This window comes from Acomys russatus, chromosome 8, assembly GCF_903995435.1.
Source record: "Acomys russatus chromosome 8, mAcoRus1.1, whole genome shotgun sequence".
Lineage (NCBI taxonomy): Eukaryota > Metazoa > Chordata > Mammalia > Rodentia > Muridae > Acomys > Acomys russatus.
Genome location: NC_067144.1, coordinates 49,902,678 through 50,046,856, shown reverse-complemented (window position 1 = coordinate 50,046,856; position 144,179 = coordinate 49,902,678).

The following is a 144,179-nucleotide window of genomic DNA, read 5'->3' as shown; positions in this document are numbered from 1 at the left end:
CCACAGTTTTTCCATTCTCTGTGCTGCTGCTTTGTCCAATTGATGGTGCCCTTTGCCACACAAAAGTGTTTCTGTTAGGATTCTGCTTCAGTGTGCCTACTGTCACACTTACTAACTGTAGTTCTTATCGCCTGTGCTATTGGTATTTTGTTCAGACAGTCTTTTCCTGTGCCAATTAATTCAAGACCAATATTCTCTACTTTCTTCTCTATCAGCTTCAGTGTATCTGGTTTTCTGTTGAGGTCTTTGACACATTTGGAGTTGAGTTTTGTAAGGGGTGATGAGTATAGATCTATTTTGGTTCTTCTATATAGAGTCACCCAGTGTGATCGGCACTATTGTTAAAGAAGCTGTCTTTTTTCAAGTGCGTATTTCTGGTTTCTTTACCAAAAACAAGGTGTCGATTGGGTGTGTGGACTTATACCTGTGTCTTCAGTTCTATTTATTGATCAATGTGTCTGTTTTCTGTCTATACCAGACAGTAGTAGGATGGCCACACTACTACCAGTTATTTTGTTATTTAGAAACGTTGTACCTATACTGTGGTTTTTGTTTGTTTGTTTGTTTGTTTCCATATGAAGCTGAAACTTGTTCTTTCAAGATCTGTGAATAACTGTGTTGGAATTTTGATGGGGATCGCAATGAATCTGCAGATTGCTTTCAGTAGGATGGCCATATTTACTATATTCATCTTTTACATCTATTAGCATGAGAGAACTTTCTATCATCTGATCACTTCTTCAAATTCTCCTGATATTTATGTATTAATTTTGTATCTTGCTACTTTGCTGAAAGTGTTTATCAGCAGTAGGAGTTTTCAGGTGAAAATTTTAGAGTCACTTATGCAAGCAATCATATCATCTTCTCATCTTCAAATAAAGATACTTTGACTTATTCCTTTTCAATTTGCATCTTCTTGATCTCCTTCCTTTGTCTTATTGTTCTAGCTAAGACTTCAAAAATTATATTGAACAGATATGGCAAGAGGGCACCTTGTATTGGTTCTGATTTTGGGTAAAATGCTCTGAGATGGTCTCCACTCATTGGCTATGGGCTTGCTATTAAACTCCTTTATTATGTCATGTATTCCTTTGTATACTTAGTCTCAGTAGGATATTAACCATCAAGGAGTGCTGAATTTTGTCAAAGACCTTTTCTGAACCTAATGAGATGTTCGTGTGATTTTTGTCTTTCAGCTTCTTTATATAATGGACTGAATTTATTGATTCAAATATGTTGAATTATCCCTGCAATTCCAGGATGAAACCTATTTGGTCATGGTGAATTATCTCTTGGTTGTGCCCTTTGATTTGGTTTGTAATTTTTGTGAATTTTTACATCTATGCTCATAAGGGAAATTAGTCTGTAATTATCTTTCTTTTGTGTGGGGTTCTTTATGTTTTAGAGAAACTTTCCTGAACTGCTGAGAAGAGGTTATAATATTTTTGAGTGTGTGTTAACTACTCTGCAAATCTTTGTTAGATTTATTTGCATTATCACATCGTTTAGTTTCCTACTTTCCAGATTTAGTTGTTGTGTCCTAATTGATAAGAGTGGAGTACTGAAGTCATCTATTACCACTGTATAAGGTGCAATGTATGGTTTAAGCTGTATCGGTTTTTCTTTTACAAACTTGAGTGACCTTGTGTTTAGTAAACAGATGGTTAAAATTGTAATATTGTCTTGCTGGATTTTTCCTTTGATGTATATGTAGTGTCCTTTTCTATCTCTTTGAGTTAATTTTAGTTTGAAGTCTATTTTGTCTGATATTAAAATAGTTACTCGTACTTGCTTCTTGGGTTTATTTGTGTACAATGTATTTTTCTATCCTTTACCTTGACGTGATTTATCCCTTAAAGTGTGTTTCTTGGATGCAGAAGAAGAATGGATACTATTTTTTAAATCCAATATGCCAGTCTGTATCTTTTTATTTGGGAACTTAGGCCATGGATGTCAGGCATTACCAATGAGCAATGTTTCTTGATTCCTGTTATTTTGTTGTGCTGTGGATTTCCTCCTTTTGTTTAGATTTGCTGCTTTGAGATTATTTATTCTTTGTGTTTTCTTGGGTGTGTATAACTTCTTCAGGTTGCTATTTCCCTTTAGTGATTCCTGCATGGCTGTATTTATAGATAGATACTGCTTTATGTGGTTTTATTATGGAATGTCAGGACATGAACTCAAGCAAGACAGTGCAATAAATGGGTGCTGCTCACTGGCTTATTAATCATGCATATTTCTTATAGAAATTTCTGATAGCACCCCGGACGATCAGCCCAGGGATGGCACCATCAACAGTGGGCAGGCCCTCCTCACCAATCACTAGTTAAGAACATGTCCTACAGGCTTGCCTACAGTCCAGCCTTATGGAGGCATTTTCTTAATTGTGATTCCCTCCTCTCAGATGACTTTAACTTGTATCAAGCATATTACTTGGTAGGTACCTCCTTTCCTAGGTTATGGAGAATTTCCTCTATATTTTTTCAAAATATTTTCTGTATCGTTGACCTGTGTTTATTCTCTTTTCTCTATTTCTATTCTTAATAGAGTCATTCTTCTCATACTGTCCTAGATTTCCTGGATATTTTGTTGCTGGATTTTTTTTTTTTTTGATTTAACATTTTCTTTGACTGATGTACACATTTCTTCTAATTTGTCTTCCATATCTCAGATTCTCTTTTCTATTTATTGTTTTCTGCTGGTAAGTCTTGCCTCTCAGGTTTCTGTTGGAGTTTGTAAATTTTTCATTTCAATGTTTTACCTCAGTATGGGCTTTCTTCAATGATTCTACTCCACTTTCATGTCTTGAACTCTTATTTTTATTTTTTTAATGTCTTGAATTCATTCCATTCCCCTGTTTCTTTGTATTTTCTCAGATTCTTTAATGGAGTTATTAATACCATGAGCATATTCATAATAGGTATTTTGAAGTCCTTGTCTTGTGCTTCAGCTATATTGCATTTCTCAGTGCCTACTATAATAGGGTTATTAGTTTCTAGTGGAGACATATTACTGGTCTTTAGTGGAGACTCTTATTGCGTTTTTGCACTGGCATCTGGGCTTCTGCATTTGGGATGGTTGTAATTTTAGGTGTTGATATCTGATCTTGTTGAGTGGGTGTTCTGTTTTTTGTTTGTTTGGTTGGTTGGTTATGGTTGCCCCCTCTGTGTCTTAGGATAGTGCTGTGGATGCAAGTTTCCTAGTAGGGAATACTTCTGAGACCCTGTCTGGTATAGCTACTGGGGTTCCAAGGGTAGAATGTTTTTCAAAGTATTGGGAGTTGCCAGGAAGTAATGGAAGCAGGCTGGAAAGGACTACAGTTTGGTTTGAGAATGTCCTTATTAGCAAGGAAATCTGAGTGTGCCAGGAGGATCTTCATAGTTCCTTGGGAGTAAGGCTCCAGAAGAGAGAGACACAGCTGCAGGTGATATTCTACAGAGCTGGGATAAGACTGGAGGATTGGAATTGGAGGAAAGGATGGATAGTGAAGTTCTGGTTCCATGGCAGGCATGAACAGTGAGTTTCCAGCGATTGCCAGAGGGAGCCTTTGGCTGAAACATAGAGCCATTTATAAGTTCTCTATTAACCAAAAATTAAATAATTTTGAAAATATAAACAAAACCTGCTAAGTGTTATGTCAGTAGTATTAGTAAATTTATTTTTTGGGACAAAATAACTGTGGAATCAAAAACATCAAAGCTCATAGAATTCTCCTTATATTTGATCCAATAGTATTGGCTGAATACACAGGTGACTCTAACTAGCTTTAAATAAATACCCACATAATGAAAAAAAAATTATGTTTAGTGATTTGTCTACTTTCTCTGTCTCACAGTATCTAAATTGAATGGGCAGGGATAGATTGCTCTGAATAGCAATGTTGGAAGAAGAATTGCAGGTGGGAATTGCAAACGTTCTCAAGTGTTTCCAAGGGATGTAAGATATTGCTCCCACAAGTACACAGTAATTACTTCAAAGGAGTTAGCCCATAGTTAAAATTGTCATTGTCATCGTCATCATCATCATCATCATATCATCATCAGTACTTAAGAACTGAGATGATCCTTAAATGCTCATTAAATGGAGCTTAATGTCTAGAAACAATGAATTAGGTAAGAGTTAATTTGGTTAATAGCCAAAGGGAGGACTGAGAAAAATGCAAGGGAGGCAAGAAGATTGTTTTGCCTTAATGCTGGTGAGATTGACAATGCTAAAAGAAAACCTTCATTTTTTTATTTGGAAACATATGAACAGCTTGTTTTTCAAAATACCTATTGTTTGACAAATACCTTACCAGGCTTCCACAAATATTGTATATTTCCATTGTATGGAACATTTTCACTCTAATAATTTTGGGAAGCTTTTGCTAAATTGAAAAGCTCTTGCACTTAGAAACACTAGACATCACACTGGTACTAGCTAAAAGGCACTAGACACATTGGGAGTTCTCCTAGTATCCATGCCCTTAGCTCTATTTAAAGAAGTTAAATTACATCGATGGACACTTATCCTAATGTTCTAGACATTCTGTATTAAATGAAAAGTCTATGTCTTTACCTGCATATATTCATATACATACATAGCAAAATGGAACTGAAGTCATTATATAAGCCTCATAGCTATAGAAAGATATCTTCTGAACTTGGGAAAAATAGAAAGGTCATTTATTAGATCATGTTGCCATAACTGATCTGTCAGGCTCTGAGTCGCATTCAGGACATAGACATTACACAAGGTCTAAAGGAAGGAAATTATGAGAGTGAGGAGAGTCAAAGGGGGAATGTAATGAGAGGGAGGAGAAGACAGAATGGTAAAATGATTCTAACCTCATTAATTGTGCAGAAGCCAGGAGTAAAGAGATAGCTTGCACTTAGTTAGTCCAGGGAAAAGAATCATTTTCTGTAAAGAAACAAACATTTTCTTTTTGCATAAAGGATTGCAGTTTAGTAGGGACCAGACTCCTTTTTAAGGCTGAATAGATTTTCTTTATTGTTGCTGCTGTTTATTGAGAGGGCATCCATCTTCGAATTCTGTGGCTATAGGACTAAAGCTCAGCAGGAACTTGTCCCTTGTCCTGGTCTCTATTATTTCAGTCCTTCCTTGTCTTTTGCCAGTGTGACCACCCTGCTCTCTTGACCTTGCCTTGCCTCACATCCAGTGCTACTGAAAGAGTCACAAGCATGCTCAGAATGCAGAGTCACTACACTTAGGATGCTCATATATTTTCTTGGGTTCTCGGTGTACATGTTTTGAAAGGGTAAATATAATTTTAAAACTAGGGCAGAAGTAGCTAATATTTTTGAGAAAACCTAGATGAAACAAATTACATTCCATCACACATAATTCTAGTAAATTGAAAAAGTAATTAGCAGTTTGGTGAAGGAAGAGTAATGTGTTGGTTTGGCTCCCAATCAAGTAGTTAAAAAAAAATCCAGTTAATAAATAAAATTGTGAAATTAAGACAAAAAATTTCGTGAACTTTAAAAGGATCCAGGAACCTTAATATACAGTAACATTCAAATTTGTAATCAGTAGCAGGATGGAAATCAAAGGACCATTCAGTCATTATTAAAGAAATAGTTCATGAATACATTATAGACTAATCTTCTTTTCATTTCTGATTTGTAGGTTAAGGGGAGTTATATATAATAAGTATGAATGTGTGGCATGCATCTAAAATATGAATTTATAAACATTTGAAAGACTGTGCTCTTCTGACTGTACACGCAGCATTGAAAAGAACTCACACAAAGCCGGGAAGGGAGAGGGAGTGTCTATGGTGTCTGTTACCTTAACAGAACCGATCCCAGCAACAGATAGGATAGTTGCAGCCTGACAGCGCTTATAGGCCTGTCATGATATCTTTGGGGATAAGATGCAGAAACATACCAGTGCTGCTAAAGGACAGTGAGATGAGAGACAGGTAATTGCTGATTAAAGGATCATTGTCCACAATGATAAGATCGTGAACAATGTATTTTGGGGCTCCATTCAACAGTTTTATCAATAGCTTTTTGAACACAGAAATATCAATCAATTTATTTGGGACTAACACAAATCTAGATTGGTAGTCGATACATTGGATGCAAAAATTGGATTCTAAAGACCTTGTGAAGAATCACTTGACTCAGACAGAGAACTTGAGGGGATAAAGCAAAGATCGAATCTTACAGTAACACTAAAGGACACAAACTCTAAACCAAACAAAAATCCCAAACCTCACAATGAAACAAAAGTTTTAATCATTTTGTGTAAAAATGATTGTGAGACCTTGGAAAATTCTAAGATTGACACAAATTAACAAGATACATGACTGCCACTGTTGAAGCTAGGATGCACTGGTGCATCCAAAGTACAGAGATCCAAGCTGGCCCATACTGTGATAGCCAATAATTACTTTGGGATTTTTCCTGTAAATGTACTATACAGTACAAAAAAATTCATTTTTCAGCTTTGTGTGAAGTTTTATGAATAATATTTTAAGGGAACATCAGATTTTATAAATTTTTTTCTTACAATGATGAAAAACCTGTGCATGTAAAGTTGGTGCTGAAGTACCTGCTAATGGTTAGGCATGGAGAGGAGTCTAGTATCAAAGGTAGAGGCCTGAGGGATTAGTAAAGAGGGCAGAGCTGATGGCTCACGGGACTCGAGCAAAAGAGGATGCCAGGAGGAAGCACTACACTTTTGAAATCCAAGCCTGTAAAATGACAACGTTCCGGGAAAGTGCCTTTTAGTTACAGATGTTATCAGTTGAGACTAGACTGCCCAGAGGGAACAACGTAATGAAAATGACAATAGGTGAATCGCTGCAGGGGAACCAGGAATTATCAATAACATATCTTAAATGTCAGAAATGATTTTTTCTGACAATGTCTAACTGTGGTGGATTGCATATTATTCTCAATTATCAGAAAATATCATCTGTGACATTTAAGGTACATTTTTCGCAGAAAGGCAGTTTGCTCCTATGTCAGTTGACAGAGGTATATAATCTGTGGGGAGGGAAAACCTACGATTTGCAGTGTTTCATTTTGAGAAGAGTGCTTTTTTTTTTTTTTTTTTTTTTTTTTTTTTTTTTGGCTTGGCTGTGTGACTGGCTTCAGCCAATGGAATACAAACGGATGTGATATATAAGAACCTGCAAAAATGTTTCAGGACACAGGGTGACCCTGCTCCTGTATCCTTCTCCTGCCATTGGATAGAAGCACCATCAGTGTGCATCCTAGGTAGTACAACAGACTGAACACAGCTGAAGGACTGAAATCTTGCCACAGGTGATCAGCTCAAGGACAACAGGAGGGAGAAGTCAATCTTCATTGCTGCGGGCCACTAAAAAGATTGCTCATGACTGATGTCTTATATGAAAATTACCTGACATTATTATACAAACTGGAGAAAGCAGAGGCTCCATTGGACTAAGTTGTGGCGCTTGCCTAGGCCACATTAGTGTTCTATAGAGCTATTTGGATGGCAAGGCTTAAATAAAAGGAAATAGAGCAACCACCTTTCCAGTATAACAGTATATATTTAGTTGTCTTCAGAAAGTGATGCTAGAACTAACACATCAGGCATACTCTCAATTTAAATATGACATCTATTAATTAGAATTATTTCTGGTAGCATTGCATTCTCTGGAAGGCTGATGCTGTGTAGACATGCTGTTATCATTTCTTTTTGGCATATTGGGGAGAAGAAACTCCAAGGAGGACAGCATTGTGCTCTTGGAGTCAAGGAAATGGTACATTACATGCCTGACACTTTTCCCAAGACAATGTAGAGGCTTATGTAAAATGAGGGTGGTGTGAAGTTTGTCTCTTTTCTCTGCTTTTTCCTGTTTTCATTTATTAGCAAAAGATTAAACACAAGGTTTTTTTTTGTTGTTGTTGTTGTTTTGCTTTTTCTTGTTGTTTTCTTCTTTCTCTATGTTGTATGAGAGAGAGATTGGGAAACAGCATCAGCTAGGGGAGCTTACAGAAAAATATCAGACAGTTGGCCCTCTCTGTTCAACTTTCCCTGGATAGTCCACCTGGGGCCAGGGAGCAGATCATTTTAATCTCACTAGCCTTTCACTTATTACTTCATGATTCTAACATTTCTTCCTGAATGCTTCACAGTGGCGTAAGGCAAGTAATGCATGTCAAAGTTTATATAAATAATATAGAGGTGTTAAGCGGTCTTGGTTGAGAAGTGATTGACCACGAGGTACTGTCAAGTTCCTTCTATGGGACAAAGGATTATACACCCTGGAAGGAAGACCAACTCAGAAAAGAAAGCTGAGTTTCAGAGCAAGGAGACAATGACAAGCTGTGACAGTGAGAGGTCTGTAGAGCCTTGGAAACAGGCACCTGGTGAGAGCTGAAGTACAGGAGGTTCCAGATAGGAAGGAACAGTTACAGATCTGGGTTAGGGAGGGGAAGGGGGCTGGAGGCTGCCACTTGTTGAACCCCAGAGTGAAAGTATGTATCCTGGACACAAAATAGTAACAGTTATAGATAGCGATAGGGTATGAAAGGGTGAAAATAGCACACAAACAGTTCCCATCTGGGAATGGGAGGGCTGCCAGGGGGTCTATGTTAGACTACTTATAGGACCCTGCTTTTGGACTCCTTGCCCCTGTTCCTGTTTTGCCCTGCCGTGGTCTCTTTCCTCATTTACCTCCATTGATCATTTTGTAGCAGCTGCAGTCTTCTAGCCACAGGGTCCAGTGGGCAACCCTGGGAGCCAGGAGGAAGCCCTTCTTAAGGGAGCCTGTCCCTGTTTTCCAGGTCAGCAAAATTTCTACTGCTTCCCCTTCAGGTGTACAGAAATGTAGACAGTTATGTGCTCTTTTGTGTATGTTTAGGATGCATATGCTGAGTGTGGTTGTGTGTGCGTGTGCACGTTTGTATGTTGCATGTTCCTGGACGAATGTGAGCATCAAATGCCAACGAGTGCCTGTGGGGGTCAGAGGGTAAGGCAGGGTATCTGTCATTGTTTTCAGTCTTTAAAAGAAGCCATCTCTTGTTAACCACTGGTGCATAAACTAGGATATTTGGTCAACAAGCTTCTGCAGATTCTCCTGTTTCACCTTTTTTTATGAATAGCATTGCTGAGATTACGGATGCAAGATCCCTTGCCTGGCTTTATGTAGCTCAGGGGGATTTGATCTCAAATTCAGATGCTTGTATCGTAAACTCTTTACCCACTGAAATACATCTCCAGCCCAGTATTAACTTCTTTATCTGCATGCTGCTTGTCACCTCACTCTGCATAATAATTCTCTAAAAAAGATTATATCTTAATAACAAAGCTAGATCAAAGAAATGATCAACCCATGTGCAAACACAAATGGAATGTTTTTCCAACCAAAAGAATATCAGGATCTGTCAAACTATAATACGTAGGCAGCAGCTGATTATTCCTACCTGTGGGATTTCCTTTGGGAAAAGACAATTACTTAGTCACTGAAATTAGGCAATTAGGAACTGTTTAAAACACTATCTGTTAGCTCACTATATTGATGACAAAAAGATTTAATGCATATTTGTCACTCATTCAAGTGTTCTCAGGATCATCATTCACATAATGATTTGTGAATAAAAGTTGAAAGCAACAGTGGATTGATTAATAATGTAAAATTTGATGACAATGTGAAGGCAAACAAATGACTCTACAAGCAAATTTGTGCTTTGTATAGGAATTAAAATCGAGACTAACTTTTCCTTTATTTGCCTGTCTATTTGTTGTCTCGAAAGCGTACTGCCTCCATCTGCTAACCTAGACCCAGTCCTGGAAGATTCTAGCCTCCATGTGATCTAATCTAGGCCTAGAATGTTTTCAGGCTCTGAGACTTATTGCTGAATAAGCTCACCCTTTCTATTTCTTTCTGAATATTGGCAAGTTGGCTCAACTGAGCTGTTCTGGCTCAAACTCCTCTCCAAGCTGACTGATTCAATCTGGCTTTCCTGAATTTCTCACTGATTTGCTCTGCGTGGCCTCAAACTAACTCTAGCAATCTGTTTTAATCTTCTGGTTCCTTCTCATCCCCTGCACCTTCTGTCTTCACCCGTGTCTAGCTTGTTCTCTCTTCAACCTCTCTCTGTAAAACTCTCCTGGTAAAACCGCCTCTGAGTTCCACAAACTGAACTGCCGCAAACTCAGCTCCATTACACCGCATCTCAATTCATTCTAAACGGAACTGCCTTAACAGAACTGGCTAGAACTCGGAGATCTACATGCCTCTGTTTCCTGAGCGCTGGTAGTAAAGGCATGTACCTAAGCTTTTCTTGACCTGAAACTTGTTCTAGACCAGGCTATCCTTAAACTCAGAGATCATCTTGCCTCTGTCTCCAAGGTTTAAAGGTGTGTCTGTATTCCAGCTGGATCACACAGACCTAGGAGGTCTTGGGATGTGATCTTTTGCCAGAGCAGCCATCTTCTGTGTTAAAATTCCTCTACAACTAACCATAGGTTTCTCAAAGTAATTCAAAGACACACATATGGAGAGAGATGATGTTGAATGAAATGTAATATTTGTACTGCTCATGCTCACTTTCTGCGATGTGAACATTTTCTATCTCATGGTGTTTTACATTTGGTTGGAATGCACACACAAAATATATTAAGCTCATAACTTTAGGAAATACAACACATTTACTTGTCAACATCTATAGGCTTGGGAGTCTAAGGTCCAAGGAGCGAGAGAGACTTGTCTGGTAAAGGTCATGGTTATTGCCTCACAGTTGTAGAGGTTTTAGTCCTGAGTCTTTATGGAGAGGGAGGTTATCATAGTGCAGAACGCGTGATGGATACAGCAAAGTTGCTTATATGTTGTCCATCAAGAAGAGAACGAGACAGGGTCCCAATATCTCAGTCTAGGGGACACTCCCAATGACTTATCTTCATTTCAATGTGTTCAGTCTCCTAAAGGCCTTACCATCTCCAAATCATACCATTAACAAATAACCCTTTAACAGGTGGCTTTGGGGGATATTTGAAATCCAAAACAAAACACCATATTCAGCTTTCCCAAAGCTTCATGCTCCTTAATCCCATGCCCCTGGCTACTAATTACTTTATAAATTATCTTACTAATTACCCTTGCTGCATTCTTCATCGCTTCAATACTTTGATTTCAAGGGACTGTTTAAATGACCTACTAATATATAAATGATAACCAGGAGTTACGATGCTGTGAGCTGATGTCTTTATGAATGGGTTTATAATAATACCCAGACAGTATGGTAAAGTGAGTTGAGGTACTAGTGATGGTGAAAGCAGAGTATTTGGTATCAGGTACATCCTTCAAATATCATCACAACCAAAGTACAATATCAACCTAATATATGTATATTATATTTATTGGATAAATCATTATAGCAAGACATTAGAAAGCTAAGTTGTCGCTATAAATGGATAATATTTAAACAATACAATTATAAAAGGTTCTTTGACTTATTCTTTTTCAGCATACTATATGGAAAATAAATTTGCTGTTATTGTTATTTTTTCTGTAATTTGTGCAATTTTTTTCTGATGGTGTCTGGGTGCCAGATATTTTTTTGCTCTGAGTGAGCAGAAAATACATGTTTTGTTGCTGTATGTAGTATACACTTTCCATGGACAATACACATTTTTTAGGACAAGACAGTTTGGGAGAACATACCAAGAAAGATTTTTAAATGCTCATTATATTCAGCTCATAGTATATCTAAAAAATCCTGAAGATTGAGTCTTGTTGTGATAGCAGAATATATAACTTTAAAAATAGTTTTTTCTTTCCTATTTTCTGTATATTGTCAAAATGGATGTGTGGCAGTGTAATAAATGTAACCAATTTCTTGAAGCTAATAACTGATCTTGAGTGAATCTGAACCAATGCTATAGCCCATTAAGTTTTGAACTATAGTTATAATTTTCTTTAACAGACCCAGATACAGGCAATATTTTTTCATTATCATAAGCCTCCAGAAGAGACTAAAAGTGGAAAAGGATAGAGGTTTACATAGTTCACACAATGGCTCCTGTGAAAAGCAAGAAGTAGTGGATTAGAAAATCTAAACCGGCTTTATGGCTCTGATCTCCTCCTTAACTATTAAATATGGGACAGTCTCCTCCAGCATAAGGCACTTATGGAAATAAGTCATGAGGAAACAGCGCTCAACAACCATCTAAGAATCCAAAAATAAATGCTCTTTAAAGTCATCGTACATGCACGTGTTACTACCACTAACTAGATTATGTGAGACAGAACAGAAGGTACCTCTACTCAGTGAAAATATTTTGATTTAATACCAGGCACAAAAAAAGCACATCCCTAGTGTTATCCCTACCTTAAGCCTTACTATTTAAAAATTGTTTGGATTGTCGCCACATTTCAAAGAGAAAGCCAACATAAACCATGTGCCCTTTCTTTTCTGTGCACAGCTTATAGAAATATGTTTGTTTTGCATGTCTGTATTTGCATACATTCCACTCTTCTTGTTTCTTTGATAAAAGTTTTATGGGCAATAAATTATAAATCATGCTTATGTATAATTTATCCCTTTAAATACATATTTTATTTTTTGGCTTTTTAAATGAAAACCATCTTTAGCTTTGTATTTTTAAGAGATTCAAATTCAATACTTTAAGAAATTCATGAATAAAGCATGCTTCCACCTTAATTTGCATTTTTATAGTGTCTGCTGTAGAACGGTATAGATTTTGCTTTCTGAGTGCACTCTTTCAAGCTGACACGATTCCCTTAAGAATGAGCCTTGAGAAAATTCACTTGCCCTTCATAAAACATACATTTCATTATCTTCCTATGAATTGGACACTTCCCTAACATGGTTGTGCATTTGTGTCTACTCCCTGAGTAGTGTAATATCCTCTAGTTCACAGACACATGTGCTACAAACAGAAAATGGGCATTTTATTGTGCTGAATTGAATAGAAAGAGACCTGACATGAATACAAAATGTTCCCCACTTCAAGGAAGATAACCTTCAAATTATAAAATTTTATAAGTAACAAGATCATGTGGAAGGTTGGTTTTCCTTAGCTATAGTCACACTTGTAATCTTGGTTTAAAATGTTAATATTGTGCTTTAAAAGGCTATTAGCTAAAGATGCATTTTCAATTTGACAAGGAGTTTTTATTCATAAAATAGATAGAAACATGCTTCTCAACGTCTTAGATAATATATACATGGATAACAGCTTGTCTTGACTGTCTCATCTAGACTCAGGTAGACGACTGAAGCAGAGATAACATCCCTTGTCACTTCCTTCTCTCACAGACTATATGTTAAGAATCCCTGGCTTGTCTTTAGGGGAGGAGATGCATATGTACTTTATTCGAAAGCTAGAGCTTTGAATAATGTAAACTTGTATATTAACTGTGCATCACCATTGTCATATAGGAAGGCTCAAGTGTATAACCTCCAACAATCTCTCCTGGGCATTCCATTTTTATGTATATGTCACACTATCTTATAGGTTACCTTCTTTTGATAACCATTTCTTTTTTTCTTAGTTACACATTTCTTTTATTTCTCTAGGGGTGTCATCTAAGAAAGAATATGTTAAAGTGCTAAATTCTGTAACTGAGAATATAAGTTATCTAGAAATAGAGTCCTTTCAGATTAAGTCAAGTTAAAATGAGCACATAAATCTAATATACAATATTTTGTTCATGTTTTCCCTCTCCCCAATTTCTCCGAGAACCTCCCTAACCATTCAACTTTCTGCCCCAACTCTCCTTTCTTACTAGTTAATATTTATTTATTCACTTTACATCCCAGTCTGGTCATGGCCACCTTCCTCCTTTCCTTCCAGTCTCACCTTCCCTGCCCCATCTCCCTGCCTTATTCCTCTGAAAAGGGCAGCCCCTCTCCCTACCCATCCCAGGTCATCAAGTTGCATTATGACTGAGATTGTCCTCTTCCCCTGTGTCTAGGCAAGGCAGTCCAGTCAGGAGGAAGTGATCAAAAAGCAGACAACAGCGGCCCTGTCATAGACAGCCCCCACTCCCCTATGTAGAGGACCTAAGTCCAATGGCATTCTTACAACTCCCAGAAGCTAGATTCAGAAATACACACACACACACACACACACACACACACACACACACACACACACACGGAGTGAGGGAGAAAGAGAGACAGAGACAGAGAGTCAGAGTCAGAGACATACAGGAAGATAGAAAAAGACAGAGGCATAGAGAGACAGAGCCACACAGAAAGAGACAGACAGAACATGAAGGCGTAGAGAAAGCTGAAATATGAACTGAAAGATTGGACAAGAACATCCATGGGTACCAAAAGCTAAGGGAGAGAGATAGGACAGTCTATTTCTTAACACAGTCCTTTGATCTTGGAATTCTGGCCATAGAACTTTGATTATACCTTTAATTTGTTTTAAGCAGACTGTTTGGTGGCATCAGACTGTTGGTGAATATCAGTCCTCAGAAATTAATACAGATTTCAACACTTTTGAGATGCATCTTTTATTCTTTAAGATGAATTGCAAGAAGTGTCAAGGAAAGTTAATTATACTTTTATAGACTTAAAGACCCTTTGCTATTGAGTTGAACAATAGCAATATTTGAAATTTCTTAAGAAATTATTTTCTAGTGTTTCAGATTTTTGAGAAAGGGTAAAAATAATTGATGAGGGAGGACAGGGCTGGAGAACCACTAAATGATTAGATCATTCAGCTAGATAAAGTAAATTTATGAGATCTGTGGGGCTATGTATATACTGCTTTGGGTGTTTTATGAAATTTAATTAATAGCAGGGATTGCTATTTTTCTCTAAATGTGCATGCAGGCATCTATGTGGTGGGGAAGCTTTAAGGAAGAGAAAGGGAATGGAAGGTGGTTTTCAGTAATAGATGCTCAAAAGTCATCCACTTCACTGAAAAGACCAGGACAGACAAGAGCTTGAAAGGCAAGGAAGTTTTATCATCAGCATTTGAGAAGGCTGAAGCCAGGAAAGGTTCCTGGGGATTCCCTGAAATGACTGGTGACAGCTTGCAGGGGGAAATGGTGATATGTATGAATGGCAAGCTGACTCCATTTTTTATCCCCATCCAGGTGAAGCTAGGTGACATTTAGTTTATAGCTATAATTAAAATAAAAGATGAAATATTTCATTGGGATATAAAATAAAGGAACTTTCAATTAATCATAGTAAAGTGTGAAGGATGAGACAAATGGTTGAAGTTCACTGACTTTCTACCTAATTTTAGCTTTAAATAGACTATTTTTCTGCACCAATATTATGTAAATGGAATTGGGATGCATACTTTTAATTTCTACCCTGGGGAAATAAAGGTAGAGGCATCAGAAGGTCAAGGTCATCCTTTGGGACACATCAAGTTTCAGGGCAGCCTGGGCTACATATTCATATTCTCTCTCTCTCTCTCTCTCTCTCTCTCTCTCTCTCTCTCTCTCTGTCTCTCTCTCTCTCTTTCTCTCTGTCTCTCTCTCTTTCTCCCCCCTCTCTCTCTCACACTCACACACACACATTGATCTGAGAGTAATTTGTAACAGCAATATTGAAATGTATAACCAAACTTTCTTTATGTTAAAAACTCTGGTTTGATTTGAATAGAAGCCAAGTATGTTCCCCTAAATAACCTAGAATTAAAATAAAAAAATCACCAGAAAGTGCCATATTATATATTATAAGACAGATCTGTTTCCAGTAAATATTTTTGATAGTTTCAGTGTAACAATTCCCTAAAAAAAACCTGTGCTGTGTGCAAAAGATTTAAATTAATAGGATATAAAGAAGATAAATCCACTAAACACAATATCATGCAATCAGAATTCCCAGTGTGCTGGGATACTAGTCACATAGCCTTGATTAAATCTCTCAATCTTCATGATATATTGAAAGGTCATCCTAGATCTAAGATAGCACGTGTCTACAGAGGAAACATTTGTGAAGGTCTATCTATGTTTCTCTTTAGACAAAAGATGTCTATGGACCTTAGTAGTAATAGAGAGTTCCCAATATGAAAGTCTCAACTCGCTGCTCACGCAAGGTTCCTGGAATCTATAAGAGATACTCTTTACCAGGACTCTCCAAGGAAAGTTGAGTGAAATTAGGTACTCTACCTGGGACTAGCCACATCAGAGAGTAAAGCAGGAAAAGAATAAAGTAGCAGAGGCTATTAGATAGAAGAAATTTATTCTATGGATTGTCCAGACCGTCCACTGTATGGACAGTATATAAATGCCCCAAATTTCTTCCCTTCTCTTTCTTCAAATCCTGCTCTTCTTCCTATGACTGCTATCCTGCCTTTTTTTCCCTCATGCCCTCATTAAAAACCAAACCCCTATCTCATCTTTAGTGCTTAATGTTTTTTTTTTTTTCAAATTTGATGGTAGATTTGGATGAGAATATCCCAAAATTTAGAGTGAATATTTCTCATTGGTTTATTTATTACATGAATTTAACATTTATGCTCATGATTTGAAACTCATTATATGTCAAGAATAAATGAAAACAGCACACAGTCAAAGCTGCATCTTTAAGAGAAATCTCTTTGAAATACAATGTTAAGCTTGTTTATTTATGATCAGACTAAGTTTATCAGTAAGATATGAAAAGTTCTTACCACCATTTGGTGTTAAACCAATTCTTTGAATTATATATAATTTAAAAATAAACAATAATCTTTCAAGTTGCTGCCTGAATCATGAAATGGCTGTCTTGTCCATTCTAATGTCCGAACATTGAAAACTAAAATTAAAAAAAAAAATCCCACGGGCAACTAACAAAGGGAAAATTGAAAGGGATTCATTTTACAAACATACATGTGATCATATCAAAGAGGCTTAAATCTTTAAGTGCATCAACCAAGCTCATATAATGCAGATTTGAAGAAGAAATGAATTTGAAATGAATGCTTTTTGAACATAAATAGTCAAAAGACTAAGGAAAACACTGAGTAATTTTAGGTGTGAAAACATCTTCTTGGATGGTTACTAATATTCAAATTACAGATAGAAAGTAGCAACAAGTTTTAAAAATAATTTCTCATATTTCTGAAAATGGAAGATTATTGGAGAGTAGAAATTATTCTTGAAATTTCTCCTTCATTATTTTCAACCCTCAAACCTTAGGTCTCTTCTGGCTTCTATTTCTTCATATCAGGAGCTTGGAAGTCAGAACCCCATGTAAATGAGTAAACCTCTGGTTAACCTAGATATCTAACAACTCTTAAATAAGTGTGATTATTGAAGTCATAAAATAAAAAGTCCTCAATAACCAACCAATCAATCAAACAAACAAACACCAAACAAAGAAGAGAATTAACCAGACTGGACACTCCTAAGCATAAAACTTCATAGGAACCAGTGCAGATAGTAAACCTAAACTGTAATTGATGAATTCTTGGTGAGTCAATGTGGACAGATGTTCATTTTGAAATACATACAAAATACTCTTTTTCTCTTAATGAGACCTCCTTGTAAAGGAAAACTATTCTATTGGACCCCAACCTACTGGGATTTTATCAGCCTAACCATTTTGTACAAAGAGAATTACCTGATTCAAATCCCCTGTAGTCAATCTGTGTAAGGGAAAAAAAGCTGAGATGTACTTGTTAAAGTCATCACAACCTTTATAGTATTGTGACACATGCTCCCTGAAAGGCTGAGACCTAGCATCGGACTAGAAGTTCCCTTTCTCCATTGCACTACTGTGTGCTGGTTACACAGCATATTTTATACAACATACCATATGCAGTGTTTTATAAAGCATCACATGCTTATTGAAAGCAGAAGTCCATGAAGAGAAAAGGTAAGCACATACTTCAGACTAGGATGTGGCAGGCACGCTGATATTACTCACTCTTGAGATTTTAAAATGACAAGGGTTAGGCCAGATGTGACGGCTCACACCTGTAATTCCAGCGTGTGGCAGGATCTTAGTGCAATTCCATGTCAGGGTAGGGTATAGAATGAGTTCCTGGCCAGGCAAGGATGCAGAGTGAGACCATATTTAGTAAATACCATCTAGAAATAACAAATAAATAAGTGAGGTAATAAAACTTAAAAGACCTCACACAGTGTGCTGAACTCTGATAGAAACATGAGCTATCTTTCATAAGCAGATGGGTATATAAGCAAAAAGGTGGAAACTTTAAAAAACAGTAAACGCTATAAAAATAACCAAAACCTTTTTAACATACATGCAGAATCTCATCAATGAGCTGTTAGTAGAGTGGATGCAGTTGAGGAAGAATTGCTAAGGATGAGGAAACGCTACCACACTTAAACAAATACACAGAGGCAAAGCTGTGAACTAACAGAGCCCAGATTCTCATCCAGAGTCATCTGATTCCAATATAACTGCAAAAATCACTATCTCTGTCATAAACAGCCTAATCAAATGATCAGGAAAACATATGGACAACAGTAGACTACTATAATCGATGAAGAAAATACTTCAAATGTATTCTCAAGGAAGAAAGTTTTACTACATTCGGCTTGATTCAAATATTGCAGCATATACATTTTCCATAGATGTTGAAATGAAAGCTGAGCCTCACACTCCTAATAATATTTATTTTTATCTTTAGTTGGTGTGGAGGGAGGTGGGTTTTAGTGCTTTTCTGCATGTTTTAGTATTTCAGCAAATCATATATATTAACTGTTTTTCTTTTGGTAATAACATACTATAGGCTGGGTAAATTTGAAACAAAAGTTTACTCTGGCTCTTGGTTCTGTATTGGCGGTGGCTTTCTTGCTAACTGTATCTAACTTGGGATTCAATTTCACTTCCTAAGTGATGGGGAGTGTGTACCACATTTGGAGCTTTTGCACTTTATTCTTTTCTTTACAAAGCCATGGGTATTGGATCATGATTTCTCACACTAAAAGATTTAAACCCTAACCCTTTCAGAGGCTGCACCTCTAAATACCAGTGTTTGCCCTACTGATATGTCACAAAGGGTTAAATTCCACCCTTGGTGTAAGTGATGCCACCATGTCCAGCCATAACAATGTGTCCACAGTGTAGTTTCTGATAGCTGAAACTCACTTGGAAAACATCAGTAACAAAGAAAAAGTGAGAAAGAATCACAGAAATACTAACAAAAATAGCATACAAGTAAGTAAACACAAAAGAAAAGGTTGGGAAATGTGTATTCACACTTTTAAACATCTAGATTGGTGGTAGAACACTTGTTTGCCTACTGGGGTGCTAAATTCAGTCACTAGCTTTGGGATGTGGGCATGGAAATCAAACATTTAACATTTTATTGGAGATAAAGATAAAGTAATTTATTATCTAGCCTATTGACGTTATTTTCTAGGCTCTCTATTCTCAATGAGAAAATATGGTTTTATGGTATTCTTTCTATCTTAGCTTCTGTGATTTAGCATAGTCATCACATATAAGGATGTTTAATAGTATTTGAGAAAAATTTTATATAAGAGCAGATATTGTAACATGCTCCATTTTAACAGTGTCTCCTTTCCTTCCAAATTGCTATGGTTCAAAAGTGTACAGCATCCAGGTATAAAGCTTAATATGTATGGCAAAAGGAAGTTTTATTTTAAGTTTTCAAATTTCTCAGTTAGGAGGAGAAAATGGCAACTGGTACCTGACACTGCTGACTCTCTGAGCTACAGAAGCAAAATGGGTAAATCCTGCAGAAGCAGAAAGTCACCTGAGAAGGCATTGCTCTACATGAGAGGGCCTTGCCTGGTGGCTGAGCAGTCCCAAAGTACAGGCAACACTTTTCAGAAAAGTCTGAAAGGAAGAACACAATTTCACAAGGAAATAAAATGTTGGCATAGAGGACTGGCTGCTCTTGCTTCTCTGGCTATGATGAAGAGTCAGAGGGAGTGCTGGTGGTAACTCTCAATGTAAGTCATGAGAAAAATGAAGAGATAAATATTCAACACCCATTTTAAAACCAAACATTACTTAAGAGGAAATAGTGAGTGTCCATTTATGAGTTCTACTGAAATGTGGTATCACCAGTGACAGTGAAATCCATTGCAGTTGGGATCAGTTTTGACCCAAGGCAGTAAGAGTCAGATTCATGTTCATATATTTTGATGCATACACAATGCTATTAACACACATCCAGATATTCACATACTTTTAGTGCTCTTATAAACTAGAAAACCAAAGCCATTAGATACTACTGATTTAAGTTTATTCATTGAATAAGTAATACAATGTCATATCAACTTGATGTGGATATTAAAATGCCGATCAACTTGACAGATAATTTTAGAGTTCATAAATAACCTATCAATTTGATGAACCCTTTCATATCTGTTGATAGAGCCATTAAGAAAGAAGAGATAGGAATTCAGGAAATACAATAAGCAATGCTGCTTTGGGATCAAACAACATAGAAACATACTAATACAATGGCAATTTTATGAAACATAGTCAAAGAATAATATAACACCACAGAATTTAAAATAATTGTGCTAATAATAGTCATTTATTTATTTAGCACAATTATCTCAATTTTGTGTTATATTTAAATTTTTAAAATTTCATCACTTTACAGCTTGATTCCAGCCCTTCCTCTCCTCTCAATTCTGTGTTATATTTTCAAATTTATAAAATTTCAAATTGACACAATTTTAATTTTATGTTTTGAAAATGTCTATAAGTTTTCTTAGTATTTTTTCCAGAAGTGACAAAAATAAAAAGAACAATTTTAGTTCATGTGAAAACAAGTATTCAGTTTGATATCTAGAAAGTCATTGATGAATGACTCATTCTAGAATTTAATTTTATATTAAGCAAAAATGCATATAAAGATTTTAGGCTTATGTTAAGTCTCTTCTACTGATATGACACACAGAGAAACATAAGGCATAGGAAGAAAAAACAACATAGCTGGTGGTCTCCAGTGTTTTCACGACCTGTCATCATGCAACATAAATATGAATTGGGAATTTTTGGCACATTGTGTTACATAGCAGAAGATATACTTATGGGAAAAGCTGGAAAGAAAGGATTGGGAACATGGTCCAGACCAGTGTTGCCTCAGTTTCCCCTCAGAATCCTTGCTGTTATACAGCACTTGAAACCTATTAAAATCTACCTTGAAATGTGGACCAAGAAAGAAATAGAGTGAAGCAGGAAGGTACATCTGAGGGAAACGTGGTGTGTGTGTGTGTGTGTGTGTGTGTGTGTGTGTGTGTGTGTGTGTACAAATGTTGAGAGAGAGAAGAAGAAAAGAATGAGAGAAATAGTGAGAGAGAATTAATAAAATACATTCACTGGGATTGAAGAAAGTGGGGACTGTAGAAATTTTTCATTTATCTCTATTCTCCTGTAACTCTCTAGGTATATTTTCATATGCACCTATAGATAGACTTACAAACCTTCAACCTGCAAAATATGCGTCTTGCATGGCTAAACAAGCCTACAAGTTAGAATTGGCATGATAACCCTATGAAGGCAGTAGTGGCACACACGCCTTAGTGGTAACCATTAGCTCGCTAACTGTACTGCAACACATTCAACGGGACGAAAAATCATGTCTGGTTGTAAAGGAATTGTAATCCAGCAACATATGTAATATTATTATATCCAAAGACCCAGGTCTGTGTGATCTGACTGGAATACAGACATGCCCTTAGACACCTTTACACCCAAACAATGTAGGTAGGGCCAGTTGGTAGAAGGGAGCATCCGTGTTTAAAGTGATGTCCAACTGAGAAGCAAAGTGACAAACCAAAGAAAGATTGACAGAATATGATGTGCCTAACTCACATGAGAATAGACAAGAAAGAGAAGCTACTTCACAGCAGTACAACAGAGTTGAGCACAGCAGATTATGGTACAGGAGAGAGTAGAGAAGACAGTATATTAAGGTAGAGTACAGAAAAGAATTCAACAGGGAAGACAATACAGTAGAGTTGAGTTCAGTACAGTACAGTCAAGGCAGTTCAGTGCAGTCTAGTTGAGTGCAGCTGAATTCAGTTGGGTTCATGCAGTTTGGTGAAGTTCAGTTCCTGGAGAGCAGAAATGGAACAATTCAGAGGAATCTGAGAGAATCCAGTTTGAATTAGCCAGCTTAGAAAGGAGTTGAACCAGCTAGGGAGAATTCAGAAAGAGATAGAAATGGTGATATTCAGCTGTAAACCTCCAAAGAGACAATTAGATCTGGCAAATAGGAGACACTTTTACATCTGGTAATGGAAATTTAGTTCTATGTAGGGCTATTGTAATCACGTATATTGTACAAGAACCTACACTACTCAGTTTACTAAACCAGTGTAATTGTCCTTATACCCACAGATAAGTGTAGTCTTCACCTATCATCATGGAAAGTTCTCTTTACACCCACTGTAGACCATAACAAACCAATCAAAATATAGAGCTGTTGAACCATCTCAGTGCATCTACTACATCTGCTACACCTACGACTCATGGATTATGGCAAAAAGTGGGTGGGGAGAGATTGTGATACTCAGAGGAAGGTGATGTTTGCTGTGATATTGCTTTTGCTAAGAATATCAGAAACTACACCATGAAGTTTATGGCCTCATAAACACTAACTGGAAAAACACAACACCAATAGACGTGCTAATTTGGAAGGGGGAAAGCTCTTGAGGCCTCAACCTTAAACAAAGAATTACAGGCAGGTAAGGAAGGCTGAGAGATTAACAAATAGTTATCCTATGACAAATACTAAACCCTGAAAGTATATACAGACAAGTGACAATATAGGGACTTAAACATATGCGTGTGCGTGCACACACACACACACACACACACACACACACACACACACACACACACATCAATTGTTAAAGAAAAAGTGGTCGTGAATTCAAAAGCAAGAGGGTGGGTCCATGGAAAGGTTTTGAGTGAGAACAGGGAAGGGCTATATGTCATTATGTTATAATGTAAAAATTTTACTCAATGAGCATATACAGGGGGAAGGAGGTTCCCCCAGTCACAGTCATAGGGGAGGGGAGTAGGGGGAAAGCGGGAGGGAGGGAGGAATGGAGAATACAAGGGATGAGATAACTATTGAGATGTAATATGAATGAATTAATAAAAAATTTAATTAAAAACTTAGAATAAAGAAACAAGCAGCCACTTATTATTTAAGCATTAATTTATACTTATTTATAAGGTATTTCCCTTTTTCATTCACTTTTCACTATATCCAGTTTATAAATAGCTGTTAATATTTCTGTCCTATATAGTCATACATGACTTTATGACCCTTTGTTTATTAACAAAAGAGGTTTTGGGGGGAAATATACTATAGGAATTCCTCAGATGTAGAAAGTAGAATTACAAAGAACAGTGCACATCCTCATTTGAAACAGCAGAAAATAAAGGGAAGCATAACACGTATTGTGAGTCCATGGTAACATCATACAAGAACTGGTACCACCCTTTGGTTATAATGTTATTAAATCAAAACAGAGTAATGGTAAGTGAAAATCAAGTGGCAAGTTTAGAATGGTAAGAGGTAAGTATAAGCTATGTTCCTTTCCTCTGTTTATGTTTTGTAACTTCCATGCCTTTCAAAAACTTGGCTGCTAAATTAAAAAACAAAACAAAGCAATACTTAACAGATCCAGTGCAGCACAGCACTGAAAACGTCACTGGCTTCTCATTTCATCAGTTTCCTTCAAATGTAAATTGCTGTTCAAGAGTCTTCTACTCATTTTAACACGAGTAAGTTAGAAAAGATATTGCTGTGGATCTCATACTATACTCTAGAATAATAATTTTCAAATTATTTTCTCTGGGGCTGTGTGCTTCAGAGATTCTGCATATTGCTAATCCAATTTTCATTTTTATGTATATTTCCGTTAGAAATCGTAATAAAATCAGCATTCCTTTCAAAACTGCTTGCTGGGTTTTAACAGCTAGAAACGACTGACTCATTGTTTTCTCTGCACTAAAAATTTTCTCTTGCCATCCTTACCTTATTAAAATATCCTGGGATTATTAAATATGCACTAAAATCAGTTATCAACTTTCTGCTGGTGATTTGGCTTCCTGGATTGTGTAAAGGAGGACTGAAAAGTACACTGGGTTTGAGGCGGTTGTATTACTGTGTTTTCCATGACCTTGCACTGCAAATATCCCTGTTCACTGACATCAACACACCAGTAATGATCATATGCTATACATTTGAATTTCTACAAAAAAACTCACCATGATACAATATTCTTAATTTTTCTCCCTTTGTGAATTTTATGTGCATACGCATTGCACACAGTACTTCAAGTTATTAGGACACGTTCCCATGGCCTCTCCTGCTTCTTCCCCACCCCTCCATTAGATCCTTTCATTCACCTAAGAAATTTTGGTTATATTTTCATGGCACATATAGATATAATTTTATGCATCTATATAAAATATAGACTCTGTAAGTGAGAGAATACACATTATTTGCATTTAAAATCTTAATCTGTCTAATAGGACTATCCCTATTTGCATACATTTTCGTCCAAAGAACATATGCTTGTTCTTCTTTAAGGATGAATAGATTTTCATTGTGTACATATACCACATTTTCCTATCCATTCCTCTGTTTAAAGATATTTAGAGTGGTTTCACAGAAGGTACAAGGAACCGTACTTCAACGATCAACCAATTCCAAGTTCTCTGGTATAAGGAAACCCAGATCTTTAGGTAAACACTCAGAGTATATGGAATAATAGGTCTCATTTTCAGTCTGGTTTTAGTTTCATGAGAAACTTCTATACTGTTTTAGATAATGGCTTGAATAATTAATATTACTACCAACAGTGTATGAATGTGTTCTTACTTCCATATCATTGAAAAAAAAGCTATTTTTTCCTTTGAGAAATTCCATACTGTATTTCCATCATTTCCATCCCCCACCTTCAATTTCTCCTGTCTTTTACATTTCTCTCTCTCTCTCTCTCTCTCTCTCTCTCTCTCTCTCTCTCTCTCTCTCTCTGTCTCTCTCTGTCTCTCTTTCTCTCTCTCTCTCTCTCTCTCTCTCTCTCTCTGTGTGTCTTCTCTGCCTCACACACACACTTACACACACAAAAACATTCACACATGTAAATATAAATAACTAAATCTACTAATATAAAATGAATAACCTATCAGGGGCACTTGTTCCTGGAGAAGATTGATCTTCCCTCTCATGAGCCTTTGATTGCCTGTGGTGTCTTGTCTAGAGGAAGGCCTTGCGAGATTTTTCCCATGCATATCAAAATGTTGCCTGTTGGCATTGTGCATGTACTGTTTAGGTAACCACAGCACATTAAATTTTCAAATGTGTTGCTTCCTTGACAGACCGAATATACTGTCTTGCAGAAGACTTCCTAGTTCTCTAGCTTTTACAGTGTTTCTGCCATATCTTTCCCCGGGGTTTGCTGAGTTTTTATTGTAGGGGTTGTATTGGACATGTATTAACTGAAGATGTGCACTGCAAGTCATTTGTTCACTTAATTTTAACTAGTTGTGGGTTTCGGTGATAGTCTTCATTTACTCTAAAAAGAAACTTCTTTGATGATGGGTGAGAGCTACGAATTTCATTGGTTATAAGGATAAGTATTTATAATGCATTCTGAAATTATACTGTCTTAGAACAGTGTCTGTAGTAGGTTTTCCTTTAGGGCCTGTGACGTCATCAGCCATTTGCACATGGCTAATTTTATAGCACTATCAGTGAATTCCCTCCTAGTGAATGGAACTTAAGTCCAACTAGATGACTGTTCACTCCCCCCCGCCAATACAAGTGTCATTATTGAACCTCTGGTATATTTTACCATATTGGTCATCGCTGTGGTCCATAGGCTTTGCATCTGGATATGACTACTAATTGGCTTTCTCCATTGGCAGGTTGCCCACTGCGAAGTGTTTTGAGGTTTTATGTTACTCTAGCAAAAAGAGCTAATATCAGGGAAACAACAGCAACCAAATGCTTGTGGGGAGATGTCAGGAGCCCCTCTTCATTGTGGTTGGACTACAAGCTGGGACAGCCACTATGGAGAATATTCTCAGAAGATTAAAGAGATTTACCACATGACCCAGCTCTACCTCTCCTTAGCATATGTCCAAAAGATTTGAAATGTTACTCCCAGATTCTTGATCAGTTTTGTTCAGTGTCTTTCTACTCATAATAGCTAGGAAATGGTAACATCATAGGTATGCTCGAACTCATGGATGGATGATGAAAACGGGCTACATATACACAGTGGAATTCTATTCAGCTGCAATGAATCATGCAGTTTGTAGGTAATTCGATGAAACTAGAAAATAATCACACTGAGTTAGGTAACCCAGAATCAGAACCATAAACACCATGTCTTCTTGCTTTTTGGTGGATGCTGGTTTATAATCTTTAGAGTAAATATATAGCTTAGAATAGCCACAGAAACCACGGAAATAAGATCTATGTATTTGCTACAATTTGTTACTTGTTGTCTTAATGATGTAAGGGGATGAAATCTCAAAGCAGATCTAACTTACAATTGTCCAATTGCTACTGATCCAAAACTTTCTTTGTTTGTTTATTGATCATATGTATATAGTTTAAGAATAGCTGGTTATTTCATTAGCTCTCTCACAAATTTATTTATATTTTACTCCTTTATCAGATGTATATAGTCAGAAAATAGTTTCTCTTAATTCTGTAAACTGTCTCTTTACTTAATTGTTTGCATTGTATTGAAACAAGATTCTTAATTACATGAAATTCTCTTGTCAATTTTTGGCATTATTTTCTGAACAATTGGAACACTTTTCAGAAAGTCATCAACTGTGCCTGTATCTTGAAGTGTTTTTCCAATATTTTGTTTCTAGCACTTGCTGATTTTCTTGTCTTATAAAAAAGTCTTTGATCCATTTGTAATTGCTTTTTACACTAGCTAGGAGATAGGAATCTTGTTTAATTTTTTTCTATATGTATATATACAGTTTTCCAAGCACTTTTTGTTGACAATATCATCTTTTCTACATTTTATGCTAATTTGTTAGTGTTTTATATTTTTAAAAATCTTTTACAAAATTTTAAATTTTATTATATACATGTGGATGCTGCTGTGTGTGTGTGCACACATGTGTGTGCCCATGACACTGACTTTTAAAATGGAAATCTGAAGAAAACTTCATGGAGTTGATTCTTTCCTTCTGGGGATCAAACTTAGGTTACTAAGTTCACACAGAGGAAGCTTTATTCATGGGACAATCTTTCCTGCCCTCTCTTTGAATTATTTTATGTTTGTTATCTTCTTTAGATTTGTTAAATATTCTTATAACTATTCTTTTTAACTCCTTAATTTAGGTTTCACTTTAATTTTCTCTCATTAAAAGACAACACAGTAGCAGTGGCAGCTTGATGCCAGCTGGGTCTACAGAGTGAGTTTCAGAAGACGCAGGGCTACACTGAGAAACCTCATCTTCAGGGGAAAAAAAGACAATATAGTACCAACAGCCAGAAAACATATATACAAGTAACATTTTATTTAGCAATATATATGTATATACTATATGAATAAATAATTAGTAAAAAATGAAGGAGAGTGGGGAGGGGTCTATGGGAGGGATTAGAGGAAGCAATGAGAATTGGTGGGATTATAATTTAAAAAGTTATTACTGTGGAGTTGGTGTTCTTCAAATGGGTCATACTGCTTGTGTTTTCACATTCCTTGGATTTATGTGTTGGTATTTACATTTTCCTGTGCTAGGTTTCCGTGATTCATTTTCTGTTACTGTTTGCACATCAGCTGCTGTCTTTCTGTTGAAGTATTTCCAATGTTCCAATGGAGACTAGATTGTAGCAATTTGATGTTTAGTAGAAGTTTGAGTGTTCTGGGTTGTAATTCAGTATCTAATTCCTCAGTCCACATGTTCAGAGGACTATACAACCTCGACGTCATTAGTAGTGGCATATTAACTTCATAAACAGTGCCAGGTAGTGACTATATCCACTATGCCAATATCACGATAATCAGTTAAAAAGTCATGTGTTACGCTTTACTATCTGGGGACAAAGAAACAAGGCAATGTGGTGATTATGCAATGACTGCTCCGATTATAAATGGAAAGAAAGTAGACTGAGTCAATAAAGGGAATGGTGTTAAACCAACTGAAAAAAGAATTGGCAGATAGATACAGATAGAAGAAGCCGGGATGTTGTAAGAATTCACATGGTTTAAACAATATTAATGATAATGGAAAGTTAGAATGAAGAAGTAAAGCATGTTGAAGATGGAGAAGCAAGAGAGACTTGGGGATGACAGAGTAAGAATTAGAGGGAAAGACTAAGGGATGTGTGTAAGGAGAAAAGTAGAGAGCACACAATAGGATGGGTGCAGAACATTGCAGAGGAACAATAAAATCTAATTGAGCAATATAAAAATAAATGGGAGACATTTAGATAAATTGTACAGCGGAGGATATTTAAGAAGAGAGACAGTGAAATAAAGTGGATTAAAACACAGCATCAATTCCAATATCTTCCCTGGTGATATATACTTTTAATTCCTCTGTTCTCCATGATGCTGTGGGAAAGTGTATGATGGGAGAGATACAATTTTCAGCTTTATTTAGAAACTCTTGGATTGAAAACTTTTGAATAGCCATGGCTATGTCTTGGAATGGGTCTGCTTTTTCAGTCTCCACATAGTTTCCTATCTGCCATGATTAGATGGGTCTCACACCTAAGTTCAACAGTGAATTTCTCACCTGCTGCCTACTTATCACCGAGGCAGTCATGATGGAGAATTGCCATTTTGAGGTCACACTTCACACTTCCACCTGTTTCCATAGTCTGGAGAAGCCCTGCCCAGAGCACCCACGTTGTATCCATATCCTGGTTTCAATATTACAGTCCAGTTGGCCCTCAATTTTTTTCTCTCTACAGTGGACCTACTGGGAGTAGAGAGAGTACCTTCCAGGAAGCCCCCACTCACTTTAACCCCATGCCCCCATGCATGCTTCTCAGCTGTTCATGAATCTCAGCAGTGCAGCTGGGTACCAGATTCGTCCAACAGTCCTGCCTCATTCTTTGCAGAGATCTTAACTGATGTCGTCCTTGTGTCTTCAGCTATCCTCTTGTATAGAAACAGAGAATATTGTTTTTTTTTTAATTTTAAATTAATTTATTCTTGTTACATCTCAATGTTTATCCCATCCCTTGTATCCTTCCATTCTTCCTTCCCTCCCATTTTTCCCCTTATTCCCCTCCCCTATGACTGTTCCTGAGGGGGATCACCTCCCCCTGTATATGCTCATAGGGTATCAAGTCTCTTCTTGGTAACCTGCTGTCCTTCCTCTGAGTGCCACCAGGTCTCCCCCTCCCGGGAACATGGTCAAATGTGAGGCACCAGAGTACGTGAGAAAGTCATATCCCACTCTTCACTCAACTGTGGAGAATGTTCTGACCAGTGGAAATGCAAACTAGTACAGCCACTTTGGAAATCTATCTGGTGCTATGTCAGAAAAATGGGAATAGGGCTTCCTCAAGACCCAGCTATTCCACTCCTTGGAATATACCCAGAAGATGCTCCAGCACACAACAAGAAACTTTGCTCAACCATATTCATAGCAGCCTTATTCATAATAGCCAGAACATGGAAACAGCCTAAGTGTCCCTCAGTAGAAGAATGCATAAAGAAACTGTGGTACATATACACTATGGAATACTACTCAGCTATTAAAAACAAGGAATTCCCGAAATTTGTGGGTAAATGGATTGAGCTAGAAATGATCATAATGAGTGAGTTAACCCAGAAGCAGAAAGACTCAAATGGCATATACTCACTTATATCTGCATACTAGCCCAAGGGGCATGTCCCATGAAAGCCTTCACTTACCAGGAAACTGAGACAGAGGGGAGGACATCCTATTGGGACTCTAGATGAGAGAAGCATGGGAGAATAGCAAAGTAGAAGGATCCAGAGGGTCCTAGAAACCTACAAGTAGAACATTATGATAGGCAGATTTGGGCCCAGGGGTCCCGCTCAAACTAAGGCACCAGCCAAGGACAATACAGGCGGTAAACTTTAAACTCCTACCCAGATCTAGCCAATGGTCAGAGGATATTGTTTTTTATCTTGAACGTTTTCTTTCACTAGATTATACAGGAGGGGTATGCTTGTGTGTGTGCACGTGCGTGCATGAGTGCGTGTGTGTGTATGTGTGTGTGTGTGCACGCACGCGCGGGGGCGCGCATACTGACTAGGATACGCTGAATTGGCAGTGAGCACTTGGAATCAACTGTTTGTATCTGCTTTCGTAGCACTAGGATAACAAGGGTGCTCATCCAAACCTGGGCTTTTACATCTGTGCTGTGAATTGTACTCCAGTCCTTACACTTGTATTAAAAGCACTTTAACAACTGAGCTATCTCCCCAGTTCTTAAAAAATCCTTTCCAATAGGGGTACTTTTCATGCAGTTTCTTATAGTATTGCTTTCTACACGTAACAGTACCCTTCAAGTGTATTCTATGTCTTCTTATTGTAATATAAGCATCCTTGATGAAAATATCTCCTAGGTACCTATAGTAAGGTATCTGTATCTAGAATAAACTTTGTTTCATTAGGTAAACTTCTATAGAGGAGCAGAATGGGTAGAAGGGAAACATATATTCCACCAGACTTTGTTTGGCCTTGATGGCAGGTTGGGTATCATAACAATGACTATATTTATACTGGAGATACTAAGAATACAATGGCTCTCCACTACACAGGGATGAATGCTTCAGATGCTGAAGCCTTTGAGGATTTTTAAAAGGGATGCATTTTTAATACACACTGGAAGGATGAATAACTTAGGCTCTGATGTCAACAGAAAATGTTAGCAGTAATTGTAACAGAAGTGCAATGGTAGCAACACAGTAGATGCACTCATCAGAAGAGACAGCAGCTATCACGAAAAAGGGCAAAAGCTTTTTTAAATTAAATCCTTCTTGTATATGGGATACTACCTACGCTAAGTGTGGGTCTTCACATTTAAATGATTTTAATAAAGATAATTCCTCAAAAGAAGGCCAACATATTAACTTTATTTAGATAACCAAAACACAGCTCTGACCAGGGGTTTGTATTATGAGCAATTCTAGATCTTGCCAAATTGACAATCAGTAGTAATCATGGTATTTACTAATGAGAAAAACTCAGCTTTCATTTTCAAAGATTCCAATAGGTTCTATACTTCTTACTAGTTAATTTTTGGGGCTCCCTGCAGTACTTTTGCCAGGGCTAAGCTCTTATCAAGAGGGCCTGGCGAATGACTGAGTCTAAAGCTGCCTCATGTAGGACACAAAAGTCAGGACTTCCCTATTTAGGTTAGCTAGTTTTTTCCAACCTTCAAAGTGCTTTGTCTCTGCATTTGCCCTCCCAGTTTCTGAGATATCCCACCTGGATCAATGCTTATGTATGTACCTCTCATTATGTAAATATATAGAAATTAATTTAACAGATTAAAGGACTAGAAAGATGGTTGCTTCTTATTACAGAAGGCTAACTGTTCTGAGGCAGGCAGAAAAACAAAGCCAAGAGGTTCCTAGGAGAAGGGTCAGCACCTACTATGAAATCAAGAGGACCTAAGTGCAAAATCTCCAGCATGTACCCCGAGTGATGAGTTTCAGCTTCCACGAGATACTCCATCTTAGCAATCATGTGAAAAACAGTAGAGAAGACACCCAAACCTTCCACTGCCTCTACATTCAGGCACAGAGGTACATGCACTTGCACACTCGTGTGTGCACCCCTCACAAAATAATCCAAGAACACCAAATAAAAAGCTTTATTCCTTAAAAATACATTCTCTATGTAACCTATTTATTATCATTTTAGAAAAAAAATAATTAGACTTTAGAACATTGTTTTTTCTAATATGGAATGCTATCAACAGCATTCTATGTGGTTACAGTTACATGGGTGGAAAATAATAAGCTGACCTTCGTAACGCAGTTGAATCTGCTTGCATGGCTTATTCTCATTCTCTCTATTTCTTTAGGGTGAAACTCACATACAATTCATGTGAGAGTTGCCTGCGTGGTTGCCGTTATTTTGTGAGTTTACTTTAGAGTCATTTGAATGACAATAATAGTGACAATCTTTTTTCTTCCTACGTTTCTTCACTGTGCTATTTTACCATCACCACCACCATTAGCACCAGTATCACCACGGCCAGTCATTATTCTTACCTAACAAGTTAGCCATGGGTAATGCTATCAAAGAAAGCCTCAAGGAATTGTGTAGTGTGATTTTAGAATCATAAAATTAATAATCTCATCTGTTTTCATGCCCATAAATATTTCACCATATCAAAAGTATAATTTGTAAAATTTAATTCAGACATGAGGTCTATTACTAAAAGAAAGTTTATGATACACAGACTTGTCACTATTCCGTAAGTGTGAGCATGCATGTGTTTTGTTTCGTGTTTCAATAATTCTCTTCTTTATTTATGGAGGAAACAATCCTATAAAACATTAGTTTCTTACTTTTTTCAAACGATTTCTAGTTCTTGCTGCAGCAGAGCATCTTACTTGTTTCTGTCTGCATGAAATAGTTCTTTAGGTATTTGTCAAACTACACTGTCCATTCAGCAATTATGAAACTCCCTCCAGAGTAACAAATATATCCTTCGTGTATTTTTTCTTAGGCTTATTGCATTGAGTTAAGAGGATTAACATACTGGTGGAATTCTATTATTCTCTACATTAGGTCATAAAAAAAAAAGATTAGTGTTGCAAAGAAAAATTACAAAGAAATGGTAATATTTGACACTTCTCTGTCTTTTAATTAAGCTGTTTTGAAGTTTAAGGAATAAATATATAAATAACTTATCTATGCTCTTACTAAATTTTTCTTTGTCTCTAACATTTTAAAACTTATTTACTATATAGGCCTTCCAATGATCAGGTCTCTTATCCTAGATTTTCTTCATTCAAATCCAAATAGTTCTTTCTTAAATTCATAGTTGCTGATGTTTGCCCTGTGAGTAGAAATTTCACAAGTATTTCGCTGAAAAAAGTACCATCCACATTTTAACGATCTACTGATTTCTGTAGCTACCTCTTACTTCCTTATATGTATACTATATTCTAGCTCTATACAGTTCACTTTTCCTGAATCTTGTCAGAGTATAAATAGAGCAATCTATCTGCATTAGCTGATATTCTATGCTTAGAATCCTTAGGAAAATTTCTCTGTAACCAAGGGCTCACATATTAGCACTCTAAGTAATAGTCTCTGAGTAACACAAATTGTTTTAGTATCCTCACTCCATCTTACTCTCAGTCTTTCCCTTTTCTTTATTGCAGTATTTGACTGCACACAATACACATCTCATTGTAGAATTTTTAACAGGAGAAGAACCCATGTTTGTGGAAATAGGAAAGTTTCTATTCACCAGTATTGCTTCCTCAATGATTTATTATTATAAAAGCACAGTAACTTCTTAATTGCAATTAAGTAAAGGATTAGGCGAATGTTTTATTTCTGGCATCATCTCATGTACTAGACCAAGAAAACAGTTTTCATACTTTTTAAGTGCTATTAGTTTTTACCTTTTTGACATCATCATCATCATCGTGATTGTCTTAAAAGGGACTTATACTGATGGAGAATTTTTCTAATGTGAACATTTTCATCAGCTTTTATTAGTTAAAAATCTAGCTTTGCTTTATGAAACTTTTAATTTCATAAGCATTATCTTTGCTTAACTAGTAACAGAGAAGAAAAATTAAAATATACAAGAATGGCTTCCATCTCTAGCTTTATCTCTTGTCATTTACTCCTTAGATTTACCATTTCTGACACTACAGAAAATATTCTTAGATATGAAAGGATAAGTGCATGGGGCATAATTGTACTAAGTTTATTTTCTAACATTATGGATTGGAGTTATGCTATTAAATAAAATGAATCTCAGAAATATGTATTTTGCTCAGGATGTAACAGTCACATAATAGGCACTTAATAAATTATAGGTAAAAAGGCATAATTTTAGTGCTCATACCTAACTTGGAGCCTGATAAAGTACAGGTGTTCTAATGACTCATCATGGGATTAAATGAATGAATGAGTTAACTGAGAAAATTAAACCAAATTAGAGATTGTGAACTCCAGTGGTTACTGAGATTCATCTTGAGAACAATTTTTAAAGTGGCAAAATTGTAATCTATTTCTGTCCAAACTAAAAGTGAAATGTTTTACTAAAAGCAGTTTTAAAAGGTCAAAACTTTTGAATAGTGTCTTCCAAATGGTATTGTTACCATCAAGAGCATCCACAATCTGCTTTGTATTTTACAAATGTGTAGCCTATTTTACAAATGTGCAATCCCAAAGTACCTTGATTCACTGACTAGATGACTCCTCCAAATTTCCTGTCTCAATGCTCTGTTTTCCACTAAACAATTGTGGGTTTTTCCCCTTAATTTTCCTCCCATATCCAACTCTGACTACTTTCGGCCACGTCCAGCACTTCATTGAGATTTCTGTCTTATCTTTCCCCTAACCGAGCCACTTCATCTCTCTGTCACTTTGATTCAGTCCTTCATTGCTCAACTGTATCTATAATTTCTAGCTAAGTTTTTTAAAACAATGAATTCCAAAGAACCTATTGAGCTCTAATTGGAAATTCATTTCTTATGCTGTATTTCCAACTATTTTCAGAATATGTCCACTTGAAACATTCAATAACCTTATAAACTCTCACCTTCTATTTCTTGCCTTAGCTAATAGGCCATCAAGTTTTTATTGACAGGTGATGTTTCCATACAATACACAAGAGATTCTCTCTATAGCCATAGTTGGTGAACAACTACACGGAAACAGTATTTTTTAGACCCACCAGGGTAGTTGTACATATGGAATTACAACAGTTGAGACACCATATATAAGACATTCAGAGGTTCAGGGCAGACAAATTTCTAGAATGTAGAGGGAACTTGGCACAAAGTCCCACCCCTACCTAATGAGTTACTGGAAATTGATACTACCAGAAGAGGAAGAGTAGTTTTCTTTAAAGTGCAGCCTTGATGGAATGACCATCTTCTATTAAGGTCACACACATAAAAGTATTTGGGTAGCATAAACTACACCCAATGTTTTACTTTTTTTAAAAAAAAAAAGGCATGCTACAAAATTGTGTGGATTGGGAAGATGGGATGGATCTTGGATGAGGAGAAGGAATGAGTATGACCAAGATACAGTGCACAGAATTCTCAAAGAGCTAATAAAATGTTCAAAAATAGAAAGCAAGTAAACAAGGACTATCGAGTCTCTTGTTGAAATGTAAACATCTGAGTACTATTAAAAACAGTAATTTGGGGAAGAGTTAAGGACACCTACTTTTAATAAATGTGTGATGTACGCAGTTAAAAAAAACATAAAATTTTAAGACACTCTTACGCATACCGCCAATATTTTAATATTAGTGGTTGGTAAGTCTTGGGTAAAGAGACATTACTTCTCATCTTATGATTAGATGCTTTTCTTTCGTATAAATAGCAGACATGCTAATTGTAGTCCTGGAATACAGTATCACTCTTTATCATGCATTTCTTATTTATACTAGCAAATATTTACAGGGCAAGCTTTGACTTTGGTTTTTTTTTTTTTTTTTATATTGCATGAAAAATTTTAATTACAAAACATTTTTTAAAAAGACAAAAACTTTAATAGCAGGCCTCATGCACTTTCTTCCTACTTTGCAGTGCTATTTTATCTCATTTTGTTTTATTTTTTTATTTTTATTTTTTATAAAATTTTTCTTTAATTGAATGATTACAATGAATATATGTTAGTAAAACATGACTCTATCATCGAAGCTGGATGTTAAGGTTTCTAATTTCTTATACTTATTTTTGCCCTTGGTTTCCTGATATGATTTAATAGAAATTATTAATGAGTAGATGAGCACCTTTAGGATTTAAAGTACATTTGTTTTTTATATAGAAGTTTAGATTTGTGATTCTTTTAAGATTTTAGAAGGCTCCTTTTTAAGATAATTGATTCTTTCTTTGTAACCTCCAATTGCAGCCTGACATTAAAGAAAAGCTGAGTGAGAAATTACATTCCTTGCTTATACTCTGCTAATACATAACAAGTTGCTTAGGTACCAATGTATATGGGTTCTTAGAAATAACTTATTCTTCATGTTTGTTTCTTACCCATAATATGTAAAACATTTGATCATGTGAAGGTATTGACTTTGGTTTAATGGGTATTTTTTCCTTCATTCTCTCAATTTCCTTCAAGAAGTATATTTGTTTTTTGTTGTTGTCATTGTTGTTTCATAGTTATATTATCTTGCCCAAATATACAGTAGCTAATGATAACACAATGTATATATCTGTGATGGAAGAAAAAGCTCACAATGTGTGAGCAAATATATATGTCCTTTCCCTTATATATGATTTCACTTACATTATTGATTGCAAGGAAAAATAGCATTTTTAAGTTTCTTAGATGTTGTTAAAATTTGTAAAGAAAATTATTTATTGCCTATAATAAAATATTACCTTAGAATGTGATATTTTTCTGTTCTCACATACTTGCTGGAAAGCTGCTAAAGGCAAACCATGCTAGTTATAAATATTTATAAAGCAAAATCACATCATGATTTTAAAACCACATGCCACTTTCCCACTACTCAGTAACAGTGATTAATAGAAGCTAAGTGGAAGCTGTCATTTTCCTGATTCTTCAGTTTAATTATTTATGATTAGAAGTGAATAGAGATCAAGATGTGTTCTTAAAGGTAATTCCTCTCACAGGATACCCATGTCTATGACTTTGAATATGCTTAATTCTCCTCAACTGTGCCTAGTGCTTTCTTCACTGGTTTTTCTTCAGATAATGAAGTTATTTGTAAAGTATCTCTTCTTCCAAAGACCTGGGAGTATTAAGGAGCATTTGCTGCTACCCACTGCAAAGTCTGCAGTCAGTCAATAACAAAGGCATATTGACAACTCCCATTTGTAAATCAACAGGCAATGTTCTTATATTTAGAAATCAGTTGGGAATTTGGGAGGAAAAAGGTACACCAAATTAGCCTGCAAGACTGACAGTAAGAGAAGGGTCCCACCTTACTTGCTCCTTCCCAGTCCTTTCACATTTGCTTTGACATGCAGGAAATGGAATCAAAGCCCTAGGCTGCGTCTGAAATTAACGGAGAAACCCACCCCCTTGCCCCTATCTCCATTACCATTTTGAACTTTCCTTAGAGGCCTCCTCTGAGATATGCCCTGATTCGGTGGAACGAAACTATGAATTACAAAGTCATAGTATCTTAACTCTCCCACTAGTGTGAAAATTAATTAGCAGTGCCCTGGTATAGCAAAAACAGAGATCTTATTTTAGCAGTATTTGGGAAAATCACAATCATTTATCATGATTGACCTTTGGTTATGGTTTCAATTAGTAATTGCCAGCTCTTGTTCATCATTCCTCAATTTTCTTCACCTACTCATTGGCTAGTAATGTATTCTGTGATAAAATTATCCATTTGTCAAAGAGGTTATTTTTAAAACAACATGTTGACTCTGTAATAACACATGGTTTGGTAGTGTGCTCTTTATATTTTAATTTTCAAAAAAGTTTAGCTGCTCTTGAATTTGAAGGTCCTAAAATTTGAGGACTCTATTTGGACCCCAATACCTATCTCATCACTCTTCAAGTGTTCAATATTTCAGAATAGAGGAACCATCAAGAATAGGGTGACATGTCTATAGGAATAAGATTTATTTTTTCTACAAGGCACACAGAATAATGTATAGAATTAGTAATTAATTTTCATGAGAGAAAAAAACACTTATTTCTTAAAATAATTTCTTGATTATTTCTGGTTATAGTTAGTTATATACATTTAACTAATTAATATAGTTTTATAAGGTTTTTCATCTATAATTCAGCAATGGTACTATTTATTAAGAAAAACACAAGTCAAAATAACTACAAACCTCTAGATACTTGAAATAAAAATACATAGACATGTATTTATATCTTTATCTTATGTATTTAGATAAGTATTGCAATTGAATCACTGGCCATTATGTTAATTCCATTTTTCAGTTCTACAGAATGAGGAAGTAAGTTTATACTGGTTGTGATTGTCACCAAATCAAATATTTGATATTCACATTGATTTTCTTTTGGCAATATGCTATTTTCTCTATGTGATGAGGTTTGATTCATCAAGATAAAAAAATCAGTTTTCTAAAATATAAAGTATTAAGGGGAAATATAGTCCTTCAAGTATTTACTTTATATTCTTATGAGCCAGAGTGTCCTCCCCTACCCACTCTGCCTCCCATTCTTCTTTGACCCCTCTTCTTGGCTTAAGCCTTTGATATTTCTTTGACTCATTATTGACATTATGAGATAATATAGGAGACGACTTGCTTTTGAAACCAGGATAATGAATTACTATTTAGTGCTAGAACACCTTGTTCATAGAAATAAATGAGTGTGGTGCTGCTCACTCTTTCTCAATTAGTGCCTGGGTTTCTCATGAGTTGCTGATTTCCTACTATATTGGCATGACTTCATGCAACATACGGGTCCAGTGTGCGTAGATTGTTCAAACAGAATGTTTAAGGTTCTATTGTCCTAGAAGCATTCAATTTCTAGAGCATATTTGTCAATGACACAATTTTAAAAGCAAACAGAGTTGACTCACCTGATGTGCTGTTTTTTTGACATTATGATTCTATAATTTACCCTTTTTCCTCCCACTAACTTATTCCATATTACTGCCCCTGATTTTTAGCAAATTTTTGGCTTTTTTTTCATCACTTTCTCACACACACACAAACACACCACACCATTCTTAGTCTAAACAATGCTACTTATGTGTATGTTTTCATGGCTGACCACCTGATATCAGACAAATAATTGGTGGTCTCATCTCGGCGGAATAGTATTTTTCTTGCTCTTAGCATTTCTTAGTTTCTGAGAGTTGTCTGTGTGGGTTTGAAATCTCCTTGGCTTTACTCCTTTCACTTCAGTGTGTATATTTCTGTCCTTTTTTTTTTTTAGCTTAGTATTAGGCAGTTAAGTGCCTCTGGGGTCACAGAACCCTGGCTAGTGGTGCTGAAATAAAGAAAGGGTAGATACACATACACGGAGGCTAGTATCAGGTGGAACACAGGGGAGGGGCTAGCCCATCTCTATAGAAGATCTCTGTAGGCAGGCAATCTAATGTTCTACATATCTGGGAAGAGGAAGCTGCAGACATAAGCACTCATACACCAGAGGATAATTTTGCCATCTCTCTTATGCTTCTCCCATATGGGTGATGGATTTTCCAACTTATCACGAGGCAATTTGTTTTAGAGTCCTCAAAAGGCTATGCATCTTTCATTCAGGAATTCCTCTGCTCCCTATAGCCAAGAGACTCCCAAAACATTACTGGCTATTATTATTATCCTTGAATGCCTCTACAAAATGAAAACAAATCACGACTGTTGAAGATACTATGTACTTCAGAAAACACGCTCCAAGGACTCTGGAATAGAGTATATGTGAATGCCCTGAGAACTAGCTTTTATGGTACCAGAAGATACTATGCAGTTTTCCAAAGGGAGAAGCCACCAACAGTTCTACCTAGTTATGGCACCTGTAAAGTACAGCATTGAGCAGCATGGCAGATCAACTCTAAGGGTACAATAGTGGCAATCATATATCAGCAGTAACCAATAACTTTTTAATTAGATTTAAGACATGTCCAATAATGAAGAAGTCAGGTTAGGTACTGGAAACCTGACCAAATACCAAGGGCTTCTGAAGTCACATACCTTGTAGGAGAACGTGCAATTGTTACTTTGCAAAACCCTCAAAATCTCCAACTACATTCCAAATATTTGTCCTCTTATCCGTGTATAATTGTAGCCCTCATCTCACATTAAGAAAATTTCTCTTTGCAACAGGTAGAAACCACCAGTAAAACACCACACACACACACACACACACACACACACACACACACACACACACACACACCCTAAGCAAAATAAAGAATGTGGAACCCAGCACACATCTGTAGTACATCTCCTGAAGTTAAAGCTCAGGGTTCATTGTAGAAGAAGGGCTAGAACAATCAGAAGAGCTAGAGGAACAGAGAGTTTACTGTTAAATTGTGTCACTTAGGAATAGCAGAGGCTACACCCACAAAGTCTCACCAACATGGTAAGTTATTTTTAACCACCAAGAGTCTTCTGAGGTCTGGAGCATCCCTGGAGTTCAGCATCACAGAGCCCTGCCATACAAAAACATAAACAAAACCCAGGGTTGGGGGTAGCAGGGTTTGTAGAGACTGACTGACTGATTAGTTCTAGCCCTTTAGAACAGCAGTTCCTTGCCCACCTCTGTGTCAGAACTAATATATCATGATTAATAGATGGAAGTCTTTAGAATCTATTAACTTAGCAGACAAATACCTTCCACCAATGCAAAATCTGTGAGTGTGATAAGATAGCCTCTTGAACCTATAAAAAAGCTTCTTACATCTCACTGTTCTTGCCTCTCTACGAAAGTATTTGACATTGCCTTAATTTTTGACTTTCTTTCTTCTGTAGATGTATACAAAGTTTTCATGGAACTGTTCCCACTTTGGAACATGGAATTGGGTTAACTTAAATCTTTGTCCGTGACTCATGGTCACTCAAAATGTCTTTGCAATAAGCTAGATTTTATCCCCTTTAAGATGACAGCTATTGTTTTGCATAGAGAGTCTTATAATGCAACTTAGTTAATCTTTATTTGTACATGTGTGTGTATGTATGAGAGAGAGAGAGAGAGAGAGAGAGAGAGAGAGAGAGAGAGAGAGAGAGAGAAGAGAGAGAGAGAGAGAGAGAGAGAGAGAGAGAGAGAGAGAGAGAGAGAGAGAGACACCCACAGACAGACAGACAGACAGACAGAGATAGAGACAGAGACAGAGAGACAGAGAGAAAGGAATGGAGAAAGAAAGAGAGAAACAGACGGACGGACAGACAGACAGACAGACAGACACACACACACACACACACACACACACGCACACACACACACACACACAGAGGGGTGGGTGGGGGTGGGTGGGTGGGAATGTTTGTAGAGATTAGAAGAAGCTGTAGGATTCAGCCAGCAATGAGCTGGCCAAAGTTTGTGCTGAGAACTGAATTCCAGTAGTTGAAAGAGCAGCAAATGCTCCTAAATGCTGAACCATCTATCCAGTCTGGCACCTTGTCTTCTAAATGCCTGGCCATGTCATTCGTACAGTCTTCAATGTGAGCTGCTCTGTTCCACCAAATTTTTCCCACCACAGATAGCTTTAAGTCCTTGTTCTTTTTCTATTGTTTCAAACTCTAACAAGTTTTTATTCTTATTATTTTAAATTTTTGTCAAGACAGGGCCTGTTTATGTAGCTCTGGTTGTCCTAGAACTCATGATATACATCAGGATGTCTTCAGACTCACAAAGATCTACCTGCCTTTGCCTCAGGCATGCTGAGATTAAAGGTGTGAACCACTACACTTGGGCTTTCTATCTAGTGTTAAAAAGGAATTTTTTTTTTTTTTTGTAAATTCTTCTTACTGAATTTGTTCCATGATATTATTAAAACTGCCTGCTATCTATCTCACCTTGTTTTCACTTATTAAAAATATGAGATTTTGAATAGTTTCCTATCTTTCTCATGTCAAATAGATAGAATTTCTCTGTCTTGTTTTCAAAAATAATTCATTTGAAGGTCTTAAAGTACTAATTCACATTTTCTTCCTAATTAAATCTTTGATTCTGAAATTTAGGTTTCCATTTTTTGACATTTCTTTTATGTAAAGAATATGCTGAGATCATTTCTTAGAATGTTATCTGTATAGATAACTATTTTCATGGCCGGTCTTTTCCTTTTGCTTTTGAACTCACCTTGAATTCAGCTATCATCTTACAGCATGTCTCCATACAATTCAGTTGAACGTTTCCTCACTGTAACAAAGCAGCTGACATAAGGATGAAGGGTTTCCTTAGAATCCCAGTTTTAGAGTTTCACTCCATTTTTGATGTGTGTGGGGAAGCAGAGCAGCTTACGTTTTCGCAACCAGGAAACACATGAGAATGAAAGCCGCATTGTGTACCTCTTCTTGCATTGTCTTTTATTCTATCTACCTATTGAATGGTGTTGTCCATATTCAAGGCAAGTTTTCTTCCCCTCAGTAAATCTTCTTTGGGAACATTACAGACACACCCCTATGTGTGGTGTGTTATTAATCTCCTTTGCCCTTCTCAGTTTAGTCAAGTTGACAATCAGTACTGGTTATCACATGTTGAATGCATATGACTCTCTTAACTCGTTACACAGTCGGTGATTTTCCAACGTGCCATCCCAGTGATCACTCTATTACATTTGATAACAAATGGCTCAGGTTGGTGAGAAGACCTAATTTCTGAGACAGCATATCTCCACTCTTTAGTGATTTTTTATTAAAATATATTAATCACTTTTGACATTTAGTCTTTACTATAATTTTAAAATGTAGCCTGCCATTTTACCTAAAAGATTTTGATGGTATCAGATGATTACAAAATAATACCTGTAGACCCCATAAGTCATAGAGCAAAGAAGATATATTGTTAACTGTGACCCCTTTAGCTAATTTGTAGGAGACTGTGAATATGTACCTATTATAAAGGAAATATATTCTTAAATAGTACTTATTTTGGAATTAAAAAATTTATATTTGTCTAGGGCATTTGCAGGAAGAGATAGGATTTCAGTTTGTAGCTTTTCCTGTCAGTTTTTATGCATATTTGCAGACTTGAAAGTGCTGTTAATTCAGCTACATTTTTCCTGTTGTTAGGATCTCATTTATTGAGAAATTACTCATATCATTGTATCTTGTAGATCTCCAAGTAAAAGGGAATAAATTTTCTGTTATAAAAGCTGTGGCTTATTTCCTACCAAATGTTAATTCTTAAAAATATTAAAATTTGGTTATTTGAACATATATTTCTCAGGTGGTATCCATCACTTTAACTAGATAAGATAGAATTATTCAAGCACAGTGCACATGTCTGGTGAGTCCACACAAGTTGTCAAGATTGTATAACTTCTTTCTCTTGTTACCTTATATAGTCCCTAATTGTGAGATAGCAAGTAGCACACAAATATGAGGCATTAATAAGAGTTTCTGAAAAAACGTTGTTTATTCTTCATACCTTACTCAGATAACTTTGAGCATGGCTGTTCTTTCACAGTATTAATATTAATAGGTTTTTTTTTGATAATTTCTCTTTTCAATTCACATCTGCTCAAGGACATACGAAGTGGAGAAATTTAGTATGCTGTTACAGTTCAACCTGTTCCTCTAAGCTGTTTTATGCTAAGAAGCTAGAATGTAAAAAAGATGTAAAACAAGGAAAAAAAACCTCAAATGCTATTTTTGTTTGTTTTGCTTTAATCTTGTTATGTTACAGCACCAATAAACATGATGCCTAAAATGATTAGAACTGCAACCACCTTATTTGTGTCTTAACTTCATTGAGATATCAATCCCAATTTACAATAAGGGATTAAAAAAAATAGAAAACACAAAACAAAACAAAACAAAACAAAACAAAAAGGACTTAAAATGTCTAATTTTGAAGCTTCTTTTGGACGCATTGCTAGCTTGTGTGATATTAATCTGCTAGAATAATATTCAAATGTTTCCAACTGTGTTCCTTATGACTTTAAGTTGGTTCTGACCTTAGTTCTTAGTTTTCAAATGTCACTTTTCAAGTATGGGAGAATGACCAGATTGGAGTGAAATCAGAACTTTGTAAAAACTAACCCAAGAACATCCGAGCCTCTTTATAAAAATGAAGCTCAAAGTTTTATCCTTCTATAGTGAGTTAAAAATGCCAATGTAAAATATATTATTTTAACTTATCTCTTTAAAATGTCTGATATGAATAGAATTTCACATGTGATTTTCTGTAAGTATAATAGAGAATTGCTCAAAGCAACAACAATGGTCAACCCAGAAAATTTCATTCAATATTTTCAGAATGTGTTCTTACAGATAAAACTTTCTAAAGAGGATTTTAGTTTAATTATATGTACATGACTATAACAATTATACTCATGCACTTTTCTTGAGGGCTGTAACATTTGTTTACGTAGGTTTTTAGAAACTCTTGCTCTTTAGGAGGACGTTTATGTTTTATAGCAGGATGTCCAATTTTCCTTGTAGGAATTCAGGACTCTAGCAGTTTGCTTGGTCAAATGGTCAAATGGAAAGTTCTAAGTAGGTGAGCATTCTTCACAGACCACCCAGCCCTGGTGGAAATGGACTATTACTGTTGCTCTTTCTCAGACAATTGGGCCTACATAGCTACAGCATTCTTGCTTTGTTGAACACAGTAGCTCATTCTTTTCAGCCCGATAGGTGTCAAAATTGTTTTTGAGGATGATCAGTCAAAATTAATGCTTTTTCCTCTGCATTTTAATCTTTATAGACCATGGGCACAGGAGCCAATGTGTGGGGCAGATGCTCCTGAACACCAAACTCATCTTTTCCTCCTCTTGTGACCACCTGCTTCCTGCCTCAGCATTTGCGTCCACCTCACAGCCCAGCTGCTTCCTTTGCTGCTGGCCCCACAGCTCCTTCAGTAGCAGCACAAGTGCTGTGTGAGCAGTGACCCTTGCGGCTTCCCTGTCATTGTCCAGCTGCCTTTAGCCTGAGCACTGACTTGAACAGATTCCTCTCACATATATGATGGTAGCCCGACAGCACTCTTCATTCCTGCCCTTGTCCATGTGCCTTGCCTTCTGCTTCTGTTCAAAGCTTGGAGATTCTGTAACATGTCTCAAATGCTGATGGATGCCTCACAGTTGAATTGCAGCAGGAGTTAGGGCTGTCCATCTCCCCTTGGACTCTGCTCATACTCTTCTCTAAATGGAAGTACAATTTCCCTCAGAGGAGGAGGAAGTGAATAAAATGCTTCTTTGAGATGTGCTTATGACTATATTGGTCAACAAAGATCCCAAGTAATTTGGATTGTGTAAAATAAGCGTTATAAATGTGTCCATGTCATACTAAATTCAACAGTTATCTATAAGCAGTCCTAGAATACAAGTATAAAACAGATAGAGAGCATATGCCAATAAGAGCTAAAATATGCCTGGGAACTAGAATTCTTATTCCTCCCCAAATTTATCAGCACACTTGGCTCCAGGAATAAAAATTACAAGCTATTTATTTATTTTTAAGTGCATTGGTGTTTTACCTGCATGTACGTCTATGTAACATATGTGTTCCTGGTACTGGTTGATGCTAGAAGAGAGTATTGTTCAGATGTTTATGAATGGATATGTGGGTGCTGGAACTAAATTTAAGTCCTCTGGAGGAGCAACAAGTGCTCTTAACTACTCACCAATCTCTTCTGTATCTAAGTAATGTCTTAAATGCCATAGTAATTATGTATATGCATACATATGCATATATAGTCAAATTCATGTGGGAATATGAAAAATACTTTGAAAATATTTAAAACATAGATATTTGAATATGATTGCTGACATTGTCAATATTTCTTTGATAAATTTGTATTTGTATGAAGTATGTAATTGCACTGTTTCATGAGTTTAGGTACACATTTGTGAAGGTATGGAGAAGAAAGGTCAACAAAAATATCTTCCTTGATTGCTCTTTACCATATATCTTGAAGCTGGACCACTGCTACTGCAACATAGTTGACTTCAAGTTATACACAGCTCCATAGTAGTGAAAGCCATGGCACCATCAGTGCAGTAAATAATGGGATAAAATCGAGAACCCAGAGGTAAGTCCACAAACGTATAACTTCCTACTTTTGAAAGAGATGTTAAAAATACACACCAGAGAAAGCAAACAACTTCAAAAATTGGTTCTGGGAAAATTGAATTTTCTGCATGTGGGGGAATCACAGCTGATCCCAATGTTTCCACATGAATAAAAACCACTTCCAAATGAACCACGAACTTCAGTATTATTCCTCAAGTTCTGAAACTTCTAGAGGAAAGAGAGTTCATTTCAGAAAATAAGCTCAGGTATGAATTTTCAGAATTGAATTTTGTGTCTCAGAAAATAAATCTATAAGTGAACACTTTTATTATATTCAGTGAAATTAAAATACAGTGAAAAAATGTTTTGTACAAAAAGGAAACTGTTAATGAGCTGAAGAGGAGATTGTAATTGGGGAAAATCTTAGTGATATATGTGGCAGATTACTAGAGTCTAGAACACACAAAAAGGTAAATCAACCAAACAGACAAAACCCCTAAAATTAAGAAAACAACCCAATAATAACAAGGGTATCAGACCACACAGTGGTTTCTCAAAAACGGCTGTGCAGTATTTTTAGAAGTCTCTAACATCTTTAGCTATTAAGATAATAATAAAAAAAAAAAAAACTAAACTGCTTTGAGATTTTATCTTACCTCAATAAGAATGGCCAAGATCAAGAAAACAAATCCAGCAAATGTTGAGTTGGTGTGGATAAAAGGAATTCTTACTCAACTTGGGCTGCTGTCATTATGAAAATTAACGCAAAGTTTCTTAAAAGCAATGGACACTGCAATACCACGGAACCCAGGCATACAACTTTTGAGTGTATATCTGAAGTAATCTTTGTCATGCTAGATTCTTCTCAATTACCAAGGGAAGTATATACAATGAATTTTGTTTAGCCAGAAAGAAAAATGAAATTATGGAATTTTCAGGTAAATGGACAGATAGACATGGGCAAAATTTTACTGAGTAAAGTAATCCTGGTAATTTCACATATCATATGTTACCTTATCGATAGAGCCACGCTATGAGTTTTTAGATTTCTATATTTTTTGCAGAATTCAGGAACCTCGAAAGGTGCCATTCAAAAGGAAAAGGAAATATCTTAGGCAAGCCATGGTAGTAGAACACAAATATTGTTAAAAAAAAAAAAAAAAAAGAAGAAGAAATGATGAGATGGTGCATTTTTAATTATTTGTAGCATTAAAATGTTATATTAACAATTACCTTTGACTCACATGTTTGCTCTTTTTGTAAATACGTAGAGAAATATACATTTTTGTTATATCAAATGTTGTCCAAATGATAACAAAATAGATTTCTACATAGTATCTCTTTTGATGAACACATACTTTATATATATTGTCCATTATTACCAAAACCTTTCCATAAAATAGTCACAAAAATAACACAGGAGAGAGGAATAGAGAGCAAATTGGAAAATAAACAAAATGTAAATACGCTAAGAAGTTTAGAAAACGTGTGGTAATGCTTTACATATTCTTTAGAGATAAGCAACAAATCAGATTTTGAAATTTCAGCACAAAGTTGCAGAGAGGGAGTCTTGATTAATATGGAGTCCTATTTATTCAGGCGACTCCGTGAGCTGTAAAGTAAACATTACCAATTTCCTGGAAATGCATGGCTTTTCCTGGAATGAAGTTTGGCAATAAATTTTTTTGACCTAGCATACAAAAATAATTTTTAAATACAAAGATTTGTAAGCATTTTTACAACTTAATATGTATCACTGAATTTATATCCCCAAATATAACAGTAGGTCACAACATATCATATGATATAATATATATGTATATATATATATATATAAAATACCAGGTACAAAAATCATAATTGTTTCATGAGTTAATTACAGCAAGACTGTTTTTTCTCATTGTATTGATGTCTACATTGCACTTTCTTTTTTATAAATTTCTCAATCTATTTGTGCTGCAAATATTTTGATGAAGAATCTTATGAAAGTAGAAAAATCTCAGACCCAGAAAGACAAATATGGTATATATTCACTTATATGTGGATGTTAGCTGCTATGTCACGGATAGTCAAACTACAACCCATAGACCCACAGAGGGTAGGAATACAGTCAAGAACAAGGGGTCAAATAGAACTCTTTAGCAACGGGAAATTCAATAAATAATTATGGACAGATGGTAGGGCACTGAAATGGGAGGGTCAGGTGAGAAGGAGCGAGTAAAAGAGGGTTGGATAGGAGAATACAGGGAGAGACAACTAAAATTAAAGGGTAAATTCAGGGTGGTATAGAAACATAATACAGTAGAACCTTCTTAATTTATATACATTGATGAAGGTTATCTAAATAAAACAACTCACTGAACATGGAGAGGGTAAGCTGGTGCCTACATAGAGCCTTCGCCCTTACGCTCTATCATCTTTCATATAGAAAAATGCTCTGCACAGTACCAACCTAAAACCAGGCTATCCACAATCCTTGTGATCTATAATGGTGTCTTGACTGCAAGGTATGCTAGTGCAATGGTGGCCCAAAGCGGTGGGAGTAACCAACCAATAGCTGACTTGACTTGAAGCCTACTCCATGAGAGGAAAACCATACCTCACACTGTTTGAGGTACCAAGAACAAGAGACTATATATCCCAGAGACTTAGGGGAAAACCAAACACTACTGGTCTATAAAAAGAAAGAAGGAGGATAAAATTACTCCTCATGATATTTTGCTCTACTTATAGATCAGTGGCTTGTTCAACCATCATCAGAGATGCTTTCTACAGTATGCAGCAGATGGGAACAAATACAGAAACCCACAGCCAGACACTATACAGAGAATGAGTGCTCTTGGGACTCACTGACCTACATGGGACATCTCCACCAAAACCCTCCCTTCAGAGTTCAGGGACCTCCCATACAAGAGGAAATAGAAAGAGTGAAAGAGTGATAAGGGGTGGGAGCAGACACGAAGGAAACAAGACCCTCTAAACTAACATGGGAGAAGTTCATATGAACTCACAAAGACTGAAGCTGTATGCACAGGGCCTCCATGGGTCTACACCAGGTCCTTTGCTGTGTACACCAGGTCCTGTGTGTGTAACTGCAGGCAAGGATAAAAAAGATTATGGTGAGGTGAGAAACTTGGCTCAGCCCCATTGTTTTTTACTGGTGCTGGACTAAGATTTCTAGAGTCTGGCCCAGATCATTTTACTTTAGCCATATTTAAAGAATTTTAGAAGAAAGTATTTGGATAACAATTAACTTAGTCCTAAGTGCACAGCCATTTAAGACAGGTTTACACCAAGACATTTTTTTTTTAAACAAAGTACATCTGGCTTCTTTCACAAGAATGGGTACTGTTGACTCAGAGATAGTGCCCAAGATTTAGGATCTAGGGAGCTGGACTAAAGTAAACATAACACCCGGGGGTGTCAGGATTGGCCCTAAAATAACATTGAGGTCACTTAGGCTGTTTTAAAGCACAAGTGGCATCAATCAAAAGAATGGGTTTATGGTCTAAAAGCAATGATCAAGTTTGTGGGGAAAGGCTTGGGATAAGTAAAAACATAAATTCTTTAAGCTACAGGCAAATCCTGTCTCATCCTCAGATTTCTACACTACATCATTTCTGGCATCCCAGGAAGAGCAGCTGCACACCTCATCACATCGAAAAGGTAAGCTGTGTGTTGAACTTCCCTGGCTTCTCCAGTGCTTATTTTTCTGAACGAATCCCTTACTTTCACTCTACATTTTAGTTATATATTATGGCTTCCACTTTTCTGTTTTCATTGGATTTCTGAATGTACAAACAAGTGGGCCTCTGATTCTTGTGTCTTTGTTTTCTTCTGTTGGTTGGTGGTATCTGACTTCAATGTGACAGTTTATTTCTTTTTAATCTCTTGTATTTTATTTTGTTATATTGAAATGTGATCTCTTTTCTCTAATGAGAGACAGAAAGGGAGTAAAACTGGATGAGAGGGAGGGTGAGGAGAACCTGGGAGGAGCAGAGGGAGGGGAGACTTTAATTCGAATTTATTATGTAAGAAAATATTCAACTTTCAACAGAAGACAAAAATCTCACTCGGGATAAATTTGGTCTGTGGGGTGTTAACAGAGACTATGGAAGTAAATACTTCATTGATAGTTTGTTCAGATGTTACTCACGAGATAGCGTTTTCTACAACCAAGGCAAGGCATACCTGATCTCAAAATTCTTGAGCACTGTGTGGGATAATTCTCTTGAGCATGCCCATATGGCGTGCATTTGTTTTTAGCATATCCTTCAATGTTGGAAGGAGTGGAGAACATGGTGATGGTGCTTTTGGTCATTTGGTTTGTATAGGTTAGACATCCCACTACACACTTGTAATTTAACAATTCCTTACACTACAGGCTAGATTCAACCCTGTGTTATTTGTGCTTGCAGGAGGAGGAGGCAAGCTTCCAGACACCTGACGGCAATCGAACTTCCCTGTAGCTCACTAGTAGAGAAATCTCTTATCTAATTCCATCACATTTTCTCTTCTTGTCAAACATCTTAGGAGTAAAAGCAGGTCTGTGCCACAAGCATTCATTGTGCTGTTCTATCCTTAGCTCCTGCTTTCCTAATGCTGTGTTGATTCTAAATGGATGTCCATCATATGCCGGAACGGGTGGTGATTTAGAAAAAAAATGTCCTTTCATGGGTTGTGCTAATATTTGTTGTAAAAACAAAACAGCATGGTTTCAAGCACCCACTCTTAGCCTATGGACCATCTGAACTGGAACTTCCTCTTCAGATGAGTGTCTGGATGTTTTGAGGAAATACTAGCAGTAAAGAGGATCAAGAATGGGAGGCTAATCCCAGCTTCTGGCTTCAAACAACAGAATTTGATGGATCTGGATGGTCCTGAAAAGCCTAGGCATAGGGACAAAAACAACAAAGAAAAGAACTTGAGTCTGTTAGTCCGAAGAAGAGGTTAAGAGGTTAAAGAATGTCTTATTAGTAAAACTCAAGTTATATAGAAGTTTTGTAATTGAGTTAAAATAAATTAACCTTTTCCAAAGCAATTCTGGTTTAAGTTTCAGTGTTTTATATAAGAGCAAATTGGGGGACAATGATGTCAAGGAAGGAGAAGAGGAAATGTCTGTGCGCACAGTGAAGGGTGTCTCGGATTTCTTTTATTTCACCTTGGAGCACTACACCCACGGCTTCCTGCTCTGACTTTTCGTCATTCGTTCTTTTCTACCGACCCTTTTACCATTTCTATCTCAAGTAAAACACTGTCCTGACAAAAATGTCCCATGCACACTCTTGGAAAGGCATTCCCAGAGATGGATTCAATCACTTTCTGATGTCATAGTGAAAGAAATTCTGCCCCTGAGACACCATGGAGCATGGCTTTACTTTGATGTATAGCTGACGTTTCTGGTAGAGATGATTGTTAAGTACAAGAACAGTAGAGTTGTAGAGGAGGCATGTGTTAAATCCTTCTTGAACTGCAGAAGCAAACCTCACTTATAAGAGATAGCCCGTAAAGAAAGGGAAACAACCAATAGTTAAACTTCCCACTCTTATCCAAAAAATAGAAATATCTCCAAATTCTAAATTATTTGTAATGATCTAACCACTCTGAAGAACACTCTATTGTTGAATTTTCACTATTTTTTTTTATTGTTGTCACTTGATATTCAGTTTGAAATTCAAATTAAACAGTTGGGGTTTCCAGTATATACTGTAATCTGTGTACTAGGGATGCCAAACAAAGTTCTTGAGGCCTCAGATATCCTGGGATATATAATGAAATCATGTTTCAAACAGCAACAACAACCACAAAAATCTAGTCTGAGTATCATTCCAAGATAATTTTCTGAGTGGTTAAAATACAAATGAATTAATAGAATATTGTGTGTGTGTGTGTGTGTGTGTGTGTGTGTGTGTGTGTGTGTGTGTGTGTGTTTAGTGAGCAAATGGAAGGCAGTCTGTCTAAATTGTCTTTTAATTAGATATAATTCATGTCACTTAAAATTTTTTGTTATTAGATGATGGAATGCAATTTCTAAATGGTATAATCTAGATTTAAAGGTGAAAAATAGTCTACATATAATCTTGGATAATTTCTTTTTTTGATGTCCACTCATAAAAGCGTTCTGCACTTGCTGTTGGCCTCCAACAGATGACTGTGATGGACAATTTCATGTGTCACCTTGATTGAACTATGATTTGTTCAGATATGTAACTAAAACTATTTTCTGAGTATCTCTGGATGACGTAAGTAGCTGAACTGGCATATCGAAAGGATAAATATTCTATACAACTTTTATGGACAGCTCTCATTTTCTGAGAAATGGGGGAGAAAAAGAGAACTGTAAAGTGGAACCCTCATTCTCTGTCTCACTGATTGAGTGGAGGCCTTGTCTTTCTTTCTCTGCTCCTGAATAAAGATTTGCAGTATTGATTTGCGTGGTTTCCAACAGTTTTAAATTGGACTGAAATGTATATTGCCAGATTTTGAAGCTCTCACTTGTAAGTGGCATGCCTTATAGAACACATTGACCTCCCTATTGTAGAGATCAGTTCCTTGGTGTACAATTATGTACCATAGTCTAGACCTTGGTGATATGATGTATATGGAGATTTATATTCATTTTAATATTATATTTGAAGAAGTGTGACAAATGTTAGGAAACTGTCATGATTTCATGATAGGTCTACATTGGCAAGCACACACACACACACACACACACACACACACACACACACACACACACACTGTTGTCTTAGTTTCTCTGGAAATCTTCTCTAAGCATGAAAAACATCTCCAGATTTAGCAAAGCTATACCCAATGGAAAGGCGCTGAGTGAGAACAGCATCTCAACAGAATATTGGGATTGGAAACAGGGGCTCGATATTCTAGTGTTTGTGGTTAGGGCTGCGTCATTTTAAAGCAGATTTTTTTCAAGATTGAGAAATTGTAAATGTTGGTTAAACTTGGTGTGTGTAAACGCTGAATAGATTGATGCAGCCAGGTGGATAAATTCTCTAATGACTTAATAGGAGAATGAACAGAATGTTATAGCAGCCGATATTTTATGGTGCAAAAAGACAAATTCACTTTGTTGGTACAATCTCTTTTAACACACAAACAGGAAAGGTTGTCTGGAACTGGAGTCAACTAAGAATAGAGAATCATGTTGGTTTTAATATTTTATTTGATACCCAATTCTTAAATGAGTAGTTAAAAAGTTGGATCAAGCATTTCCAACTATAAATCATTAAAATGGATGGAACCTCAATTTTAAGATCCTCAATTTTCATCTAAAATAAGAGGTTAGCTTTTATTGTACTACTTCTTTCACTTAAATGTTATGATTCTGATGAGATTTCCAACTGGTATGGCATTTTAATTAATATGTAAATATTTCATACATGAATTTTATATTTGATTTTGTAAAAAATAAGCTGAATCCTTTAGAACTTTTAAATCCAAGATGATTTTGAAGAGTATCAGTTATGAAAACTATTTACAAAAATTAACTTGGTATCTAATGCTAAAACCAGTATAAGGAAACCTGCAAACAGAAAATGCACTTTATGTTATTGTAACAAGGGCAGATGTAAGCTAAAATCTATTAGTAGAAATATTGACCTGTTAATTGAAATCTTACTTCTAACAAACACCATTAACTGTAAATACATTGAATATCAAGCCCTGTGAAAATCAGCAGAAACTAAAGTGTCCCTAAATGCCTTTTCTACAATGAGATGAATAAATGAATGATTAAGCAGATGTGTAGCCTTTATAATCATGATCATGAACACTTTTCAAATTATGACAAATTGCATGCAAGATAATTCAAGTGTACAAAAAACAGTAAATAATCACATTTGCAGCCTGCATAATCTTGTGGCAGATGTTATCACTGCCTCCCAAACACCATTTTCCTATTTTCTTTATAATGATTTGTTTGAAAGGGTTCAGAATTATGCTGTGAATATCCATGGTTCTTGCTGGATCAAATGAGTACTGGACCATCCTCTGCTGCCTAAATGGAAGACAGGTATCAGTCCTCTGGCCAGTGTGACGTTACCATAAAGATAAAATTTCCAGTTAAGTTTGAGAGAATAGACAGGATAAAATGACATGTTCTCAAACAGTCCTGTATTATTTCTACTATATCAAAAACAAAATATTAGGAAAACACAATCATATCAACCATTTATATGATCAGTTTAAAGGGTACATTGCTGAACATGGAAGTATCCATCTATTCACTTACAAATAAATAAATAATAAAAATGGAATAAAGATGTTACATTTTAGTTGTACTAATATATTGATATTTTGGTTATTTATAATTTGAACAGCTTTATTCTTTCTATAGTATATGTTTTCAAGATGTACAGTGATATATTTGTTTTATAAGAGTAAGTTATATTTATGCACATTAAAAATAAATATGTATTTATTTAGTCAGTATATATATGTATATATATATTATGGCAATATTAGTGTATTTTGTAACACACAATAAGTATGTGTAAAACATGATAAAATGGGAATGTTTTGTATACTGAAGTCTACTAGGGAAAATATGCCTTTTAGACATATCTAGAGCATGGTCTGAAAGATATAAAGACCATATGATAAAAAAATGAAATTAAATAATACAAAAGAGTAGTTTTTAGCATATTATTAGCTAGTCACACACAATAACATGTAGCATAATGGTCAATAATAGCATGGGTTATTCTTATCATCTCTGTATGGTTATAAATGATTCAACAGACTTCCATACATTCCCTGTTTGATTTTAAAATTTTGTGTGTTCTTTATTTGGTTCATGACTTGGGCTCTTGTAAATTACAAGAGAGTTTTCCCAATCATTCTTTTGAGGATTTATTTCTTGAAGATTTTTTTATTATAAGTGCATGGGTGTGTGGGTGGATGTGTGGGGTGTTTTCATATATATGCATTTAAATGAAGGTGCTTATGCAGTCATGAAGACACTTTGCATTTCCTGGAGTTAGAATTACAGGTGTTATAAGCTAGCTACCTGGAATAGGGCTGAGAACTTTACTTGGCTCTCTACAAGAGCAGAAAATGATCTTAATTGCTGATCAAGTTTTCAGCCACTCTTTTGTCTTTGTGTATATGTCTCCCCCTAAGATAATTTGACAGTAGGACAGGCAAGCAGATGGTTTTTGTTCCACAGAAGTCTTTTATAAAGTCAAAAATGTTTTAAGTTAAAAATTAAATAATCCTAAAGTGTAAAATATATGCAATTAAATAAAGTGACAGTCATATAATCAACTTTACCCATGATGATTTTTTTTCTTTCACAAATCACTCAACAATATTTGCTGGAGCTCTTTGTGTATAATTCCATCACATAAGCATTGCAGGCATTTCCAATGATCAAATAGAGCATTTCTTTGTTTAAATGCTCCATAGGTCTAGAAGCCAGAAACTAGAGTAGTTCAGTTTACTTAAGTGTGGGTGATAGAATCATGCTTGGTGCTCAGTTATCCTATAACATTTATTTTAATGATGAAGAACCTAAATGATGTTAACATCTAAACAAGCAGAACAGACTCAGACTCAGCCCTGGGCGTGAGCCCATTATGCCTATCTCACCAGGAAGTATCCCAGCTTACCTTAGTTGGTAAATACTTTGTTTCTTGCAGAAAGATTGATGTGAAACCCTTGACTTTGATTTAGGCTGTGTTTCCTTTTTGTGCTTTTGGAAAAGAGAGTACACCATTTTTTTTTTCTCAGTCATTATGTTGGCTAATAATTATTATTTTCATTTCCTAAGGGTTGTAGTTTTGTTATTGATAATTAGATTTTGTATTGTTAGTAGTAGTTATAGTATACAGCCTAAAAATACTACACAGTAGATGTTGAAAAATAGGCAAAAAATGTTTTGCTAAATTTTAACAATTAAGTATATAATATTATGGCCTGTGCTTGTAAATTATATACACCCGCATAAGAGTGAAACATGTTTTTATATTTGAGCATTATTATGGATGAAAAATAAGATTAAGAAAGAAGAGTGAAAGAAAAATTCATGTTCATACATATGAGGTTTACATGTATGATTTAATTCACAGATAAAAATGTCATTTTCAGGCGAATGAGTGAAACTGAAGGTCTTGACATTAAAAGTACTATAATATGCTAGACTCAAATCAAATACAAATTACTGCATGTTTTCTTTCATATGGGTATGTAATATATTTTTTCTGTCCAAATAATCCACTACCACATTCACTTATGTACACATATCATATATGATGTATATTACTTATATATAATATATTTATATAATATATAATAATGTCTTGGTAATTATATAATACAAAATATATCATATATTGGACTTATATATAACATTACATACTATATTTTCTATTAATTTATGGGATATATAAGTATATAATATTTTACATATATTGCATACATATAATGCACTTATATTATATATGTAAATGAATGTGGAAGTGGACTATTTGGACAGGAAGCCTAATAAAGGTGATAAAATATCATAATGAGAAGATGCATAATGCTTTGCTGGGTAGTTGTGTGTGTGTATGTGTGTGTGTGTGTGTGTGTGTGTGTGTGTATGTGTGTGTGTATGTGTCGTATTGACAGACTTAGCATCATCTGGGCAAAGAAACTGTCACTGAAGGAATTGCCTCCATCAGACTAGCCTGTAGGGAATTTTCTTAATTAATGATTTAATTTGGAAGGCTCAGTTAACTGTCAGTGCCTTCACTCCAGAGTAGATGGTCCTAGGTTAAGAACCATACTGGGCAAGCTGGGGGGAATAATCCAAGAAGAAAGGTTCTAAAATCCAGGTTCTTGCATTGAGTTCCTGCCATATCTCCTTTGTTAATGGATTATAAAATGTAAACTGAAGTAAACACTTTCCTCTCCAAGTAGCTTTTGTACCTGGTGTGTTATTACAGCAAGAGAAAAAAACTAGACCATGCTAAATGGTCACATAAAAATAGAAACTACAAAAATGTGATTGCTACTTTTAATTTGTGTAGCTAGAAAAACACAATACATTCAATTTCCTCTGAAAAAAACCTCATGTATTTAAAGACATATTTACTACTGTGTATGAGAAGGTACTTGTCACAAGGACATTAATCAGTCAGGTTAGATTAAGCTCATGCTAAAGTCCTTATTTTAATTTAATCATCTCTTTAAAATGTTTATCTCAAAAGCAACATCCTTGTGCAGGGAGTTAAGATTCTAATGTAAGATTTATTTTTTATTTGCATTTTCTCATTTTTATTATTTCTTTGAAATTTTCATAAAAATATTTGATCATGCACATCCTTTGCCCAACTTCTCCCACAAGCATCTTTCTTCCCTTTACACACATCTTTGTATACTTTTATTTATTTCTAACACATCAAAACCTATTTTTACTGTGTGATGGTTGACCTATCAGGGGCCACACCCTTATAAAAACTTGACTCTTCCAGAAGTTATTAATTGGCCACAACTCCTTAGCTAGAGATGGTCATTTTTGTCCATTTCTTTGGTCTACACTAGGATTTGTTTGATTTGTGTTTTCAAGGGTATTATGCATGCTGTTACAACTACTGTGAATACATATGTGCACCTGTCTTGATGTGTACAGAAAATATGTTTTTTTTTTTTCAGTGCTCCAGCCCCTCTGGCTCTTACAGCTCTCCTTTCCTCTCTTCCACAAGAATCCCTGAGCCTCGAGAGAAAGGGCTGATATTTTGCTAGGGGTGATCATTTTGCAGTCTTTTATTCTCTTTATATGAGCCAGTCATGAACCTCTATGTTAATCACCATCTACTACAAAGAAGAAGAAGAGGAAGAAGAAGAAGAAGAAGAAGAAGAAGAAGAAGAAGAAGAAGAAGAAGAAGAAGAAGAAGAAGAAAAGAGTTTCTCTGATGAGAGCTCAGATATGCACTAATCTATGGATATAGTGATAAGCCATTAGGAGACTGTTTGATATTATGTCAATTTAACAGAGTAATGATAGTAGACTCTTCCCTAAGCCTATAGTTGGTTGTGCCATAGGTTCTTGGTCCATTCTATTTACAAAACCAGAAAATGAAGTGAACCTTGATGCCCATTATCTGACTGAAGAGTAATAAAACTATGGTGCATTTATACAATGTAATATCGTTAGTTGTTAAGAAAGATGAAAAATTGGTATTAGCAGCTATTTGGAAGAGATAGTAACAATTATTTAGAGTGAGGTAACCAAGAGCTGGAAAGACAAAATACCTGTTTTCTTTCATTTCTGAACGTCATTTTTGCGTTTTCATTATATATGTTTTATTGGTAATACAGAGATCAGGAAATCAGTAAGCAGCCATGGTGGAGGGACTTCAAGAGAGGGAAGACAGAACTCAAGGATCAAATGTGTATTATGAGTTTTCATATTTTCCATCCCATCTTCACTGTCATCCATATTGCTTATTTTACCAAAACCCATATTCTTCCAAAGAAGTCTCCATCTAGCTTTCCTGTCTATTTGTGTGTATGTGTCCGTGTGTGTGAGTGTGTGTGTGTGTGTGTGTGTGTGTGTTTGTGTGTCCATGAGCATCTGTGTGTGCTTGTGCAATGCCTGTGTGTATAGCTGAATTAAAATTGTGTTTCTTGCATATACATGTGTGAAATATTACAGTAAGTAAGTGAATTTATTTACCTGAGCATGGCTACTCCTCAGTGGGTACAATATGGAAGAAAGTGGCATTCCCTCTTCCATCAAATATTAATCAGCAATTGTTTCTCTGGATAGCATATGACCTTGTATGCCCCTTTAGTCTCCATTGCTAAAATGGAAAAATTAATCCCACATCTCAATACCCAGAAGATGCTCCAGCACACAACAAGAAAATTTGCTCAACCATGTTCATAGCAGCCTTATTCATAATAGCCAGAACATGGAAACAGCCTAAGTGTCCCTCAGTAGAAGAGTGGATAAAGAAACTGTGGTACATATACACTATGGAATACTACTCAGCTATTAAAAACAAGGAATTCCCGAAATTTGTGGATAAATGGATTGAGCTAGAAATGATCATAATGAGTGAGTTAACCCAGAAGCAGAAAGAATCAAATGGTATATACTCACTTATATCTGCATACTAGCCCAAGGGGCATGTCCCACGAAAGCCTTCACTTACCAGGAAACTGGGACAGAGGGGAAGGCATCCTATTGGGACTCTAAATGAGAGACGCATGGGAGAACAGCAAAATAAAAGGATCCAGAGGGTCCTAGAAATCTACAAGTAGAACAATATGATAGGCAGATCTGGGCCCAGGGGTCCCGCTCAAACTAAGGCACCAGCCAAGGACAATACAGGAGGTAAACTTTAAACCCCTTCCCAGATCTAGCCAATGGTCAGAATATTCTCCACAGTTGAGTGGAGAGTGTGATACGACTTTCTCACATACTCTGGTGCCTCACATTTGACCATGTCCCCTGGAGGGGGAGACCTGGTGGCACTCAGAGGAAGGACAGCAAGTAGCCAAGAAGAGACTTGATACCCTATGAGAATATATAGGGGGACGTAATCCCCCTCAGGAACAGTCATAGGGGAGGGGAATAATGGGAAAATGGGGGGGGGAGGAATGGGAGGATACAAGGGATGGGATAAACATTGAGATGTAACAAGAATAAATTAATAAAAAAAAAAAAAAAAAAAAAAAAAAAGAAAAATAAAGTAGCTTGGATGGTTAAAAAAAAAAAAAAAAAAAAAATAATGATAAAGTCCAAGAAAAGGTTGAAAGATGATCATGGATCATTGCAGAGCCTGATGATAAAGAAATTGAGAGAAAGCATCTTCCCAGAATAGGCATATATAGAGACAAAACAAGTGATAAAATGCAAAAACCCTCATCAAAAACATGGGGCACAATTTCCTAGAAGTAAATATTATTGATCTATCTTGTTTTTGTTTCCAAGAAGTATAGCAGTTGTCTTAGTCTGTGTTTTATTGCTGTGAATGGACACTGTGACCAAGAAAACATTTAAATGGGGGAGAAACTTACAGTTTTAGAGGTTTAGTTCATTATTACCAGGTTTGTGAGCAGGTGAGTAGGCATAGTTTTTGAGAGAAAGAGAGATGGGGGGAGGGAGAAAGGACTTGAAATGGGCTTTTTAAAACATTAAAACCCACTCCCAGTGACACACTTTCTCCAAGACTATATCTCTCTCTCTTTTTTAATTAATTTATTCTTGTTACATCTCAATGTTTATCCCATCCCTTGTATCCCCCCTCCCCCCCCATTTTCCCATTATTCCCCTCCTCTATGACTGTTCCTGAGGGGGATTACCTCCCCCTATATATTCTCATAGGGTATCAAGTCTCTTCTTGGCTACCTGCTGTCCTTCCTCTGAGTGCCACCAGGTCTCCCCCTCCAGGGGACATGGTCAAATGTGAGGCACCATAGTACGTGAGAAAGTCATACCACACTCTCCACTCAACTGTGGAGAATATTCTGACCATTGGCTAGATCTGGGAAGGGGTTTAATGTTTACCTCCTGTATTGAATACTACTCAGCTATTAAAAACAAGGAATTCCCGAAATTTGTGGATAAATGGATTGAGCTAGAAATGATCATAATGAGTGAGTTAACCCAGAAGCAGAAAGAATCAAATGGTATATACTCATTATCTGCATACTAGCCCAAGGGGCATGTCCCACGAAAGCCTTCACTTACCAGGAAACTGGGACAGAGGGGAGGGCATCCTATTGGGACTCTAAATGAGAGATGCATGGGAGAATAGCAAAATAAAAGGATACAGAGGGTCCTAGAAATCTACAAGTAGAACAATATGATAGGCAGATTTGGGCCCAGGGGTCCCGCTCAAACTAAGGCACCAGCCAAAACTATATCTCTTAATCTTTCTAATTCTTTCAGATTTCCACTCCCTGGTGACTAAGCATTCAACCACATTAGAGTATGTGGGCCATTCTTATTCAAACCACCACACCAATCTACTTAAATTAGGCATTGCCCTCAACATTACAATTACATTTGTACATTAATTTTTAATATTGGTTTTGTAGAGCTTTTGCAGATATACTCTTATGGGAATCTTGAATTTCTTATCTATATCTAGGTCTGATATTGTGCCTGTTACTTAATCTCTCATGTTTTTGTCTATGAATTGGTGATAAAAATCTCTGAACTAAATCATATGAGTGATTATGCATATGAATGAGATAGCAAACAGAGCTTTTAAATCATAGCATACAAAATTAATATATTCATTATCAATTTATATTAATTAATTTATTCACTTTATATCCTGATCACAGCCACCCTCCTCTCCTCCCAGTCCCCCACTTCACATACCTCCTCCCTTTCTCTAGGTTTGGTATCCCTCATGGGTAGTAGCTATCCTGGCACATAAAAACTCAGCAGGACTACAAATATCCTTTCCTACTGAGGGCACACAAGGCAGCCCATCTAGGGGAAATGGATCTAAGAGCTGACAACAGAGGCAGAAACAGCCTCTGCTTAAGATTTTAGGGGACTTATATGAAGATCAAGCTGCACAACTGGCACATCTATGCAGAGGCCTTGGTCCAACTTATGCATGCTCTTTGGTTGGTGGTTTAGTCTCTGTGAGTCCCCGTGAGCTCAGATTAGTTGACACTGTAGGTCTTCTTGTGGTGTCCTTGATGCTTTTGGCTCTCTTAATCTTCGCTCCTTCTCTTCCCCAGACTCTGCCAAATGTTTGGCTGTGGATCTCCATATATATTTCCATCAGCTACTAGGTAAATCCCCTCGATGGACAGTTATGCTAGGCTTCTGTCTGCATGCCTAGAAGAATATCATTTATAGTGTCAGACCCTGAATTTTTCCCATCGGATGGGTCTCAAGTTGGGTCAGTCCCCTAATCTCTGCTCCATCTTTATCCCTGCATCTTGTAGGCAGAACACATTTTGGGTGGAAGGTTTTGTGGTTGGATTGGAGCTTCTATCCCTTCACTGGAAGTTACTCCTGCCTACAGAAAGTGGCCACTTAAGGGTCCGTATACCTTAATCTTATAACTTTCAGCTACTGTCACTGCGGTAGACTCCTGGTAGCCTTATTCCTACCCCAGGTTTCTGTCTAGTCCCAGATATTTCCCTCCACAGATTTCTGTCCTTACTCCTAGCCTCCTCTCCCCCTCTTCAAATGCCTGATTCCCTCCAACTCTTCTCAGCCCTATTTCCCATTCAATTCCTCCTCTATCTACCACCAATTTCTATTTTACTTCCCCTTCTGAGTGAGATCCAAGCATCTTTCCTTCGGCACTCCTTGTTAGTTAGCTTCTTTGTAGCTATCCTGTAGTTTATGTCAAATATCCATTTATAAGTAAGAATTTACCATAGGTATCTTTCTGGGTCTGGCTTACCTCACTCAGGACTGTATTTTCTAATTCCATCCATTTGTCTGCAAATTGCATGCTGTCCTTGTTTTTAATGGCTAAGTAGTATTCCATTATATAAATGTATCACAGTTTCTTTATCCATTATTTGGTTGAGGGACATCAAGGTTGTTTCCAATTCTGAGATTTTATGAAAAAAGCTATGAACATAGATGGGTATATTACCAGGGGATATGGAGCTTGAGGAGAACTATTCCCAATTTTCTGAAAAAACAAAAACAAAAACAAAAAAAAAAACCACCATATTTTGATTTCCAAAGTGATTGTACAAGTTTGTACTCCCGACAGCAATGGAAGAGTGTGTCCCAGAAAGTTGCAAGTTAGAACTCTCCTGACTAATACCCTACCTGCTGGGTCCATCTGATATACAGCTGGAAGAGGTGAGCTGTATGATGTCCCCTAAGCTCCATTGTTAGGCTCAAGTTTCTGCCTTCCTTCCTCAGCAATCCCTCCAGCCCCAGGAACATCCAGAGTAGACCCTGCCCTACTAATCCCCTGCCTGCAAGGTCCCCCTAACACACACACACAATGGTGGTAAAGAACACCCACTCTCCTGTGCTCCATTTCTCTGCCCACAACTCTGCTTGTATGCCCAGTGGCCAGCCAGCTCCAGAGACAAGAGAGCTAAAGGCCAGCATAAGAACACAATCAACAAGAGCCAAGGCAATACGGCACAAAGAGAGCCCAGCTTTCCTATTACAACAAGCCTTGAATATCCTAACACAGTCGAAGCACAAGAAGATGACCTTAATTCTAAGCTTATAAAGACGTTTAAAGACTAAATGAATAAATCCCTTATAGAAACACTGGAAAAGACAATCAAACAGGTGAATTAAATGAACAAAATTGTTCAAGACCTGAAAATGGAAATAGAAGTGATAACGAAAGCAGAATCTGAGGCAGTCCTGGAGATGAAAAACCTAGGGAAGAGAGGAGGAGCTACAGATGCAAGCATCAACAACAGTACCAAGATATAGAAGAAAGAACATTGTGCATAGAAGATATGATTGAAGAAATCAATACATTGGCCAAAGAAAAATTTAAATCTAAAAAGTTTCTGACACAAAGCTTCCAGGAAATCTGTGACACTATTAAAAGACTAAACCTAAGAGAAATGGGAACAGAAGAAGACTCCCAACTACAAGACCCAGAAAACATTTTCAACAAAATTATAGAAGAAAACTTCCCCAACCTGAAGAAAAGATGCCTATAAGTATCCAAAAACTTTATAAAACACCAAATAGATTGTATGAGAAAAAAAAACGGCCCTTTTACCACATAACAATCACAACACAAAATATACAGAACAAAGAAAGAATATTAAAAACTGCAAGGGAAAAAGTCCAAGTAATTTACAAAGGCAGACCTATCTGAATTATACCTGACTTTTCAACACAGACTCTAAAACCAGAAGGGCCTAGGAAGATGTCTTTCAGACTCTACAAGAACACATGTGCAATCTAGACACATACCGACCCAAGCTTTGGATCACAATACATGGAGAAAATAAGATATTTCATGACAAACCAAATTTATACAGTATCTACTCACAAATCTGGTCTTACCAAAGATACTAGAAGGAAAATTCCAACCCAAGGAAGTTAAGTACAGCAAAGAAACCAGGAAATAAATAACTCCACACTTTATCAAATTTATCTATATGTTCATACTATCCTTAGAAATAATGAAAAAATACTCTTAAGTCATGAAAGTTTTGAAATGGTGAAAAAATGTTGAAATAATGGAAGTTTGTGTAACTAGGGACATGACTGGCCCAGTAATCGAATGTGTCAAGTATAATCAAGGGCATATAGGCACACTTTGAAGAGAAAGACTGATTATTTTTTTGGCAAGGAGAGGTTAAAAGTTCTTGTATTGAATGATGATTCTAATAGCTCTTAATAGAAAAATATTATGGTAAAATAGAAAAAATACTGACTTTACCCTATTTTTAATGAATATGCTTAGTACCTGAATGTTGTCATAAATATAATTATTGAATTTGTTAATAACAAGTAATCAGGCTTTAAATGTTCAATTTGAAAGTTTCCCTTTTACTTTCTGATAAAAATGTGTTTTCATTGTCCTACACGTATGTCAAGTATCCTGATATTAAACTTCTCTAAATGTCTGTAGGGTAGTGGTACCAGCACCCATCTTGGATATCCAAGTCTACAGAGTCTCAAATCCCTTGCATAAATGGCTATTAACATGGAACCTATGCACATTCTGCATTAAGCTTTGAATCACCTCCAGATTACTGATTAAAAACAAGAGGCAATAACATAAGTTTCTTTAGAGAACAAGGAGAAATATCTACATTTTCAGTCATTTTAAAAAAATAAACTTAAATCATAGTTGGTTGAATATAACCAAACTATTTGGAGGACTAATTGTGTATAACAAATTAGAAGGTCAAAATGGATACTTCTTGATGGAGTTCTGCACTTATTGACACTTTTTGTTGCTTGCTTTCTGTATATTTCAGGACATTTGCCTAATGGATTTAGGGTATTGACATTTTAAAGCCATAGATGTGAGCTGTTCAGAGTACATGCTTGGATGCTTGTTTGTTCTCTGAACACACAAAGACAGTAAACCTGAGTGCCTTTTAAAAACCATGAGCAACAACAGTAGAGAAACCAAGGTTAAAGTGGAGATTAAATCATCCTTTAGAACAGCAGCACAGATAGACACAGAACTCACTCGAGCTTGACCATTTTCATGATGACTTTCACCTTATAATCCCCCATCTCTTTCCTCCAGTGCTGTGTGCAGCTAAACACTCCAAGTTTCCTCCCCTAGAATAAATGCAAACAATATCATTAAAGCCCATACAATACATTTAAAATCTGTACTTTAGAACAAGCTTCTTAATTGCCCAACAACTGCCAGTTCAGGGAATGCTAACTAATTCTCAGAAACTGAATGTGTTCCTTTCCAACTTCTCTTTTGCTTCTGTAATCCTTAAATTACAGCATAGGAGAAACTGTCATAATGAAGGAAAAAAAAAAAAAAAAAAAAAAAGACAAGGTAGGAAACCACAAGGATAAAAGGTGCGGGGGCAACTCCTAAAAGCCGAGAAAGATTACGCCACTCATGAAATGGTCATGAGAGAAAGAAATCATCCTATGCTCCTTTTCTTGTCACTAGCGGTACTTTCTTTCCAAGTTGTAGAATAGAGTTCACACCTTTGGAAATATATTCAGTCACAGCCCTACCCTCAATTTCTACCAGTTAGTTTAATGAGGCATCTTTTGTTCAGATCATATATAGACCTTACTCACTGGAAATGCCTCTTAAACATAGGCATAATAATAATGACATTACTTTTAAAAGCAAGTTCCATCCATCTCACCAAGTCACATTTTCATTTAGAATAAGATTAGAAAGCCCTTCAAATGAATTTGAAAACTTATTTTGAAAGGTTTTCTTGACTTTGTTCCTAATATTAATGCTTTTTGGATAAGCAATTCATTATTTAGTAAGTAGTACATATTTGCATTGCTGACTGACTACTACAGCACTTTTAGCAAAAAAAAGTCATCTTTAGTTTTAATCTGAGTGTTTTCAAAGTGCACAAATTTGACCTTATAAAGTTTGCACATAGCCTCGTGTTTTACTCCTGGAAGTGAATACATAAGTGAAAATTGAGCTGAAGTATGCTCATTTGAAGCCTAGTTTAGTTCCACATTATTAGTTCTCCTTACTTTATAATCAGAGTTAGGGGTTGCTGCTATCTTTTGTTTATCATCTATTTATTATCATTTATTTGTCTATTTATTTATCATATATATGACCTCCATTTTTCACCTCCATTAAGCATGTGTTGCTTAATCTGTCAGTCATCTATATTTCATAAAATGTATATTTCAAATTTAAGCAAAATATTATTCAAGTATTAACATACCTGACTTCCTGTTGCTGGCTTGATATCAGCATCCTCATGAAGGGTGTTACTCTACATTGCTCTTTTTTTTAGTTTTTTCTTGCTCATTACTCGCTGTTCTTTTTAACTATATAGGTGACACATCCCAAAGGAATGCTGTAAAAATGTTGATAAAATGTTTGATAGATGTTGCAATTAGCATACCATATTTTTCCTTTCAGAGATAAACCTGAGGACCAAGATTCTTTCCTGATGGCAACTATTTTTTGTGTGTTATTTAAGTAGCTAGAATTTATTTAGGAGAGATTGCTGACACTGATTGTCTGTTAGTTCTTTCATGTAATATGAAACTATAATATTATTTATTATTATTATTATTATTATTATTATTATTATTATTATTATTATTATTATTAATGCTATTGTTGTTGTTTTATGTAATGAGTATTATCCTAAGTTTTTGGTTTGTTTTTGTTTTGCCATGGTTCCATAAAGAGTAGAAAACCTGTAGATATAAGCAACATCTTGACATTTTTCCCTATTTACTTGTTTCTTTTCAGTAAAATGTATTCAGATTAGAATGAGTAAATTGTTTAAATAAAAGTTCTACATTGTATTTGCTTTTAAAATGAAATTTTGCATAGTTCATTTCAGGGATATTAGATCACCTAAAAACTAAATAAACATAACTACCTTCCAACAGTGTATTGCTTAATAAATTACAATCATAAATATCTTCATTTTCATAAAGTAGAATAATGACACATGAAAAGTTAGTGTGCCCATTCATTTTTACCCCCTTTCCTGAATTGAATATGAAGCAGACAAGAAATTATATAAAATCTACAGTTTATTCCAAACACAAAGTTAGTCACGATTTACTGCACCATCAGGTCTTCAGACTCATGCACTCTATTTTCAACTAAGATTATCTGATACTCTAATACTGTATATTTTAATACACAACACACAAATATTGACCTACCTCCATAAATGAATGAACTAGTAAGTATTTTCTCATAAACCCTTGTTTCCTTTTCCATTCTTTCCCTTTTCCTTTTTTAGTATTTCAGTCCATTTGTATATATTCATGAATAGCATGAGCTATCATCATCTCTGCTTCTTTAAGCACCTGTGTTTGTGGGCAACATCTCTGAAATATCATAATAGAAGGTTGAGCCATGTACCAGACTTCTAGCTCCTGCATTCCCTGCATAGCACACAAATGAGACTTTCCATTATCACGTGTACAAAATATACTATCCTCTATATAGCTATCTTTCTGGTCATACGGAAAATTTGGAAAGTTCTATTTTAAAAAAATGCTTGTAACTCAAACAAGTTCTTGTGCAACACAAGTATAAGGAAGATAAAGCTCTTTCCAGAAAGAAAAGACAATAACTTACAGATTATCCAATAAAAGACCAGTAAGAATTTTGAGAAAACATGAAAGATGTTCCTCTGTCCAGAGCTCAGTCCTCTGTACTGTTTCACAGTTGTGTTTATCTAAACAAGATGGCCATTTAAGTCTACATGCCTATTCCTTGCCCTTGCACATTAAGGGACGCTTCTGAAAGATCTGACCGAAACTGTATTGCTAAATGGCTTACAAAGATCCACGTGATTGATTCTCTGTTTGAAATATTATGTTTTCGTTGAAACCTGACATTCCCAAAGCAGTCCAAAGTTGTTCCAAAGGATATGTCATAGAGAGGAAACAAGTCTACTGACTGATGGCCACCATCATCTACCAAACATATGAGTAAATGTACCTTATTATTTCAGGACCAAGTTTTTCTTATTTGAAGCCCCAGGAAACTTAAGTAATGCCTCTAATGTTCTGGTTGAATTACTAGATGTTAGAAGATTTTTGTAAAATGACATATTGTTTTATGCTAATGGTTATTGGGTATTTGGCCACACAGCCATAGTTACTGGAACATTTGCTTTCACTTAGGTGAATAAAGCAAGAGCAGCCTTGATGAGCATCAAATCACATGTGTATTTTATACTCAGATTTTATAAATATTAAATCAGAACCACTTGCAAGATGCTCTTATAATATGTGCATTTATTATCCTTCTTTAAGCAAAATAAGACATGACAAAAATAAATCAAAATCCTACTTATTGGAACTGATTTCTCTCTCTCTCTCTCTATCTCCCCTTTCCCTGCTTCCTTTCTGTATCTACTCTCAGTTTCTGTTTCTGTCTTTGTCTCTATCTCTTTCATGTGTCTATGTGCATGGAATTATTTCTATATGATTTAAGATATTTGAAAGTTCCAATGTTTCTCTTTATCCGAATTATGGAATGTCATGGGCTCTGAATTTTGTGTCCCAGTAAGCCATTCTTGTTCAGAGAGAAAAGCCTCTACCTGCCCTCTGAACTTGTTTAGACAATGTCAGTTCTCTATAAAAAGTGATTACTAGAATGTATCTTGAGAGTTAACAAAACTAAATGTCATATGTACTAATTTTCCGGGTCAACAGTGGTCAGAAATGTATAAACTTGGACACATTTTCAATTCATAATTGATGAGTGGCTTTATTTATGTCTGTAAGAAATTATGAGTAAAATATGTATTAAATTTGAATATTTGATCACTAAGGAGGAAATGTGAAAGAAATTTGCATTGCTCAAATTTTAGGGTTGGATCATAGAGAGAAATACTGTAATTATTTATTTGCATTTTGAAAAATTGCAGTTTAGACTTCTTTTACTGCTTATAGCTGTTCTCAGTGGTTTCCTAAGTTTATTATTCTTTTCCTACAAGTGTGATTCTCTTTAGCACCATGTTAATGGAAATGTCTCTTGTAATGACAAGTCAAATATCAATTACAACAAATGCTCTCTTTGTTTGATAGGAGCCTGTGTGCTGTCGTTTTGTTCTAAATGTCTTAATATTTTTATGTCATATTGGCTGAAAATCTTACCATCAAAAGGACAGTAATCAAATAAGAGTTGAGTGTAAGGCTTCATTTTGCATACAATTACAGTACAGCTCTGAATGTAAATGTTCTGGAGACAAGGCTTTGAAATATGGTGTCTTTGTTAGGAACACATAGAAATTATCCATAAAGACCAATATTCTAAGAGCATGATCTTTAGAAATGATACATTTAAAAAAGCTCTTTATCCAGAAAACTCTAGCCTAGAAGAAAATGGAGGAATACTGAAAATTTTAGGAGACCACCACTCTCTCTGTGTGTCTGTGTATGTATGGTGTGGGGTGGTGGTGGTGGTGGTGGTGTGTGTGTGTGTGTGTGTGTGTGTGTGTGTGTGTGTGTGTGTGTGTGTGTGTGACAGAGAGAGAGAGAGAGAGAGGAGAGAGAGGAGAGAGAGAGGAGTGAGAGGATGAGAGAGAGGCGAGAGAGAGAGAGAGAGAGAGAGAGAGAGAGAGAGAGAGAGAGAGAGAGAGAGAATTTTCAAGAACATCAAGTGGTGGTTTTCCTCTTTGTTTCTTTGCTTGTTGTTGTTTTTGTTTGTCTCATCTTAACCAGTTTTTAAAATTACTATGGCACAGGATAGAATCCTTGATAGCTTCACAGTATTTTAATACATTGAAAGTTTGTCATAAACACAGATACATTTTACTCTGATGATATGATATTTAAAGGAATATACACACAAATTGTTTTCAGAATTTCTGATTTTACATCTCTAGATTACAAAAACACAGGTTATATGGAATTTCATGTGATGGAAACATTTACATTTTCATTCATGCAACAAATACAACCTCTGAACAAATTCTCATTCTTAACTGAACTGCTCCTCAGGAACAATACTATGTTTTTTTCTATGTGAGAGAAATTCTTCACACAAATATAGAATCTTTTGCTATCTAACTGCTTTGACCTTTTATAGTACTATAAAAAGCGTTTCCATGAAGTATTTTTTCTTCTTGCTTATTACTATTTTCTTCTCATTTTCTTATAAAAATTATGCCACCTTGAAAACAATGAATGATTGAAGAAGTCTACAACAAATTAGAATAAACAGCTGTCCAACTATATCCTCAGAGTCTTAGGAAGGAAAATGACCCACTCACAAGCAAAGAGGTCACATTATTATTTAATTAAAATAATACAAATTTAGATGTATTAAATTTGTATACTTTAATGTAAAAGATAACTGATATGAAAGAATAAGTTTATGAGTACTGGTGAAAAAGGGATTATAATTGAGAAGAGTGTGTATATCAAATGTCAAATATTTAATATCACATGAACTATGAATTAAATACTTAAGGGAGTTAGAAATAATAACATAGAAAATTGAAACTGCTTATATGCAAATAATGCTTTTTATTTCTTGTTTCATTTTATTTCAAAAGAGAAGACTGGAAATATATTTTATATTTATTTAGATACCTTTGCTCATAAATCCTGAATTATTACCTATGTATAAAGTAGAATCTAAGTAGAAAATAGACAAGTAAGTAATATGTAATAAGAAATTTGCTATCCAGATTTCACTGAATAAGGAATCCAATTCAGGATATTTTCTACTTGTCCTAAAGTAAACAACAACAAAAGAAAGACATTACTGTGAAGACATGGCTCAGTGTGAAGAAGTGGTTGCCACACAAGCACAAAGAACAGAGTTTGAACCTTTTGAAACTACATAAACTGCAGAAGTGTAGTGCAACAATCTGTATTGCTTGCATTCTATTGAGATATGGGAGAATGCCTGGGAGCATGTGTGCTAGCTAGCCAGGAGTACACAGAGGTAAAAGAACCACAGGTACCTTGTATCAAAGAAAAGTGATAGGTGGGCATTTATCTGCTTGAATACCGTGTCACATGTGTCAATATCTTTATGTAAGAATGTGTAACTGCATAAAAACACATATACAAAGTCAGAACTTTTTATAAAAAAGCAGATACATAAAAATCAGAAGAATGCAATAGCAAGTTGGAATTTGGGAGAGCCGTCTAAAACTCTGATGGGAGAACAGAACCTAAGCACATTTTTAACCTGCAACTTAGATAACAGACATGATACATGAGAGATGTACAGCACAGGAGAATTTTCTTCATCAGCAAAGCTGCAAGTACATTTGGTTCAGGATTGAAGAATTGTGATGGAGTAGCTGTAGCTGTGGACGGCAGAAAAGTCTTGTCTGCTGACCCAGGGTCAAAGGAAGAGCCACCACAGTTGGTAATATTCATTTGACCCTGTATCAGGATCAATGTCGATTAATGCTGGAGCAATGAAGGTGCTCCCACTTCCAAAGAGAAACCTTGTTTTAGGAAAAGATGTACAGAGTCTTCTTGGGCTTTTTTAGTCTAACTTTCATTAGCTGACTGTAGCAAAACAAAAAAACCCATCTTGTTTGTTAGTGCCTAATTTCAAAGGAGTAGAGAAATGAGGGAGATGTGTAAATGAATTCTGTGAAAGCAATACTATGAAAATGTTGAGAAACATGCGTTCACTAACCCTTTAATAGAAATACAGAGATGTTTCACCTGTTTCCTAGTTTTATCCTGGGTAGTTACCCCTTGACACAGAAAAAAAGGTCAATCCTTCTGATGTTTCTAAGATGGAAATAATCTTATGAGGCTTAAATTGAAGTCCCCATTTATCCTTGTTCTTCCTTGATTGACACTGCCTAGTTTACCTGATGGTGTCTCCCCAAATTCCAAGTGGTATTCCTTTCTGCTGCTCCTGCTGTGAGGTTGTGCCAGGGGAAGCACATGGCACCGTTATCGCAGAGGGAAGATGTTCACACGTACAAGGTTTCTTATGGACTGCATGATACCAACTCATACCTAGGGTTCCTATTACTGTGACAAAACAGCATGACTAAAAAGCAAGTTGACAGAGGCTGGTAAAATCTCTGTGAGTTTGAGGCCAGCCTGGTCTACAAAGCAAGTCCAGAACATCCAAGGAAACACAAAGACACCCTACCTTGAAAACCCAAGAAATAAAGACGAAATCATCATCATCATCATTAACATCACCATCCTCATCTTCCTCATCATCATCATCATGTTGGGGAGAAAAGAGTTTATCCACCATATACTGTCATATACTGCCATGCTGATATTCATTATGGAAAGAAATCAAGATAGAAACTTAAATAGGGCAGGAACCTGGAAGTAAGAGCTGATGCAGTGGTCATGGAGGGTTACTGCTTACTGACTTGTGCCTCATGGCTTGCTCAGTCTGTTCTTTCTTTCTTTCTTTCTTTCTTTCTTTCTTTCTTTCTTTCTTCCTTTCTTTCTTTCTTCCTATCTATCTATCTATCTATCTATCTATCTATCTATCTATCTGTCTGTCATCTATCTTTCAACTTGTATTCATTTTTCATCTTGGTTAAAGTCCCATCCCTCTTTTTCCAGTCTCATTCTCCCTCCTCGCCTATTCCTCAGAAAAAGGAGAATCCCTCTTACTATCCACAGTTCATCAAGTCATATCAGGACTGAACATGTTCTTTTCCCCTGTAGCCTGGCAAGGAAGCCCTGCCAGGGGGCAGTGATCATAAAGCTTGCATCAAAGTCAATAACAGACACCCACTGTTTCCCTTAATGGAGGACCCACTTAAAGCCTTAGCTGCCCACTGATTACATCTGTATAGATGGCGTAGGTCCAGTCCATGCATGGTCCTTGCTTGGTGGTTCAGTCTCAGCAAGCCCCTCTGTGTCACGACCCCTCCAGTGGAGTCTGTGTGATAAATGCTATTGTGCAACCCAAGACGATGACCCCTACCCAGGGAGAGCCTCCTGGAATGGTGCTGATGTTCCTGCCAGAAGTAATTGATTCCAGCCTTCTCTTTTCTCATTGTGTTGGAATATTATATCTCTATTCTTTCTCCTAACTTTACTCCTATATCAGGACTTTTCAGGCAGGACAATGTTGCTATGAGACTCCCTAACTTGGGACTGCAACCAGAGACCATTCAGTCTTGGAGTCTACCACTAAGATCTGCTCAACTTATTAGAAGAAACATGGCTAAGAATTAATCATTAATTAATAATTTATATTATGGCTTACAAAGAAATAGTGTTTCAGAAAGCTCCAGATAGTGGCGCTCAGATATTAGAAAGGAGAACTAAAGAAAAAGCTGTCTTGGCACACAGGTGTTAGGCATGAGTTCCATTTATGAGAGAACATTGACCCTTGACAAAGAGGGCACATGCAGACTGATACCAAGCCAATAAATTAAAAGTGATGATGACTTTACTGTGTATTCTGTACCCTGTATTGTTCCATTTAAAATTGTAATTCAAAATATGACAAAATTATTACTTTGCATTCTGTACTTGTACTGTGTATGTCTGATTGCTCACTGACTTCCATGCATCTACTCTGTTGGAAATGTAACCACAACACTCCCTCTGTTTCAAAATATATGTATAAGAATTTAGCCTACTTGCCTGAAAAATACACTCGGATCTAAACTCACCCAGGGTTGGTCTGTTTGTCACTTCACCTATCTTTGTGCACTGACACTTCGAGAACTCTTGTTCCCAAGGACCTATACCTGACTGAGATGGTCCATGGCACCTCTGGACCCTGGTTAGATGGTTCTGTTAGTCTTCTTGTAGAGCTGCTGTCACCTCCAGGTTTTTTCTCCCTCCCCACACTTTTCCACAGGACTCCTTACTCAATGTTTGGCTTCTAGATGGAGCCTCTTAGAGGCCAATTCTGCTAGGCTCCTGTCTTCTAACATACCAGAGTATCGTTAATAGTGTCAGGGGTTCCTATGGGGTGGGTCTCAAGTTGGGCCAGGTATTGTTTTGACATTCCCTGAGTCTCTGCTTTCTCTGATCCATCTTTATCCTTGCACATCTTGTAAGCAGGGTAATTTTTTTGTCGGTGGGTTGTTGTTCCCCTCCCTCTACTAGGAGTCTTGTCTAATTCGAAGGTGTCCTTTTCAGTCTCCATGACCCCTGCTACGAGGAATCTCAGCTAGAGTCCCAGGCATATCCTCCCAGGAGCCCATCCTGACTTTGGTCTTCAGCTTGTCACAGAGAAGCCCCCACCCACAATTTCACTTTTCCTTGGAGGCTTTCTGTTCTTCCACCCCTGCTCTCCCCAGGTCAGATTGTCACCCTTATATCTCTCTGCTTTCCCACTCCTTCCTTGTTCCTTCTCTTCAACCGCTACCTCTGTCTTTCTTTTTATACATTTAGTTTATTAAACATGCATATTACAAACTACATACAGCAGGGAGGAACATGTGGCAATCATGAGTTATATAAATGCTGCATTCATAGTGATTTGGCTATTTGTATTTGTCAATCTTCAAGTACACATTTTTCCTATCTTGTTGGGTCTACCTCTGTCTTTTCTATTCTCCTTCTGAGTGTATTTGAGCATCCTTTCTTGTATCCTCCTTGTTACTTATCTTCTTCAGGTCTGTGTATCGTAGCATGATTATCCTGTACTATATGGCTAAAATACACATACAAGTGAGTACATACCATGTGTGTCTTTCTGGGTTACCTCACTCAGGCTTATTTTTTCTAGTTCTATCCATCTGTTTGCACATTCATGATTTCTTAGTTTTTAATAGCTGAGTAATAGTCCATTGTATAAATGTACCACCATGTCTTTCCGTTCTTCAGTTGAGGAACATCTGGCTTGTTTCAGGATTCTGGCTATTATGAATAAAGCTGCTGTGAACATAGCTGAACAAGTGTCTGGAAATAGAAGCACTAAAGAAAACACAATCTGAGACAATCCTGGAGATGGAAAATTTCAGGAAGAGAACAGGAAGTGCAGACACATCACCAACAGAATACCAGTGATGAAAGAGAAAATCTCAGGTGTAGCAGATATAATTGAAGAAATCGATATGTCAGTTAAGGAAAATGTCAAAATCAGTCTGCTTCCTTATAAAACCCAGGACCACCAGTCCAGGAATGGCCCTGCCTACAACAGGCAGTGCCCTTCCCTATCAATCACTAATTTTAAAAAATGCCTTACAGCAGGATCTTATGGAGGCATTTTCTCAAAGAAGGTGTAAGATAACTTCCTTTCAAATAACTCTAGATTGCGTCAAGTTGACACAAAACCAGCCAGTACACCAACTATATCCCTTAAGTTACTATTTTTGTTACCTATCTTATGTGTGAATTTGAAAACCTAGTTGCAAATATGATTGGGTTAAGCGATAGAATATATGAAACAGACATTTGCCATCCTTACAGGTTGTAATATATGTTCTATAGGGAACCAGAGAGCAGGCTCTATGGACACTGAATCATCAAACACTTATGTCCTGGATATAACAGTGTAAGGAGCAGTACTAAATGGCTTTTGGACTTTTATAAATTATCTACCTTGCAGCCTTTTGTCATATAAGAACAGCATAGAATAGACTAATGGATCATTTGGAAATTAGTAGCAGTGCTGACTCTGGTGAGATTTTATCACTTATGGAACCGTCATCTAGTGTAGTTAGGTAATTCAGCTATCTGGTTGGTGTCCATGTTCAACACATACTTAGTTATCAAGCTGTCAGTCTGGTTATTCAGTTGTAGAATCTATGGGGAGAGGATTACCACTTTTCTTTAAAAATTTTTCTTTTTTAGTACTTGGAGAAAATATTTTAGTCATCTGTGGTTAGAAATCTAGTACGGAGAGTACAGGTTTAAAGTCAGATCCCTTTAATCCAGGATCTCTTCCAAATTCCTTCCTTAAAGTTGAGCTTATCTCTGAATATTTCTTTGAAATTTCAAGTGAGACAGGCATTTAAGATAGTCTCGGTCCTGCATAAGTATAAATAAAAATAACTACTCATTTTTATTTTTCAGAACTTTAGCATCAGTGTGCTGTACAACATGCTTAATAAAGATCTGGGGAGTGACATTTTATTTGAATTGTTCTGAAGAAATTTCGTTAAGCAAAAGTCATATCCTTGGTTGAATTCCCCTAACTTTGGGGATGCAATAGAAGAACTTTGGGAGCTGGTAGTGGTGTAAAACATTTGAAAGCAAGTGGACATGTGCCTGGACAATATAGCCATTGTTTCTGGAGGATTGGTTGCAGAAAATATCACTTGTGGTATTGTTACTTGACCTGGAAGATCCATGATACTACGTTGAAAGACCCCTGGAGTGCCCTTGCTAAACACTAGTTCCAGAACTGGAGCAGTACTACATACCAAAATATGGAGTCCTTATGCTGCTTCATAGTTAGCAGATGTTCCCAAAGTTTTACTAAAAGGCAGTTACTGAACAGATAGCATTTTGTCTGTTAGTTTTTAGAGCAATTATGTCATATCAGGCTTAGTATAAGCCTTAATGATGCTAATAATGTCTTTTTCCCCTGCATTAACACTTTGATCAAAGAGAGGAATGAAAGAGATTTCATGAGGTAGGAGTATCTGAAATGTTCTCAGTGTTAACCTTTTCAATTCTATTCAACTACTTGTAGCTCTGCCCTTTACTATTTCTAAAACTCCAGATTAGTGTTAAAAGAGATCTCTAGTGCTACTGTTTAATAGTCACAAACATCTTACTGTCATTATTATCTCCTTGTTTATGTAGATACTGAGAGGTAAAGAAGTATATTAACTTCTCCTAGTATCCTGCGAAATGGAACAGGAGTCAAACCCCTAGATGTTTGATTCTAATCCCTACACGCCTACTACCCTCAACTCTCCTCATTCTATGGCTCTTTCAATTAACATTGGATTTTACGCTTTCTTTTCTATTAAGATTCACACATTAACTTTTCAGCATGTTTTGTTGGCTTGAAGCTTCCTTCTTGTGAGTAGTTTTCAAAATTATCCTCAAATATGTGATTTGCACATCCAAAAGTTTTTATTGGCTTCTGTTATGACAGTATGCAAAAGGCTGTATTCAATCATGCTTTGTCTATCAATCTTCATTCTTGGACATCTTTTTTTTTTTTTTTTTTTTTTTTGCCAAATTCAACTTTTGATGCTGTTGTTTTGAGTGGCAGGATTTCTTTGTGTAGCTCAGGCTGGCCTGGAACTCACTTATTACACCTGCCTGGTTTCAAACCCACAGAAAGTCATTTGCCTCTGCATTTTAAGGCCTGGGAATCAAAGGCTCGTGCCATCACACTGGATGCCAGATTAGATTTTTGATATTTTTAAGATGATTTTTATTTATTTGTCTGTGTGAGAATAGATGTTACGTGACTGTGGTGCCTGTAGAGTCCAGAACAGGGCATCAGATCCTTTGTAACCACAGTTACATGTGGGTGTGAGCTCCTTTAAATGAGCTCTGAGTACTGAACTTGTATAGTCTGGCAGAGCAACAAGTAGGATTAAACAGTGAACAACATCTATACAGCCTTGAGTGTTCATTGTTTTCCATTTTTCTTTTCTGTTTAAAAAAGTTTATTCACTTTACATACTGATTGTCTCCCAGTCCCTTGTCTCCTCCTAGTCCCACACTCCTTCCCTCATCCCTCCTCCTCTTCTTCACTAGTTCTCAGAAAGGAAAGCCCTTTTCCCCTATCATGTAATCCCAGCCTACCAGGTCTCATCTGGACTGTCTGTACGCTTTTCCTCTGTGACCTGTCAAGGCTGCCCTGCCAAGAGAAGTGATCAATGAATGGGCACTGAGGTCCATGTCAGGAGACAGCCTTCACTCGCCATATTGTGGGACTCTCAAGAGACTGTGTTGCCTATTGACTACATCTGAGCAGGGGGTCTAGGTCCTCACCATGGCCCTTGATCTGTGCATCAGTCTCTACACTGCCCATGAGCATCTCTCCCCACCCCCCACTCCCCCATTCCCCATTCCCCCATTCCCCACTCCCCCGACACCATCCAGATTTGTTGGCTCCATTGGTCTCCTTGTGGAGCTCCTGTTTCCTCCAGGTCCTTCTACCCCCCCCCCCCGCAAACTCTTCCATAAGACCCCATGTGCTCCATCTGAAAGTTTGGCTGTGAATATCAGAATCTGCTTCGAAACCTGTTGGGTGGAGTCTTTCAGAGAACCTCTATAGTAACCTCATTTTTAAACAATATAATAAAAAGATAAGATGGTTCTGTGAGATATTTCTAATAACTCTCCAGCCTCTGCTATAGCATCAATAAGAGACTGAGAGTTTGAATTATGCCTGCACTGAGAATATTATAATTGCTTATACTATAGATATATGACTCTATAACTATTAGCTTTAATATTTAGCATGGGTATTTATTTCAAAATGAGCCACATCCCATTATATGGGTATTAAAAATAAAGTGAATATCAATCTATGAAATGTAAATGTAAGAAATCTTTGATAATGAATTAACATGTCCTCAAATACATGTCAACATTTGCAATCCAGCATAAGGATTGTAATATACACACAAGAATCACTGATAAAAAATATTAAAGAATTAAAGCTTTCAACTTCAAAAATTAGTAATTCAGGAAGACTATAACTCAAAATAACAATTTAACTCATGCTGCAAAGTGATTACTCATCACTCTGTGAAGCATGCCATTTCATTTAGTTAAGACTGCTTTAAATTAATTTTGTTACATTTTGATGCCAAATTTTTTTGGTTCATATAAAAGGTGATGATAGAAGTATTATGGGGTTCACACGACAGAAGAAAATATTTGAAAAGGATTAAGTAACGGTGGCTTTATCTAAAAAGTTTGAGGTTTAAAACATTTGCCAGTAACTTTCTGTAAGAAGCTGTGGCCACAGTAGAAGTGCACAGGGAAAATTTTTGAATCTGTTTTCTCATATTCTTGTGGCTTGAGCTTAATTTTACCTTAACTATTTGCAGTATTGGAACTTATCAGTTGTACAACTAGCAGATGATTCCTGTTCACTAAATGATAGAACTCCAAGACTGTCTTTACACTGCTAATCTCTACTGAACTCAGAAATGCACTGAACCTGGAATTGCTTCTACACAATCTTTCTCTCTTCCTTTGCTCTTGGCAAGTGTGAGGTGTAATTGGCATCTAAAAACTCTGTCTACCTCATCCTCCTCTCTGCTCTCCATTCTTGACAAATGGAGGAGCAAAGTTCTTATAAAGCTACACTACTTCAGCTTCTAATTATAAGAAGACTCCAGTTGACATAGAAGAGATGCAGCTAAACAAAATAGACATAGTAGCTAATTGTTTTTATACTCAAAGATAGCTGCTATATAATGTTTATGAAAATATCTTAATTTTGCATTTATTTTTAAATACAAATATATTCTTTTAAATTGAAATGTATTATTTTGTTTTGTGTCTTTTGATTTCTAACAATTCTGTCATTTTTAGATTATAATTTTGAATGAATGCTATGAAGTTTATATGATGTATTCTCACTATTATTTTCTTCTGTATAATTAACACTCTGTCCACTTCTGAAAACAAAGTTTTTCCATTTAAAAATATATCTATGGCCTAGTATAGTGGTGCATGACTTTCATTTCAGCATTCATGTGATAGAGGCAGATGACTCTGTGAGTTCAAGGCCAGCCTTGTCAATATAGTGAGTCATAGGCAAGCTAGGGCCACATAGTGATATCTTTTTTCAAAACAAACAAAAATGCATCTTTCTTTTTACATATATATGAATACACAGTTATATATATGATATACGTAGTTATCTATCTATCTATCTATCTATCTATCTATCTATCTATCTATCTATCTATCTACTCTACAAGTTTAGTTACTCTAGAGGACCCTGAACAAATATTGGTAAATCAGAATAAACTAAGCATTTTGTACTAGAGTTCAGGATTTCAGTTCAGGGTTGTGTATTTTGACATATGGTAACATTTCTCTACCGTTGTAGTATCATAGTAAAATGTGGTTTTGCCATATTGAAAACATGTCACTACAATTTTTCATCTTTCTTTTTTTCACTGTATCAGTGTTGATCATTATGTTTTTTTTTTAATGAATATCTTGCAGTTGAAAGTATACATAAGGTGTCCTATTCAGACTAATACCTTGCATACTGTAATATCTATTTAACTTTCTTCAGTGAAGTTTAGTACCATGTTTGCTCATGTTTTTAATGTGAAGAATATTGTATGAATATACTAGGTTCTTTATTCTTTCCCCCATTGAAGGAACTACTTTGCTTCCAACTTTTGGAACTTATAAAAAAAAAAAACTGTTATAAATATCCACATGTAGATCTTTGTGTGGATAAACATTGTCAACTCATTTTCATAAACACACATACAAAACCAAAGCTTCTGGATTTTATGAAACCAGGAGTATACATTGTTGGTGTATTTTTATCTATTTTATTTGGGTTCATTTATGTACCACACTTCCAACCCTATTCTACCTGAATCCCTTCCAAGCCCCTAACACTAGTTTGGAGAGAAAGACAATCAGAGGATAAAGAGAGCTTAGATCTCTTTTGACTACGTCCTACTGATTAGGGGCATTGGGTTCCTATGGGCAAATACAATCTTCTTCATCAAAATATCTTCAACTTCTTCCAGTCAAACAACAACAACAGCAACCAGGATCAGCAGTGGGGAACAGCAACCTCCTTCTTCAGACAATCTATCCTGCTCCTGCTCTGGTGTTCATATCATCGCTAGAGTCCCCAGAATTCTCTGCAGCTGGTAAGGATCACACCCCTGCTAGTTCATGACACAGATCATATTCACTTGCTGTGAATCAGCCTCTTATCCAATACCTGGGATTAAAACAAAAACATATTTATATAACATAACTGTGGTTTTAAAGAAACCAAAACTCTCACTACAATAGAAAACTGTCAAAGTATATTTAAGTCTGTCATCTTCTCATTTGGGAAGCTGCTAACTCTGCTCCCTGTGTACTCAGGTAATTAATTTTATTCCTTCTCAAGTATCTGGTGGAGTTGAAGACCAAATAGCTTAGTTTTACAATGTTTTAAAGTTGATAGAAATGAGAAATGATAGATATTAATTTACATTCAGAATTTTAGACTTACCAAGATGGGAAAGATGTTTTCTTCAAGGTTGCTAAATACAAATAACCAAAACACTATGAATGGAATATATATATATCCCTAATTGTTTCATGGTTCTTCTTGATGTAGATAGTTTATTGTATATAGGTGTAATAATATGCATATTTAACAAAGTACGTATTTATATAGCAACAATACATCCATTCATGAGTATTTATGTTGCTCTCTATTCTTATCTGCATTTGATGCTGTCAATAGTCTGGATTTTATCCACTATAATATGGGTGTAGTCACATCTACTTTTAGTTTTAATTTTCAATTACCAATGCTGGTTAAATTTGAACATCTTTTAATGTTTTTATTTTCTGTTTATACATATTCATTGGATAAGATGGCCAGTATACTTGTTCCCATAATTTTGTTTAATTCTCATTATACTTGAAATCCACTGAATTATTTCAATATGGGGAAAGTATATATAAATATATATGTGTGTGTGTTATGTATATATATATATGTGTGTGTGTGTGTTTATATGTAACTATATATACATATATCTATGTCTACATATACATTGTCTTTAGCTACTTGATGAATTAGAAATGAAATAAGGCATGACTAAAGTTGAAGGTAAAAAGTCCTGTTAGTAGGACAGTTAATCATTCAAATGAATAGTTACTGATGATATTTAGATGAGAGATGTTTAAATTTGAGATATGCTTTGCAGTATTTTGCTACTGTGCTTGATTATTATAGCATATATTTATAATCTGTAAAATGCTACAAACATATAATTTTGAGATATTATTATGGTGATAAAATTTCATTTTATTAGAGCCGGGTGTGGTGGCACACGCCTTTAATCCCAGCACTCGGGAGGCAGAGGCAGGCGGATCGCTGTGAGTTCGAGGCCAGCCTGGTCTACAAAGTGAGTCCTGGATGGCCAAGGCTACACAGAGAAACTCTGTCTCGAAAAACAAAACAACAACAACAACAACAACAACAAAAAAAAACAGAAAGAATTTCATTTTATTAAGTAACAGTTTTCAAAAATTTAAGCATTCATTTGCATGAAGTCAAATGTGGGCATTTTTGGTCTCTATCTGTCACTCTTGGTCTCTCTCGTGTTCTCTCTCTCTCTCTCTCTCTCTCTCTCTCTCTCTCTGTGTGTGTGTGTGTGTGTGTGTGTGTGTTTGTGTTTGTGTGTGTGTGTGTGAGAGAGAGAGAGAGAAAGGGGAGGAGAGGGGGGGAGAGAGAATAACTAACTTTGCATTAATGACTCATTTTTTTTCAGTTTTTTCAGAAGAAACCAAATGTGTTGGTGTCTATATTGCTCATATATTCACTCAAGGAGTAGAGCTAAAAGAGGCTCTACCAGTACCATGTACTTACCATGACTAAAGAAGACGTTTAGTTATTTGACAAAAAAAAGAGAGGACGGAGAAAGTATATTCCCTTAATACCACATTACTTGAGAAAGCAAATGTATCCCTTTTGTTCACTGCAAAGCCTAGTCCTTGCACACTAGTATAAGTCAGTGTGAATTGAGAATACATACTGTACTAGGTACTCACATTCCTATCATAACTATGCTTTGCAAACCAAAGTATGAGCCATAAGTCGAAAGCATCTTACTTCTATGTGTGAATCATCAGGAAGAATGGAAATCTATCTCAGTGTCAAAAGTTGTTTTTAATAGATTTTTCATAGAGTAGTGGTTATCAAATCTACCACACACAAAAGTCATCTAGAAGTACTAGTGAGTATAATAAGTGAAGGAGGAGTAAGAACGTTGTAGACAAATACTGATTTTTATGTTAATTTAGGATACACCTACAGTGTAAAGAAAGATATGCAAATACATAGTGGAAGTGGAGGTGTTATCTGGAGTGCAGTTGAGAATAACTGCAAGAGTAAGAATATTAAACTCAGAATCTTTGTGATTTTATGGCTATTGTGTTGGTAGCAGGACTCCTATATTCTAATTTTTATTCTTTGCATAGCTTTTTTTTTTGTGTTGATGTGCAAACATACAATAATAGACATTCCTTGGTTCTAGGGAACTGCTGAGTTTTATATTTAATTAAATCTGAGACTTTTAATGTCATTCCATTCTCACTGTAGTTGTTAAAATAAGATTGGAAAACCAACATTTGTCTGAGATTTTTACCTTATTTTGGAGGGATGGCTTGTGATCCCCACACTAAGCCCCAGAGGCTGCTGCAAGAACAATACCAAGTGCTTTAGAATAGAAATTATTGCATATCCCTTATTGGATATGCCATATACATGTTTGCCTCATTTCGCAAATGTGGTGACCATGTGGTCAGAAAATTTATTATAACTCAAAATTTTCCATATTGTATATAACTGCATTATATACGTGTGTATATAAATAATCATTGTATTAAATTATAGAATGGCTTAAGTATGTGCTGCTTTTCTTTATAATTTATTGCATATGATATACTGTTGTACTATAGACTCCTAAGTTTCTTCAAACATGGCACAGCTATTTCTACAATTCTGTAATTTTTGGTCTCAATAACTTCATTTACTTTCAAGCTTTATCGCTAGAATAGCAAGATAGATAGTTAAATTTTTATTTTAAGATATTATTAATGTGCTTCATACAGAATTCGTTTTCCCAAGGAAAAAAAGTCAAGATTGACCACAAAATCTCTCATGATTCACTGGTCTTCTTGTACTCTTTTTTAGTATGTGTTCCCATCTTGTGACACCCACCACAATGAATCTCTAAATATAGGCCAACATATGGGATAACCTGAGTTTGTTTTTTGGCTTCCAGAATGTGACGAAAATAAACCTTCATGTATATAAAACACTCAACCTGACATGCTTAATTAACTTTTCTTGTTTGATGTATATTTTATTTATTATAATTTATAATAAATACAGGAGGTAAACTTTAAACCCCTTCCCAGATCTAGCCAATGGTCAGAATATTCTCCACAGTTGAGTGGAGAGTGTGATACGACTTTCTCACATACTCTGGTGCCTCACATTTGACCATGTCCCCTGGAGGGGGAGACCTGGTGGCACTCAGAGGAAGGACAGCAAGTAGCCAAGAAGAGACTTGATACCCTATGAGAATATATAGGGGGACGTAATCCCCCTCAGGAACAGTCATAGGGGAGGGGAATAATGGGAAAATGGGGGGGGGAGGAATGGGAGGATACAAGGGATGGGATAAACATTGAGATGTAACAAGAATAAATTAATAAAAAAAAAAAAAAAAAAAAAAAGAAAAAAAAAATATAATTTATTCACATTACATCCCAATTGTTTTCCCCTTGCTCTAATCTTCCCAGTCCCACCCTCCCTCACTTTTCTGGCCTGTTCCCCTTCCCAGGGCTCTCTGATAAGGGGGCCTTCCAACCCCACTGCCTGGCCTCAGCCTATTAAGTCTCATAAGGATAGCCTGCATCCTATTCCTCTGTGTACCCGCAAGGCCATCTTGCCAAGGGGCAGTGACCAAATCGTTGGCACCAGAGTGCAAGTCAGAAGATCAGCAGCAGTCCTCCCTCCCTCTCCATCCCCAGCAACTATCCATTGTCTATTCACTATATCTGAACAGAGGGTCTTGGTTCTCTGCATGCATTATCCTTGGCTGGTCCATCAGTTTGTACAGGCCACCATGTGTTCATGTCCTCAGGCCTTGATGGTCTCCCTGTGGAGCTCCTGCTCCATCCTGCATCTTCAATCCACCACATTTTTCCCTATAACACTCAGTGCTCCACCCAGAGTCCTGGTTGACTGTCTCTGTCCTGATACCCCGAGGGGTGGAGTTTCTCAGAGGAGATCTAGTTGGGGTAATATTCACTTAAAAGTGAATGTATTCCCTGAGTATATCTGGGTGTGCATTACCTCACTCAGGATGATCTTTTCTAGTTCCATCCATTTTCCTGCATATTTCAAGATTTCCTTGTTTATAATAATTGAGTAGTATTCCATTGTGAAAATATACCATAGTTTATTTATCCATTCTTTAGTTGAGGGACATCTAGGTTGTTTCCAGTTTCTGGCTATTATGAATAAAGCTGCTATAAACATAGTTAAGCAAATGTCCTTGTACGGTGGAGCATCTTTCCGGTATATGCCCAGGAGTGGTATAATTGGGTCTTGAGGTAGCACCAGATTGATTTCAAAAGTGGTTGTATAAGTCTGCACTCCCACCAGCAATGGAGGAGTGTACCTCTTTCTCCAAATCCTCACCAGTATGTGCTGTAATCTGAGTTTTTGATCTTAGCCATTTGTATAGGTGTAAGATAGAATCTCAGAGGCATTTCCCTGATGACTAAGGACATTGAGCATTTCTTTAAGTGTTTCTCAGCCATTCAATATTCCTCTGTTGAATTCTCTGTTTAGCTATGTACATCTTTTTTTAATTGGATTGTTTGGTTTGTTGGTGTTTAATTTCTTGAATTCTCATATATTTTGGATATAAGCTCTTTGTCGGATATAGGTTTCATGGAAATCTTTTCCCAATCTGTACACTGTTACTTCGGTTGACTGTGTCTTTTGCCTTAGAGAAGCTTTTCAGTTTCATGAGGTTCTATTTATTAATTGTTGCTCATAGAGCCTCAGCTGTTGATGTTCTGTTGAGGAAGCTGTTCCCTGTGGCAATGAGTTCAAGGCTCTTCCCCACTTTTTCTCCTAACAGATTTAGTGTCTCAGGTTTTAGGTTGAGGTCTTTAATCCACTTGGACTTGAGTTTTGTGTAGGTTGATAAATATAGATCTACTTGCATTTTTCTACATGTAGACATCTAGTTAGACCAACACAATTTGTTGAAAATGCTATTTTTTTTCCATTGTATGGTTTTGACTTCTTTGTCAAAAATCAAGTGTCCGTATATGTGTGGGTTTATTTCTGGGCCTTCACTTTGATTTCATAGATAGAATAATATATTTCTATGCCAGTACCATGCTATTTTTATTACTGTTGCTCTATATTACAACTTGACATCAGGGATGGATATTCCTCTGGACAATCTTTTAGTGTACCGGATTCTTTTATCTATTCTGAGTATTTTTATTTTCCATATGAAGTTGAGAATTGATCTTTCTAGGTCTGTAAAAATTGTGTAGGTATTTTGACTGGGATTCCATTGAATCTGTAGGTTGCTTTTAGTAAGATGGCCATTTTTTACTATGTTTATTCTCCCAGTCCACACGCATGGGAGATCTGTCCATATCTTCTTTAATTTCCTTCTTTAGAGATTAGAAGTTTTATTAATTTTATTATCTACTGCAAGTTCTATTACAGCCTGTCCAAAAATTTGTTGCTAGTTCCTTGTATTAATTAAGCACCTCAATAAAATAAAATAGTAAACTATTAGTTAATAGGATAAATAGGGGACAAATGGATAGAAATAGGTGTCAAAATGTAAAACATCTTTGAGAATTATTTATTATTAAATAATAATAATTATTATTAAAATCATGATTAGCTAATGATATGTGTATTTATAAATGTGAGTGAGACCACCAGATTTTAGACTCTTTATGCATTGATATGTAAGATAATCATAGCAAAATAATGGAAAGCAGAGGTGCTTCTGAATTCTAACCCAAAATTTGTTGTATAAATTTAAAGATACATGAGCTGGGTGTAGTGACACATGCCTGTAATACTAGCACTCAAGGAGGCAGAGGCAAGCAGATCTCGGTGAGATCGAAGCCAGCCAGATTTACAGAGCAAGTCCAAGACAGCCAATGCTACACAGAGAAAGTCTTCTCAAAAAATCAAAATATAAAGATTTAAAGAGTTGTGAACAAATTTTATTTGTCTACATATTATGAAACACCAATAAATTATACACTACCTTTCAAATTTGGAGTCAAATAAGCATACTGGCAATTCAATACTCTAAACATGAAAAAGTGCGTGAAATCTACCCTTCAATTTTGGAACATTGTGCTCTTAACACTCTAATCCATCTTGAATATTTTAGAAAAATATTTTGTCTGAATTTATGAAGCAACATTTACACATCATTCCTATCAGAGCAGTTTATACATTTGTATAAATTTTCTAGAAGATAAACACTGTCATATAATCTCCTAGAATGTTATATATTACTTAAATTACAGAATATACAAGTGTAAAATAATAAGTTTAACTATTTTAATCTAGAATCGTATAATGTACAATATAACACAAAGCATTGTTAATGAAAGGCCAGTTAAGGACTCAAAAACATGACTTATGGGCTTCCTGAGAAATAACAATACATTTGATTTTAGACAATATGAACATTTAACATGATTTTATGAATGATGAATGACAGTATTGAAACAGCAGAGAGATATTAGGCAGTTTACAATACAGGTTTAAAAGACCTTACATTGTCATTCTATATTAAAAACATTTGTTATTTTGGATGACATAGAAGCCCAGTTACCAACTGGGAATGTGTACGTCTAATTTGGATATCATCAATGTCATTTCCTGGTTCAACCAAGAAGGGATCACATTGTCCACGTGACAGAGGAAACTGTGAAAGACCTTATTCACACTTCTTAGATAGAGGAATAAGTGCAGAGGAGGACCAAGCTGATGAACTAGATGAAGCCTATAGAAAAGGATCCATAAATAATTTTCTTTAAAGTGTTACAATTTCTTTTTTCCGGCAATGAATGCATTTTGTTTGAATATGTCAGTATTTTAGTATCTCTTCTTTTTCATGAATCTGCATCCTCTGCACAGTGAAGACTATAACATGACTCAAAATATTTGTGTCATTTACCTGTCCTGTGAATGGTACTGTCTGAGGATTATGGTGCATTGATGATTAAGTCTGAGTTACCAATAATGCATACATATCACATTAAAAAAAGAAAAGAAATAAAAGCATGCCCTCTTGGAGTTGTTTCACTAAATGTGAGTCCAGGTTTGGAATCCTTGCTTCACAATCTCATGTCTTCCATCCCTGTCTGTTTTTTTCCTGATTCTGAATCTGTTTGTACTCTATGTAGGGGCATACAAGATGTTAGCTATGCATTAGCTTAGGATGAAAAGGTTGATTGTATGGGAAATTCAGAGCAAATTGATAAGTTGTTATGTTGTTCTCTAAAAGGTAGATTAAATAAAGCAGAGTACATGGTACACTAGCAGCTATAAGTTTTAAGTGACCGCAAGATAAATGTTTAATTTTGGCTGTGAGGTTCAGCAAAGTCCCGGTCTCTTAGAAAGTAAGAGATGTTTTCAGAAGACTGCATTACTACAATACTGAGTTTGCTTCATTTGAACCAGAAGGTAATTCTAAATTAACTTGACTGGAACTAAGAGTTAGTTATGATGACTACATATGTATAAACTGGGTACACCTTATTTAAAGTATAGAAAATAGGAAGTGTCCCATGAATTCCATTTCAGGTAAGAAATGATAATCTCTTAATATAAAATAGAACAGAACAGCATAATAACTTAGCATCTTTATTTTTATGGAAAACTCTTATGCCTTAATAGTAAAGGAACAAAAGATGAAAGCATGTAGATGCATAGTTGGATTTTAAAGTGTGTAATAAACTACATACAAAACAAAAAAATACTAAATATTGGTAAAGATATATTTATTTTACTTTTTGAAAATATTTAAAAATAACTCATTTGTTTCATTGATGAAACCATATCCATACACTTTTTGAGCCTTTGGTGTGTATTTCTTGTCATTCCTGTATGCTGAAAGACTAGGTAAAAATGTTTTCATAGAATGATTATGTATCAACTTGGATAATAGGGATATTCTTGTGAGGACCAATTTCTGCTTCAGATAATATAATATATGGGGTTGAGGTTACTAGAATGTGTCCTCGAGATTCAGATGTTAGCACTTGTTTACAGAGACAGGTTGCAGAGAAAACAATCTAGACACAGCTGAAGACGGAATGAGCCAGAGAATGAGGAGAGACAAGATTAGAACAGACTGTTAGAGTTAGCTTGGGGCCAAGCAGATGAATTCGATCAGAAACTGAGAGAAGCCAGTTTGAATCAGTCAGCTTGGGGAGGAGTTTAGGCTAGAGAATATGAGCTACTCTAGATAGCAAGAGTTCAGAAACAGCCAGAAAGGCTTGAGAACGGCTCTCTTCTCATTCTTCTCATCCTGTCTTCTGAGGAAATAAAAACTAGATTTACACTGGGGAAGCTCAAGTCATACCTCATTAAATGAGGAAGATTTGTAAGCAATTTTTAATAAATAAAAATGACTTTGTGAATATGACACCACTTGTCCAATAGAGAAGGCCTAGAATTGCTAAAGAGGACTTCATTGACCTAAATAGCTTCTGAGTAGCATAAAAATGGGTTAAGAGTACATAGGAAGTCCACAGAATGGGATAAGTGCTTGTGAGCTATATAGCTAACATGGGATTCATACCCATGTTGCAGGGTATTTGATCTCATTGTGATCCTTGAGATTGTGAACTGTAAAAACCTGTCATTAGTTTGTTGCGGTTGAGCACTAACACACACCTTTAATCCAAGAGTGTTCTGTACACAGGATTTAATAGAGTTAACCCTAGGTCAAGAGGCAGAGCAGGAAACCAGCTGACAGGGGTTAAAGAGTAGGAGAGACTTTGAGTTGAGGAGTATTTAAGACAGCACGTGGAAGTAGAAGGGGCTTTGGAGGCTTTTAGCTCTTTAGCTCTTGAGCTGTTCAGCTCTTTGGCCTTTGGATTTTGGGGCTTTTTGAGCTTTGAGTTATCAAGGCTTTGGCCTTAGGTTTTTGGCCTTTTCCTCCTGGGCTGTCAGCTGATCTAGTGAGCCTTTTGAGCCTTTTCTATCAGGACCTGATCTGCGTAGGAAGGTTGGGTGTGTGCTTTCTCTCTGTCTCTGCGAGCTAGCAGGTTTTCACCCCAGCAGCTGGCTCCTGAGACTTTATTGTTAAAATCAAGCAGGATTTTCATTTAAAACTATATACCCAGAATTCATAAAGAATTCTAATAACAAAGAACAAAATTAACAAGTGATTCTTTCCAAAACTTTTAGGCTTGAGATCCAAACAGAGTTTGTAAAAGAAGAAAAATAATTGCTAAGAAATATCTATAAATATATTCATCATTGGTAGCTTCTTAGATAAATTCAACCCAAGCAAATTTGAGAATTCATCCTACCTCAGTCAGAATAGCAAAATCACCAAACAACTGACAGCAATGCTGGGGTGGCTGTGAGGAAGAGGAATCCCCTTTCACGGTTGGTTGAATTGCAGAACCGGTAAAACCACCACGAAAACAAAGTCTCAAAATTCAAATATTAATGTACCTCACAACACAGCTATACCACACTTTGACATGTGCCAAAGGACTTGACATTGTACTCCACATGTATTTGTCAGCCATGTTCATTGCTGGGCTATTCACAGTAGCTAAGACATGGAAATAATCTCAATGTCTGTTCTTCAATGAATGAGTGGATAGTGAAAATGTGGCCATATGTACTACAGTATGCTATTTAGTTGTAAAGAAAAATGAAATCATTAACTTTGCAAGTAAATGGATAGGACTGTAAAAGAAGATATTGAAAGAAGCAACTCAGAACCAGAAAGACAAGAAACCATATTTTCTCTCATAGAAAGCTCCCAGCAGCAGGTCTGCAAATTTGAGTACAAATCCTGGAGTAACTGCAGAACCAGCAAAGTAAAATTAGACCATGTGGATGTAGAAGGGTGGGGACCAATAAAGAGTACAGGAATAGTATGGTACAAGTGTTTTGGACTAGGGAAATGTGAAAAGGGGGGCTCTAAATACATAAGGAGGAGAGATATAAACACTGATAAGCTGGGAGGATAAAATAACACTAAGGCTGTCTGAAAAAATTCATAAGGAATCATATTACTAACATTCACCTTAAAAAAGAGCAAGTATAATCCAAATAGCTCGGTGTATAAATAAACATACATAGTTTAAATGCAATTGTTTGTCATCATGCCTGGTACTGGAAACCTAGCCAACTATGCAGGCCTAGTGTAGCAGGGCTAGTGAAGTCATGAGTCATGCAGGCTTATCTTACAACCACTAGTCTACTAATCCAGTATAATCCCTAACCACATTATAAGTATGTTCTGTACAAACAGTTAAGCCTGCTCCTCACCCAGGAAATCTCACCTTTCCTTGCAAAAGACAGAAGATACCGTTGCAGAAAACCACAACCAATTAACATACAGAGTTGTTGATCCCAGTGCCAATTGAAATATTGACACCTCCCCCTCAAAAAAACCCCAAAACCAAAAATCAAAACCAAAACCAAACCAAACAAGAAAATGACACCGAAATAAATCTCACACAACATTATGGAAGAATAGGAAGAATGATTAGATTGTAATCAGTAATTTTGCTATTAGACTGTGTATCTTAGTAATTCCAGAAACTATATCTTGACATATATATATATATATATATATATATATATATATATATATATATATATATATATATATATATATAAAACGTGCAGGCTAATCATATGTCGACTTGATCCTGCTGCATGGCATTTTCTTAATTAGTGATTGAAGGAGGTGGGCCCAGCCCATTACGAGCTGCTGGTCCTGGGTTCTATAATGAAGCAGACTGTGCAAGCAATGAAAAGCAAGCCAGTAATCAGTACCTCTCCACCGCCTTTACATCAGTTTCAGACTCCAGATTTCAGTTCTGTTGAGCTCCTGTCTTGACTTCCTTCAGTGATAAACAGTGCTTTGGAAGTGTAAGCTGAATAAACCCTGTGCTCCCAACTTACTTTTTGTTCATGGTGTTTCATTGCAGCAGTAGAAACTAAGTGTGTGTGCATATATATATATACATACATATATATAATATTTTATATATCATATATTATATATGTATATTTTGTATTATATACATGTACATGCAATATATGTGTGATTGAAAGGAGGAAAGGAAAAAAGTACAGTGCTGTAATTTTATTATGCTTAAAAAATTATGATGAAGAATTTGAGTAGGGGATAGTAGCTTTTTTTCCATTTATTTGATGTTACAATTTATTGACCTTTGCAGGATCAAAATTAGTGTGATCACTTTAGAGAAAAATAAAGCAAAATTGAAAAACAGAGCCAAGAACCACAGGATTATGGATTATAGTGCAAGAATAAGTTCTTATCAAATTACTAATTATAGAACATGCTTATGAGGATATTTACTACCATTTCAGACTGTTTTCTCCACTAGTGAAACCTGGTCTTCAAGTTCTTTATGATGTTACGATTCTACATGTATTTAATTAAACACTCCATTTCACTCTAACCCTGTTCTCCTCCTAGCCATACTACATAGAAACATATCTGCTTATCTACTCCACACAGAGAGAATTCTAGCGAAAGATCAAAATTGTTGGCTGTAAAAATAATTTAAGTATGTAGTGCTATTCTTACCTTCTCAGAGGAAAGGATGAGATGAAAGCCATACCTAAGCAGAACAAGTCCATGCCTCGGGCTGCGCTGAGAGCATTTCTTTCTCTGTTCTAACTATTCTTGGCCTAGGCTTGAAAACTTCTAATGGCTGTACAACCTAATCTCTAAGCCTGGACATTGAAGGCTTCAGATTCCAGTCTCTATCTGCTAAGGTAAGTTTAGAATGTTTTCAGCTGGCTGGCTGGTTCAACTAAGATATTCTGAATCAAAGTGCCTCTCCAAGTTGATTGATTCAACGTGGCTTCTCTCTGCTTCTCACAAAATTGTTCTACTTGCAAAACCTACCTCTGAACTCTATGATGTGAGGTGCATGAATTCTCCTCCTTTCTGTACCAGCTGCAATTTTTTGTAGCTTCTCTTTCCTGTCTGTTTCATCAAAGTTGGGCATATCCTATGATGGACTCATTCTGTCAAATCTTTCTCCAATTCATAACTTTGTCTGCTTCTCATTTAAAAGTCAGTTTGAGACTAAAGGTGTGTGCTAAAGGTATATCTATCTGTACTCCAGCCAGAGAGATTAAAAGCATGTGGTGTGTCTACATTTCAGTGGTGTCACATAGTCCTAGCCCATGTATTTGAAAGTGACACCTTGCTAGAGCAGCCATGTTCCTGTACTAAAGTTCCTCTACAAAATTAAATAATTTTATTAACTCATTATTTAAAATGTTTTGTGGGACTAAGAGTCTAGCAAAGAGGCAAAATCGAGTTTTCAGCTATATTAGAAGAGTTTTTTTAGGAGGACCCATTACATGATTGAAATGTAAACAAACATACACTGTATTTAAGAGTGAAGCTCAAAGATGGCTTTGAAAGAAACAAGTATATGTTATTATCTTATTTAATGTATTTATTTAGTTTTTCATAATTTTGTGCAATAGACTTTGATCATATTCCATCTGTACTCTAACATGTCCATGGTCCTCCTTACTCATAGAACTTCATATTTTATTCTCTCTCTTAAACACACACACACACACACACACACACACACACACACACACACACACACAGACATGAAATGTGAGTATAGTTAGTGCTTGCCCCAAATTCCTGAACATGTTGGTCCCTCTTGGATTGTGGCTCATATACCAGGTGTTACTCCATAAAAGGAAACTGATTTTCCTTCTTCTAGAAACTGTCAGTTTTGAATAGCTTCTTTGGAGGGGTGTGGCTTTATACTCATCTTCCCTCCTCTATGCTGGAAATTTGTCTGACTTGAGCTTATCCATATCCTCCTCGTGTTATCATATTATCTATGAGTTTATATGTGTCTACCCTACTATGTCTGGAAACTGCCTTTCCTTAAATTCATCCACTGCATGCGTCTTTTCATTATTTCCACACACTCTTTTTCATAGATCCCTGATTCTTGAAATGAGGCATGTGACTCCTACTTGTCATTTAAGAATGAGAATCCCAAAGTTTCTTGCTCTCTGAACACTGCCCAGCTGTCAGTGTCTGTTAATTACCACATACAGAAAACTAATCTTCTCTGATAAACACTGAGTGATGAATTGATATTTGATCATAGCAATATGTAATTTTGTTGTTACATTAATTTGGCAAAATAATAATAGTTTTTCCCCAGTGCCTATGACTCTATTTTCTGGTTCTTGGTTTCCATTTAAGAGGGTCAGGTATGGGTTCCATCTCTTGGAGTGGACCATAATTCTAATTTAAAAACAGTGGTTGGTTACTCCCATAATACTTGGCCCTTATTGCATCAATGGGGATATATTGCAGGCAGATGATCATTTTAGTTCACAGACTGAGATTGTTGATTACTTTTTCATCTGATAGTGTATATAACACTTTCTTACACTGTGAATGGTATCTAGTTGTCCTGAAGCTGCCAGTTAAGTACCAGGCTGATTTGTTCACATTCTTCTTTGTCATAACTAGGAAGGTATCTTCCTTAGTAGGGTTTTCCAACAATCAAATTTTGAAGAGTAACCAATATGAGAGCATCTTCTATGATTGCATTACATCATAGTAAGCAGCTTTGCTGTGCCAAGCTTTTCCTCAGTATTCTAACATTCGGATCAGCCAGTTTCTTATGCAGCCACCACAATAGACCCAGCGGAGGTGGAAAATGGTGTTCATTTTAAAAATGTTTATTTACTAATTAAGGAAAGAGTGTTTTCACCCACTCTTTCCTTGATCTCTTCTACTCACAGCAGCAGTTTAAGTAGGAATGTGAACTCTAGTCAGCCACGTAGCTTGCTGCCCAACCACAATTGTGCCTGATTCTCTTTCTTGCTTGGTTTACCGTGCCTCTTCCTCCCTTACAGGCTCCAGATGACAAGATGACAAAACAAACTTTTACTAAACTCTAAAGTATGAGAAATTAGACACACCAAATGCTTACAATTAAGGAAGTCAATACTTTATAATATTAATGCTTGTTTTTGCTTGATTTGAATGTGAAGATAATTACAAATATCTCAAGTTGCTTCTTTATGAGGCTAAATTCAACTGAAATTGTAGATTATAGGTATTTTATTAGTGTTTTTTAGAATGTAATATATAGTATACCTTTTGTATATTTACATGTTTACATGCATTATACAGATTTATATGATTGAAAATATTTTATTATTTCCTTTTTATTATAAAAGAAGAAAAGAAACTCAAGGCAAAATGTGGCTATTTTTCTATGAGGCTTTTGACTTTCTAGAAAAAAAAATGACATAGAATGTTCATTCATTTTTAGTATAAATAGTAACTCTAACCCATTTCACCTCCATTCTCATACCTGCAAAGCTGAAAAATGTTCTGGATATTAACTTATAATATGTCAGTTCTGAAAGCAGAAAAGAAAAAGTGCTGTGATAAATATAGCTATAATGGATATATCACATTTTTAAATTTATGACACATTTAAAAAAGACTTTGAGTTTAATGTCATAGAGGGATAGGTGTTCAAGTATGTCAGGGGGATTATAGGGTAATATAGAGTCCTAGTACTTTTCCATGTATGTGTGTGTGTGTGTGTTTGTGTGTGTGTGTGAGAGAGAGAGAGAGAGAGAGAGAGAGAGAGAGAGAGAGAGAGAGAAAAGAAGAGACAGACAGAGAAAGAGAATTCATCTGTTTTGCTTCTCTTTATCAAAATCAAGTCAATATCTTTTCATAAAAGAACAAAGCTCTGATTGTTACAATTTTAAATTCATTGTTTTAAAATATACATACTTGCAAATAAAATGGGTATTTAAAAGTTCTCAGTAGTGTGTGTAGTGTGTGTATCAGGGGCTGCAGGCCATAGCACACATGTGGGGTCAAAGCATTGTGTGATGGAGGTAATTCCCTCCCTCCACCTACACATAGCTTCCTGGAATTGACTTCATGTTGCTAGGCTTGTCTGGCTACCCCCTTTTGAAAAAAAAGTTTCCTTTTTTGTTTTGATATTATAATTACAGCATTTCCCCCTTTCTCTCCTCCTTGAAAACTTCCCTTTATGCCCATCCTTAAATGCAATCTGCTCACTCTATGTATTGCTACTTGAATGTATTTGTTTTCAGGTCTGTCCTGAACCATTTAACTGTTTTGAAAATAGGTATTTATTACCCTTTCCATTAGTATCGAGTGTGCCTCTGTGTGTGTGTGTGTGTATGTGTGTGTGTGTGTGTGTGTGTGTGTGTGTGTGTGTGTACACGTGATATGCAGGCTTGAATATGTTACTATACTAAGGCTATAATTCAGGGCCTCCTGTATACTGTATAAATGCTCAGCTTTTGACCCACACCCTCAGCTTTGGTATTACTTCAAACCTACTTTCTTAAGTGGCTTTAGCATTCTATTTATATTTGAACAATAATTTTCATTTAAATATAGTCACTATATACTAAAGACAACATGTTAAGCTGTTGTTCAGTGTATCTCAAATTTGGTGGTGCAGGAAGAATACACACAAAAATCCTGTTAAAATAAAACTTTTGCCTCATAATATGAGGTGAAACCTATGATTCTGAGTGTCCGGGAGCCACTAGTTCATTTTTACAGTATTTGAATTTTTTTTTAATAGAAAGACTTATTTCAAAGAACAATGACTTTATACAAACAATATTAATATTAAATAACTTATCTCCACAAAAGGCCCAAGTTAATGTAAAACTTAAAAATCGGACACATAAACCAAACAAATTTAATGATTCTAGTGCATCATTCTTTCCACAAGGCAGAGAAACCCTTCAACTGTTCTCTGGGGCATCTCTCCGACCATTGCCTTGTCGGGTACTATGCCTGCTGACTTAGGGCAAATTGTAAAGTTCCAACAAATAGAATATTTTTGAAAGCTTATTAAAATGATAAATATTAAGAAGGAATAGTGTTGTTTTAACCCATGATAAGCTTTTCTGGAATGGCAACAAATGGCACTAAAAGCTCATTTGCATCTTAAAGCCATAATTTCCCAGCTATCAGTAAAAAAAAAAAAAATTCTTCCATGAGCTTTAAGAGTTGGTTAGCATGGAGGTCTGAATTTAGTCTGGATATAAACAATACCATCAATTCTACATGTTAGACCTGATCTGGGTTGGAAATGAAACAGATTGGAGGCTAATGAAGGGTTCCGGGAAGATAGTTAGCTGTAAGGATATACATACATAATAGTCATCATAAATCTATACAAAGAAAATAAAAATTGAATTTATGTGGCACCAGACATCTCTGACTAAAACTCTTATAATATTAGGTATTCAATTCTGAACTGACGATGTCACATAGTCTAGACGCCTTAGTCCTAAAACAGGTTTAAAATAAATCAAAGCACTATGCACACATATTGCCTTATGCTCTGTTTGCCCCTTTTAAGATAATTCTAATTATAAATTCTTATGTTTTTATAAGAGTTTTTCTATCCTTAGGCTGCTCTTGCCAGAGAGGGGACTGGACAGACTGGATGGGATGTTGTTTTGCTTTATGAAGTTTGTTTCATATGTGAGAAAGACAAGACAAAAAGAAAGGAGTGATGAACAAATTAAAATTTTGTTTTTGTAAACTAGTGTAACAGGCATCAGGGAAATGAGATAACATCACAAATTGCAAGAAAAACACAATCAGATTTTAGAATAGTAGGGGCCTTGTGGAGCAACTGTGCATTCTGTGAGTGCTTTCGGCAGAATGGTTTTAAGGCTATTTTTGGCTTAAATAATTTATTTTCAGATTCTCTTCTATACTGGATTATAACATCTGCCATACACTAGAAATTCAAACAAAAACAAATACCTTATTGTTCTAGAAACTGAGGCCAAGATCAAGCTATTGTCTTATTTGGTTTCTTTTAGGAGTCTATCGTTGGCCTGGAGACAGGCACAATCTTGCTGTGACCCCCTACTCCCCATTTGCCTTTTTTTCTATATGCAGATCCCAGCTTTCTTTTTGATTGTACAAATGTCTTTTTATGAAGACACATTCTAATTTCATTAACAATCCATTTTTAGTAATCTTAATTTATTCCACTACCTCTTTAATTATTTTGTATAAATAAATTTTTTGTCAATTCTCTAAAACTATAACTAAATACATGAAACAATGAAGTTAAAGGTAAGGATTACCATGAAGAAAGGTCATTCTTAACACTGCTATGTAAATATGTGTGTGAGCAGGAAGGGCCAGGGGTCCCCATATTTTCTTCACAGTCATGTCTTCAATGACCTTTCTCCTATTAGTCCTAACTTATTAAATGTTTTACAACCTGCTAATCACACCAGAGGTTGGACACATGGTCTTTTGGATGACTGTTGGGGGATGGTTTGATGTATTTTGATGCTAATTACTGTTTGCTATCTCTGATCCACTTATTGATTAATAAAAAGCCATCCCACCTGGGCAGGACAAAGGAGATAGGTGGGGCTAAAAAAAATTCTAAAAAGAGAGACCTAAAGTAAAGAGAGGAAGGTCCTTCATGGGTTAACTAAAAAAAAAAAAAAGATAAAATAAAATAAAAAAGACAACATAGATAAAGAATCCAGATAAAGAACAGTAACAAGTATACAAGTATTTGGGATTATAGATGGGAGGTAGCTTGATAGAAATTATTAAAAACAGATGACATGGGATTGAGACAAGGATCCCATGCCTGCCCCACTATGGGAGGTAGTTTAGAGGATTGATATCTGCACTGCCCCTGGTTAACTAAGGCTATTTTAAAATATAATAACTGTCTATGTCTTGATTGATTACTAGCCTACAGATAATTTTAAAAACAATAGATGACACATTAAAACCATAGTTGTCACATTATTGAGGGTCACACACAATTGTCACAGAATTAGACATTTGGGTACCAACACATGGATTCTTAGGTGGCCCCCAACTTACCATAACAAATTCAGAATCTCGTGTGGGTGCTCTTTATCTTATGCTGGAGCTATGTTTTGATAAATCCATCAAAACTGTAAATAGAAACAAAAGTACTCTTAGTGCCCTTACCTACTGAACAGTATAATTTATTTTAAAACAGCATCAACATTCTCAGACCACTTACAGTTGTTTAGCTTTGTGTGACATAATCTAACGCAGAATGGATTTTATGATAAAGTCCTGAGAATTCAGTGCATCACATAACTGAATGGGAGAGATGGCTGGCTGCCACTCTGCGTCATTAAAGGGGAGTTTAATACCACATAGTAAGAGCACAGAAAATTACCACTAATCAATACTTAGCTGCATGCATCAGTTTTCTAACTCTGTAAATTTGAACAACTTTTCAGTTGGACCTTTGTCCATCAGAGAAAAGTCTATATGGAAGAATGAATATCATACTCCAGAGCCTTATTTAGCAGCACAGAGCAAAGGGTTTGTCTAGAAGGTTGTACTGTTTGCTTAAAAAGAATTAATGACACAGTACAGAGCTACTAAGAGATTCTTAATTGTACTATTCTTGAAATTATATTATAATTTCAACATATCTCCTTTTCTTTTCTTCCTCCAAGTCCTCATACACCCCTCCGCATTCTATTTTAAATTCTTGACTTCTGTCTTCATTAATTGTTATTGTATGCATATATGTATTTGTATATGTTTCTAAATATAACACATAAGTTTATATGATACTACTTGTATGTACGATTCTTTCTTTCTTTTTTCAATTTTTTTTTTAGTTTTTTGGGGACAGGGTTTCTCTGTGTAGCCTTGCCTGTCCTGGATGTTCTACACTAGGCTGGCCTTGAACTCACAGGCCAGACTGTACCTCTCTGGGTGAGTTCCTGTACTCCCGACTGCTTGTCATTACATTGTTTTAACTTTTCCACACAGTTTATGTCAGGCTGGCATACTTTCTACAGTCTTGCACCTGGAGGTGCACATATGGAGTGAGGAAGCACAAAATAGCAAACGCACAATTTATACTGGATACTGTTCTAATTCGGCTTCCCAGGCTAGCTGTGCTTTATCAGAGTCCAAATAACTAGAAATTGATTATACTCAAAAGAAGAGTCAATATTTATTATCATAGCCATTGTTTCTAAGTTACTCATATTAAGCAAATTTTTCAACTAGAATTCATGCTGTTTCATTCCTTCCTCTGACCACTGCCCAATCTTTCCCATTCCTTTATTCCTTTCCTCTGTTTCTGCTTCTCTTGCAGTCTTGTCTTTTCTTTTCTTTTTGTATCTTCTTTTTTCTTTTAGATTTCTTTATTTATTCACCTTACCTCCCAATCATAGCCCTATCTTTCCTCTCATCCAGGTCCCACACCTTCCATCTTACTCATATCACTTCCTCCCATTCCCCTAGGGAAAGGGGACCTCACTACCCATTCCAGCAGGTCAAGTCGCATTAAGACTGAGCACCCTCTCTACCATGGTAGCATGGCAAGGGAGCCCAGACAAGGAGAAATGACCGAAAAACATGCAAGAAAGTCATTGTCAGAGACAACTCCCACTCCCCTTACTAGGGGGCTGACAGGAAGACCAAGCTGCCCATAGGGTACATATGTGTAGGAGGCCTAGGTCCAGCCCGTATATGGTCTTCTCACACTTTGTTAATGGGACTGTCATATGAGGCCTATCTATAGAGCCTTCAGCATACTAGAAAGACATCTTGTCCTTAAGCTGTACTTTTGTGCCTTTTCTTTTCCTCTTAAAAAATATTTATTCACTTTACATCCTAGCATAACCTCATCCCACCTCATCACCCAGTCCCACCCTTCTTCTTCCCCTCCCCTATTCCTCAGAAAAGGGATGTCTCCCAGCCCCATTCCCGTCCACCTTAGCTCATCAAGTCTTAGCAGGGCTGTGTGTCCTCTTCCCCTGTAGCATGACAACACAGTCCTGCCTGAGGAAAGTAATTGAGAGTCCATGTAAGAGACAGCCCCTGCTCCCCTACTAGTGGACCCACATGAAGCCTGAGCTGCCCCGTAGGGGACCTAGGTCCAGTACATGCAACATGCTTGCTTGGTGCTTCAGTCTCATCAGGTCCCTCTGGGCCCTGGCTAGTTGCCTCGATTGGTCTTCCTGTGGAGCTTCTTTCAGCTCCAGGTCCTTTCCTCCTTCCCCAGCCCGACTTTCCCACAAGGCTTCCTTTGCCTCACCCAATGTATGGCTGCGAGCTTCAGGATCTGTTTCGAGGTACTGCTAGGTGGAGCCTTTCAGAGAACAACTCTGCTTGACTCCTGACTGCAGCATATCTGAGTGTCATGAACAGGGTCAGGAGTTGGTTCTCTCTGGGTCTTGGGATGAGCCTGGCATTGTTTGGACCTCCCCTTACTCTCTGCATTATCTTTATCCTTGCACACCTTCTAGGCAGGGTGAATGCTAGATTTTTTTGGAGTAGGTTGGTATTCCACTCCCTCTACTAGGAGACTTAACTAGTTAGAGGGTATCCCTTTCAGTCTTTTTGGTCCCTGCTACTAGAAGTCTCTGCTAGAGACTGTCTAATATCTTCCTGGGAGCCTAGCCTGACCTATGTCTCCATCTTGTCAAAGAGATGCCCCTTCCCACCGCTTCTCTTTTCTCTATAGGCTTGTTGTCCCCCACCCCCAGCCCCAGGACTGAACTCCACTCTCATATCTCTCTGTGTTTTCTCTTCTACATTGTTCTATTCTATTTCCTCTTCTGAATAAGATTTAAGTGTCCTCCCTTAGGTCCTCCTTGTTACTTATCATCTTTGAGTCTGTGCATTGTAGTATTTTATCCTATACTATATGACTAAAATCCACTTATATGTGAGTATATACCATGTGTGTCTTTCTGGATCTGGGTTACCCCACTTAGGATGATGGATGGAACCTTTATGCTCCACTTACTTTTTATCTTTAGAAAGATAATCACTCAGTTGTTTAGGCTGCCCTTGAACTCACTCTTAACAGAGGTAGGCCTGCATTCCTGATCTTTCTTTTTCAGCCTTGCAAAGAGACAGAATAACAGGTATGTGTTACTGGGCCTCACTAGATCGATTACTGGAAATGGTAAATTTCAGAAAGATTTTAAACATGTACCTGTGAAATATTTTATTTTATTTTTCACAGCAAGATGATACCACAAAGTATCTGCGAAAAAAACATTTAAGAGAAATACCCAGGAAGGCAAAGGAGGTATTAATGTTAGAAAAGAAAAAAAAATACAGTAAAAAATTAATCACCAAGATTGACATTCACAATTTCTTTTTTAATAATAACTTACAGGTATCCTTTTAATCATTAATAAATACTTAATTTTTATGGCTCAAATTTACAAGTGGAGAGATCTTATGGATTTCAAAAGACTTTGCAAAATTTGTAAGCTAAGAGGATTGCAAAACTTATAATGAAAATTTAAAAAGTATTAGCAGATATATAAAAGTGAGATGTATACAGCCTAATTGTAACAAAATAATAAATACTCAAATTAATCTATTCAGTAAAGTGGTTCCACTGGATAATAGAATAGGCAAAAAAGGATTGAATTTTTTTTTCAGTTGTCTGTAAATTAGTGCAAAGTGTCTGCCATAGACCTTGTGACACTATTTTCTAAATGTGAGTCAGCAAATGTTTGTGAAGATAAAACCTTACCTGTGAGAGAAAAGTAGAAAACAAAATCATTTTGCATGCATGTATGAAGTGTAGGGTGAGTTGTCCTATAGGTGCCTGAAAGCCTGGTACACGTCATTCAAAGTTTCTTAAATATCAATCAAGACATTCTCTTTCTTCTACTTCCTTTGATAAATGCATTTACTACTCTTAGAAAATATCCATATAATATTAAAGGTAAGCACATTCTATTATCAGATAAAGGAAACTTTAGCATATGTAGTGATCCAAGGTGGTTTTCAGATATAGTTTTCAGTTATTACAGTTATATTCTGTCCCAGTTCCCTGTTTCTTACATAAACTCTATTATTTTGTTTCTGTGTTATAGTTACAAAAGCCACTTAAGAGACCATCATACAGCATGGTTAAAGCCAAGTGTACCAAGTAATAACTATTAAAGTTTAAATTTGATCAGAATGTACAAACATTTTCTTTACCAGTCTACCAAAGTTTATCTAAAGTTTTCCACCCAAGACCCCATTTTATTGTTTCAAATAACTTGTCTTTAACTAAAATCACATTATTTTCTTGGTTTTTATGTCTCTTAATTAGTTCTCACAAAGGTTAAATAGGGGTAACTCCTGTATTATTCATACCTAAAGGATTACACTAATTAAAACAGATACGTAATATACAGCAGTGAATACATTTCTTTAGGCCTACACACTGCATTTTATATTCTAAGGTGTCAAGCCTATGATTATTTTACTTCTGAAAGTAATGCAGTAGTTAATGAAGGAGATGCATCATTTCTGCATTTTCAGTGGAGTTGTTTTTACACTTTCTTTAGCTTCTCGTGTTAGTGAGTATTCATAAAGTTTTGGACCAAGTCCCTGTACAGCACAGTTAGGAGCCCTGTTAAGGAAGACTCGCAAATCTAAGAGATCTACCAAGTAGACAAGTTAACACCTACCTCCTCTTCCTTCCCCAAGAAAACACTCTTACATTTCTCATCTGTGTTACTTGGTATAAAGTGAGAAATTAGAAATATCTGTGGGGGAGTCAAGCAGGTGCTTCCCTCCTTTGTTTCCCGTAAAGGATAAGAATTATGAGCACAGATTGAAAACTATAATCTTAGGTTTTATTTATCTGAAGAAGAAAGCAGTTATTTAAATTCTCTTCAGGTTTTGAAGACATTCTTTTAACATAAGTTCAGTGACTTAATTAAGAGGAAATAAAATGTCTTTGTTTAAAAGGTTTGGACAATAAAAGGTACTCTGAACTTAAAGAGGGATTAAGTGGAAGTTAGAAAAATTAATATTTCTGCATGAGTAAATTTCCAATTCTGTTTTAAAATTAGACACCTTTCTTATTTTCTGCTGAAGATATTATTCTCAAGACAGACTCTTCCATTTGACTGGTAACACACAGAAATGAAATCTGTCTCCTTGTAATTATGAAACATTATTTTTCTTGTCCAGTTATGAATAGAAGGTGAGTCTTAGTCCTTTTTCCCTTAATTATTTATTCATAATTCATCCATCAAACAGCCCCATTTCCATTGCTGGATATTGTACTAGGACACTGGGATGAACAAATGAGCAACAAGTACCTATCCCTTTATTCAAAAAAGTATTCCGTTCAGTCATAATGTTCCCTGAATTGCAGTATGGACAACAAGATTGTAAATGCCTTTCTTCCTAATTTCCACATAGTTTATTCATATGTTTAAGTTGAAAAACCAAAAGTCCAATTAAAATTTACCTTTGTCTTCATTTCCTTCTTTTCTCCATCACCTGGCTCCATTATAGATATCTTTAAATATCTTGATACATCTATTTTCTCCAGTCCTACTAAAATTTTCATACTCTGAGCCATACCCATCTCTCAAAAAGCCAATGTGCTGGTGCTGAAGAGATAACGCTATTGATAAAACATTTGTCTTGCTAGCCTGAGGAGCAGAGCTATATTTTCAGAGCTCCCATAAGAAAATCTGGGTATGATGGCATGCATTTTTTTGTCCCAAATTTAGGGAGTCAAAGGTAGGAGAGTCCTTGGAAAGTCACTGGCTAGCAAGTTGAGTTTTTTTTGTTTTGTTTTGTTTTGTTTTTTGTTTTTGTTTTTTTAGGTCCGGGCAAAGTGATGCTCCACCTCAGAGAAGAATGTGGACAGCACATGAAGAACAGCACCTGTTTGTCCTCTGACCTAAATTCATATGTACAGATGTGAACATGTGCTTCTATGAATGTTCACTTGCACAAACATGAATGTGCACACATATGTTCATGTGCACATCATTTGCTACACCAATTGCACATCCTGTATGCTCTGCCAAATTCCTATCACTTTATCCACATACATATCTAGATATTGAAAATCCTCAAAAATGAGAACCCTCTAGATTTGGTTATTAATCATCAAATTGGCCCACTTAATATTTCCATTAAATTTATTGAAACATTTCTTTTCATTAGGTTGTGAACCCTTTGTTCATATTATTTTGTTGGGATGTTTATATAATTATATTCACAGACAGTCTAATTACTAAAGTTAAACACCAATTCTCAGAGAATCCTAAAATTTGATTAGCTCTGCTCTCAGAGAAGGATTCCAGTCGGCTCGTAAAATAATGGCAGAATTCAAGTGTCTAAGCCAAAGAATGGTGTAAGGGAAGCTTAACTTAAATGAAGAGGAAATAATTTCTTGGACCTGGATGTGTCAGGCAAGGAAAATACCTGACTTTTAGGGACATTGTTGAAACTTCTCACTATTTCTACACTCCAGATTAATTTACAAATTCAACATAAAGCACTGCAATTGATGTTTTTTGTAGAGAGTGAATATAAAACAGTTGTTCTTTTTTAAATGTGGTTTTCAATCCTTACCTTAGAAGAATTCTTCAGTGTCCCTATTTCCTTAACAATCTACTATATATTGCATATATATGTGTACACACACACACACACACACACACACACACACACACACTTGAAATTGCCATGTTTAGTCTTATTCCACTGCCACTGAAGCCATAGATCTTTCAGGAAAAAATTCTAGTGGCTTGTGACACCTCCCTCCACCCCAGCAGTGTAGAGTATTGATACCCTTGATTGCCTTCAAGAAAATGAAAGTAAGGTCTTATTTCTGAAATCCTACAGCGTGGACAAAGGAACATGAGGATTTCAGTTAGAGCTGGCCACGGAAGCATCCCCTCAGAGGATGGACTTTCATGGTCCCTAAAGAAGCTATATACGCTGCAGAAGGAGAACAGCACTCAATAGTCCTATCAGTTACAGTGTTTACTAATCACATTAAAGATGAGAATGGTGAAGTGTCTGCAAAGGCACAACAGTGGCAGTTATACACTGGGGGCAAACAACAGCTGTTTAATTGGACTTAAGGTCCACTCAATGAGGGGAAGTTCATTCCTGATACTATAAAGTCAGTAAACTACATGTGGCTGGGCAGGCCATGGGGAATAGAGGAGAATTTACCATGGCCATTTCTCTAAACCAGTACTCTAAGAGAGGACTTTAAAAAAAAAATGCCATCTTTAGTTTTTTGTTCTGGCTAATAATTAAATTACAGTATTTATTCATTATGTTCAATTGTCTTATAAATTGTTTGAGCTAGGATTAAAGAGCTGTATAGCCAGAGGTTCTCAAGGACTTTCTTGCATGCTTTTCGATCACTTCCCTGGGGATGGGTAGGACTGGGAGGAGGGAGGGGTCCACAATTAAGATGTAAAGTGAATAAATAAATAATTTATTGAAGTTTACATGAAATACACATCCAGAACTTAAATGCTAACATCCACATACAAGAAAAAAATTATTAATTAGGCCAAGAAATTGAACCTAGATAGGACATGATCCCTAATAAAAATTTACTACAATTATTCTGTTAAATGAACGTAGCAGTAAAATAACTCCCAATGACATATTGCCATACCCACAGATCAGTGCTTTGCCAAGCCCTTATCAGACAAGCTTCATGCAGTAGTTGGTAATTAACACAAAGACCTACAATGGGACAATGTGCAGAGAGTGAGAGACTTTGCCCAGAATTAAATGGAATGGCTTTATCACATCCCTATCTCAAGATTCAGGAATCATGAGGAAAAGAATCTGTAAAGAACAAAAGTGGTGAATGAGAGTCGAAGGAAACATGATTTTCTGAACACAAGGCTGGTGCTCATATAAACTCACAGAAACTAGGCAACCATGCACAAGCTCAAGACAGACAAAACCTTAGCACAGAAAAGAAGTGGGCAAAGTGCCACACTTAAAGAAAAGGTTATTTATAAATGATCACTGTTGTGTGAAGCAAAAAACCAGTTTTCTTCAGTGAAGTGATAATAGCTATATCAATCACACTTCACGGCAGGCCATATGCTCAGAAATAGTCAACACGAAATATGCTAGTATTTGTGTGTGTGTGTGTATGTGTGTGTGTGTGTGTGTGTGTGTGTGTGTTTGCATGTTTTGTTTTGGTATAGAGACAGAACATGAATTTGGGTGTGTTGGGTGGGAGGGAGAGAATTTGGAGGTGCCGGGAAGGGAAAGAACACTATGAGTATAGATTGTATGAAAAACTAAATTTTAAATTAAAACACATTTAAATAAATACACGTTTATTTGGTGCATGTACACACCCTGGCCTGAAGGTGGAGGTTAGAAAACGTCTTCCAGAGTTGTGTCTCTTTTTCAACCATGTGGATATCAAATTTAGGTCATCAGGCTTGGCAGCAAGTGCCCTTACCTACTGATCCGTCCCCAAAATATGATAGTTTATTCCATAAAACCCGCTCAGCTGCTCATTTTCCCTTTGGTGGCTTGTACCACTGCCCCCTAGATCTATCTACAAAGTCTTGCAGCGATTCCTTGCAGTGAGACTCTGGACCTCCTCCAAAACTTGTCCTTCCACTGATAGAATATGGATTTTGAATTACTACTCTGGTTCTTGTTCTGTTTGATTAACTTAGCATGTCTAGAATATATCTCAAACACTGTTATCTAAACAATTCAATTTTTACTAAGACCCAGTATACTTATTGTCCGGGCCTGCCGGATAATCAACTGGGACCCTCGACCCTTGGGAGAGAATGGGGGACAAGAGACCGAAGAACGGAGAGCAAGGCAAAGAGTCTGATAAAGCTGACACCGTTTAGTTTTTCACAGGCTGTTTATATAGTCAGTAAGCAGGAACTTGGGAGGGGGAGCAGGGTGAACTTGGCAGCAGGTGTCCAAGACGTTTAGCAGGGTGTAGGGAGGATGTTTAGCAGGGTGCCAGGGTTAGCGAGGATGTAGGAGGAAGGGTTTCTAAGCAACCCTGACCTCAAGGAGTTATCTATAGTATCTAAACTCTCTGTCCTATTTTCTAAGAAGTTAGTCTGTGCAGGCGGTGGAAACTTACTGAGGACAGCTGGGTTTCTGGAAAGTACCTTGGGGGAAGGAAAGAAGTCACAAAGCAGTTTGGTCCAGGTCCACTCATCGTTTTGAGCCACAGTCCAAGGTCTATGTCCAGCTCGGTTAGGGCCTTGGCTCCCCACACTTACGTGAAATAATTAGTTAGGTTTGTTTTCACCCGAGTCTTTGCTCCCTAATGCGTACCCTCATATTGTAACCTACGATCATCCCAGATGGTTATTAAATATACGTAGGTTGCTCCAGTGCAAAAAGTGCACTTTAGTTTAGTTTCACACTTACCAATACAAGATTAGAGTTTTCTATGCTTTCCATGATTTTCTGTCAGTTATTCTGAGCTACTAATTTTTCTATTGAGTTCAGTCACCTCTGAAAATTAGTTTGCTAGGTCTATTCTATTCAGACTATTTTATTTTTGACATAGGACACTATACAAAATTAGGATATGCAATTTTTAGGTTGTATGCTATTTGAAAACAAACTCACTTGTAAAATTTTATTCAACAAAACAAAAGATGAGACTTTTATTTATGCTTTTTAACTCACACATATTTTGAAATGTACTATGAAAAATTGAAAAGCCGGATAGTGCAGGTCTTCCATGAATGTTGAAAATCAGGAGGAGAAACAATATATTAATATGCAAGGAGTAGATTTTCAGCAAACAGTATTTGTTACACTGAGCGTAGTGATAACTGTTCTCTTTGATAGAAGACATAAGGAGGATGGTGCAGAGTGTACAGGGCAACCTACCTAGATTTCCAAAGACAACTAAATGTGTGATGCTGGAATAAGCTGTAGCACTCTCAGAACTCTCTTCCTGTTTCTGTTTTGGTTCTCTGCCTTTCTCCTTCATAGTCAGCATCTAAACTCCTAAATTAAGTGGGTGCAAACAAGGTCAATGATTAACTCTAAAATGTTAAGGAAATAAATCAAGGATTATTTCATTATTATTAATTCCTTTTGTGTTAGTTTTCTTTGTTTCCCAGATTTAGTGAGAAAGAACCTGAATATGGGTGCATAGGAATGTGGCAAGGATCTATGTTAAATTGGAAGAGGGTAAAAACATCATCAAAATGTCTAAAAAGTTTTAAGAAAAAAAAAAAAACTACACGAAAATACATAACAAAAACTTCTAAACAAAGCAAACAAACCAAAAGATTAAAGAGTAATTATCCAGTTACTATTCTAACTCTAAAATAAAGTCCTCCACAGTGGAACTATTCAAACTCAAATGTACTGAGTGAGGCTGGCAACTGCAAGGTTTTATGGTTCATTGAGATGAGTTCCTTTACCAGCACTACCTCCCCTCCCGACACTCAGATCTCTCCAGTAACTATTGCTTTGTAGTCTGTTACTCTACATTTGTTTTCCTGTACTACTGATTCTGTTACTTTTGATTTAACATTTTTCTGGTTATGTGTAACAATAGCTCATTTGTAGTTTCCATTGAGTAGTATTCCATCGTAGGTGTATGCTACAATGTGTTAATTCTCTCATTCACTATGGTCATCTATTAATAAGAAAATTGATAAAGATACGTGAGCACTCAGCTTTGTAAGAACATGATTTCATTTTCGTGTGATAAATACCTGATTTGGAAGAACTAGTTACAAGTTTAGATATTTTAATTACAAAGTGTTTTTTCCAAAGTATATGTAATTTAAATTTCTCCCAGGACTGTAAGAATATACCACTGTTTGAAAGGATCACAGTTACTTCAATATGAATTCACAGATTCCATAATAACTAGTGAGAGTGAGCATCATTACACCAACTAATATTTTAGCATATCAGAGGTACCTTATTTGGTTCATTTTACTACATATAGAGATATTTCAAGGTGATTTTTATGATCTTGTGGTTAAAGATTTAGAATATACTTACACATGGTAACTTGCATTCTGTGGATCGCATTTGATGCCCTTGTAAGCTACCTGGGCCCTTTTTACTTCATTGTTTTTGTTAAGTTGTACATCAAACACACACACACACACACACATACACACAGACACACACACACACACACACACACACACACACACACACACACCTAATTTTAGGCCTGGTATTCCTTTCTGTTTAAATTTGTCACTTTAGTTATCATAATTTCCCAGTCTATCTTTAAAGTATAAGTGAAATGTGAGGACTGGGCCTGTTTCAGGCTATTTAATCTGATGAGTTTGGGATACAAACATGCATGTTGATAAGCACCATACATGATACCTATAGTGACTACCAATGGAATAATGAAAATATGAAATATTTTCCAATTTTTTTTCTGTGTCTTCCTCTTTGTAAATAAAAACATGTAACACAATTCCTTTCCTGTGTATTTTTCCAATTTTAGAAACTGTATTTTCCATCTTATATGCTAGGAACATGCTAGGAAAGCGTTCTACAAGTATGCTATACTTCAACCATTTGCTTCTAAATTTTGAAATGTATAATTGTTAACTGTAGGCACTATGGTATAGAATAGATCTCAAGGTTTCATTCCTCTATCATATCTGAAACTTCAACATTACTTACCCATGCACAAGCCCTGAAAACTATTACTATATTCTCTGCTACTCTTGAGTTTCACTATCATAAGCACCATATGTAAGTGCAATATGCAGCATTTGTCCTTTATGGCTCATTTCAGTTAGGAAGTAATTCTCCAGCATTGTCAATTTTGTCAAAAATGTCAGGGTTTCTTTTCTGTTAAATACTTAAACATTCCAGTTGAAACATATGTGGCATTTCCTTGTCTATTAAATAGATAACACTTAGGTTTCTTACAGATCTTGGTTATGTAAGTAATATTTTAGCAATCATAGGAGCACATGGATTGTGTTTGAAATCATGATCTCAACTCATTTGAATAAAGACACAGAAATGAAAGCTGAGGTTATATGAGCCCCTCTTTATCTTGTCTTCCATTCATACATCTTCATTAGGAAGTATATGAGTCCTGTTAACTAAACACAAAAGAATGAACCCTCAGTTCTATAGGAGACAAAGTTCATGTGAGATACATTGTGTGTGTGTGTGTGTGTGTGTGTGTGTGTGTGTGTGTGTATTTCATTTAAATAATCAAGAGTGGTAGGCACAGGAAAACTAAGAGACTATGAGCACATTTATTTTATTCAACAAATTTTTATTTTCGAATCTAAGCAAAAATCTCCTTTGATTATGAGTAGATTATATAGAAAACAATAAAATATATTAACTAAGTTTCTCTATTGGTAGTTACATAAAAACTATATGGTACTTCTATTTTTAGACTTGAGGGATAATTTTTTATAGCTGATATAGTTTTCATTCTTCCTGATGGCATTCATCTCTAACACGTGATGTGAAAACATATTCCACTTTGATACCTGTTTTAAATAAGATCAGAGCAATCGTTATTGTGAATGTTTGATTGGTAATGTCTGCCCATTGAGGTCTGTTCTTTCAATAAATTATCAGATTTTCTCACTCATACCACCAAGACCTTGAGTGTCCTTACCCCTGCATTGGTTCTGTACAAATAGCTATGCATGCTAATTTCCTGTAATCCTCATCACTTTATTGGCACACATATACCAATCAGTACTGAGATGAACACTCAAGCGAGTTCATCTACAGATTCCCATACAAATTTGGCAACCTCTCATCTTAATGACCTGCAGGGAAATGTATCTCTATGTTATCTTATTGGGAAGACTGGGACAATCTGCTTGTGGCTGTTGAACTCACTTTATTTATTTATTTTTCTTTCTAAAGGTATTGTTTTACCTAATACTCAGTCTTTCAAAAGACCTTTTATTTGCACCCACATTTTGTTTCAGGTCAAATGAGAGGATGGTTTTGTTTTATCTAGCTTTATTTTGTTTAAAAGCAGAAGAGATTAGAAAACTGATGAAACCATCCATAAGAACATTTTTTTTAACATTTTGACAGGTCTGAGCATAAAATCTGAAAAGCCATTTCTAAAACATCAAAAGTATAGGAATTGCTGGCAAGTTTCTACCAACCACTTGCACTAACATGTTGAATGATTGGAAGAATCTATCTTTTCTAGCCTAGAGTCCAAGGAAATTCCCCACAGGTTATGTGAGCTGCCTTCATATAACAAGGTTTTAAAAAGGGCTTAAAATCCAGGAGGAATCATGACCAATGATCTTGTGCATGAACACAGCTTCAAGTGTGGGATACATTGCTCCTTTTCTCCAGACACTAGATATTAATAGAGAGCTGCCTGTGGAAGGCCTGTCCTACAACAGCAGCATAATGTGCCTTGACAAATAAACCTTTCATTTTTCCATGAACACAAGCAGTTTGACATTGAGTTTATATTGGAAGAATTTTATTCAATTCATATTTATTTATTGAACTTATCACATTATTATTATTATTATTATTATTTGGTTTTTTGAGACAGGGTTTCTCTGTGTAGCCTTGGCCATCCTGGACTCACTTTGTAGACCAGGCTGGCCTCGAACTCACAGCGATCCGCCTGCCTCTGCCTCCCGAGTGCTGGGATTAAAGGCATGCGCCACCACGCCCGGCTCACATTATTTAACACAAAGTATATATTTAATAAATATAAATATACAATAAATACAGAAGCCAACAACTGGATTCTGTGAAAGATAAGGTGTACATCTGGTTGCATAATCAAGAACTCTATAAGTAGAAAAAATAACAGCTCATTTTTTATTTTATTCAGAAAATCTTTTTAAATTTTTAATTGAAATGGCTCCTTCGGTGTTAAATAGAGTATGTAGAAGAGGTTAAAAGAAAACATAAGTTTCTCTACAGAGTTGGGTAGATAATATAACTCAAACATGCATATATTTTAATGTTGCTTTTGGTTTTCTGAAATTGTAGCTATGGAATATCCTGTTTAAAAGATCTTCGAGTTGATGACGATCATATAGTGTTTATAAAGGGTTTCATCCATGGAATATAACGCAGAATGAGAGTTTGTGGTGTCCCAACTTTGTTCACAGAGTTAAAAGTAAAGAATCCATGACCTATGCAGAGAAAGATATACATTTAGTGTTTTGTAAAATGCTATAATCTTACATGGTTTTAATAGTCTTCATTATGCATATATTACATTATAGTGATGCCGGTTAATCATGGAAAATTGTCTTTTACTTTTAAACCACAAATCAGAAGCCTAAAGAGAATTTATCAAATCAATGACTCTGAAGTAAAATATCTCACAGCTGAGGAAAACGGCTAATGGAGTACCAGGTTGTGCTTATTAACCATCATTATTATATTGGATTATATTAAGTGACCAGGATAAACTATGTTCACTGAAAGGGCCTAATTTAACTAGATTGTCTTTATTAACAAGGCCCTATTAATTGGATTCAGTTGTAATAGCATTTGAGTTCCATTAGGTTTTGAAGTGATTTAGAAATTCATTTTTTTTTTTAAATTAGATGTCAGGATGCTGGCTAATTAGTAAATAGTAAATTGAAGTTGCAAATTTGAGCTCAGTGGTAGAAATGAACAGAAACATGTGTTGTTGTTGAATTACAGAATAATTCAGAAAACAGTTTTAAAGCCACTTGTTAGGGCATGCTAAATAAAAACAAAATTTAAGTACTTTGAAAAGATTACATTTGTTTTGGTAAGATATAAATAAAAAGGCTAAACTAATAATGTACTTCTAAAAGACAGAAAAGAGAAGATACATTTTATTGGTTTAGAAGTGCAAATTGATAATTACTTTTAGTAAGTAATTTCAATGTGAAATTCTTAAACTTGTGCTTAAAATAGGAAAAGAACACATAAATAAAGCATGGCCTGTGGTCTACTCTTTTGAAGCTAATTAGGACAAGGAATATTGAATTAATGTTAAATAGAGAAAAAAACCAGGCTTCCTAAATCAATAGCAGAAATAGAACAAGATGAATTTATTTTACTCTTATTTAGTTATGTAAATGTTTCCTATATTGTACAAATATTTCCTGTGCTGCTAAATTGAAGTCAGCATCCTTTAAACTCTAAATACATACTAATAAGAAACACAGGTTGTAAATTGATATCAAGTAGTGACTTTTGATAAGTTCTTGAAAATGAAACATTCAAGAAACAAATTTAAACCAATTCTTGGATGACATTATAGAGGTTGGAAGATTTTTCAGCTCAACTTGGGAGTTTAAAAATTAACCAGATTTGGAAATGACAATAATATTATAAGACCAGTAAACAGAGACCTATTATGAGCTCGTTATAAAGACCTAGCATACTTACAATGATTGTTAGATAAACTTTAACAAATTGTTACTGACTATAGTCATCCAAACTGTGCAATATAATATTAGAGCTTCATTTCACTGTATCTCTGTCCCATTGAACAGTTTCTACCTACATACACTATACCCTCCGCCTTCTAAATTCCCACAAGATTAGTGACTGTATGTATAGATATAGTATATTGTAGGCATGAAGTCCTATCCTTGGCTATTATTAGAATATATATATATATGTGTATATATATATATATATATATTCTTAAGGGTATGAATAGGTAGACCATGTTTAGTGGGCGGTCAGTCACCAATGAGTCTATTGTCATCACTAATTTGACTTTAAGGGTATGAAAAACAGTGAAGACAGAGTTGGAAGGGTGTAGAGTGATGGATGGGCCTGAGAGAAGTTGCAGGAAGGAGGTGGATATGAGCAAAATATAATGTATAGAATTCTAAAAAAAAAGTTTAACCAGGATTAAATCCTGGTGTGTGTGTGTGTGTGTATACTAATTGTTTTTAATTTGCTTTAGGGTTTATTAGTAACAATACCAACTATTTTCATATCCTGTATTATTTCACTTTTTTAAACACAACCTATAATTACATAGTGCTTAATAATTATCAATATAGTAAAAATAAATGTGTGACAAATTTTGGACAAAGAAATTTTTGTTTAGTTTTCGCAGCAAGAATCAGACTGGGCGTCTAAACTTTATCTGCCTTAATTTATTTGCTAATAACCACAGGCTACACAAAGAACCTAAACATGTTTTCCAAGATGAAAAATTATTTAATAATTATATTTAAAAAATTAAATTCTAAAATATTTTTATTAATTTATTTATTCACTTTACCTGTTCGTAGTCTCTATCCCTCCTCTCCTCCCAGTGTTACCCTCTCTCTCTCTCTCTCTCTCTCTCTCTCTCTCTCTCCACCCACCTCCTCTGTTGCTCAAAATGGGAGTCCCATGCACCCCAGCTCATGAACTTGCACCAGGCCTGCACATATACTCTTCCACTGTGACCTGGCAAGGCAGACCCACCAGAGGGAAGTGATCAAAAAATTGCCAACAGAGTCCATGTCAACATTCCCAAAACCCCCGCTCCAAGCCCCGCTCCCCTTAGTAGAGGACATACATGAAGACTGACTGCCCATTAGGTACATCTGTGTAGGGGGCCTATGTCCAGTCCATGCATGGTTGGCTGGCACTTCAGTTGCAGAAAACCCCTCTGGTCCCTGGGTAGGTGGCTTTGTTGATCTTCTTGTGGTGTTCCTGTCACTTCCAGGTCTCTCTCTCTCTTCTCCTCTCCTCTCTCCTCTCTCCTCTCCTCTCTCTCCCATCTCTCTCTCTCTCTCTCTCTCTCTCTCTCTCTCTCTCTCTCTCTCTCTCTCTCTCTCTCTCTCTCTCTCAATAGTTTTTCAGATTACATCTCAATTGTTATCCCCTCATTTGTATCTTCCCTTTGTTTTTGCCCAGATTTTTTTCATGATGACGTTTGGCTATGAGTCTCGGCTTCTGTTTCAAACCACTGCCTCTCAATAGAGCCTCTCAGAGGACAGCTCTTCTAGGCTCCTTTCTGTAAGCATGCATAGCAGTGTTGTTAATAGTGTCAGAAGATGGCTCTTTTCCATGGGGTAGGTCTTGGATTGGAAAAGAGAACTGTATATTCCCTCAATCTCTATTCTATCTGCTCTGTCATTATCCCTGCGTGTCTTACAGGTAGAGTAAATTTTGGGTTGATGTTTTTGTGGGTGTGTTGGTGTTCTCTTCCCTTCATTAGGAGTCTTGTCTAGTTAGAGGGTGTCCTCTCTAGTGTCCATGGCCTCTATTACCAGGAGTCTCTGTTAGAATACCTCTCATATACTCCCATACCTCACAAAAACACCAGATACACTTGTTAGAAGAGAAAGTGGGAAAGAATCTTGAACTAATTTGCACAGGAGACAGCTTCCTGAACAGAACACCAACAGCTCAGGCTCTAAGATCAACAATTAATAAATAGAACCTCTTGAAACAGAAAAGCTCCTGTAAGTCAAATGACACTGTCAATAGAACAAAATAAATCTACAGATGGGGAAAAGATCTTCACCAATCCTGCATCTGACATGGGGCTAATATTCAAAATATATAAAAACTCAAGAAATTAAACAAAATAACCCAATTAAAATGGAGTACAGAGATAAACAAAGAATTCTAATTCTCAACAGAGGAATCGCAAATGGCCAAGAGGCACTTAAAGAAATAGAACAATATGATAGGCAGATTTGGGCCCAGGGGTCCCGCTCAAACTAAGGCACCAGCCAAGGACAATACAGGAGGTAAACTTTAAACCCCTTCCCAGATCTAGCCAATGGTCAGAATATTCTCCACAGTTGAGTGGAGAGTGTGATACGACTTTCTCACATACTCTGGTGCCTCACATTTGACCATGTCCCCTGGAGGGGGAGACCTGGTGGCACTCAGAGGAAGGACAGCAAGTAGCCAAGAAGAGACTTGATACCCTATGAGAATATATAGGGGGACATAATCCCCCTCAGGAACAGTCATAGGGGAGGGGAATAATGGGAAATGGGGGGGGGGGGAGGAATGGGAGGATACAAGGGATGGGATAAACATTGAGATGTAACAAGAATAAATTAATAAAAAAAAAAAAAAAAAAAAAGAAATGTTCAATGTTCTTAGTCACCAGGGAAATGCAAGTCAAAACAACATTGTTACACATGTCAGAATGGCTAAGACTGAAATCTCAAATGACAGCACATTCTAGCAAGGATATGGAGAAAGGGGGACACTAGGTCAATGGTGGTGGGATGACAAACATGTACAACCACTTTGAGAATCTCAAGACCTAGCTATACCACTCCTGGGCATATGCCCAAAATATGTTTGTTTACCATACAACAAGGATACATGCTCAACTATGTTAATAGCTGCTTTATTCCTAATATCCAGAATCTAGAAACAATCTAGATGTCCTTCAAATGAAGAATGGAAAAAGAAACTGTGGTACCTTTACACAATGGAATACTACTCAGATTAAAAAAAAAAAAGGAATCATGAAATTTGCAGGCAAGTGGGTGGAACTAGAAATGATCATCCTGAGTGATGAACCAGACCCAGAAAGACACACATGATATGAATTCACTTATGAAGGAATTTTAGCCATATAGTACAGAATATACATATTACAATGCACAGACCCAAAGAAGATCCAAGGGAGGATGCTTAAATCTCACTCACAAGGGGAAATGGGGTAAACATTATTGTTAACCCAATCAATTTTAAATGATACAAGACTGTGAGCTGCAGTTTTTGTAGATATGATGTTGCACATACTCGATCATATTTATTGAAAACACTGCACTAATCATTAGTGCTCTCAGTTTGCTCTGTATTTGGAAACTAAACCTTGATTAGATAACAGAATGGAAAGGAAGCAATACAGCAAGACATCTAATTATTGTCACTATATTTTTTGAAACATTGTCTATAAGAGCAGCTAAAAATAAACAGGAAATTTTCAAGTTAATGTGGAGAGCAGCTTCTGCTTACCTTGGGTGGGATTCTAATTATGTAACTGATTGATTTACTGTTTCTTGAAAAAAAAAATCATTGAGTGATCATTTCGGTATAACAGATCCAAACTCTCAAACTAATGAAGGCTCTTATCAGGAAGTAAAGCTCTCCCAGTAATATAAATTAGTTTTTTAAAACAAGTGCCCCTCTATAGATTATGTTCTTAGAGAATGCACAAATCCTTTTCTAGGAAACCACACAGATCCTCCCCATAGCAGGCCTGTGTATATTACTGGCCTGGTCCTGTCCTGTGAGCAGTTATTAGGAAAATTATAGAAAATATTGACAGAAGATACAGAATTGCTTTCTCTTTCATATGTGGCAAACAACTAACTAAACAGAACAAAGTTTGGAAGATAGGACTACATTGTTACAAAGGTGAGTAATTGATTGTCTCCAGAAGTCAAGAGAAAGGCTCTTGAACTCCAAGAGGAGAAATTCCTCCTCAAATTCTTTCTTTCTTTCTTTCTTTCTTTCTTTCTTTCTTTCTTTCTTTCTTTCTTTCTTTCTTTCTTTCTTTCTTTCTTATACAATCAGGCCTGCTAACAAATTGTAATGCTCATTTGTTTGTTTCCTAACTGATTTATTTATTTCTGAAATGAAGTAACCCAGGAACTTTTGAATATTTATATTCCTAAAGAAGACACATTTAATGTGTTTCTTTTTATTAATTTATTCTTGTTACATCTCAATGTTTATCCCATCCCTTGTATCCTCCCATTCCTTCCCCCCCCCCATTTTCCCATTATTCCCCTCCTCTATGACTGTTCCTGAGGGGGATTACCTTTCCCTATATATTCTCATAGGGTATCAAGTCTCTTCTTGGCTACCTGCTGTCCTTCCTCTGATGCCACCAGGTCTCCCCCTCCAGGGGACATGGTCAAATGTGAGGCACCAGAGTACGTGAGAAAGTCATATCACACTCTCCACTCAACTGTGGAGAATATTCTGACCATTGGCTAGATCTGGGAAGGGGTTTAAAGTTTACCTCCTGTATTGTCCTTGGCTGGTGCCTTAGTTTGAGCAGGACCCCTGGGCCCAAATCTGCCTATCATATTGTTCTACTTGTAGATTTCTAGGACCCTCTGTATCCTTTTATTTTGCTATTCTCCCATGCGTCTCTCATTTAGAGTCCCAATAGGATGCCTTCCCCTCTGTCCCAGTTTCCTGGTAAGTGAAGGCTTTCGTTGGACATGCCCCTTGGGCTAGGATGCAGATATAAGTGAGTATATACCATTTGATTCTTTCTGCTTCTGGGTTAACTCACTCATTATGATCATTTCTAGCTCAATCCATTTATGCACAAATTTCGGGAATTCCTTGTTTTTAATAGCTGCGTAGTATTCCATAGTGTATATGTACCACAGTTTCTTTATCCATTCTTCTACTGAGGGACACTTAGGCTGTTTCCATGTTCTGGCTATTATGAATAAGGCTGCTATGAACATGATTGAGCAAATGTTCTTGTTGTGTGCTGGGGCATCTTCTATGAGCATATACAGGGGGAGGTAATCCCCCTCAGGAACAGTCATAGGGGAGGGAAATAAGGGGAAAATGGGAGGGAAGGAAGAATGGGAGGATACAAGGGACGGGATAACTATTGACGTGTAAGAAGAATAAATTAAGAAAAAAATATTAAAAAAAACTAAGAGGCTGCACAGAACAGAAAGAGAATTTGCAGTCAGAATAATGGTACTCAGCATACACTTTATACCATTATTTCTAAAGTCATATTTAAATTTAAATTCACAATTTTAATCTGATTACTAGAATTATGTATCATAGCTGAAGAGAAATTGAGTGCTTTTTATTTGGTCCAATATATTTTACATAGCAGAATAAATGATATTCTATTACAAACAGTATTTGAAATTCATAAAATGACTTCATGCTTAGTAAAGATTTGTATGTATTCTAGTTTGTGTTTATGCAGACACTGGGTTCTTAGAAAGTTTAATAAAGTTGTTCATCTGTTGTGCTATCTAATATTTAAATTTAAAAATCACTCAGGTGTCAACAGCACACAAGAAGGTTTTATATTACCTTTAATAACCATAACAATAATTTTCCACGTTCATATTTAAATGAAGAATATCAGTGGCTTTCAACTGCTAATTGTTGGAAATAGCTTTTTTGGTCATTTGAACTTTGGTAAAGTATCAAGGCAATGTCATGAAAGATGTGAATTAGAAGAGTAACACCAAAATAGAACTGACACAGCAGAGCTTGCTTTAAGTAGATACACTGCAAATTAATACTAAGCCAACAGCCTGGTTTCTAAAGAGTTGATAAATGCAAAAAATCTTGTGAGGACAATGCAATGAGTTGGTATAAACTAGGAAATGTTGAATCCCACAGAAGCAAACCCAAAATTTTTCAAAGAGCACATTTACCTAAGTGAAGGGGGGAAAAAGTAGCTCAAAGTCAAGCAATGGAACAAGAATTTTAAAGTGAAGAATATAAAAGACAATGATCTTAAAATCCAGGAAAAGGTGATTAAATTGTGAGAATAAACTACTGAAACATTTTAGCTGTAAGTACAGCATGTATTCATAATAGTTAGCTTTATTTAAGTTAATAAGCAGTGCACAGTACACAGTAGAACAAAAACTCTGAAGGACAACAAAAGTTATCAAAAGTTGTGTGTGTCTCTCTTTGTGTGTTTGTGTGTGTGTCTGTGTCTGTGTGTGTTTATAAAGCATCATTATAGAACAGATTTAAAATTGCCTAATATAGCAGTGTGAATATTTTTACTGTAGATAGTTCATTATTTATATTTTGGGTATGGATAAACCGGTTAGTTTAAAATTTTACTCAACAGACTAAGCTAAAAAGAATATATGTTATCATTTAAAGACAGAGAAACAATGGGGGGGGGAGGAATGGGAGGATACAAGGGATGGGATAAACATTGAGATGTAACAAGAATAAATTAAAAAAAAAAAAAAAAAAGACAGAGAAACAAGGACAACAACCAAGCCAAACCAAACAAAAATTCTACTCTCATTTAATACATGTGGAAACAGTACTGTTAAGAAAATAAATGGTTTCCCATAATACGCTTCTAGTTTTAGGAGATTAGTTACAGAAATTGAAGATATCACTTATTTCTCACATTTTCTTTCTTTTTATGAGTTATTTAATTTTCAAGTGTAGGTTTGTTCATATGGGGAACCTATGGCCACTTGTGTACAGGTACCCATGGAGATCTGAGCAGGGCATCAGAGCCTGTGGAACAGGAGTCCCATGTGCTTGTGACACCACAATGGTGCTAGGACTCCAAGTTCATTATTCTGCATGACCAGCAAGTGCTCTTAACCACTGAGCTCCAGCTCCAGCTCCATTCCCACACATCTTCACTGACCTTCTCCTTGCCTTGCTGTGATAAAATGAATTTCATATCATGTCAGTTTTCATTCTTTAGATAAAATGTGATGGCTTTTCTCAGCAGACACCTTGAATGGTCACAAGTGTGAACAAGTTGAGGAAATGAGATTTTCAGAGAAAATATACTCTGTTGATTTAATCAGTCTTCCTGACATTATAATAAACAAAATTTCATATTGGGAAGGATACTTTGCTATAGGGATTTCTATGCTTGCTTATTTTTATGTTAGGAGATGACAGAGAAAAGAAGGTAAGGCCAGGCATTTATTGAAGGTCTATTAACTATAATTTTTCTTGGTATAACATATAATAAATGTGGTATTCTTATTCTCATTTAAACCAAATCAAAGAAAAGGGAAAATTTTTTTCCTTTTTGTAAAAAACCTAATTTATTCAGATTGTTTTCCCCCTCACTTGTATCCACCTGTTCCTCTCTCTGTCCTGCCACTTTCACCCTATTCCCCTTTCCTAAGTGGGCTTCCTCCCCCTCAACATGGTTATGTGCTCTCTATCATGTCTCATCTTGGTAAACTGCTTATCCTTTCTCTGAGTGCTACCAGGACCCCCAATGGGGAAGTGGTAAAATATGGGTCACCAGAGTTCATGTCAGAGTTAGTCCCCGCTCTCCACACAACTGTGCAGAATTGGCTAGATCTGAGTAGGGGTTCAATGATTACTGCCTGTATTTACCTTAGTTGGGGCAATAGTTTGAGCAGACCCTGCTAGGACCAGATCCGCCCATCATGATGTTCTACTTGTAGGTTTCTAGGACATTCTGGGTCCTTTTATTTTCTAATTTTCCCATATTTCTCTCACCTAAGGTCCCAATAGGATGTCCTCACATCTATCCAATCTTCTGGTAATTGAAGACTTTCATGGGACATGCCTTTTGGGTTAGTGTCTAATTATAAGTGAATATATACCATGTGAGTCTTTCTGATTCTGAGTTAACTCAGTATGATAGTTTCTAGATCCATCCATTTGTCCACAAATTTTGGGATTTCCTTGTTTTTAATAGCTGAGCAGTATTCCATAGTGTAAATGTACCACAGATTCTTTATCCATTCTTCAACTGAGGTACATTTAGGTTGTTTCTAGGTTATAGCTATTATGAATAAGGCTGCTATGAACATGGTTGAGCATATGTCCTGGTTGTGTGGTGAAGCATCTTCTGGGTATATTCCAAGAGGTGGAATAGCTGGGTCTTGAGGAAGCGCTAGTCCCAGTTTTCTGAGAAAGCACCAGACAGATTTCCAAAGTGGTTGTACAAGTTTGCATACCCAACAGCAATGGAGTGTTCCCCTTTCTCCACATTCTCACCAGCATGTGCTGTTACTTGAGGTTTTGATTTTAGCTATTCTGATGGGTGTAAGATGGAATCTCAGAGTCCTTTAAATTTGCATTTCTCTGATGAGTGTGGACATTGAGCATTTCTTTAAGTGTTTCTCAGCCATTCAATATTTCTTTGTTGAGGATTCTCTATTTAATTCTAAGCCCCATTTCCTTTTTTTTTTTTTTTTTTTTTTTTCCAAAAGACTTCAATTCCTTTATTTTGAATACCAAAAACTACATGAGTGCACAATAGAATATCTGGATACATGTGGTATGTTTCCATATATTTTTGTCTCTACAATCCCTGAGTTCTCCTCAGCAATTCCATAAACAACTACAATGGAAAATGGGACTGAATTCTGAGTAAAGAATCCAAGGGGAAAGGGAGCAAGAACAGAGGAATTTCCCACATTTATAAGCTAGGCCCCATTTCTTAATTGGGTTGTTTGGTTTGGTGGTGTTTAATTTGAGTTCTTTATATATTTTGGATAGTAGACCTTTGTCAGATATAGGGTTGGTGAAGATCTTTTCCCAGTCTGTGGGCTTTTGCTTTGTTCTGTTAACAGTGTCTTCTCACTTCCAGAAGCTTCTCAACCTCATAAGGTCCATTTTATTAATTGTTGACCTTAAGGCCTAGGCTGTTAGTGTTCTGTTCAGGAAGTTGTCTCCCATGTCAATGTGTTCCAGGCTCTTCACCACTTTTTCTTCTAACAGATTTAGTGTCTCTGATTTTAGATTGAGGTCTTTAATCCATTTGGACTTGAGTTTTTGCACGGTGATAAATATGGATCCAATTGCATTTTTCTATAAGTAGATATCCAGTTAGACTAGCACCATTTATTGAAGATGCAATCCTGTTTTCTATTGAATAGATTTGGCTTCTTTGTCAAAACTCAAGTGACCATATGTGTTTCGATTAATTTCTGGTTTTAATTCAATTCCACTGATCAAGTAGCCAATTATGTGTCAGTACCATGCTGTTTTAATCACTGAGCTCTATAGTACAGCTTGAGATCAGGTATGGAGATTTCTCCGGAGGATCTTTTATTATGAAGGACTGATTTAACTATTCTGTTTTTTTCCTAACAAAGATGAGAATTGATCTATCAATGTGTTTAAAAATTGTTTAGGTATTTTAATGGTGATTCCATTGATTCTGTATTTACTTTTGGTAAGATGACCATTTTTACTATGTTAATTCTCATAATCCAATAACAAGGGAGATCATTCAATCTTCTGGTGTTATCGTTCATCTCCTTCTTTAGAGATTTGAGGTTTTTTTCTTTAAACAAATCCTTCACTTGCGTGGTTAGACTTACTCCTAGATATTTTATATTGTTTGTGGTTATCGTGAAGGGCATAGTTGCCCTAATTGCTTCCTCTGCATGATTTTCATTTGTGTATGAGAAGGCTACTGACTTTTTTGAGTCAATTTTGTATTCCGCCAATTTGCTGAAGGTGTTTATCAACTATAGGAATTCTCTGGTGGAATTTTGGGGGTCACTTAAGTACATGATCATATCATCTGCAAATAGGCATAATTTGACTTCTTCCTTTCCCATTTGTATGCCCTTGATCTCCTTTTGTTATCTTATTGCTGTAGCTAGAAGTTCAAGAACTATATTGGAGAGATACAGAGAAAGTAGGGAGCCTTGACTGGACCCCAATTTTAGAGGAATTTCCTTGAGTATTTCTCCATTTAGTTTGATGTTGGCTATTGGTTTGCTGTATACAGCCTATTTTATGCTTAGGTATGTGCTTTGTATGCTTGATCTCACCAAAACTTTAAACATGAATGGGAGTTGGATTTTGTCAAATGTTTTTTCTGCATCTAAGGAGATGATTATGTGTTTTTTTTTATCTGTTTGTTTGTATGGTGCATTACATTGATGTATTTCTGTATATAAAACCATCCATACATGCCTGGAATGAACCCTTCCTGGCCATTGAGAATGATATCTTTGATATGTTCTTGTATTTGATTTGTGAATATTTTATTGAGTATTTTTGCATCAATGTTCATCAGAGAAAGTGGACTGAAATTCTCTTTCTTTGTTGGGTCTTTGTGATGTTTAGGTATCAACATGACTGTTGTCTCATAGAATGAATTTAGTAATGTTCTATTCATTTCTATCTTTTGGAGTTGCTTGAAGAGTATCAGTATTAGCTCCTCCTTGAAGGCCTGATAGAATTTTGCACTGAAACCATCTGGTCCTGGGATTTTTTGGTTGGGAGACTATTAACAACTGCTCCTATTTTTGTAGGAGAAATAGGACTATTTAATTTGTTTATCTGATTTTGATTCAATTAGGACAAGTGGAATCGATCAAGAAAATTGTCCATTTCCCTGAGATTTTCAAATTTTGTGGCATATATGACTTTGACGTAGATTCTTATGATTCTTTGTATTTCTTCAGTGTCTGTTATGTCTCTTTTTTCATTTCAGGTTTTGTTAATTTGTATAGTGTCTCTCTGCCTTTTAGTTAGTTTGGCCAATGATTTATCTATCTTGTTGATTTTCTCAAAGAACCAGTTCCTGGTTTGTTGATTCTATGAAATGTTCTCTTTCTTTCTAATTTACTGATTTCAGCCCTGAGTTTGATTATATCTAGATGTCTAGTCCTCTTGGGTGTTTCTGTTTCTTTCTTTTTCTTCTAGGTCTTCCAGATGTGTCATTACGTTGCTTTTATGGGATGTTTTCAATTTCTATATAAAGGCACTTAGTGCTATGAATTTTCCTCTTAGCACCACTTTCTATGTGTCCTACAAATTTGGGTATGTTGTTCTTTCATTTTCATTGAATTTTAGGAAGTCCTAATTTCTTTCTTTATTTTTTCCCTGACCCAGTTGTCATTAAGTAGTGAGTTGTTTAATTTCTATGTGTGTGTAGGCTTTTTGTTATTTCTGTTGTTGAAATTTAGCTTTAGACCATGGTGATCTGAAACAATACAAGGTATTATTTCAATCTTCTTGAATCTGTTGAGGCTTGATTTCTGACTTACTATATGATGAGTTTTTTTATAAGGTTCCATGGGGGTGCTGAGAAGAAGGTATAATCCTTTGTGTTTGGGTGAAAATCTCTATAGATATCTGTTAGATCCATTTGATTCATGACGTTAGTTAGTGTCATTATTTCTCAGTTTAGTTTCTGTTTCAATGACCTATTTTTCAATGAAAGTAGGATGTTGAAGTGTGGCAGAAAAATTTCATTTCTTGTCTATTGTATTTGGTGTTCTGTAGGCCTCTTGTATGTTTGTTTGTATGTTTATATGCATCTCCTTCTTTAAATTGGGGAAATTTTCTTCCATGATATTGGTGAAGATATTTTCTGGTCCTTGGAGTCAGGCATTTTCTCTTTCCTTAATACCTATTATGTTCTGATTTCATCTTTTCATGGTGTCCTTGATTCCTTCGATGTTTTGAGTGAGGAATTTTTCAGACTTAGCATTTTCTTTGAAGTTTGTTTCAAGTTCTAAGATTGTATCTTCTAGTCCCAAGATGTGTTCCTCCATTTCTTGGATTCTATGTTGCTTGCTTTCTTCTCTAAGCACTCTTATTCCTGTTTTTCATCTGTTTGTGTCTTTATCATTGTTACAATTTTCATCATTAGACCTTTGAACTGTTTTATTGATTTCCTTCATGTGATTGTTTGTATTTTCCTGAATTTCTTCCAGTGCCTCTCTATAGGCCTCTTTTATGTCTTCAACCTATTTGGCTGCATCCTCTTGCATTTGTTTACAGATTTTATTCATTTCTTCCATTATCATCTTCATTACTAATTATTTGAGGTCATTTTCTTGTATTTTTATTGTGTTTGGGCTCTCAGGGTTGCTTTCTTTGGGAAAGCTGGAATCTGGAGATGCTGAATTGTTTTGGTTTTTGTTGCTTGCATTCTTACACTGGCTTTTAGTCACATTTTTGTCTCTGATGTTGGTAGGTAGCTTCTGGCATCTGTCACTGGTCTTTGAAAGTGGAAAGTTGGTAACTGATTATAGTTCAAATGTCCTTGCCTGTGGGGAACAGGGAATTCTTCCTTTAAACAGGCAGATGACCTGGTTTCCACTCCAGGAGGCATTGCAGTACACCATAGGCTCCCCAGTGGGTCAACAGAGGTAGGCTTTTGTCTGGTCCCATTCAGATTGCACTACTGAGGTTGTTCAGTCCCACTGAGTTGTGGAAGCCGTTTAGTTTTCAGTCCTGATCCCTCAGAGTTGTTGAGCCTCTCCCAAGAGCTTTAGAGACCCTGCCAGGCTATGAAACTTGCCTAGGCCTGTTTTTATCTGCCCAGTTGTGCAGATATGGATTGCTGTGGCCAGTAGTTCAGCTCCTGCCTGGACCTTTTTAGATAGCACAACATTGGCAGTTTAGTCTTTTGTGTTGGTGTTGCTGTTTAAGTGTCTGAATGGACCCCTCAGCGTTATCCAGCTTCTCCCAAGTGCATGGGAGATCCTGCTGGGGCATGTAACTTAGTTAGGCTGGGTTTTATCTGCCCAATTCTGCAGGCACGGATCCCTGTGGCTAGTAGTTAGGCTCCTGGCCAGACCCCTTTAGATAGCGCCACTTTGGCAGTTCAATCCTGCTGCATTGGGTTCACAGTTTAGGTTTCTGTACTGACCCCTCAGCACTGCCTAGTTTCTCCCAAGAATGTGGGAAACCCTGTCAGATCATGTAGCCTGGCTAGGCCAGGGTCTATCTGCCCAATTGTGCAGGTACAGACTGCTATGGCCAGTGTCGAGGTTCTTGTCTGGTTGAGTTCAGACCATGCTGCTCTGGCTGGGTAATGTGTTCACTGCCACCTGGGCTTCCCTGAGGCCCCTAGAGCTTTCTGTGGACTGGCAAAGGTGGAGGGTGGGGGTCTGAGGACAGATCCACCCATTTCCCTGAGATTTCCCCAGGCCAGGACCTCTGGTGTTTCCCCTTCTCATATGCTGGAGCTCTGGTGTTTCACTGTCTCATGTTTGGGTTATAGAGCCTGGCTGCAGTTTGCGGGTGGGTTCTGTATCAGAATCTGGGTACTGGTCTCCCATCCTCCATGGACTGTTGTTTGACATGGGGCCAGACCTACTTGTGGCCTGTACTGCGTGAAACCCCATTCACCTAGTGTACTCCAGTTCTTGCAGTCTGTGTTTCTCTGTTAGGTCCCTGGTCTCCACGCAATATATCAGATATATCACATGATATGTGCCACCATCTTGGAGTCTTGAGAAAAACTTTTATGTCCAGTCATTATTTTCCTGGAAATTATTCTCTGATATATTATAGAATTAAATTGTAGCCCATAGGTTTATCTCCTAGGCAGATGATGTTCTTTAGCTTCCATTCTTTTTTTTTTTTTAATTGAAAGATGTATTTATTATTATTATTATTATTATTATTATTATTATTATTATTATTATTATTAATTTATTCTTGTTACATCTCAATGGTTATCCCATCCCTTGCATCCTCCCATTCTTCCCTCCTTCCCATTTTCCCCTTATTCTCCTCCCTTGTGACTGTTCCTGAGGGGGATTACCTCCCCCTGTATATGGTCAGAACATTCTCCACAGTTGAATGGAGAGTGGGATATGACTTTCTCACATACTCTGGTGCCTCACATTTGACCATGTCTCCTGGAGCGGGGGGCCTGGTGGCACTCAGAGGAAGGACGGCAGGTTACCAGGAAGAGACTTGATACCCTATTGGCTTCCATTCTTTTCCACCTAATCCTATGTTTTAAACAATCAGATCAACAAGCAACTCCCTAACACATTAATAAGAATCACAATATTAATATTATTTTAGTTGGCAGTTTATGCTCTAAGGTCATTTTTATTAAAAGATAAACTTACATTTGTATTTGGGAGAAAAGAAGGATTTCCTAACCTACTTCTTATGTAAATAAAAGAATATTAGTTTCATTGTGCAGGAGTGATCTCCCAGTATACAAATTAGATAAATTTGCCATCACTGGGACTCGTGTGTGTGTGTGTGTGTGTGTGTGTGTGTGTGTGTGTGTTGTCATGATATTTTCCTATCTTTATTTCCAGATGCATACTTATTTAAAGGCATTCTCTCTTCCAGATTTGAAGTATTATGACAAAATTTAAGAAATTGTTTTTTCTATAATTTCTAGATGTGTGACCTAGCTCTTCCTCTTTCCATGAGTCATTTAAGGAAGTTAAGTCTCAGGAATCTATCTTAAGACTTGAATCTTTGGGAAAAGACAGAGGAGGAGAAAACATGATAAAATAAAAAATAAAAACAAAAAATTAGTCTTTGAAATCTCGCATGTTTTTACTTTCTATGTGAATTTTTTAATTTTTAAAGGAGAGGTCAATAATATTTTATTCCCCTTTTCACTGGCACTCTGTTTCAGATGGCCTTCCAGTGTTGTAAACAGTAGAACAAGCCAAACCTTCCTGCTTTGTCCAACACATAAAGATATCCAGTAAAGTTAATTTACAAATTAGTGAGGGATTATAATAACAATGAATACTACAAAATGATAATTATAGCTACATACTGAATAGAGTAATTTAAACCTTTTGAATTATTCATCTCTGTGTTTTGTGTTTTTGTTTTGAGAGGCAGTTGACCCGAATAAATGGAGGGGTAGGATGGATACTTAAATCTGGTGCTTTTCACCTGACTGCAACTCTGAATAAAATGTATCTCAGCAGTTAAAATATTAAATATATGTTTTAGAGAACACATGTGTTGGTTGAGACAGAGACAGAACTGCAGAAACACAAACATACAGAGGGACAGAAAGAAAATGAGAGATTTAAATGAGACTTATAGGAATTACTACAGCAGGGGTTTGTATTTGCTTCATTCATGAGGCTACCAAAATGAGACTAGATAGCCTATGATCATATAGTGGAGGAGGAAGTCCCCTTAGTCATAGACATAGGGGGAGGGAATAGGGTGAAAGCAAGAAAGAGGGAGGAATGGGAGGATACAAAGGATGGGATAACAATTGAGATGTATTCTGAATAAATTAATAAAAAAGAAAAATACTTATAAGAAAATAGGCAATGGATCATTTTATAAATTATTTTCACATTTAATTGTATAAATTAGACTGATGCCCTACACACCAGTCTCGGAGGCATATTTCATTGCAGACATCCCACCTTTCCTGTGGTTAGCACTCTGTCCTTAATTCCAGTAGATTCCTGCTGCTCAGATGAAGGTCACATCAGTCAGAAGAACAGAGACTGCCCTGGTTAGAGACTCACTATTGCATCAAAGGCCACAAAGACTATAAAACAAAAGAAGAAACAGAAAGTAAGGAACAAAATACCCATTCAGTGAAGACAAACCCATAAACCAATATCTAGACCAATAATTACCTAAATTTTGATGCCTAAGTGTCAGTGTAAGAATATAATCAACAACAGGCAGGGCAATATTTCTGTCCACCAGAGCCCAGCTATCTTCTAGCAGCAAAACTTGAATATTTCAATGTAACTGAAACACAAGAAAATTACTTTAAAACCAATGTTATGAAGATGATAAAGATCCTGAAAGAATAAATTTTTAAATCCCTTAAAGAAATTGAGGAAAAAATAAGCAAAAATCAGGTAAATTAAATAAATCTCTTAAGGAATGTCAAGAAAGCAAAGAAAAAAAAAATCAAAACAAAACCCAACCAAACAAAAATAGCAAAACGAAACAATAACAACAAAAACAAATGATAGATGGATACTGCTCAAGATCTGAAAATGGAAATAAGAACAAAAAAGAAAAATTTGGAATTCTAGGATTGGAAAATCTAGGTAAGTGAACAAGAACCTACAGACACAAGAATAATAAACAGAAGACAAGAGTCAGAAGAAAGAATTCACCAGTTAAAGAAAATGTTAAATCTAAAAAGTTCTTGACACAAAACATCCAGAGAAATCTGAGAGACTATGCAAAGCTCAAAGCTAAGAAGAAAGGAATGGAGAAGGAGAGCAGTCACAGAGCAGAATTCCAGAAATATATTTAATAAAATCATAGAAGAAAAATTTCCTAATCTAAAAAAGTGCATGCCTATGAAGGTATAAAAATGATACAGATGGCCACATAGATTTGACTAGAAATAAAAGTCCACCCACAACATAATAATCAGAACACTAAACACACAGAACAAAGAAAGAACATAAAAACTGCAAGAGCCAAGTAACATATAAAGGCAGACCTATTAGAACTGCACCTGATTACTCCATCATGACTCTCAAAACCTGAAAGACCAGACAGCTGTATTGCAGATTCAAGGAGACCACACATGCCAGCCCAGAATATTATACTCAGCCAAACTGTCAAACACCATAGATGGAAAAAAGATATTTTGTGATAAAGTCAAATTTATGCAATGTCTATCTATAAACCAAAACAATGGAAAGCAGACACACATGATTCTCCCTCTGTGTCTGTCTCTCTCTTTATCTCTCTCTGTGTCTCTCTCTTTCTTCTTTCTTTCCCTTTCTTACAGACACATACAGACCATTACAAACAACAACAACAACAACAACAACAACTACTATTACTACTATAACAACTACCACAAAATAACATTAGGAAGTTACAACCCTTAGTCATTAATATCTCAGGGTGCCTGAGGATATTGAAGAACACATATATTCCCCTGGAATTATTTATAGATGGTTCTGAGGCATGAGGTACATGCTGGAGAACAAAATATCACTCCTCAGCAAGAGGAACTAGTGCTCTTAACCGCTGAACCATCTCTCCAGCTCCCTCCTTCAAATCTTACCTCTAGCTTTTATTTTGATGTGTATTGCAGTGTCTTTATTTATCACCATAAATTATGAGTTCATCATATTTTATTTTTTTTCTGATGTTACAACTGTAGTGGAAAGCTCTTCATGACTTTGGTTGGCTAACTCCATGAAATCAGATCAGATCTCTTGCTGACCCCCTCCTCAAACTCATGAAACCTTCCTCACTCTTTAATTCTGTAACACTCTCTAAAAGAAATGTTAAGCCAGCTCAAGTATTATGGAATGTTCAGCTAGTGGATGAGGGAACTTGCATGCCTCTATTTTCTCCTTGGGCTCTGGAGATTTTCCTAGCAGGTGATTTCAATCCTCATGCTAGAAAAACATCTGAGGCATGATTGAACTTACAGGAGCTCTAAAACTAGACTGAAGATGACTGAATTGAACTCCTTACTCAATTTCAAAGCATCACCAGAAACAGCCTCTTTAAGCATTGGAGACACATATAAATAGCATGGTTAGATTAAGTCATGCTTAAGAATAAGTGGCCACGGTGCTCCTCTCTAAGAATAAGGAACTTCAGATGGAAAAATCTACCTGGTAACTTGTTTCTATTCAGCAACTAATTTTTCTTTCTTTCTTTTTTTTTTTTTTTTTGGATACTCAAATAGTAGAGATAACACAAAACTCAACCCATTTTTATATAATACTTTCACATTTTGTGACTGTTATTCATGTAAATAATTTTGTTATGTAGCACAAAGGAGGCAAAAACATTGTAAAGTCAGAATTGTGTTTCCTGTATGTGTTATATACTTAAATTAGTATTATAATTATTAGATGAGTAAGATTTGCCACAAATTTGATTTTAATTTCATGAAGGACATCTTGAAAAATAATTTCACATACAGAGAACATTCAGCTCACTGGTTTTAGTGGCACTTGGAATGGAGAATTGACAGAAGTAGGATACTTTTGATCACTATGTATAGGAGAGCCTTCTTTGAAAAGTACATATAATCTAATACATACATGAAAGCCTTCTTTCTGCCTTCAACAGTTTTAAAGTAGACACAATCTCATATAAAACTCTCTTTTCCTGTGGCTCTTGCTATCTTTCTTTCCTCCTTCCTCAATGGTCCCGGGCTTTGGTGCAGCCGTTGAATTTTAAATCTATCCAATGGGACTGGACTTACAGTTCTCCATTTTGCATCTGCTCAGTAAATTGAAACACTACCCATGTTTGTCACATTTCCCTGAAATACACATAAAGACAAAGGGAGAAAATCAACTTCTCAAAGTTGTTCTCTGACCTCTTCATGTATTCATAGCATATGAGTATACACAAACAAAAGATAGACAGACATACTCACACTAATAATAAATTTAAGATGGTTTAAATGACTATAGATTAATATGTATTATTAAATTCCAACAGTAATTTCTGATAATAAAATTAGATCATTTTCAATTCATAGCTTAGTATTCTTAAGCTATATCAAGGGCATTAAATGTATTTATTGCATTCTTGATTACAAATCCAAGTATTAGAATCCTATTGAAACCGTTTCTGAGTGAGGAAACTGTCACCAAAGAGAAGCTAGAGGCTAAGGCTTGTGTTGATTCTCAAAATACTTATCAATATCAGGAAAAGAGAAAAAAATGTCAAGATGAATGTACCACATTATTTCTTAGAAATAAATATCATTCTCTCTTGTATTTAATTTCTAGTAGTTATATTTAGCTGGAATCCCAAATTGGTTGTATAAGAACGGGTACCAAACACATTTAATATATATAATGCATCAGGGCTAATGTTGCACATCAGTTCTTCATTGATCTAAATTTAGTCTGATTTCTGAACTCACTCTTAAGTCCTTCTCTATATTTTTTTGCAATTGCATTTTTAAGAAATAATCCTGCCAAGCAAGTTTGAAAATATCCTAATCAGGTGGTATTCGATTGCTCTTTGCATCTGATCAATGCTTTCATTCTCACTTGGTTCTTCTTCGTGTTTGATCACTTCAGATCTTCTCATCAGGAATCCTTTTAGGCTGCTTTTTATCAAGAACCTTCTTTTCTTCTAATGCTTCTTACTAGTAATGTAATGTTCCATTCGCAGACTTCCCAGCATATCTACTTCTCCTGGTCTCCAGACTGATCAGGATAGTAATCAGTAAAATATTATTATTTGACAAATTTTGACAAGTTCTATTAATTTTATTTCATCCTTATGATTTATTTATTTGTTGTGGCCTTGATAATTTTATCTGCATGTATGTCTGTTGTTGGGAGATCCTGGTATTAATGTCAAAATCCACAATGTCTGATATTTCTCTGAGCTTAGAGCAAAATGGAAGACTCCTTTCTCAGTGGAGCTTCCTCTTCAATGCCTCTCTGTATCTTGAGAGTGGTTGTAGGCACAAATTCCTGGACTTATTCTGAATATGACCCTGCACAAGAGCTCTGTGACTCAACACACAATCTTGCTTCTTTGCCTTCCCATATGATAATTTGCTTCCATGTTCTAACCAATCAGCTTTTAGTTCCTGTATGATAATTAGATACTGTCCTTCTAAGGACCTTTATATATTTCACATCTGAAACAACAAAATGAGCAGTTCTCTGAAGCTCGTGCCAGAAGTCTCATCCATCATACTCACGGCCATCTGAAACCCATCTGTGGCTTCTTGCCCTTTGTCTTTGTGGGCCAGTGGCCAATGATCAGGGAGAAAGGAAAGACCATAGTCTGTGTGCCCTCAAAAAATGCCAGAAGATGGTACTAGGATCCCTTTGGACTAAGATTACAATTGGTTGTAAGCTAACACATGGTTTCTAATAATTGAACCTGGTCTTCTGGAAGGGCAACCAGTACCAATTCATCTTTCCAGACCCTGATTTTTTTCCTTTTACTCCCTTTAAGATAAGAAACTCATGCTGAGATAAAAGTAATTGGAGAACCTATTTGTATTCATGCCTAGGTGCCAAATTTTGAACATGTAATATTCTTGTCTTCTGATTTTCATGATTAATTTATAATATTCACCAGTGTTCATTTTCTGTGACCAACAACTTTGTTCAATGTGATTTCAGAGAATTATTAACTCCAACCTTTTATTAGACTATTTCCTTTAATTTTATTCAACAGGGCAATGACCTTGGGATTTTTCCAGTATATTAACCAGCAAATATGAGGAAATTAAGAATCCTAGTGTACTTGATACTGACAATTGTTTAAGTTATTATTTTTCTGTTACAAACAACCCACAAAATTCAGTAAGTTAAATTAATAGTGTTAGTTTACTTTGTTTTCAAATATGTAAGTTTGATGCTTCCCCAAAAGGAAATCATGTTCGTTTATTATTTATCATAGGCAATGTGGTCCATTTGGACTGAAGGGTCTGTTTCACAGTGCACTGACTAACACGACTCAGCTTGAGGCTCAGTATCAATTTGGAGCTCAGTTGGGCTACTCTGTTGGGAACTTCTGTTTCTAGCTTCTCTCCCTGAATCTCTCTATGCAGCTGCGTGTATTTAAATTTATAACACTGCACCTCTTCCATTAAAGACTGTACTATGGTAGTACCTTCCTTTTAAGGCCCCTTCATGCATTTGATTGGTATTCTGATCTCTATTGGCATGCCAAATGAAGCACATAGCATTTGCCAATGAGAGAAAATATTGAACCTTTGTCTATCTTGGTCTGAGATAGCTTCTTTAGAATTAGCGTTTTCAGCTCCATTCACTTAACTTTATGTTTCAGTTTACAATGAAGTAATAATTAATTGTGTTAATGTATAACACTTTCATTATTAATTCATCAGTTGGTGGACATCTACGCTGCTTCTATTTAGTGTATAATATAAATAGAGAAGCCATCAACATGGTTGAACACATAACTCTATAGTAAGAGCTATAGTGATTTGGGTAACCATTCAAGAGTGGTAGTATACGTATATCATGTTCTCTGTTTCTATTTAGTTTTTTGAGAAATTGCCACATTGATTTCCTCAGTGACCTCACTAGTTTGCATCATCAATAAATAACTTTAGTCCTTTCTCCAAATTTATACCAGCATTTGCTGTCATTTTGTTTTATCTTATTCATTCTGATTATGATAAGATAAAATCTCAAAGTACCAAGAAGAGACTTGATACCCTATGAGCATACACAGGGGGAGGAGGTCCCCCTCAGTCACAGTCATAGGGGAGAGGTATAAGGGGAAAATGGGAGGGAGGGCCGAATGGGAGGATACAAGGGATGGGATAACCATTGAGATGTAGCAAGAATAAATTAATAAAATTTTTTTAAATCTCAAAGTAGTTATAATAATCAACATTTCGTTCTACGTGTAGATTTCTAGGACCCTCTGGATCCTTTTATTTTGCTGTTCTCCCATGCGTCTCTCATTTAGAGTCCCAATAGGATGCCTTCCCCTCTGTCCCAGTTTCCTGGTAAGTGAAGGCTTTCGTGGGACATGCCCCTTGGGCTAGTATGCAGATATAAGTGAGTATATACCATTTGATTCTTTCTGCTTCTGGGTTAACTCACTCATTATGATCATTTCTAGCTCAATCCATTTATCCACAAATTTCGGGAATTCCTTGTTTTTAATAGCTGAGTAGTATTCCATAGTGTATATGTACCACAGTTTCTTTATCCACTCTTCTACTGAGGGACACTTAGGCTGTTTCCATGTTCTGGCTATTATGAATAAGGCTGCTATGAACATGGTTGAGCAAATTTTCTTGTTGTGTGCTGGAGCATCTTCTGGGTATATTCCAAGGAGTGGAATAGCTGGGTCTTGAGGAAGCCCTATTCCCATTTTTCTGAGATAGCACCAGATAGATTTCCAAAGTGGCTGTACTAGGCAGATTTGGGCCCAGGGGTCCCGCTCAAACTAAGGCACCAGCCAAGGACAATACAGGAGGTAAACTTTAAACCCCTTCCCAGATCTAGCCAATGGTCAGAATATTCTCCACAGTTGAGTGGAGAGTGTGATACGACTTTCTCACGTACTCTGGTGCCTCACATTTGACCATGTCCCCTGGAGGGGGAGACCTGGTGGCACTCAGAGGAAGGACAGCAAGTAGCCAAGAAGAGACTTGATACCCTATGAGAATATATAGGGGGACATAATCCCCCTCAGGAACAGTCATAGGGGAGGGGAATAATGGGAAAATGGGGGGGGGGGAATGGGAGGATACAAGGGATGGGATAAACATTGAGATGTAACAAGAATAAATTAATTAAAAAAAAAAAAGGAAAAAAAAATAATCAACATTTCTGTAATGCTAGGGATTTTGAATTTTTTTTACATATTTGTCAGACATTTATATTTCTTACTTTGAAAACTGTTTAATTACATGACCCATTTTTTAAATTAGTAATTTTCTTGCTGTTTAATATTTTGAGTAATTGTATTTTCTAGACACAAACCCTCTGACAGATATATAGCTGGTAAAGGCTTTTCTCCCCATTTCACAAGCTGCCATCTTATGCAACTGATGCTGTCAATTTTGGTTACTGAAACATTTCAGTCTCATGAGGTCCAATTTTTCAATTTTTTATCATAATGCCTGTATTACCAACATCCTGCTTAGAAATTACTTTCCGGTCCTTCTATTTCCTTTCTTCCCTTCTATAAAATTCAAGGCAGCAGATTTTTTTCTTGAGACCATTGTTGCACTTGGAGTTAAGTTTTGTACAAATTGAGAGGTGTGGATCTCATTTTCATTCTTGCGAGTGTAACTATCAAGTTTTAGCAGTGCCATTTATTGAAGATTTGGTTTTTTTTTTTTTTCCTTTGTGTCCTGTTAGTTTCACTGTGTAAAAAAGTCACGTAGCTGTGGCTATGTGGGCTTATGTGTGGGCTTGCAGGCCCATTCTGTTGACACAGGGAACTCTTTGTACGTATCGTTCTGTTTTCTTTTCCATTTTTTCTTTTGCATTATGTAATTTGAAGTTTAGGATAGTGCTACTCCAGCAGATTTGTCTTTCCTGATTGTTTTGGCTGTCCTGGGTGTTGTGTGTTGCCAAAGAAATAAAGTAGTTTTAAATTTTTCTGTGAAGAATTGCTTTTATGATTTTGACAGTGATGGTATCAAATTTTTAGTTTGCTTTGGGTAACGTGGTCACTTCTATTAAATTAGCTCTATCAGTCTATGAACATTGAGGTCACTCTATGGTATTCTCAATTTTTTCTGTTTCTCAAACTTTTTTTTTCCAAGTATTTAATTTTGTGGTTAGATTTTTAAAAAATATATCTTAATATTTATTGTGAGTGGAATTATTTTCCTTATTTTTCTTGTTATATTTGTCATTGTTTTATAGAATTTCTAAGGAATTTTGTATTCTGATTCTTTATTTGGTTTATCAGATGTACACACTTTTGGTAAAGCCTTTAGGGCTTTTATATATAGAAATATATCATCTAGAAATAAGCATAGTTTGAACTTTTGTTCTCCCATTTGCATACACATTATCACTTTCACTTTTCTTATTCCTCTAGCTAAGACATCAAGTATTATATGGAGTAGGAACAGATAATGGACATCCTTGTCTTTGCTGGGGTTTGGTGAAAATACTTTGTTTTTCTTCATATGACAAGATGTTGTCTGTGAGTTTGCTGTACATTGCCTTTATAATGTACAGATATGTTAGCCATATCTCTAGGTTCTCCAGAACTTTAGGCATGATAAATTTTGTAAAAAGGATTTTTCTGTACCCAATGAGTTAGTTTTGAGGATTCTGTTTTTGAGTCTAATTATGTGATAGATCATTTGTATTGATCTCTGTGGTGTTGAACCATACCAGAGTCTTTGGGATGAAACCAAAGGATCATGGTAGATAATCTCTTTGGATGTATTCTTGCATTCCATGTGGAAGTACTTTTTTAGTATATATGAGTCTGTGTTAGTCAGTAATATTAGCCCACAATTTTCTTATCTTGGGCTCTTTATCTGGTTTTTTGTGTCAGGGTAGGGTCAGCTAATAAATGAATGTGGAAATGTTCTTTCTTTTTTATTTAATAGAATTACTAGCAGTTCAATTTCTAGTGTGCATGATATAACAAAGCTAAATAAAGACTAAGTGCAAATTTAAATAGATATATAGTATCTAATTAAATGCATTTAGTAATTAAGAATATCCAAAAAATTAAAAGCTCAGTGCAAATGGATTATACAGAATTCCCCTAGACCTTTGAAGAAGTACTAACACCAACACTATTTATTATTATAGTAATAATTATTATTATTGCTATTATAATTGTTGTTATTACTATTATTTTTACAAATCTATTATGCAGTTTCTTTTGAGGTTCTTTGGCTGAGTGTTTTCAAATTACTTGTCTTTGTGTTCACCAATTTTTTTTCTATGTGAACCTGCTATTTATGCCTTGTATTGTATTTTCTATCTTTTATGTATATCTTTAGTGCAAAATTAGTTTGATTCTTCAGTTAAGTTTATCTTCATTAAGTTTTTCTCTTAGAATAATGGAGTCTTTCTGAATAGTTTCCTAAGGATCATTGAGTTTTCTTAAATTATCTATTTCTAATTTTCTATCTTAGAACTTTCAAATGAGTACTACCTTGCTATTTTCTGGCACCTTGAATATTTAGTGAAGCTCTAGCTTCCCAAATGCTCTGTATTCCTTTAGGTATCAATAGTGCCTAGGCATTGATGATGGAAATACTTAATCCAGTGTTATGAAATTTCCTGTATATGATCCATAATTTTAAAATTTCTACAGAATTTTTCTTTTCTCTAAGACTGTGCTTATTTCTATTTGACCAGCATTAGATGATACCCAAGTAATTTTTTTCAGATAGTTTGTGGGTTGTCACTTTCAACAGTAATTGGTGATCTTACTTCAGGTTTGGCTCGATCTCACAGTTCATATGTTGTTTAGAATGAACCAAGAGATCACTTCATTACCTCTATTCCATCAGTCTCTTTGAAGCATGGGTAGCTTCAATGGCCTCATTGATAGACTGTGACCAGACCCTACACAATTTTTTCTGGGAAGAATCACCATAAATTCATGAACCTGTGGCTCACCAACATATTCACGATTACTAATATTACAGTGCTACACCACTCAAGTACGTATCCTTTCTTACTGCTGTGGATTTACTGTTGATAAGGTGGACTTTGTGACCTAATACAAATGGAAATAGCCACAGGTGATACTTGATAAAGGGGAGGTCTAGTGAGGCTTGGGTAATATGACTGCTTCTTACAATCAGACCGATCCAGAAGTTTCTTTTCTAGAGAGCCCCAAAAATCTGTGTTACAGTGACATATTCACTGTTATATTTTACCTACATCAAATTCAGCTCAAGAATGAAGTTTATAGAATACTTCCTTGTTATATCCTCACCAAATGAGTAATACAATTTTCTATGTTGTAACTTCTATTATGTTATTTCTTGTAAAAACTATTTTTAAAAATATTTAAATAAATTTAACAAAGCTTTTTAGAATGAGTGTTACTTTAAAATTTTTTTTTCTTTCTTAAATCACCTTCATCAGAAGTTACATTATATAGATATATACCTTTGTATATACATATTTTCCTTGCAGTTTTTAGTATGTAAATTTACCTGGGTTTATGAAATGGAGGCAAATTTGTTTCTATATCAGAGTCCTTCACTCACTGTAAGTCATGGTTCTCATTCAGAGCTTCTTTTCTTTAAAGAAACTTTTGCTAAAACCTTGAAGTATCTCAGAGTTGAAACTAATATTAGTTGATCATTGCTGTACTATCTTATAGAATACTTTCCTAACTAAACATTTCAAGGAGTATGTACATAGATCCTAATCTTTCAGTCCTAAAGCTGATGTGGTGCTCAACACACAGCCTCCTGTGAAGTGTTCTTTCCCTTAACTGGGAGAAAGGAAAGGAAAGTGCATCTGGGAATAAAAAGAAAAGTCAATAAGGGCAGGTATTGAACTGTTACTATAGTGGGAAATTGAGGCTCAATAACATTAGAGATATTGTGAGAGGCTCTGTAGAAGATTCCTCAGGATATGTTGTCTCGAAGAAGTCTGGGAAGGGGTGCTGGACAGATGGCTTGATGTTAAGAACATCCTTTGCTCTTCTAAGTGGGATGTCAGTTCTTAGCATCTCTAATTGGTAGCTCATGGCTGAGTGCCCTATTCTGGCCTTGATTGGCACTGGCAGACATGTGGTACCAGCACACAATCATAGTTTTCAAAACATAAATAGAGGAGGAATTGAAATGTTATTGGTAGAGAGTTCTTCATGATTAAATAGTGTCAAGGTGTTTGTGGTGAGAGACTTTTCTTTGGATTAGAGAACAGCTTTGCCAAGTGAGTGCACATACTGGCATATAGAGGGTGAAGTTGTAAAACCAACGTGTTAGCACTTCTGTAGGAAAATCTAATAATTTGGCTTATCTCTTCTGTAGAGAAACCTAGCAATAACACATTTTACCCGCATTGCTTATTCTGACCTCCAGGTTTTCATAAGTTTGTTGTCATAATATTTTGATATTTTATAACTATTATTCTAACATTAAACAAATTCCTATCATTGGTGTAGAAAACACTAATCTTATATTATTAGAACTATATTCCTCAAGATATTTACATATATTACACGAAGACATTTGAAGGGATTAGAGATGAAGTATGAGGTGACGTACATAGCTTTCTAGGGTCTAGGACCAAGACAGTTAGTCATAGTAGTGACTTCTGAACAAAGAAATATTTTATATAGATAAGTCCAGTGGACCTATACAAAGAGCTATCGATTGAAATGCAAAGAGCATTTTATATGATAATAAGATCTTGCCATTATTTTTTCATCAGCTAAACTTAGGGACTATGTGAAACATATTTATGAACATGTACACACCATGCAAAGCTTGTACGTCTTAGCAACTACAGAGTTTCTTATACAAGAGTTAGGATTGTACCAGTGAATTCATGGGTAAGAATTCCTTCAGCTCTTGCTGTGTTCCACTCATATGTTACCTAACAAATTTTTATTTTTATTTTTTACTATTTTAAAACAGTATAAGCTGGTATTATTTTTAATGTATCAATAATAACAGTGGATTAGAAATTTTAATTGACTTATCAAGAATCATCTTCTAGCAAAGCTTTCTAAGTGTTAATATTTTATACATTATTTTATTTTCCACTGTATTTGAAACATATATCAAAGATATTTTTGATCAGCATTTGAGTTGAGACAAAATTGAGAATTTCAAGACAATTTAGGATACTAAGAAGACACACAGAATTTTAAAGAAAGTCTGAACAGAAATGATCAGAAATGTAAAATAATGAAGTATTTTTCATAAAAAAATATGGGGATGACTTTTAATCTCGAGTGTGTAACATAGAATTCTGATTTTCCATAAAGTTAGTTGAAATTATCCTTAAAACTATTGCTACCTATATACAATATGTCTTGAAAAACACTCCAAAATAACATAAGTTTTATATACTTTCCACATTTAGCATTTTTATTTTAATTTATAATTATAGAATTATTGTACTATTTTTACCTTTTGTAAGGAAGAGTTATATTTCACTATAATTTCATCAGGAAGTCTTCATAAGTCATTATTGGTCTTATACAGAGAAAAAACTAGGTGAAACCCAGGGACATCTCTTTTCCTTTATCTTGCATACAGAGGTAAGGAGATAGGAGCTAAAAAGAAAGAAAGGGAGATACAGGAGAATAAAACAAAATCTAGATGATTGAAATTACTCCTTAACCCAAGGCCTTAATTGTTACTCATAATGAAGGCTATGTCTAAGTCATTGCTATAGAATTTAGTATATTGATACGAAACATGGGCACATCAAATACTTGTCAGATTTTAGCACATGAATATATATCCTAAGTCTAATAGATATATTAGGTAAAATAGTTGAATAATGTCTTCAAAAGCCTCAGAGACACATAGAATATGGCACTTAAATTTGCTTTTATAATCTTGAATTTCTTTGACAACAAGACAAGTTAGCTCCTGACAACACTCAGCCGACCTCAAAGAAGATGATGAGCACCAAAGAGCCTCCTTATGGAGATAGCTAGAAATGTGGCAAACAAGCCACTGGGCAAAATGTCCTCATTCCTTCCACAAACAGAATTCTGCCTAAAAATAGGCAACTTAGATGCAAGCAGAGATGATGGCTTCACTCTGGCAAAACAGAGTAAGCAAGTCCTCAATAGCTCCTGCTCTGCAAATAAGTCTGCCAGAGAGCCAAAGATGAGGATCCAACATTAAAGAGAGTGTTGGGTGACTGTTCAGGCAGTAAACAGTTTAAGTCAATTTGTACATTTTGGAATCTGCTAACCCACACTACTGGTTCACTCAGGATTTTAAGTTTTATTCTGAGGGGCATTGAAGGCCAGATAGTATAGTTTTACACTCAAGTTTAGTTGGTTAGGGGATAAGATTGTTTTAGATCAAGATAAAGAAGTTAAGTTATTAGAGTTGAAATAGGCTAGATATTGAATTTCTTCAGAAATTTAGACCCAACAAGACAGGAAAGACATTTACTTCAAGCTGGACAAATACAAATAGCGAAACCACTATAAATGCAACATTTACAGAACTCATGATTTTCATGACTGTCACATGGTTCTCCCTGCTGCATGTAGTTTGTTTTATACATGTATAATAAAATAAATTTATTAAAAACAGGATATTTTGCAGAACAATGCAAGTGAATGCAAAGGCATTCTTTGACTTTAAATTATCAGATATCTATGTACCATATTTAATTTATTTTCATAATGTGAAATTGTTTTTCATATGTACTATAAATGATTATTCTGAAAATATTTCCTCCCTCTACAGTATGACATAACAAAAATATATTAAATGGACAAAACGGCACTAGCTGAAAGTGATTCAAATCAGACACATGCTGTGCTACAAGCCAAACAATTTCATTCTTTCTTTTTTATTAATTTAAAGTTGTTTTCTCATAGAATATATAATATTTTACTCTTGAAGGATCTTTCTTTCTTGCATTTATGGAAAGACCAGATGGGTCTCATAGGTCATTCACGGTTATGAAAGAAACAAAAAGAATCCCTTCAGAGTTGATATATCCTTTTTTTCACTTAAAAAAAAAAAAAACAAATTATTTGCTTGGATGGAAACCTTTTGTATTTCAGCATAATTGGTGCTATCTGTGGGGTGTCATGGAAAATGAGATGCTCTGTCTCAAGGAGTTATAAGTTATCCTTGTGCATAAAATCTGAATAAATAAATAGGAACAGACCTTGGGATTTCTTGCAGAGATGATATACATGAACCACAGCTGAGAAATTAGAAATAAAATCTCACAGGATAATTAATGAACACAAAAGGGTTTAACAGTGAGGTTTGGCTGATTTTGTTATGCTATATACATTTAAAAGAAAATTCAGTCTTAATAAAAACTTAATTCTGTCATTTTCAAAATAGCAAATATTGTGTATTATATAGTCAAATATTGATGGTGCTAATATTTAACCACCTTTAGCTACCTTATTTTTATTTATTTAACCAACAACATTTTGTGAAATTTCCAATTCAATGTAATGTCATGTCTTATTCATTATGTCCTTTAAAATATTTCAGTGCTTCTATGAGTCAAATATTCTTATTGACAACACAGAGTAATGAGCAAAGGAATATGTGAGTGGTGGGTGATTTCTCATGGGAACTGGAAATCACTTTGAAAACAAGAATACAAATAAATATAACAGTTAAATTTGTGATAGATGCTACAAAGCAAGTAGGAGTGTGTTAGAAAATGTTCTGTAGACACAGAATATTGAAACTGGTCTTTCAAAATTACCGAGGACACTGGAGATCAGCTAAGAGCTTTGGCTGCTCTTTTAGAGGACTAGAGTTCAATTACTAGTACTCATATCCCATGGATCATAAAAACTCTGGAATTCCAGAGAAGCTGCATCCATCTTATTACTGTCCCAGGCACTCACATGCATGTGTACACATACATAATTACAAGGATTTATTCTCACATAAAATTTAAAAAATAAAGATTGAAAACAAAACAAAACAAAAAAAGGGATAAAACACATCATAAACCTATCGGGAAGAAAAGATCTTGCAGAATCCCTGAAGAAAAAGGCATTTGATATTTTTATCTAAAATCAACCAAGTGACTATGGCTTTTAAGTTACAGTTGACCCACATTTTGAACATCCTTTTATTTTTCTTTTATGCAGATTCATGCTC